The 121,896-nt window shown below is 42.4% G+C and overlaps 2 protein-coding genes and 1 pseudogene across 20 annotated transcripts; 2 read left to right on the top strand and 1 right to left on the bottom strand.

Moving 5' to 3' along the window:
* Positions 1-10,058: 10,058 nt before the first annotated feature.
* Positions 10,059-48,690, top strand: wdr25 (WD repeat domain 25). 19 transcript variants are annotated; one of them, XM_090220461.1, is made up of 11 exons: positions 10,242-10,377; positions 10,670-10,810; positions 17,799-17,880; positions 18,125-18,171; positions 20,174-20,824; positions 37,757-37,904; positions 43,093-43,223; positions 43,881-44,051; positions 47,147-47,287; positions 47,864-47,921; positions 48,098-48,690. In XM_090220461.1, exons 5-10 carry the CDS (start codon positions 20,192-20,194, stop codon positions 47,870-47,872), a joined length of 1,233 nt encoding a protein of 410 aa, XP_090076587.1. In that variant the 5' UTR covers positions 10,242-10,377; positions 10,670-10,810; positions 17,799-17,880; positions 18,125-18,171; positions 20,174-20,191; the 3' UTR covers positions 47,873-47,921; positions 48,098-48,690. The 19 variants fall into 19 exon arrangements, with proteins under 19 accessions (XP_090076585.1, XP_021440048.1, XP_090076584.1 ...); XM_090220452.1 differs by lacking the exon at positions 47,864-47,921; XM_090220462.1 differs by lacking the exon at positions 17,799-17,880 and having other exon boundaries at positions 10,245-10,377.
* A 6,752-nt stretch (positions 48,691-55,442) lies between these two features.
* LOC110505255 (brain-enriched guanylate kinase-associated protein-like) lies at positions 55,443-82,291 on the bottom strand. Its single transcript, XM_090220466.1, has 6 exons — positions 82,098-82,291; positions 77,191-77,352; positions 74,887-74,953; positions 63,105-63,212; positions 60,314-60,397; positions 55,443-57,762 (listed from the first exon to the last, which is right to left on the bottom strand). Exons 1-6 carry the CDS (start codon positions 82,166-82,168, stop codon positions 56,263-56,265), a joined length of 1,992 nt encoding a protein of 663 aa, XP_090076592.1. The 5' UTR covers positions 82,169-82,291; the 3' UTR covers positions 55,443-56,262.
* Positions 82,292-95,350: 13,059 nt separating this feature from the next.
* On the top strand, positions 95,351-96,618 carry LOC149972035 (uncharacterized; annotated as a pseudogene).
* The last annotated feature ends 25,278 nt before the right edge of the window (positions 96,619-121,896 follow it).

Raw genomic sequence — 121,896 nt, 5'->3', positions numbered from 1 at the left:
TTGGAGGTGATGTCGGGTCCGGGTGTCCGAACCGGAGCTACCTGGGAGGCCTCAACCAGTTTGTCAGGTCTGCCTCAGCTGGCCCAACGCGTTTCCATACCTCAGCAGGATCGACAGGCTCCCATGCCTCAGCGGGCTCGACAGGCTCCTGTCACACATGTGCTCCCTCTCCAGCCTCTAGGTCACCAGGCTGCTCGTTATGGCGCACACCTGTCACCAGCATTACGTGCATAATGACCCTCACCTGGACTCCATCACCTCCTTGATTACCTGCCCTTTATGTCACTCCCTTTGGTTCCTTCCCCAGGCGTCATTGCTTCTTGTCTGTGCGTTGTTCGTATTTCTTGTTTTGTATTATGTCCCGTTTTATTTATTAAAACACTCGCTCCCTGAACTTGCTTCCTGACTCTCGGCATACATTGTTATACCTTTCCCCTATCAAAGTGTACATCTGAAAATACAAGCATCTAACTTTACAAATTAATACATTTTGCAAAATGATGTTTAATGGTATTCTAGCTTGTATGTGACGACAAACATGCAATCAGATGCAAGCCATTTTTTTTCCACAAAAAGGTTTCAAATGTATCAATTATCGAAATAGATCAACGTCCTGAATAACGTGCATGTTTAACTGTTCCAGCATAGAAAGTGACCGCATTACAGATAAGAAAGGAGCTGGTATACTGTATGTATCTTAGCTTTGAAAATAACCTTTCAGACACAGGTAACTCTCAAATTGCATTGCCTCGCGTTGAGCTCCAAAAAACATTTTTCCTACTAAGATGGGTAAGCCTACTCTCAACATGTCTGCCTGGCCTTGTTTTAGGTTTGTCATTACCTTCACTCCCAGTTTAAATGCAGAGTATGTCGTTTTGGGAAGGGTAATTGGACTTTTTAATTATGTGAGATTATGGTTAGAAAAGATCTCAATGGATATTTTTCTCCTATTCCCAGATGTCTAATTATGCATTCAAGCTTTAAGGTTAGTCCTTTCAAGTTGAGTAAATACCAGACATTTCCAAACAGCCAAAGTGGCATTACTTCCTCAACAATGTACCAATTTCAGTGCATACTAGATCATTTTCAAACACTTAAGGTGTAAAAATCAAAGTCCATTATCTTCCTGACATATACAGATGTGCATGAATTGTGTTTCTGTTCTTCTCCACTACCTTTCTGCTTTTCTTGCTGACGGCCTCTGCTGTGGCGGTCTTCTTGCCAGTGGATGGATTGACTCCAGCAAAACATCTGTGAAAACAAAAGAGCACATCCAGACAACATTTTAGAAAGATGATTAGATCCCCTAATGTCTTCAATAGTGTCTGAAGTGTGCTGCATCACCTCCTGTTTTGTACAGAATGTTCACTTAGCTTCTCACTGCCAGGACTTATCTCAGGACGTTTGTCCTTACCATCACTCCCAAGGTGTTTAAATTGGCTGATGCATCGGTTAAATTCAAAATATGTCAAATGTTTCTCTTGACTGACCAAATGATTAATGAACAGTGTAAGGTCAATAGAGACGATGCCCTCGGAGAGGTCATGACCAAGGCAAGGAGGCAGTCCAGGCTGGCAAATGTGGAAGTACCTAAGCTCGTTAAATAGAGAATCAAATTTGACACCCCATGCACTGTCCTTGTCATTAGCTTCTATGTACTTTACATGTTCTTTATAGGACTGGGCAGTTCTTGTTTAACCAGTTGACGGTGGATTCGACTCAAATGTTGCTCTGTCAATGTCACAATATCGACAAAAATATGTACTCTGGCTGAAATTTTCCGCATAGCCCCCAATACTGTGAGATTCCAGATTATGTCCAGCTATGGCACATAAAAACGCGTCCATCTGCTAAAACAATACCACCATCCTCTAGCTCCTCAAGATCTCTTAGCGATGGGTTAAGAACTAATTCCTGTTCAAAATGCTTAAAAGATTGCTCTCTGCACAGAAGGACTAGTTGCATGTGATCAATATTTGACCTGTTATAAGGCAAAATGTCACCTAGAGTAAGATTGAAAGAAAGCACCTTGTGTTTATTTTTCCCTGGTCCTGAAGGATTTGCAACCTCAAATGCATCTTGATATAAACTCCTCAGCAAAAAAAAGAAATGTCCTCTCACTGTCAACTGCGTTTATTTTCAGCAAACTTAACATGTGTAAATATTTGTTTGAACATAACACGATTCAACAACTGAGACATAAACTGAACAAGTTCCACAGACATGTGACTAACAGAAATCGAATAATGTGTCCCTGAACAAAGGGAGGGTCAAACTCAAAAGTAACAGTTAGTATCTGGTGTGGCCACCAGCTGCATTAAGTACTGCAGTGTATCTCGACTTCATGGACTGCACCAGATTTGCCAGTTCTTGCTGTGAGATGTTACCCCACTCTTCCACCAAGGTACCTGCAAGTTCCCGGACATTTTTGGGGGGAATGGCCCTAGCACTCACCCTCTGATCCAACAGGTCCCAGACGTGCTCAATGGGATTGAGATCCGGGCTCTTCGCTGGCCATGGCAGAACACTGACATTCCTGTCTTGCAGGAAATCACGAGCAGTATGGCTGGTGGCATTTTCATGCTGGAGGGTCATGTCAGGATGAGCCTGCAGGAAGGGTACCACATGAGGGATTAGGATGTCTTCCCTGTAATGCACAGCTTTGAAATTGCCTGCAATGACAACAAGCTCAGTCCGATGATGCTGTGACACACCGCCCCAGACCATGACAGACCCTCCACCTCCAAATCGATCCTCGTTCCAGAGTACAGGCCTCGGTGTAACGCTCATTCCTTTGACGATAAACGCGAATCCGACCATCACCCCAGGTGAGACAAAACCGCAACTCTTCAGTGAAGAACACTTTGAGCCAGTCCTGTCTGGTCCAATGACGGTGGGCTTGTGCCCATAGGAGACGTTGTTGCCGGTGATGTCTGGTGAGGACCTGCCTTACAACAGGCCTTAAAGCCCCCAGTCCAGCCCCTCTCAGCCTATTGCGGACAGTCTGAGCACTAATGGAGGGATTGTGCGTTCCTGGTGTAACTCAGGCAGTTGTTGTTGCCATCCTGTACCTGTCCCGCAGGTGTGATGTTCGGATGTACCGATCCTGTGCAGGTGTTGTTACATGTGGTCTTCCACTGCGAGGACGATCAGCTGTCCGTCTCCCTGTAGCGCTGTCTTAAGTGTCTCATAGTACAGACATTGAAATGTATTGCCCTGACCACACCTGTAGTCCTCATGCCTCCTTGCAGCATGCCTAAGGCACGTTCACGCAGATGAGCAGGACACTGGGCATCTTTCTTTTGGTGTTTTTCAGAGTCAGTAAAAAGGCCTCTTTAGTGTCCTAAGTTTTCATAACTGTGACCGAATTGCCTACCGTCTGTAAGCTGTTAGTGTCTTAACGTTTCACAGGTGCATGTTCATTAATTGTTTGTGGTTCATTGAACAAGCATGGGAAACAGTGTTTAAACCCTTTACAATGAAGATCTGTGAAGTTATTTGGATTTTTACAAATTATCATAACCTCTAGCACTTTCCCGGATCCGGGATCGTGAATACAGCCTCAAGCTCATTACCATAACGCAACGTTAACTATTCATGAAAATCGCAAATGAAATGAAATAAATATGCTAGCTCTCAAGCTTAGCCTTTTGTTAACAACACTGTCATCTCAGATTTTCAAAATATGCTTCTCAACCATAGGAAAACAATCATTTGTGTAACAGTAGCTAGCTAGCGTAGCATTTAGCGTTAGCGTTAGCATTCAGCAGGCAACATTTTCACAAAAAACAGAAAAGCATTCAAATAAAAGAATTTACCTTTGAAGAACTTCCGATGTTTTCAATGAGAAGACTCTGTTAGATAGCAAATGTTCAGTTTTTCCTGAAAGATTATTTGTTTAGGAGAAATCGCTCCGTTTGGTGCGTCACGTTTGGCTACCAAAAAAACCCGAAAATCCAGTCGTCAAAACGCCAAATTTTTTTCAAAATTAACTCCATAATATCGACTGAAACATGGCAAACATTGTTTAGAACCAATCCTCAAGGTGTTTTTCACATATCTCTTCGTTGATATATCGTTCGTGGAAGTGTGCTTTCTGTTCTGAATCCCAGGAGAAAATGCCCGCAGCTGAAGATTACGACACCGGGCGGACCCCTGGAAAATGTAGTCTCTTATGGCCAATCTTCCAATGATATGCCTACAAATACGTCACAATGCTGCAGACATCTTGAAGAAACGACAGAAAGGGCAGGCTCGTTCCTGGTGCATTCACAGCCATATAAGGAGACAATGGAAAACAGAGCCTCAGAAATTCTGCTCATTTCCTGTTTGAAGTTTCATCTTGGTTTCGCCTGTAGCATGAGTTCTGTGGCACTCACAGATAATATCTTTGCAGTTTTGGAAACGTCAGACTGTTTTCTTTCCAAAGCTGTCAATTATATGCATAGTCGAGCATCTTTTCGTGACAAAATATTGCGCTTAAAACGGGCACGTTTTTTTATCCAATAATGAAATAGCGCCCCCATAGACTCAACTGGTTTTAAGACAGGGTCCTGAAAAAGGGACGTTTCTTTATTTGCTGAGTTTAGAATTAAGGCTAGAGATGATGCTTATGGCTAAAGAATAAACCATTGTCTGCAATATTCTATCCATCCCAAATATCTTTCTCATACTGTTTCTTGAATGTCTTTGACTCAAAAATGGCACCAAGTGTTTTATTTATAGGGACATACTGGGCAAAGCACTCTTTCCCAGATTCATTAGTGCCTAAATACAAGGGCACAGGTTCAACATAATTGAAAGTGTTTTTAAAGATAGTCTTCCGACGCTGATCTGTTCATGAAGAACCATTACAGGCCTTGAGAAGATCCTCCTTTTGGAGCTCTTCAATTACACATTTTATATCATTCTCAGGAATGCCAAGTACACCCAACTTCTCCCTGACCTATGAAAAAAGATGTGATTGACCAAGATCATAAATATCTTGAAATTCTTCAATAATAGACTGAATGACAGAGACATGTAACAATAACTCTACCCGAAGCTTTAAATAAAACAGTGTACGTTTAAAAAATAAATAAATAAGAGAGCTTCATCAACACTGTCCAAGGGGCCGCCTGCCTCTAGGTCCTCGGAAAAGTAATTCTCTGTTGACACACCAGGGTTCTCAGTAACATTTTCAGTTTGTGTTTCCATATGCATGTTTGACTGAGCTGTTTTTGTGTTTTCTGGATATATGAGACGCAAATGTAGATTTAAAGCATATGTTTTTTCACATCCCATAAAATGGCAACTAATCTCTCTGCCCTCTTGCAAATGATCCTTCAAATGAGAAATAAATTCAGTAAAATCTAAACATCTAAACTGACAAATGTCTATTGGGAAAATCAAGATGTTGTCTGCTCGTTGAAATTGAACAATTTTCACAGACCTTTGATATCCCTTGTGGTTCCTATATAAATGAGACTTAAAGGCAGTAAATTGCCTGAATGCACGGGAACATTTGGGCACGCCCAGTGCGACCCATCATTCATGGCAGATGGGGCAGGGGCCCACCTGTTTTGAGCCCCACATTTTTAGCAAAGAAATGGGTTTGTTTTGCCTGCTATTTTGGCATTAATACATGTCACATATGAATTTGCAAACTGTGTAAAAAAAAATATATAATTAATTGAGTTAATAAAGATGCATACAGACATGGTCTCTCTTTTGTTTTCTTGAGTAAGCCACCTCCAAAATGCAGGTGTTTCAGCCTAGCTCAGTGCTTTCTGTGGTGGTGGGGCAAGCCAGCAAAAAATACGGAGCGTTGTGCCGTGATTGGCTCAGTTTTCTGTCACTCAGGGGGACACTAAGTCACCGCCAAGTCTAAGGGTAGAGCTCAAAAATTCAAGCCTCTTCAGCGTGAAGGGGTTAAACCAAGGCCTCAACCCTTGTAAGGCAAGGTGGGCCTTGTTTTTCACTCGTTTTGTTTTCACCCTGTCCTACAGACCAGGCTCCCAGAACGTGAAGGCAGACGCACTGTCCCGACTGTATGACACAGAGGAGCGGCCCATGGATCATACTCCCATACTTTCGGCCTGCCTGGTAGCGCCGGTGGTGTGGGAGCTGGATGCGGACATCGAGCAGGCGTTGCGTGTAGAGCTCGCTCCCATCCAGTGTTCCGCTGGGCGTCTGTATGTCTGCCGGTCTGCTGTCCATGACCGGTTGATCTATTGTGCCCACACGTCACCATCCTCTGGTCATCCTGGGATCGGTCGGACAGTGCGCTGTTTGAGCGGAAGGTACTGGTGGCCTACCTTAGCTAAGGACGTGAGGGTTTATGTTTCCTACTGCTCGTGTGCGCCCAGTGTAAGGCTCCTAGGCACCTGCCCAGAGGGAAGCTACACCCCTTACCCGTTCCACAACGGCTGTGGTCGCACCTGTCGGTGGATTTCCTTACCGATCTCCCCCTCACAGGGTAACACCGCGATCCTGGTCGTTGTGGATCGGTCCTCTAAGTATTGCCGTCTCCTCCCTCTGCCCGGTCTCCCTACGGCCCTGCAGACTGCGGAGGCCTTCTTGATGCACGTCTTCCGGCAATACGGGGTGCCTGAGGATATAGTGTCTGATCGAGGGCCCCAGCTCACGTCGAGGGTCTGGAAGGCGTTCATGGAACATCTGGGGGTCTCTATCAGCCTCAATTTCACCCGAGAGTAATGGGCAGGTGGAGAGAGTAAATCAGGATGTGGGCAGGTTTCTGCGGTCTTATTGTCAGAACCGGCCGGGGGAGTGGGCGGCGTTCGTGCCCTGGGCCGAGATTGCACAGAACTCGCTCCGCCACTCCTCCACTAACCTCTCCCCCTTCCAGTGCGTACTGGGGTACCAGCCGGTTCTGGCGCCTTGGCATCAGAGTCATACCGAGGCTCCTGTTGTGGACGAATGGTTCAGGTGCGCGGAGACATGGGTAGCTGCCTGTGTTCATCTTCAGCGGGCCGTGCTGCGCCAGAAAAACAGTGTAGACCGTCACCGCAGTGAGGCCCCGGCTCTCGACTCGAAACCTGCCACTCCGCCTGCCCTGCCGGAAGCTGGGTCCGCAGTTTGTGGGGCCATTTAAAGTCTTGAGGAGAGTGAACGAGGTTTGTTACAGGTTACAGCTTCACCCCGATTACCGTATTAACCCCTCGTTCCATGTGTCTCTCCTCAGGACGGTGGTTGCTGGCCCACTCCAGGAGTCTCAGGTGCTGGAGGTTCCTCCGCCCCCTCTGTACATCGAGGGGGCCCCGGCGTACTCCGTTCGCTCCATACTGGATTCGAGGCGTCGGGCGAGGGGCCTTCAGTACCTCGTGGTGTGGGAGGGGTACGGCCCGGAGGAGAGGTGCTGGGTTTCGGTCGAGGACGTGTTGGACCCTTCAATGCTGCAGGAGTTCCACCGTCTCAGTCCGGATCGCTCTGCGCCTCACCCTCCGGGTCGTCCCTGAGGCCGGTGTTGGCGCGCTGCTGGAGCCGCGCGTCAAGGAGGGGGGGGGGGGGGGGGGGGTACTGTCAGTCGGTTCCTCTCCTTGTTCGGGCGGTGCTCGGCGGTCGGCGTCGCCGGTCATCTAGCCATCATCGATCCACTTTTAATTTTCCATTTGTTTTGTCTTGTCTTCTCACACACCTGGTCTCAATTTCCCTCATTACATGTTGTGTATTTAACCCTCTGTTCCCCCCATGTCTTTGTGCGGAATTGTTTATTTTAAGTGCATGTTGTACGTTTTCTCTGGTCCGCGACGAGTTTTGTACCCATTTGTTTGTTTGAGGACCTGCCAAATCTTTTGGATTTGAAACTCTCAACCTGCTCCACTACAGCCCCATTGATGTTAATGGGGGCCTGTACGGCCAGCCTTTTCCTGTAATCCACAGTTCCTTTGTCTTGCTCACATTGAGGGAGAGGTTGTTGTCCTGGCACCACACTGCCAGGTCTCTGACCTCCACCCTATAGGCTGTCCCATTGTTGTCGGTGATCAGGCCTACCACTGTTGTGTCGTCAGTAAACTTAATGATAGCGTTGGAGTCATGTTTGGCCACGCAGTCGTGGGTGAACAGAGAGTACAGGAGGGGACTACATACACACCCCTAAGGGGCCCCAGTGTTGAGGATCAGCGTGGCAGACGTGTTGTTGTCTACCCTTACCACCTGGGGGTGGCCCGTCAGGAAGTCCAGGATCCAGTTGCAGAGGGAGGTGTTTAGTCCCAGGGTCCTTAGCTTAGTGATGAGCTTTGTGGGCACTATGGTGTTGAACGCTGAGCTGTAGTCAATGAACAGCATTCTCACATAGGTGTTCCTTTTGTCTAGGTGGGAAAGGACAATGTGGAGTGCAATTGAGATTGCTTCATCTGTGGATATGTTGGGGTGGTATGCGAATTGGAGTGGGTCTAGGGTATCCGGGAGAATGCTGTTGATATGAGCCATGACCAGCCTTTCACAGCACTTCATGGCTACTGAAATGAATGCTATGGGGCAGTAATCATTTAGGCAGGTTGCCTTAGCTTCCTTGGGTACAGGGGCTATGGTGGTCTGCTTGAAACATGTAGGTATTACAGACTCAGTCAGGGAGAGGTTGAAAATGTCAGTGAAAACACTTGCCAGTTGGACCGCGCATGCTTTGAGTACACGTCCTGGTAATCCATCTGGCCCCGCGGCTTTGTGAATGTTGACCTGTTTAAAGGTCTTCACAGTCTTCCAGAATAGCTGGTGCTCTCATGTATAATTCAGTGTTGCTTGCCTCGAAGCGAGCATAAAAAGGCATTTAGCTCGTCTGGTAGGCTCACGTCACTGGGCAGCTCGCGTCTGGGTTTCACTTTGTAGTCCGTAATAGTTTTCAAGCACTCCCACATCTGATGAGTGTCAGAGTCAGTGTAGTATGATTCAATCTTAATCCTGTATTGACGCATTGCTTGTTTGATGGTTCGTTTGAGGGCATAGCGGGATTTCTTATATTATATTATATTTCTTATAGGCGTCCCCATTAGTGTCCTGCTCCTTGAAAGCGGCAGCTCTAGCCTTTAGCTCGATGTGGATGTTGCCTGTAATCCATGGCTTCTGGTTGGGATATGTATGTATGCTTACTGTGGGAATGACATCATCGATTTACTTATTGATGACTGTGGTTTTTCCCTCTGGTTGCACATGTGACATGCTGGTAAAAATGTGGTAAATCTGATTTAAGTTTGCCTGCATTAAAGTCCCCGGCCACTAGGAGCACCGCTTCTGGGTCAGTATTTTCTTGTTTGCTTATGGCCTTATAGAGTTGGTTGTGTGCGGTCTTAGTGCCAGCATAGGTCTGTGGTGGTAAATAGACGGCTATGAATAATATAGATGAGAACTCTCTTGGTCGGTAGTGTGGTCTACAGCTTATCATAAGGTACTCTACCTCAGGCGAGCAATATCTCGAGACTTCTTTAATATTAGACATTGCGCACCAGCTGTTATTGACAAAAATACATACACCCCCACCCCCCACGTAGCTTCTCTGTTCTGCCGGTGTATTGAAAATCCCTCCAGCTCTATATTATCCGTGTCGTCGTTCAGCCACAACTCGGTGAAACATAAGATATTACAGTGCCTTAATGTTCCGTTGGTAGGATAATCGTAATCGTAGGTCATCAATTTTATTTTCCAATGATTGAATGTTTGCAAGTAGAATTGATGACAGTGGGAGTTTACTCGCTCGTCTACGGATTCTCAAAAGGCAACCTGATCTGCATCTTTTTTTCTTCTGTCTTTTCTTCACGCAAATGATGGGGACCTGGGACTGTTCCCGGGAGAGCATTATATCTTTCTAGTCAGACTCGTTGAAGGAAAAGGCTTCTTCCAGTTCATGGGGAGTCTTCCCAGTTCTGATGTCCAGAAGTTATTTTCGGTCATAAGAGATGGTAGCAGCATAAAAAAAATAAGTTACAAACAAAGCAAAAAAACTAACAAAATAACACAATTGGTTACGTGCATGTAAAACGTCTGCCATCCTCTTCGGCGCCATCTTATGTGTGTTTTAATAAATTATTTGGTGATAATATATTTAGTATAGTTTTATCAAAAAAGGATAACTTCATCGAGGTTAGAAGGTGGTTAGAAGAGCGCGCTTGTTTGAAATGGAAAAGTGTTGCGGTAGCTTTTAATAAAGAATAACATCAAGACAAAACAACAACTTTATTGCGCTTTATAGCGCTCAATGTTGAGCGCTATACAACCCGAGGGGTTCGTGCTGAATGTACGGAAATTGTGACACCCGGATAAATGGCGTCCCTTGAGAAAGCAAGAACAAGATGTATGTCAGGAGAAGTGCAGTATTATCATAAGGAGACGTTTACTTGGAATACATAGGAGGAATGGAGGGACAAAGGGAGAGGGAGGAAGACGGTGAGCTTGAGTTGGTTAATAATGGCTGGGAAAAGGGAGATGGTTTGTTAAAGAAGAATGGCAGAAAATGTAAGCAGAGAGAGCTGAAGACAGGAGGAGAAATGGAAGTGAATGAGGTCGAAGTATCGGAGGTGGGGTGAAGTTTTCGGAGCTCTAGGCTTTGCACCAAGGGTCAGGATAAGGATAAAGATGAGTCTGTGAAAAAATAAATGTGTGAGTGTTGTGTCAGATGGTAGAGTATATGTGATTGTTTTATTTTTTTCAAGCGAAGTATAAGGAAGTTGTACTCCAGTCTAGTAGGTGGCGGTAATGCAACATATTGGATGTCAACCGCCGTTAATCCTCATCGAAGAAGAACGCATCCAACATTTTTAGCTGGACGCATTGGTTACATGCAATTACTCTACTTTCTCCTTAACCACTTCACTGAATCGTAAGTAACGTTAGCTACAGCTACCATTCCCGTAACTGTAGTGGCATATCTGTTATAGACACAGGAATATGGATATTGCTAGGCAGCTTCTTGCTTGAGTTGCTAGCTAGTTAATGACTGTGTGACTAATGTTATGCGATTGTCCCTGACTTCAGCACATAGCTATCCAATTTGCCCATGTCAGAAGATACTAAGAGCCCCGAAGCTTGCTCTAAACTTTAAGACGCGTCCCTTGCGGTATGGTTTTGGAAACATAAGACACGTATCATTCATATTAGATAAATACTTTAAAAAAAAAAGAGGTACAATTACTACACCTTTTAAATGATTACAGTTCGGTACACCACCATATGTCCATGTTTACAGCGAAGACGGAAGCCACTAAAAATGACTATAGGCTGCAACTGTGTTAACCGGGTCACTCAGTGTACAGTAAGTGGTGTGTTTTGCATTTGTGATGTGAAAGTAGAGGGATGTATGTTTCTAGGACCGTTACCGCAATTGAGAATCGTTTCACGTTTAGATGGAGTACGTTTTGGTTTCCAGAGAAAATGATAATTTAAACAGAACATGGGGCCTTGGACTAAAATTAGTACAGTAACGTTAGGCTCCTTTAGTCCGTTATTGGGCTAATAGCCGTCTAGTGAATGGTGCAAAACGTATTTCCTCATGGGTGGGTATAATTTGTGGAACGTTCCAACAGGAATAGGTTCCAAAAACTTCGTAAAACACTCATACAACGTTGTATAGCGGCAGCGTAAGATACCAGGTGAGCAATGTTGTTGATTTTTTTTCCACGAAAAAAGTCTGTCCTCACACTGGTAGCCTATGGACAAGCATTAAGAATAAGCTCTTGTTATTTATGTTGTTTTGGGAACAGATTCCTGTTGGAACGATCACAGGGCCCAATGTGTTGGCAGGATTTGTAACAAGGCAACATTTGAAACATTTTGGTATTCTAGTTTCTGAAAGCAGATAATTGCTACCAGTGACATTCTGATTAGACCTACTCTAACAGAAAGCTAATATAATATCTGTTGCTAATAATGTCTATAAGAGGACCAATTACTAGAACTGTTGTGCACTTTTAGGTATTTTAAATTTAGGAGCACCACTGCACTTAGAGCACAGAATCATGACCAAAAAAACTGCTTGTTACGTAAAATGTGTCATTGTCCTCCTACATTTCTTTGTGTGCTCCTACATTTTTCAATTTAAACGCACATGTGCTCTATGTAACAAAGTTCAGTGAAGAGCCCTGTTAGGCTAGCAGCTTTTCAGCTGCCAAGATAGCTACAGATTGTAACACCAAGTAATGTTATTTGACCAATATTTTTTATATTTTTTAAATATACATTATACTGGGAGTTACTCTCGAGTGGCGCAGCAGTCTAAGGCACTGCATCTCAGTGCTAGAGGTGTCACTACAGACACCCTGGTTTGAATCCAGGCTGTATCACAACCGGCTGTGATTGGGAGTCCCATAGGGCGGCGCACAATTGTCCCAGCGTCGTCCGGGTTTGACCGGTGTAGGCCGTCATTGTAAATACACATTTGTTCTTTAACTGACTTGCCTAGTTAAATAAATAAAGGTTAAAAAGTTACAGGTTTCCATTAGGTACAGTTTGCTGTACCACAGAATTTTTCGACCAACCTTAGCGATACTGTATTCGAACTTGATTTGTGGAAACCGGAGTCTCGTAAAATGGACTGGTCGAGTTGTAGGGGGTTCCGTTTGAATTTAGAAAATGCTCCGTTTATTATTATATTTTTTTTGCTCAATGAAGTAATCCAACAATTAGGCTGCCATCTTGTCTATTTCAAGTCTTCTTTCATAGATTGAGACATGTGGTCCACCCTGAACTAGAATTCGTCTTTCCAGGAGACGTTGAATATGCCAATTCTACTTTAAGCCCAGGAAGCAGCCATTCAACTTGCCATTCACCAACTTGTCAAGCTTAATAATGTCAAAATACATTAGGTACTTATCAAATAATGAAGTTTCCCTGAGCAACTGTCGTCATTTCTGTTGTCACAGCCGGTGTACTTCCAAAAAATGTCTAAATTAAAAAGCTACTTTGGATGGTAGCCTAGTGGTTAAGAGCGTTGGGCCAGCAACCGAAAGGTCACTGGTTTGAGTCTCTGAGCTGTCTAAGTGAGAAATCATCCGTCTGTGTCCTTGAGCAAGGCACTTAACTCAAATTGCTCTTGTAGTTCACGCTGGATAAGAGCGTCTGCTAAATCACTGAAATATAAAGTAAGAGTTGTTCTTCTGGCCTGGCTGGTCTTGCGGTATTGCTGCAGCCTCCGGCACGCGTCTACAGTGTTGTTATAGGTTCGAATCCGGCCTACTTTCCTTTGACACAACCGCTGTCATCTTCTCTCTGATCCCTTAAACACATTTTTTATTTTTATTTATATTTTTTGTAGCATGCGGGTGTCTGGGTGGCCCATGTTATGCCTACTCATGAACTAAAAAAAAACATGTTCAATCTCTATTGAAAGTGCTCTTTAGCCCAGGAGTAGATTGTGGAGGAAACTGTCTTGATGTAGACTGCAAATGATGTAGATTGTAGTGTGGTCTGCAACACTTCAATCCAGCCGATGTCACTAGTATCTCTTATGAAGTAAATTGTTATGCAGAGTGGATGGAAGTGGAGAGGGAATTGCATATGGACAGAGCTTAAGCCTCAATGTAATAGACAAAGGGTGTGTTCAGTTCACGTCAATGTTTTGTTATGTAGCATGATGGTTTTTACTGAAACTGGCACCGTTCTTCAACAGCCTTTGAGGTACGCATTAGAAAAAAGGAAGGGAAGCATTCCTAAGGTACACGATAGGTCTTTATAGATAGAAGCTCTTTGGTAAATTGGTCATCAAAAAGGAAGGAGGACCAAGGCACTCTTCATATAACTAACTAATGTCTTTATTTGTGTGGTGTGTTCAATTGAACACATATTTTCAAACGGTTACGTTTCGGCTGCATGGCCTTTGTCAGGGAGTACAAAGATACTTTGTTCAAAAGACATTGTATTTTTCCCCAATCAATGCGGATTGAAGAGGGGATGGTTACAGAGTAGTTGGTCAATATTCATGAGACAACACCTAGTAACAATATTGTACATTCAAAAGTGAAATAGATAAGTTATAAAAATGAATATTAAAGTTAGAAGTATTAGGAAAGACAAAGTAGTTCTAGCCTTGAATAGGAGTGGGTGTAGGAGAGCTATACATTTCATAGTGCACTAGATGACAACAAACATGGACCACGGCTTTCCAAACAGAGGGTAGTTGGGCAATATGTCCACTAGATGACAGCAAAGGGACCACTAAGACCCTACAGGAATGGGGAGAAATCGATATCTTCATTTTTAACCAGGGTACTCAGTGGCCTGCAGTTTGTAAAACCAAAAATGTTCCCTTTGGTTTAGTGGTTTAAGGCGGTCCCCTCTTCTGATTGAGGCCGGAACATGATCAATACCCATAGCTTGTAGGGAGGCAGGGTTACCATGGTGTAAGAACTTGTAGTGCCTTGCCATGGGGTAGTCTTAGTTGCCTACTCTTTTGGGGCACTTGTGTTCTGTTAAGCTGGTGGTTTTACAGTTAATTAAATGTTTGACTTGATATTCTGTGTCAACAAAATACTTTTCCTGTGTAATATTTCTACAATGGTTGCATTTGAAAGAGCCAGCTGGGTTTGTGATTTAGTCTTTTGAGAGTCACCAGGAAGGTAGCTGTGGACGAGTTTCTCTTAAAGCTCATGACTTGTGGCTCTGGGAAGACTTTGCGTATTAGCGTATCACTTTGGATGATTCCCCAAATCTCTTTTAAAGACTAATGTTCTGTGCTATATTTAATCAACAAGGCCCGAAGGGGTGTGGTTTATGGCCATTATACCACGGCTAAGGGCTGTTCTTATGCACGACGCAACAAGGAGTGCTTGGATACAGCCCTTAGCCGTGGTATGTTGGCAATATACCACAAACCCGAGGTGCCTTATTGCTATTATAAACTGGTTGCTAATGTAATTAGAAGAGTAAAAATAATTGTTTTGTCATACCCATGGTATATGGTCTGATATACCACAGCTTTCAGCCAATCAGCATTCAGGGCTCGAACCACCCAGTTTATAATTTGTAAAAAAGTACACGCTCTCTTGTGCATCACGAGGAACTCCCCTCCGCAACAAGTCCTCTCTGTCAAGTCATCCGGCCCTTTTAGAATTTGAACCCCGACGCAAGAAGCAATTCTCCAATACAGCAGATTTGACACTGTAGTCTGTTTCCTGATTGCAAATTCTGCAGACTCTATAGAATTGGCTATAAGGAATTTTCTATTTGAGCCTTTTGGGATGGAAACTTTGTGCCCTCAGAATGGTATTCCCATCTGTAGGCTTCTTAAAGTTGTATGTGTGCAAAAAGCCTCTGTCATTTTTACTGATATCAAGATCCCCAAAAATGTAGGTTCTCTTTGGTGTACTCAATAGTCAGTTTGATGTTAGGGTTAAGGTGTTGGTGGAAGGAAATAAGTGAATCTTCTGAGCCAGACCAGAACAGGCAGACATCAATATAGCACCCCCACCATATAATCTGGTAAAATAACTTTTTATTTTTTATTTTTAGAAGGATCCAGAAAGAAGTCATTTTCCCATTTACCGAAGTACAATCCAACGTAGTAAGGGCTGTAGCAAGCTCCAATGGCACATGCTTTGACTTGTTTAAAGACGAGGTTCTGGAAGACAACATTTCTATTATTTAGAGTCCACTCAGTCAGTGAGAATGAATTCTGAGGGAGGCGTGTCAGGCCGAGTACTCAAGAATGGCGCATAGCTGCCAATCCTTCATATTCAATGGTGGTGTACAAAGACTCCACATCCAAGGTGACTGAAAAGGAAGCTGTGCCTCTAAAACTGTGCCTCAATTCCTTGATTTTATTCAACACATCTGTGGTGTCTTGAAGAAAGGCTAGAAGTGATGGCAGAAAAGGCTTAATAAAGTAATCAATGTACTTGGAGATGAGTTCTATCAGGCTTTCTGCCTGAGGGGGCTCTCTTATCTGAACTCATTATCTGAAATATAACTCTGTGAGGACCCCTTTCAATTGGGGCAGCAGGTAGCCTAGTGGTTAGAGTGTTGGACTAGTATCCGAAAGGTTGCAAGATCGAATCCCCGAGCTGACAAAGGTACAAATCTGCACAAGGCAGTTCCTAGGCTGTCATTGAAAATAAGAATTTGTTCGTAACTGACTTGCCTAGTTAAATAAAGGTAATAACAATCCCATTTTAGGGCCTCTAAGGATGAAAGAATTGGTAGAATTCATCATTGTATAATTGACGGTAGGCTTCTGTCACATTTTGTTCTTACCCCACACTACTGTAGCACCACTGTCTGACCGCATTCTGTTCATTTTTGGACAAGGATTCAATTGCATCCCGCTCTGTCTTTGAAAGGTTACATTTTGTTTTTTATTATGGATCCCATTCAGCTACTCTTCCTGGGGTCCAGCAAAATTAAGACAATACATTCACAGATTTCACAACCTGCTGTGTGCCCTCAGGCCCCTACTCCACCACTTCCACGTATCTACATTACTAAATCCATGTGTATGTATTAGAGGTCGACCGATTATGATTGTTCAACGCCGATACGATTAATCGGATGATTTAATTTTTTTTTATTTGTAATAATGACAATTACAACAATACTGAATGAACACTTATTTTAACTTAATATAATACATCAATAAAATCAATTTAGCCTCAAATAAATAATGAAACATGTTCAATTTGGTTTAAATAATGCAAAAACAAAGTGTTGGAGAAGTAAAAATGCAGTCTGTGCCATGTAAGAAAGCTAACATTTGAGTTCCTTGCTCAGAACATGAGAACATATGAAAGCTGGTGGTTCCTTTTAACATGAGTCTTCAATATTCCCAGGTAAGAAGTTTTAGGTTGTAGTTATTATAGGACTATTTCTCTCTATACCGTTTGTTTTTCATATACCTTGACTATTGGATGTTCTTATAGGCACTTTAGTATTTCCAGTGTAACAGTATAGCTTCCGTCCCTCTCCTCGCTCCTACCTGGGCTCGAACCAGGAACACAACGACAACAGCCACCATCGAAGCAGTGTTACCCATGCAGAGCAAGGGGAACAACTACTCCAAGTCTCAGAGCGAGTGACGTTCGAAACGCTATTAGCGCGCACCCCGCTAACTAGCTAGCCATTTCACATCACATCGTTACACCAGCCTAATCTTGGGATTTGATAGGCTTGAATTCATAAACCGCAGAGCTGCTGGCAAAACGCACAGAAGTGCTGTTTGAATGAATGCTTATGAGCCTGCTGGTGCCCACCATCGCTCAGTCAGACTGCTCTATCAAATTATAGACCTAATTATAACATAATAACACACAGAAATACGAGTCTTAGTTCATTTAATATGGTAAAATCTGGAAACGATCATCTCGTAAACAAAAAAATATTATTTCAGTGAAATATGGAACAGTTCCGTATTTTATCTTATGGGTGGCATCCATCAGTCTAAATATTCCTGTTATATTGCACAACCTTCAATGTTATGTCATAATTACGTACAATTCTGGCAAATTAGTTCGCAATGAGCCAGGCGGCCCAAATTGTTGCATATACCCTGACTCTGCGTGCAACGAACGCAAGAGAAGTGACACAATTTCACCTGGTTAATATCGCCTGCTAACCTGGATTTCTTTTAGCTAAATATGCATGTTTAAAAATATATACTTCTGTGTATTGATTTTAAGAAAGGCATTGGTGTTTATGGTTAGGTACACGTTGGAGCAACAACAGTCCTTTTTCGCGAATTGGCACTGCATCGATTATATGCAAAGCAGGACACGCTAGATAAACTAGTAATATCATCAACCATGTGTAGTTATAACTAGTGAAAATGATTAAGTTTAATGCTAGATAGCAACTTACCTTGGCTTCTTACTGCATTCGCGTAACAGGTGGGCTCCTCGTGAGGCAGGTGGTTAGAGCGTTGGACTAGTTAACCGGAAGGTTGCAAGATTGAATCCCTGAGCTGACAAGGTAAAAATATGTTGTTCTGCCCCTGAACAAGGCAGTTAACACACTGTTCCTAGGCCGTCATTGAAAATAAGAATGTGTTCTTAACTGACTTGCCTAGTTAAATAAAGACTAGATAAACATTTTTTTTTTTAAATCTGCAAAATCGGCCATTCCAATTAATCGGTCGACCTCTAGTAAGTATAGTGCGTATGTTATTGTGTGTGTGTATGCAAAAGATTGACCTATTTTGTTTCTACATCTGAAGGCCTGGTACAGGAAAAATACCTTTCCAACTACAGACAACAGTGTCAGGTCAGTCAGTTTCTGTGCCCTCAAACACATTTTAAGCCTAAATCTACTTTGTCCAGAATGCAACAAAACAAATTTACACATTTTGATGTGGAGAACCCGTTTTAAAGGGTAAAAGTGACACAAACCAAACATAATGTCTTAACACTATCAACAAGGCAGGTCCTACAGGCCCTAGTTTTGTCGCACCTTGACTACTGCTCAATCGTGTGGTCAGGTGGCACAAAAAAGAACTTAAGAAAATTGTAATAGGCTCAGAACAGGGCAGGACAGCTGGTCCTTGGATGTACACAGAGAGCTAATATTAATACTATGCATGTCAATCTCTACTGGCTGAAAGTGGAGGAGAGATTGACTTCATCACTACTTTTATTTATGAGAGGTATTGACATGTTGAATGCACCGAGCTGTCGGTCTAAACTACTGGTAAACAGCTCAGACACCCATGCATACCCCACAAGACATGCCACAAGAGGTCTCTTCACAGTCCCCAAGTCCTGAACAGACTATGGGGAGGCACACAGTACTACATAGAGCCATGACTACATGGAACTCTATTCTACATCAAGTAACTTGACCAGGAAGTAAAATTAGATTTATAAATAAATAAATAAATAAAAAACATTGGCACAAAGCAACACAAACATTAGTACAGACACATGCATATGAGTTAAGTTAATTAGTTGAGTATTTGGGAGCAAAGGACATTCGTTTAGACAAGACCCTTACAGTGTCATCAGAAAGGGGTTCTCCAGAAATGTTGATCACAGCCTTGTTCTGGTCCTGCTCCATGTGGTTGGATAATCTTGCTTTCTTCCTCCTCCTCTGTGTTGGCCTCTTCCGCATCCTCTCCTCTTTGTGAACCTTGCGTGGCTCGGCTTTCTGGCCTAAAAAATCTTGGGAGGAGCCGGCCTCGCGGAGTGTCTTGGATGATCCTCATCGTCGACTTCCTCTTCTATAAACTTCCTTAGCTTGTCCAGCTTCAATTTAAGAGTGAATGTGTCTTGAGGTATGTACGCTTGTTCCAGTTTGGTGGGTGTGGTGAATTGTGGCCATTTTAAATCGCAAAACTTGTGCAGCACACTATACGGTAAGTACCATCTGGGCCACCATAATCAACTTTTTTTTCCAGCTGGTAATTCAGAACTGTTTCTGTTAAATTCAATGTTACACACTTTTGTCAAATGTTCTGTTGAACTGAACACAACCCAGGATTGTTACTAAAGCACCTTATACCACCCACCACTGCGACCTGTATGCTCTAGTCGGCTGGCCCTCGCTACATATTCGTCGCCAGACCCACTGGTTCCAGGTCATCTACAAGTCCATGCTAGGTAAAGCTCTGCCTTATCTCAGTTTACTGGTCACGATGGCAACACCCACCCATAGCACGCGCTCCAGCAGGTGTATCTCACTGATCATCCCTAAAGCCAACACCTCATTTGGCCGCCTTTCCTTCCATTTCTCTGCTGCCTGTGACTGGAACGAATTGCAAAAATCGCTGAAGTTGGAGACTTTTATCTCCCTCACCAACTTTAAACATCTGCTATCTGAGCAGCTAACCGATCGCTGCAGCTGCACATAGTCCATCGGTAAATAGCCCACCCAATTTACCTACCTCATCCCCATACTGTTTTTATTTATTTACTTTTCTGCTCTTTTGCACACCAGTATCTCTACCTGCACATGACCATCTGGTCATTTATCACTCCAGTGTTAATCTGCTAAATTGTAATTATTTGCCTACCTCCTCATGCCTTTTGCACACAATGTATATTTACTTTTTTTTATTTTTCTGTGCTATTGACTTGTTTATTCCATGTGTAACTCTGTGTTGTTGTCTGCTCACACCGCTATGCTTTATCTTGGCCAGGTCGCAGTTGTAAATGAGAACTTGTTCTCAACTAGCCTACCTGGTTAAATAAAGGTTAATAAAAATAAAATATGTTTTTTAACACTGCTTTAAACCTGTCTCAATAAATTGTATTTTATTGACATCCCACAGGGTTCTGGGGAAAGGACAATGACCTCGTTAGTGGCCTATGATGATTCTGACCAGGAGGATGATGACGGAGCACTCCCTCATCTTGCCAACTGTCCCATGGATGATATCAGGCAGTCCCAAGGAAACCAGAAATGGTTGGATTCTAACTTCTATGGACCATTATTACCCAGTCCCCATTACAAACAACTGGAAATAGGACAATGTGTTGAAGGTAGGACAGTGTCTGAACCTCACAGGGAGATTTATCCCCTTCCATTGGGTCTCTCAGGGGTTGTGGAGAACAGCTCAAACTCAAAACCATACTCCGCTCCACAATACTGTGTTAATTTGACCACAGCGAAGAGGCATCAGGCTGCACCACCTGGTGTCTCGCCATACATTCCTAAGAGACAGAGGTTGGCCACACAAGGAACGAGAGAAGAACCAACCTCTTTGGAAACAAATGATAAGTCCACTGTCTCCAGGCTGCTGACCGAGGTCTCTGAGCGGGTGCGTCCGTACCTGGGGCCCAGGCCTGGCAGGGCAGCGGTGCCGAGGTGCATGCAGCTCAGCCTCCAGGCCCACCAGGCTCCAATCAACATGATCCAGTGGTGCCCAGTGCCCCAGCTCAGCCATCTCCTACTGTCTGCCTCCATGGACAAGACTGTCAAGGTAACCATGATGATGTGTGTGAGCCATTGTGTGCTCCATGTTTTCGGGTCATACATGTCGTAGCGTAAATCATAGCCTACACACAGGCATACTTTTACACTTGTCAGTCCTAGGGACAGGTAAGTGGGTAATTAGTGTACAGATCTGACGTTCAATGTAAGTGGCTCACCAGGTTAGACGGTAAGATGGATGATAACAGAGCGAGACATGCTGCCTTTAGAAACACCTGTGTCACTGTCAGAGCAATGTGTGTCAGGACCCATGGGATTTCCTTCCCTCCACTACTACCTACTATTGTTGTCACGATACCAGAATTATGACTTGGATACCATGTTCAGTATCACAATACTCGATACCATCACGATACTACATACTAAAACAATGCCCAAATGATACCACAGCAACAACAACAACAAATAATGCGTATTAGCCAAAGTCACAGGATGGCACTTGATCCAGATATCTTTTGAGTTCAATATAATTCCATAGATTTTTGAATGTATGCTTTAATTAATAAAATACAATCATACAATCAATTTCAATTAGTTTTTTACCAGTCTAACTACATAACAGCATAATGGTAATAATTTATTTGAATGGTAAGTCTCTTATTGATAGACTGGGTAAATCAAGATGTAGCCTAGGCCTGTTCACAATACACGTGAATGCATTGAGCTTGTTTTTCATGAGGCTACAGATGGAAAACAATCAGTTTACCTTCCATTTGGGACATATTTTATTTTACTGATCAACAACATTTACATAGAAGCAGTCTCTTCTTTTATAAAAGTGCCATGATGTAATTCACACACAAAGAAACTCCCAGTGGTGAGCACATTTGCATGCACGCAAATAATTTGATATTACATTGATTTACGGGAGTAAGCAGAGTGGAAATTGTCATGTAAACATCTTACTCTGCTTATCTTAAGGTCAAAATCGAAGTAGGCATAGCATACATACACCCCTGGTTTTCAGAGCAATCTTTCAAATTATTAGGGCATGTAAGCGGCTTAATCTGCACATGTGCCAGCAGCAAGCCTCCCTGTTATGCCGAGTGAAGAGTTCAGGAAACACCTGTAAGTATGCATCTTAGAAATAGTTTTCACATACAAACTTTAAATGTCTGAATTCCGAATCAAATGGAATTTGATTGACATGGTCACTGTGGTAGAATGTTTCTTTTTATGGCCTGATTTCAGATGTGAACAGGATTATTAGGGAACATTTTTAAAACTACTTATATTAATTCTGTGCAACTTCAGACGCGCGTTTACTGTGAACACTGAAGCTGTACCCGCTTTAATTTACTGTTTTAACAGTGACCAACTAGGCTACTGTGGCTATTTGATTAAAATGTAGGCCTACCATGAGAAAATGCATCAACATTTTAACATGAAAATAGCAGTTATATCATTGTCTACAGTAGCGGCCAATGTGTGGTGTTCAATGTAGGCCTACATTCATACAGACTTTTGGAAGAAAAAATAACACACAGGGCCTGACATTAACCTGTTTATCCACTTGTCCTTCAGACAAGGAGGTGACTGACCATTTTGTTGTGGTGTTTAATGTAAGAAACCACTTTCATTATTCCCATTACAGAGAATCAGACAAATTATAATACCCTCTGCCTATTGGCTACTTTTTTTTTTCAACTTAAAGTTTTCTTGTTTTTCAATCAACCAACAAAACACATTCCACATTCACAGGCTTTAAAAAAAGAAAAAATCTCAAAATAATAATACATATGAAAAAATAAAAATACAATTAAAATGAATGATAGTCAAACAAAAGCATTTATTTTCCTTGGTGTATGTATGTATGTATGTATGTATGTATGTATGTATGTATGTATGTATGTATGTATGTATGTATGTATGTATGTATGTATGTATGTATGTATGTATGTATGTATGTATGTATGTATGTATGTATGTATGTATGTATGTATGTATGTATGTATGTATGTATGTATGTATGTATGTATGTATGTATGTATGTATGTATGTATGTATGTATGTATGTATGTATGTATGTATGTATGTATGTATGTATGTATGTATGTATGTATGTATGTATGTATGTATGTATGTATGTATGTATGTATGTATGTATGTATGTATGTATGTATGTATGTATGTATGTATGTATGTATGTATGTATGTATGTATGTATGTATGTATGTATGTATGTATGTATGTATGTATGTATGTATGTATGTATGTATGTATGTATGTATGTATGTATGTATGTATGTATGTATGTATGTATGTATGTATGTATGTATGTATGTATGTATGTATGTATGCGTACATATATATACACGTACTCAAAAACAAAATTCAAATAAAAACACAAAAAAAAAACATATAACACTTGCAGCAGCACTATCAAGGTTCTTATCAGCTATTTCAAGCATTCGCTGAGACGACGGGCCAATAATTCGTTTTTAGGTTTTACAGTACCTTACACAACATGCATTTCCCTAGTCACCCCATTCACTCTGTCCAGTTTGAAATATAGTTGAATAGTGGAGACCAGAGTCTATCAAACTTGGGCTGTCTCTTGTGGAGGTCATAAGTGAGCTTTTCAAGAGGGAGAAAGTCAACAATCTGGTCAATCTACATTTTAAATATAGGAGGGGTATTTGAGGCCCACAATAGAAGAATACTTTGCTAAGAAATGTATGTAATAGTCATAAGCAAATTTTCTCTGTCAGGATCAAGAACAAAGTCCTGCTGGGCATTAAGAAGATAGACACACGGGGTCATATCAAACTGTACCTCTAGTATTTTCTGTGCAGCAGTATGTATAGATTGTCAGAATCTGGCAATCTCCCTACAGCTCCAAAATACATGCATATAGGTTCCACTTTCAGAGGTACATCTTTTACAGTTAGGAGACATATCTGTTTTCATTCTATGGAGTCTCAAAGGAGTATAATAAAATTTGTACAAAAATTTGTCATTAGATTCTTTCATTTTTACACTGGTAGAGGAGCAGTATACCCTGTCGCAAACCACCGCCCATAACTCATCACTGATAGTCAGACCAAGGTCCTTTTCCCAGATCATTTTCAAAGGAGTAAAGGAGGAGCCTCCTTTCTCAGAAAGGAGTCTATAGTTGTAAGATATTTTGCCTTTAATGGATTGTGCTGTGACAAGAAGGGTTTCAACTTCAATCAACTGAGTTCTAAACCTCCTCTTGGAGGTAAATGAGGAAATTACATGTCTAATTTGAAGATATTTGAAAAAATGGGATCTTGGCACATCGAATTCACTGCAGAGCTCTTGAAAGGATTTCAGTGTAGTGGTTTTCTGATGGAATAGGTCTGAAAAGGTCCTGATTCCTAGAGTATGCCAAATATTAAAGTTGGCCTCCCTCAGGGCTTTTGGCAAGTCTGGGTTGCCCACTATAGGCGAGTGAGAACATATTTGGGAGGAAATGCCCAGGTATTTCTTACAGTCCCTCCACGCTAGTAGGGTGCTGTAAATCACAAAGGTTTTGGCTATGTTGCCCACTTCACTAAAGTTATTAATGAATATAATTGAGCTTAAGGGCAATGAACCACAGGATTGGGCTTCTATCTGAATCCACGTTGACTCTTGTCTGTTTGTGATCCATGTTAGCATGTTGCGGATTTGGGCAGACCAGTAGTACAATTGAAGGGAGGGAAGGGCAAGACCACCCTTAGATTCAGGTTTCGATAGAGTGGAAAACTTGATCCTAGGTTTTTTTATTGCCCCATATAAATTTGGTGATGCTTTGGTTAGTTGTTTTGAAGAAGGAAACTGGGAGATAGCATGGGAGCATCTGAAATAAGTAGTTCAGTCTAGGGAGGACGTTCATACGGATTACATTAATTCTTCCTACTAAGCTAATTGGGAGGGAGATCCAGGTTTGGAGATCGTTCTTGATTCGGTCCAGGAGTGGAAGATAATTTTCCTTAAAAAGGCTATTCAGATCTGGTGTTATGAAGATCCCGAGGTATTGAAACCCCTGTGTTTTCCATTGGAAAGGACAAAGTGTCTTCATAGAGCTGGTGAGTGTAATATTGAGAGGGCAGGCAGTGGATTTGTTAAAATTGATCTTATAACCTGAAAACTTGCCATACTGAGCAATTGTGTCTAAAATGAGAGGGAGGGATTTCTCAGGGTTGGATATGTAGAGCAAGACATCATCCGCGTAAAGCAAAATCTTGTGCTGCAGGCCACCTGCAGAAACACCCATAATACTTGGATTGCTCATTATCAGCTCTGCCAGAGGCTCCGCCCCCAACAAGTAGAGCAGCGGGGACAGTGAGCACCCTTGTCTTGTGCCCCGTTCCAGAGGGAATCTGTCAGAGTTCAGTCCATTAGTAGTCACCATGGCATTTGGATGAGAGTATAGTGATTTGATCCAATTAATAAAATTTGGGCCCATATTGAACTTTTCTAAGACTGAAAACAGAAAGCTCCACTCCATCCTGTCAAACGCCTTCTCAGCATCCAGTGAAGCCAGCACGACAGGGGTCTTCTGTGCGTTTACTTGATCAATAATATCAAAAAGACGGCGAATGTTATCAGAAGAGTATCTGTCTCTAATAAATCCAGTTTGGTCCGCTTTTATTATTTTGGGAAGAAGAGTGTTTAGTCTTTTGGCGAGCAATTTGGTAATTATTTTATAGTCGAAATCCAACAAGCTTATGGGCCGGAAGGACGAGCAGGATAGGGGGTCCTTGTCTTTTTTTAGCAACACTAATGCGAGCTGTGTGCATTGAGTCTGGAGAACTCCGTTTTTGCAAAAATCCTCCAGCATTGGCATGAAGATAGGGCTGAGCTGGGGCCAAAAAGCTTTGTAGAACTCTCTGGGGAATCCATCTGGGCCTGGGGACTTATTAGGTGGCATGGAGGTAGTTGCCTCCAGGATCTCCTCAGGAGTGAAGGGGGAGTTGAGATCTTCTTGGTCGGTCTCTGATAGTTTAGGTAGCGAGATTCCCTCTAGGAAAGAGTGGAGTTCTGCCTCTGTGTGTTTTCTCTCAGAGGTATATAGTTTGCAGTAAAAATCATAAAGTTAAATTGATCTTTTTGGGGTCATATGTGACCTCGTCCTCTGCTGTTCGGATAGCCATGATTGTACGCTCTGACTGCTCCTTTTTTAATTGGTAAGCAAGCAATCTACTGGGCCTATTGCTATACTCATGGTATTTCTGTTTAGTAAAGAGAACTTTTTTTTTTCCTATCTCCCGAGTGTAGTCCAAATTCAGTTTGGCTTTTGATGCTTTAAGATGACTCCAGGAGGTGCTGTCTAGGGATTGTTTATGTATTTTTTCACAGCATTCCAGCTCCCTCTCAAGATCTAGCCTGTGTGCTTCCATTGCTTTTTTCTTAGAGGAAGCATATGCAATTAGATTACCTCTTAGTGTGGCTTCAGCAGCGTCCCACATTGTGGCCGGAGAAACAGGAGAATCTTTATTGTCTTGTGTGTAGTTGTCTATCCATGTAGTTACCAATGTATGGAACGCTTCGTTTGATAGCATGGAGGTGTTGAATTTCCAGCTCTTTGACCTCGGGATGTTTTTGCAGAGGTCAAAGCGGAGGTGGACAAAGGCGTGGTCTGAAAGTGCTATGGGTCCGATTGTACAAGTGGCTGAATTTATGAAACTCTTTGGGATAAAAATGTAATCTATACGGGAGTAGGTGTTATGGACATTAGAGTAGTATGTATAGTCCATAGATGAGCTATTAGTCTCTCTCCAGATATCTATCAGTCCCATCTCTTTAGTAAGAGAGTTCAACATCTTTGCAGATCTAGGATTTGTGGTGGGGACTTGAGATGATTTGTGTAGGGTTGGGTTAAGGGTACAATTAAAATCTCCGGCCACCACGCCAAAGGAGACACAATGCTCATTGAACAGGGTTATAATTTTTGACATGAAGGCAGGAGTATCTGTGTTAGGGGCGTATATGTTTAATATAGTAATTGGTTGACCATATAGTGACCCAGTTATCAAAATAAATCTCCCCTCCGGATCAGATATGTTTTTGTCAATTATGAATGGAACATTTTTATGGATAAGTATGGCTGTGCCTCTACTGTTTGATTTGAAAGATGAGAAATACACCTGTCCCACCCAAGCTCTGCGGAGTTTGGCATGTTCAGCATCACAGAGGTGTGTCTCTTGTAATAGCGCGATGTCTGCTTTTTCCTTTTTTAGAGCACATAGTATCTTTTTTCATTTTATTGCATGCCCTAGACCATGGCAGTTCCATGTCAATAGATTCAAGGTACTAGTCATCGTCATCGAGCAGTAATCAAACTTTAGTGCAAGTCATCGCTGGGTAAAAATGGATAGTAATTACAGCTGCATTCACATAAAAGGAAAATAAATGGTGTACATAAAATAATAATCTCTGAACACCCCAGCCGAGTTCCCAAACAACTCGACACATCCCGTTGGATCTATTACCCCCCCCCCCCCCCCCCCCCCCCCCCCCGCTCATTCTCAATTCTGTGTTCCGAATAAAACAAAAACCGGGAACAGTTAGCAACGCACAACGTCTCCCTCTCTCCACCAAAGAAATGCCTCATCCTCTCCACCCCGCATTGAGTAAATAACATAGTTACCCTCGTCCAGACCACAGTAAAAGAGGGGAGAAAAATAAAATCAATAGCCAAGCCTACATATACCTCCCCCGAGGGACATAGGGAACCCCAAGTAATAATAGCAACAACAACAAAAAAACAGGGAAATAAAAGTAGGCTGAAACATTAGTAGGCCTAGGTTAGGCTATACAGCCCATCCCTCTCAGTTAAAGGAAAATAAATATAAATTGGACGGCTATAATGACCTTTAGGGGGTGGGTCTCTTGATATCGGCTATATGTCGTCTTACCTCCTTTAGTAACGGCATTAATCGAATTTAGTCATTGGTCTGTTTCTCATTGGCCAGGATTGTCTTTCAAAAAACGTTTTGCCTCTTCGGGAGTTTTGAAGTGTCACAAGGCTCCTTGGTGAAGAATCCTGAGCTCGTTTTGGTATTTGAATCCCCTGAAGATGCCTCGGTCAATGGAGTATTTCTTCACTTCGTCAAATTCTCGGCGTATTCCAGCTGACAGGTCCTGGTGTAAAGCGAGTTTGGCGTTTCCCACTGTGATGGTGTTGTTTTTCGCCGCCTGTAGGACTCGTTCCATGTCGGTGAATCTCAGGAAACGTATGGTGATTGGGCGCGGTGGTTGTCTGGCTGCTGGTGGGGGCCTCAGTGCTCAGTGAGCACTTCTATGGGCCTGTCGGTGGACATGTGGAGCCACTCGGGAAGTTTGTCTTGCAGGTAGCGGATCAGTGGCATGTTTCCCTCTTCTTTTTCGCCCAGATTGAATAGAACACAAATATTATGTTTTCCAGGTCCTCTTTTCTCTTCCAGATGCTAGATTTTCTTTTTAGCATATGCTATTGTTTCCATGGCATCTGTCAATAAGTTTTCCATGGATAGGATTCGCCCCTCTGCCTCGTCCAGGCGCCCCGCGTTTATGGTTCTTGTTGTTGATGTCAGGCAAAGGGTTTTCCAGGATTGTCACCTTGCCCCCTATCGCACTGAGCTGAGAGTTAATGGCATCTAATGTAGTGTTTAGTTCTGTAAGTTGGGATCTCAACTCAGAAAGAATGTCTTCGACAGAGTGCGAGGTTGGCATTTGTTGTGCCTCGTGGGGGAGCGGGTTCTCTTGCTCCTGGCTAATGGTGCTAGTTTTTTCTGAAGCTAGCTTCTTCTTGGAGGCTTTTTCCGTCGCTAATACTCGAGTCCGGGTAAAAATGTCACCTGAAGTGTCGCCTTTTGTAGCCGCCATGACTTTTTCTTACTAAAGCTATATGAGTTTGAACTTGGAGTGGAGGTAAGATTAGGAATTGGAAACTACTTGTGCGGAGCTCTTAGTTCATGCGGCCATCTCGTCCAAGGGTCACGTGATCCCCCGCCTATTGGCTACTTAGCTTATTCAAGCCTGTCTCAAAATACAACACTGACCTTCTTTTTTTTTTAAGACATAAAAAAAAAATCTCTGTACCAGACGTGCTTTTCAAAGATCGCTTCAAATGTACACACTTTGCTCTTGTTGGAAGCAATCACTCCCACATTGCTGACTACAAAGTAGCTATAACTCGGCCAATAACGCACTAACTAGCAAAGAATATGAACAAATGTGCACACGTGGCTACATGCAGCGCTCGCTTTGATCTCAAAACAATTGTGTAATAATCGTGACTGCTCATGCTGTAAAATAGTCCAGTTCAAAGTGAATGGCATATCCATATATGGCAAGAGTCTATTTGCATATAGGTCTACTGCAGCTCTGATTGGTTATGGGTCACCGGCCTGTACTCTGTGTAGAGTACTGGCCTGAGTCATGCCTGTCAATGCAATAAAATCTGATGCTCTATGCCTACAACTAAATCTCTTGCATAGTTTTGCATAGTTAGTTTTGTTTCGGTATGTTGCATTGAAAGTGGTTAATATTGCATTGATTCGATCCCACAGTAAAGGGAAACGTTGATGGCGTTAACTACCGGGGGGAAACTCCACTCAACTTTCTAATCTCCTGCTTCTCTGTGCTGACTGTTATTTATTCTGCAAGGCTGTCCTGGCAGAGCTGCACCCACAAACAGCTTAAATGGAGCATTTATATGTAACTGTGCTCAGTGTTTCCTCATGGCAGGCTAGAGCTAGCAATGAGTGCGCTATGGGAATATCAGCTGTGCTGAAAGACAGACTTGATCCTCTCTCAATCAGTAGATGACATGGGACACATTTGACAGAAGTACCTAAAAGTATGTTCTAGTATCGAGAAAGTACTGACGTTTCGGTGTACCTTGTAACACTACTACCTACCACATTTCACCAGGGTCGTATGGCACCAAATGGAAGAAAATGGAATTAAACTGTGAGGGACTACCTTAACTTGCCAGATAAGAAATTGTTTTAATTTTCTGTTGCAAAATGTTTTTCTACAGTGTGCCCCAATTAAAACGACCCAGGAAGACCTAAGTTTACCTAATGTAACCTAGGTTCTATGATATGAGTGATGTCTCTCACTTTGGGTAACACCTCTTAGGGATGGAGTCTAGGAAGGTCCAATCACACAACGTCTGTCGGACAGGCGCAATGACCAATAGTGGACCAACCCACTTTCCATATAAGGAGCCGTAGTCTGCTCCCATTTTCACTTCGAAGTACGTTCATCTTCCTTACGCAAAGCATGAATGCGGTGAGAGACCTCACTCATAATATCATAGAACCGGGGTTACATTAGGTAACCTAGTTCTACCTAAGTTCTATTTCAATTACTCGTTCGGTCACTTTGGGGATATAGCCACATCGAGTAGCGCTCATATACTCTGAAGCCATGTCTGGATCGGATCAACCCTCAGAAGTCCCGACAATAAGCACTATATGCTCTAACGAGGGTGTAGTGACGTCCAGTTCGTAGAACCTCACGAATGTATGGGGGGTACCCCAGCATGCCACATTATAGATATCTTGAAAAGAGATGCCTTGGAACAATGTCCATGATTTAGACAAGCTTCTAAAGCTTCCCATACAATGGGATAAAGCACTACTAACACAAGGGACAAACCTTGGATATCGCTGGGGCAAATCATAGGTAGTTGTGGCCTGACGGTGCATGCAGCTCTACAACCTGTTTTGCTAATGCAATGGCTAAAGCTAAAGCAGTTTCAAGCAAGCAATCTAATTTTCACGCTTTCCAGTGGCTCGAACTGCAGCTGTGAAATGGACTCAAGCACCACAACGATTGTAGGATGGGTCTAGCTGTTTGGGTACTGAGCGTAGACTACGCTCAAATGTGAGGTTGTCGTACTTGGGATCAGCTAGCCACTGTTCACCCAGGAGATTACTATTCTGACTCAGGCTTCCACCATGTTATCCGGGGTGAGCATTGTTGCGCCTCATTTGACCGTAGTGCTGTGCGGTGTAAGTGGTCAGTTTTAGCTGTAGCTAGCTAATAATTCCAGGTATCTGAGTGCTTGGTTTAGTTCGTCCAGTACGGGGAAAACAATAGCCATAATGCTGAGCGAGAAGGTTCTGACAGCTGGTTTATATGTGAGCTACTCAAAGCCTGGCCGTGGGGTCTGTACAACTCACCTAGCTAAACACATAGCTGTAGTTAGCCGCAGAACACTATTGCTCTTTACAGGCTGAAACATCTCCCACGACCATAGTACCAAGGCACAACTGGTCAACCTAGCCAGCGAGGGCGCTGGTAAGCTACATAAGGGGGAAAGTAACACTACCCAGTGTAGGTATAAGAGCTAGCTCAGTGTGTACTGGCGGACGGTAGCTGTGGTGCTAGCCCTGGTATTAGCTGGCTGGCAATTGCCTAGCTATTGCTTGCACACTGATAGCTGAAGAACGTGAATGGCATACTTCTTAAGTGAGCTTCGCCTAGTAGTGTTGCGTGGGCTAACTGCATCACAGAAGGGGACTCTCCCTGTGCAGTGGTAAAAGTAGCCATATCTCTGGTATGGAGACCTGGGCTATGCATCTGCTATTCGAAGCTTCGCTGTATAGCTAGCGAGTCCGTTCGCCCAGTGGGTCAGTAGTCTAGTTATATCAAGCATACTTCCCGGGGAGGGAGATCTTGTCGTGTGCTTCACCAATACTTAGCTGTGCAGCCAGTGTTCCCTGGCGTTTAGCTAGCTAACTTAGTGTTCACGTAAAGGGTTAGTAGCCTCGTCCCTAAAATAGGAAGCTTGGGGAAGTTCCATGGCAGAAATTAGCTGAAGAGGGGTCGAAAACCGCTGTAAATCAGTGATGTTGGCTGGAGCTCCAAAGGTGCTCACCAGATTAGTGCCATAGGAGCAACAGTGTGCGAGGGCTGAAAATGTCAACAAAATGAGCACTGGTGACCTTTTTAGAACTAAACATTTTTTGAAGGCCAAAAAAATAGCTAGCCACAATGAGGTTCATTTTGAGAATTCGGCTAACCTTGAAGGCAACCTAGTTAACTAGCTAGCTGCTTCTCAAAACAAACCTCATTGTGGCTAGCTATTTTTTGGGGGGTCTTGAAATGTAACATCCAATCAAAATCTCCAGGCCTCCAAGGGAGTAAGTGATTTGAGGTATGGGAACGCGAGACTAGTAGCCTAGCTATAGCAAGCACACCACTAACTGAAGAATGTGCGTTCTTTCTTAGCTAGCAAGGTTAGTTTAGAGTCTGGCTAACCGAATCGCGAGTATATTTCCTTTCTTCCACTTTGGTGGGAATAAGCAACACGAAGCAGGTATCTGGGCTGGTAAGGTGAGAGCTGTCATGTGAGGGCAATCCTCAGCACGAAGCTTCTGTCCTGCGCTTGGCGGCTGAGTTCTTGACCGTCCACCTGTGAACAGTTAAGCAGAGGTCCAAGTCGATGCTGAGTAGAGGACCTTAATTTGAACCCGTGAAGAAGATGAAAGAAGTTAAGATACTACGACCCCTTATATGGGAAGTCGATTGTTTCTCTATTGGCGGTTGCACCCGTCTATGACCGACTTTGTGTGACTGGATCTTCCTAGACTCCGCCCCTAACAAGGCGTTACCCAAAGTGAGACACTGAAAGAGTGATTGTAAATAGAACCACCAGCTTAGCTATTCATCTCATCCATAGGCCAATTGGTGCAGAAAGCGAAATATTTTGATCCAGAGCAAAAGTGCGTTTCCTGCACAGCGCCAGAGAGCATTAGCTACCTGCTACCAATGGGCTCGGTATAATTAACAATTTAAATATTAATGATGAAATTTGCCTATTCATACAGGAGTGCAAGTGTACTGCTGCTAGGCTCCCTCTGTCACTTGGCAGACTAATTCAGACGGCAGGGCTTGTGAGTTAGTTATCTGTTGCTGGGGATTAGATCAGTTAGTAACACTAGAATCATAATTGTTTTCCTCGTCCAATTACTTAAATAAAACCTATTTGAGGATGCAAATTAATTGAGCCCTTATCAATATTTATTGTTTGTATAATAATCTGTCTAAAGTCGATCAATCTCACAAATAATTTGAATGGGCCACCCAATTGGAATATGCAAAGTTAATCCAGGGAAACCCAAATAAAAATTAGTGCCAAGCTGAGGAAGGGGGGACAGGTCAGTAGGGTACACGGGTAGGTCAGAAGAGGACCCTATATGTCCTTGGCCAGCCCTGGTCTTTTGTAGGCTACTATTTGTAATTTAGCTGCAGGAGAGAGATGTTTGTAGCTGTACACAGTCACCATGGTTACAGCAGGTGTCTCGCAATAGTGTTTATGTTGATAACATGAATACAATTTTTATATTTTTTGTTACTTAGAAACCATTAGGAGGCTGATTTTTTTTAAAATTTTATTTGCCAGGACTTTAAGTGACCAGTGAAATGGAAAATGTTGCAAACATTCATTTTCTACATGTTACATTAGAGGGCAGTGTTTCTCTTACAATGATTATTTAGCTGAACTTGTTTAGATGTTGCTGTTGTTCATGATAGACGGAAATACTATTGTACAGTTCACCTACTCCAGTATATTTAATTTTCAGCTCTTTTTTTTTGTGTTGCTCTGGCATTCCCTCTAATGTCTTCACTGCTTTACATTTCCAAAATATTTGCCTCTAAGCTTCTAGGGGATTCTGTTTGGTACAGAGCAGCGAAGAAGGAGCTTGTTCCTGAATTGACATGTCACACATTCCTGTTGACTCTCTGTGGAGTATGGGGGCTGTCATACTTCTCCATGCTCTTTCATGCTCCGTGCAGTACAGTGTTCAATAATGAAATAGAGGGAGACGGATCTGGCTCACAGATCTTCAAAGACCCTCTGTGGGTCTGGATATGCGATGGCATAGAAATTTCTCATCATTAGTTTTGGCCTTCACACATGAGACCACCCACTCAATATCCAACGTTTCCTGAGGAGTCTTTTCCAAATGGACTGGCAGACGCTTTCTTTTGACACAGATGTCTCCCATGGCACCTACAGTTGGCACCATTGCCACCTACTTGAATCGGGGTTGGTCAGGTTCAGCAAGCCTCTAATCTCCAAAGGGTGAAATTGACTTATTTCTGTTGTCATTGGGCTGTTTTTGCAGCCTTCTTCTTGTCAAGTAGTAGAAACTACCTAATCACACTCGTGACAGGCTGGTGCACTATTCCTTTGTTTCTTCACGACTAGGATCAGAGAAGCCTTTATTCAAATCACAAAATCATTCAGCTATTTCTTGCTTTGAGATCGATTTATGGCACTCTAAGTTAATTAGCTAGATAAATGAATTAGTGAGTGCTGTCTTGCTTTTTTAAAACCCTACAACTGAATTAAGCCAATTTGTCAGTAAATAAAATAAAACACCTTTAAAGGTCCAATACAGGATCAAATAATTTCTGGTTGACAATTAAGTACTTTATTGTGATTTGTATTCAATGAAAATTGTACAAAGGATTGAGCAAAGAGTAATTTCTCAAGAACTTCGCTAGTGCTGTCAGGGAGTGGTCTGAGAGGGGGGCAACTGAAAACTAGCTGTTATTGCCAAAGAGGTTTGGAACTCTCTCTTATTGATCTATGAACTCGGGAGGCTAAAACTCCCTCCCAACAAAACAGGCTAACAATTCTGTCGGCCTTTTCAGACAGGTATTACACTAAAAAGGCATCATTTTCACAATTTCACAGTATTATTCCAACCTCCGTGTGGAAATATACACTGAACAAAAATATAAATGCAACACGTAAAGTGTTGGTCCCATGTTTCATGGGCTCAAATAAGAGCCAAGACATTTTTCCATATACACAAAAACGTATTTCTCTCAAAGTTTGCACAAAGGAGCTTATCCCTGTTAGTGAGCATTTCTCCTTTTTCCAAGATAATCCATCCACTTGACAGGTGTGGCATAATCAAGAAGCTGATTTAAACAGCATGATCATTACACAGGTGCACCTTGTGCTGGGGAAAATTAGAAGGCCATTCTAAAATGTGCAGTTTTGAGAATGCCGAGTGTGTGCAAAGCTGTCATCAAGGCAAAGGGCTACTTTGAAGAATCTCACTTATACAATTTATTTAGATTTTGTTTAACACTTATTTTTTGGGGTTACTACATGATTTCATGTGTTATTTTGTAGTTGTGATGTCTTCACTCTTCTATAATGTAGAAAATAGTAAAAAGGTGTGTGTTCAATCTATTGACTGGTACTGTGCATATATAAAAGACAGAAAAATCATGTTTTTTACTGCACTGGGACATTTTTGACCAAAATGTAAAAAATCTAGTAACAAGGAGAGACTGCAATCCAGACCTGCGTTCATGACGAGTACCATTTTAAATCTTTACTTCCCTAGTACTTTTGGTGTTTGCTTTAGTCTGGAGGGGCTCCTCTATGGGAGGAGTTTGCAGTTTTGCAACTAATCTATTAGTTCCATTTCGCTAGGGCAGCTCAATCACTCCCAACTAAACTTTTTGAAATGATTTAAAATTGTTTTTGACCCAAGGTCTGCTGCAATCCATTAATTTTCTGGGTTAACCTAGACACTGTCTTTAACCGCTAAAGTTGTTAGAACATACTAAGTTCTTGGCCCAAATTAATGCAAGCATATCAGTTTTTGGTGCATATGCATTTGTTTCCCAGCCAAAGTGAGAGGTGAACACAGAGCCTCAGATTACCGTTTCTCCCCCCTCAAAAGTAATTCAATGCCACCCTAAAGGACTGTGTGGCTGCCTGGGGCCCTAATGTAGGAGGCAGCAAATAGTATGTGAGATTGTTTACACGTACAGCAGCCCAGGGATTTTACTCTGGTTTCAATTTCGCCGCCAGATCATTATCTCAGCGTGGTCCTACTAGTAGATATGGATTGCAGGCTTTACCTCAATTGCCTTGTCACATTGACATTATTCACACAGTCTGAAAATAGCAATCCTGTTGGCTCTGGAGGTGACGGTAGAGCACCAGGATGTATTCGACCAGAGGCCCTGTCATCATGTCACAGGCTCTGTCTCACTCAGGGGACAGCGAAATATCCTTCACAAATAGCTCTAGTTCTCCACCAAAGCCATTGATCTAGGCAGACATGTTTTGTAGTTTGAGTGTTTGCTTGTGGACTTAATTTAGCACAAACCCTTGATCCAATGTGCTATTGGAAGCAAAATACTTTTTAAAATTAGATGTTTGATCTACAGTTAAAATAAAATGTAAATAAAAGATCCCTTCTGCATACACTTAGCAATATGATAGTGGGAGAGGCAACTTTTTTTCTATTTAGGCTAATTTATTTTAATTGAAGAACTGTGAAAGTAACCGATGAGTATCTTTTCCCCTGTAATCTATAGGGAAATTGTCCAGTTTGAAATGCCCCATATTACCGATTTTACTTAGGCGAAGTGTGAGTGTAGCACCCTCTTAAAGAACCATACTTTTTTCTGATACAGAATAATGCGTGTGATTTTAAAAAGCCTCTGTGCTCTCTCTGGGGTGTATGAGAATTCCCATTACAAACTTTTAAAGCTCCTCAAAACATGACTGTCTCTAATGAACCGCTGCACTGTATCCAGGGGTCTATTCACTAGGAACCAGACAGAAGCAAATGGGATGAAATGGGGAGCAAACTACCTGAATTTCAGTGCAGCTGGAAGCTCCAGTACAGCTGGACAATGATCCAAAACACATAATCAAGTCTACATGAAAATGTCTTAAAAGTAACAAATTTGAAGTTTTGGAATGGCCTAGTCAAAGTCCACACCTAATCGCACTTGCGATGTTGTGTTTAAAACTTGAAATGAGCAGCTCACGCTTGAAAACTCACATTCTGCTGAGTTAAAGCAGTTTTGCATGCAAGAGTGGGCAAAAATTCCTCCACGGGGATGTGATGCTAATCAAAATAACAGGAAGCATTTGGTTGGAGTCATTGCATCTACAGGTGGCACACTCAGGGGAATTGGGTGTTGCATATCTTTGTTAATAAAATTTAAAGTTTCATCTCTTCTTTCGCGTTCGCAAAGACGTTTAGGGACGGGAGAATGTGCAATAAGAAAATAAAAAACTGAGATATAATATTGTTTTGACCATTTGTAAGGAACTAGAAAGCTTTGAAAACAACCCAACATGTTTCTGTTAAGAGTTCAGTTCGGCTTGGATGTGGATGCATATTTTGTGGTTTAAATACTATCAGCTTTGATGCTAATAATGATGGCACCTCTACAGATGGTATCTAACTGAGCATTTGCATTCTCTCAAGATGCTGAAAGAAAGTAATCATATTTCTCAACACTTGAGAACTACATTTGGCATATGACTTTACTGCAAGAAATGCTTAATACTGCAGGAGTTAATATGAAGGCTATGTGAGAGGTTATGGACCTATAGTCAGTGTCCAGATTTCAGTTTCCATTTAACCCTTCTGAACAGGAGGCTACAGTGCCCTTGACATGCCAAAGGCCTATTTGAAGACCTCATCTTGTGACTGTCAAATTTGTATAGATCTTCACAAAACATCCTCATTTACCACTTCACAATTTTTTTCCCCGAAACATTACTTTTCTTGCCATCCGTCTCCTTACTTTCAACTCTCCTTTCGCGTCTTTCGTCTTACTGAATTCAACTCCGACATTGTCCTTTTTGCCTCCGTGGATTGACATGAACGTTTTCTTCCTGTTCCCAAAAGCATTTGTCAATTGACGCACGAACAGTTAGGCCATGAAGCTTAGGCTTATGCACTAATGCCAGATAGCTCAAAATAATTAAATAAAAACCTCAATGTAGCCTATAGGTACACATTTCACAAGAATAATATATTTAGATTTTAAGATATTGTTTTCTCTTTATTCAACCCGCATGCCACCTTTCATCCACATAATATTTAATGACCCTAAACCTGTCCACCCCACTGAGACTGTGGGTTCTGAGTCAACCCGCATCACTAGTTTGCACTAATGAATACACCCTGTTTTGCAGATTTGGGATGGTGCAGAGAGTGGGCAGTGCCTGCAGGTATACTCCTCCCACTCGGGGGCGGTGCGAGATGCCTGTTGGTCCCCCTGTGGGCGACGCCTCCTCACCGGCTCCTTTGACAACACGGCCATGGTGACGGACGTGGAGACAGGTGAGCAACACTCTCTGGAACAATCCAAGTCACTTGTATTTCATATTGGTGACCAAAAATGTTTTGTGTGTTTTCTTGATTAGTTTAGGTCTGCTAGTATCCCTTTTACATGTATTTCAAATCAAATCAACTTTAATTGGCCACATACACATGGTTAGCAGATGTTAATGCGAGTGTGTAGCGAAATGCTTGTGCTTCTAGTTCCGACAGTGCAGCAATATCTAACAAGTAATCTAACAATTCCACAACAACTACCTAATACACACATCTAAAGGGATGAAATAAGAATATGTACATGTAAATATATGGATGACCGGGCGGCATAGGAAAAATGCAATAGATGGTATAAAATACAGTATATACATATGAGATGAGTAATGTAAGATATGTGAACATTATTAAAGTGTCATTATTTATAGTGACTTCTCCAAGATTTAATATTGGACCATTGAAAAATGCCATATGTAGAAAACTATGGATAATCGTTGAGACAAATAGCATTTGATATAAGGCTGATTGTGCCCTTAAACTGGCATAGCCAACGTAAGTGGAAAATCTTGTAAAGTCCGTCCCCTTAAATCCTCCTGTAATGCATATCCTATTTTCTTAAGTGTTTTTTTTCAACCGCAAACACATGTAAGTACGTACGTTGATTTAAAGCTCTCAGTGGCTCTCCATCTTTTAGGTCACCACATGATTAGTCGTTGCAGTGTGCACTTCCTCTCCCCGCGTGGCTGTCAATTCTGCCAATAAAGCCCTTGGATAATTGCTTCACCCGCCCATTAAATAACCTGGCAGCTCGGGGTAAGTGATCGATAGCAGATCCACAGGCAGAATCCAGCATGCCCACACACCGCCAACCCTCAGGCACCAGACGGCTGTGACATTATCTCCCGTTTACCCCTTCCTGTCGTTGGTCAGTGTGTTGACTCATTTAGTGGACTGACCCAGCAAACAGGGGGATGTCCTTAGGACATAAGAAGATGCTCCCGTTGGGCTCCCTTTAGGGTTTTATCGGAACAATATCCCACAGAGCGTTCTTGAAAAGTTACATGTTTACCTCAGTTTGGTTTGAAAATAACATTACAGTAAGGACTCTTCATGACCATTTGGAATGACAGTTGGGCTCCATCAGTCAACTTTTACACTGGCAGTTCAGCACTCATGAATACCAGTATGCGATGCTTCTTTATCTGGCAGGCAGGGAGACTAGGCTCACTTGCTCCCTCTACCGCCATGACTAGATTTATATCCCTCCGGATGGCACATTTTGGTGAGGTATTGAGATAATTAGAATATCAATGCAGCAGCGTTTGCTATGTCCACGCTGACAGTCACAAATTCATATATATGTTAATAGCAGGTGGATTGAGGAGCTGGAGTGGTGTGCTTGTGTTTGGAGCATCAGCTCGTAATCAATAGATGTGATTCATTGGCTCTTGATGCTCTTCAATAAATCAGAGGCTCTCAGCTGCAATGAGAAAGGCTGGGTTCTTTAGATGATGGGCTGTCAATGTAAACAGCACAGCCCTTGGCTGTCTGGCTGGCTTTTGGAGAGCCCGCACTTAGTGCCTTCAGAAAGTATTCATACCCCTTGACTGATTCCACATTTTGTTGTTATAGCCTGAATTCAAAATGGATTAAATAAAATACATTCTCACCCATCTACACACACTACCCCATAATGAAAGTGAAAACATGTTTTTTTTTATTGATAATGAAATACTGAAATATCAAATTTACATGTATTCACACCCCTGAGTCAATACTTTGTAGAAGCACTTTTGGTAGTGATTACAGCTGTGAGTCTTTCTTGGTAAATCTAAGAGCTTTCCACACCTGGATAGTGACAACATTTGCCAATTTAAAAACAATGATTTTCAAAATTCTTAATTTATTTTTTATTTATTTTTTACCCCTTTTTCTCCCCAATTTCGTGGTATCCAATTATTTTAGTAGCTACTATCTTGTCTCAACGCTACAACTCCCGTACGGGCTCGGGAGAGATGAAGGTTGAAAGTCAAGCGTCCTCCGATACACAACCCAACCAAGCCGCACTGCTTCTTAACACAGCGCCATCCAACCCGGAAGCCAGCCGCACCAATGTGTCGGAGGAAACACTGTGCACCTGGCAACCTTGGTTAGCGCACACTGCGCCCGGCCAGCCACAGGCGTCGCTGGTGCGCGATGAGACAAGGATTTTCAAAATTCTTCAAGCTCTGTCAAATTGGTTGTTGATTGTTGCTAGACAACCATTTTCAGATCTTGTCATAGATTTTCAAGGAGATTTAAGTGAAAACTGTAACTAGCTTATAGTAGATAAATTAACATTAAATTCTCTGGCAACAGCTTTGGTGGACATTCAGTCAACATGCCAATTGCACGCTTCCTCAACTTGAGACATCTGTGGCGTTGTGTGACAAAACTGCACGTTTTAGAATGGCCTGTTATTGTCCCCAGCACAAGGTGCACCTGTGTAATGATCATTCTGTTTAATCAGCTTCTTGATATGCCACAGGTAGATGGATTATCTTGGAAATGGAGAAATGCTCCCTAACAGGGATGTAAACACGTTTGTGAATTTATTTTTATGGGTATAATAATAAATATTAATATTATTTTGCGAGGCATTGGAAAACCTCTATGGTCTTTGTGGTTGAATCTGTGTTCAATATTCACTGCTCGACTGAGGGACATTACAGATAATTGTATGTGTGGTTGTACAGAGATGAGGTAGTCATTCAAAAATCATGTTAAACACTTATTGCACACAGAGTGAGTCCATGCAACTTATTATTTGACTTTGTAAGCATATTTTTAATCTATTTAATTTATTTAGGCTTGCCATAACAAAGGTGTCCGGTATTTATTGACTCAAGACATTTCAGATTTTAATTTTTAATTAATTTGTAAACATTTTAAATTTTATAAATGTAAAAAAAATTCAGGCTGTAATACAACAAAATCTTGGAAAAGTCTGAATAGTTTTCGAAGGCACTGTACATTATCTGACCCCTTGACCTCAACGGTCCAGATTAAGGTACCACAACACATGCTTTGGCCATTTGTTTGCATTCAATGGTACCATGCTTCCACCTTTTCTTTCTTTATTTTATTTTTTTGTTAGTAGTTACTATCTTGTCTCATCGCTACAACTCCCGTACGTGCTCGGGAGAGACGACGGTCGAGAGCCATGTGTCCTCCGAAACCCAACCAAGCCGCACTGCAGCGCACATCCAACCCGGAAGCCAGCCGCACCAATGTGTCGGAGGAAACGGCGTGCACCTAGTGCACTGCACCGGCCCGCAACAGGAGTCGCTAGTGCGCGATGAGACAAGGATATCCCTACCGGCCAAACCCTCCCTAACCCGGATGACGCTAGGCCAATTGTGGACCTCCCGGTTGCGGCCGGCTGCGACAGAGCCTGGGCTCGAACCCAGAGTCTCTGGTGGTACAGCTAGCACTGTGATGCAGACCACCGCGCCAGCCGGATGCTACTGAACTGTGACGGTCATTTTCAAGGACATCTTAAGTGTTTGACTCAAGAAGCTCGGTCCAATTCATTACATTTGTTGAGTCCTAAAGCAGTCATATTTGGCCTACAGAATGACTGTCACAGTTCAGTAGCAATCGAGAGTTGGAGGGATGGATTAAATGCATTTTATTTGAAGGGCATTAGTGAGAAGTGGCAGCTGCTTTTTGGGCTTTTTCAAGCCTGTTCTTGGGCCAGTGTGATTGCAAGCCACTGGAAGAATATTCACAGGCAGTGGTTTACAACAGAAGCTCTAACTCCACTTTGAAAGCATCCACTTTCATACATTATGCTTTTGCCTTCAGCCATTCATCGTGTTTTTGGACGATTCTTTCTTCTGGGAGGAATGTATGTGAAGTGGTCATAATATCCTATGTAGCTCAACCACTAGTGTCCTGCTTTTTGTAGTTTCTCTAATGAAGAAAGATTTTTTTTGTGTTTTTTTTTGTTGCTCCATCTATCTTCAATGTCCTCTCTCTCTCGTATCATGTAGGCCAGCGCTGTGGATCATATGGCTAGGAGTTCAGAGACCAGCTCCAGCACAGAGATCGGTCCCCTCCCCTTATCTTCAAACTCCGCTAAGCTAATCAATGTTTCTTAATTAAAACACGAAAGGCCTTATTTGTTATGCAAATGAGGCTGGTTTCTCATAGTCTCCCCAAACATTAGCTTTGAATCTCGATGACAGATCTCAGATCCCTCCCAAATCACAACCATTAAAGGCAAAGATGTGAAATGCACCCCGCCTGGCCACACGCCTGAAGAAATATTCCACAAACTTTGCTGATCAATAGGACGGGGACTCGCTCCCCCCAATAAATAAGCGAGTCCCTTGTCTGTGGTTATTTGTGGTGACACTTTCTCATTTAAACAAATTTGTGTGGAAATACACATTTTAAATATGGGGTGGTGTTTTGTCCGGCACTTACTAGAATTTAACACTTTTGAGGGAGTCTTTAACACTGCTTATAGAAGTCTTGGTTGTGTGTGGGATTGATTTTAGAGGAGTCGCATGGCCCTGAGGTACATCTCACATAGCCTTTGACAGGTCTGCTGCCTGGGTATAGTCTGGAACGGTCCCCATGCAGGTTTGTGCTGTACGTTCTGACGGAAACATTGGGCTGTTGCACCCTTTTCAGGCTTGATTATATTTAAGCCCTGCAATGTTTGTTTTGAAGCTCAACATCACTATAATTTAATAAGGAAACGCTTGTTGACACTTGCTGGCCAAAACAGTGGATTTTTGTTTCGTTTTTTTAAATATCTTTGTATCATTTCTTTGTCAGTTTTAAATTAGCTTTTTATCTGGACTTATTTTTTTACGTGTGTGTGAGAAAAGCTGCTTTTGGTTTTCAAATACTAATTTGTTCTGCATGGTAAAGGGCATAGTTCCAAAAATATCACAGGACTTTCCCAAATGCCTCGTACTTTATTTGGATATCACTGATTCATTGTGCCAAAACATTTTGCTAACTGGGTTTGTCATATATGGGGTGGTGCAGGACCTTCCTTGATCTGAGGGCTCCTTTGACTTTGAAGTGGCTCTGTGTCCAATTTCTCTGTCATGTATGCTTTATCCAAACCGTTATTTTTTCCCGTACTCCTCTCCTGTTTGCTAGAGGTTTGTGGTGGTGGTTTCTGTGTTTGCTTCCTCAGGACAGCAGATCGTGAAGGTGGGGAACCAATTCAAGGTGATGTGCTTGGCAGTGCAGCCCAACGACCCTGAAGTGTTCCTGTGTGGGGGTTACAGCGCAGAGGTCAAGGCCTGGGACGCCCGTACCTGCAAGGTCAGCCGCATCTCTTCTCTCCAGCACCGTAGGCCTATCCCTGTTAGACCTTGATTCAAATAGTATTTGTTTTCTTTGAAATACTTTCGTAATGGAAACAATAGATGAGGTTTACACTTTTGGGACTATTCTATCTGGCACTCTAGGCAGGCTCTGTCAAACACTCAATTTGATATTTGTTCCCAGGTCTGATTTCTCGCTGTGGCTGTCCGTCACCGAGAGTCATCTAACAGCACTGTCGAGGCATGCTAATCTACAATGTGGTGCACTGCACCCCTTCTGGCATGAGTTCAGACTGGCATGTTCCCAATTGCCTAGCCACTAGTACATTTTAATGACAAAGTATTTTTTTCTGGCAGTAGGTGTCAATGTACACTACTGTTCAAAAATTTGGGGTCACTTAGAAATGTACTTGTTTTTGAATGAAAAGCACATTTTTTTTGTCCATTTTAAAATAACATCAAAATTGATCAGAAATACAGTGTAGACATTGTTAATATTTCAAAAACAAGGACATTTCTAAGTGACCCCAAATTTTTTAACGGTAGTGTATGTTGCAGAGGAATTGGAGTAGTCATATCTGCTAGAGGAGCCAAGCTTCACAACATGCAGTATTTATTCAACCTTCAATTTATGCCCTATCTTCTGTGTTCCCAGGTGGAGAGGGTGTACAGGGCACGGATCCAGCAGACTCTGGCCATCCTGTTCCTGACCGGGGGCAGGGAGTTTGTGACCAGCAGTGACTCGGTCAGCCGGGACTCTGCCGAGCGCACGCTCATTGCCTGGGACTTCCAAACCACCGCTAAGGTCTCCAATCAGATCTACCATGTAAGTAAGAACAGGGTCGTGTTCAGTAGGGCATACTGTATCAAAACAATTTGCAACAGAAAATGTATATGATAGTTTCTTATTGGATAATTTCAGTTAGTACCTCCCTAGTTATCTCTGTTTCAAATTGTCCCTACGGGACAAGGCCTAGATAGCTTGTCTCATCCCAGCCATGTTGTCCCTGCTATTGCAAACACACTGTGCCTGTAAGGAGCAAAGAAAATCTCTTAACTAGTCATAAAGTACTTTATCAATCTGATTGGTAAATCATTTTTTACAACTTTTAAATGAATTATATACACTGCTCAAAAAAATTAAGGGAACACTAAAATAACACATCCTAGATCTGAATGAATGAAATATTCTTATTAAATACTTTTTTCTTTACATAGTTGAATGTGCTGACAACAAAATCACACAAATGATCAATGGAAATCAAATTTATCAACCCATGGAGGTCTGGATTTGGAGTCACACTCAAAATTGAAGTGGAAAACTACACTACAGGCTGATCCAACTTTGATGTAATGTCCTTAAAACAAGTCAAAATGAGGCTCAGTAGTGTGTGTGGCCTCCACGTGCCTGTATGACCTCCCTACAACGCCTGGGCATGCTCCTGATGAGGTGGCGGATGGTCTCTTGAGGGATCTCCTCCCAGACCTGGGCTAAAGCATCCGCCAACTCCTGGACAGTCTGTGGTGCAACGTGGCGTTGGTGGATGGAGCGAGACATGATGTCCCAGATGTGCTCAATTGGATTCAGGTCTGGGGAACGGGGCGGGCCAGTCCATAGCATCAATGCCTTCCTCTTGCAGGAACTGCTGACACACTCCAGCCACATGAGATCTGGCATTGTCTTGCATTAGGAGGAACCCAGGGCCAACCGCACCAGCATATGGTCTCACAAGGGGTCTGAGGATCTCATCTCGGTACCTAATGGCAGTCAGGCAACCTCTGGCGAGCACATGGAGGGCTGTGCGGCCCCCCCAAAGAAATGCCACCCCACACCATGACTGACCCACCGCCAAACCGGTCATGCTGGAGGATGTTGCAGGCAGCAGAACGTTCTCCACGGCGTCTCCAGACTCTGTCACGTCTGTCACGTGCTCAGTGTGAACCTGCTTTCATCTGTGAGGAGCACAGGGCGCCAGTGGCGACTTTGCCAATCTTGGTGTTCTCTGGCAAATGCCAAACGTCCTGCACGGTGTTGGGCTGTAATCCAACCCCCACCTGTGGACGTTGGGCCCTCATACCACCCTCATGGAGTCTGTTTCTGACCGTTTGAGCAGACACATGCACATTTGTGGCCTGCTGGAGGTCATTTTGCAGGGCTCTGGCAGTGCTCCTCCTTGCACAAAGGCGGAGGTAGCGGTCCTGCTGCTGGGTTGTTGGCCTCCTACGGCCTCCTCCACGTCTCCTGATGTACTGGCCTGTCTCCTGGTAGCGCCTCCATGCTCTGGACACTACGCTGACAGACACAGCAAACCTTCTTGCCACAGCTCGCATTGATGTGCCATCCTGGATGAGCTGCACTACCTGAACCACTTGTGTGGGTTGTAGACTCCGTCTCATGCTACCACTAGAGTGAAAGCACCGCCAGCATTCAAAAGTGACCAAAACATCAGCCAGGAAGCATAGGAACTGAGAAGTGGTCTGTGGTCCCCACCTGCAGAACCACTCCTTTATTGGGGGTGTCTTGCTAATTGCCTATAATTTCCACCTGTTGACTATTCCATTTGCACAACAGCATGTGAAATTTATTGTCAATCAGTGTTGCTTCCTAAGTGGACAGTTTGATTTCACAGAAGTGTGATTGACTTGGAGTTACATTGTGTTGTCTAAGTGTTCCCTTTATTTTTTTGAGCAGTGTATAAATGCCCATTGGTTCTTGAAGAATATAACATAGAAATGCAGCTTAGTTTATTTGTCATACCCCATCAGAACTGAAAATATTAGATTGGAATAAAACAATGTTGGTCGTAAATGTAAATAAACACAATATAGCCTCAAAGCATAAATAAAACTATACTGTACAAAAATATAAACGCAACATTCAACGATTTTACTGCGTTACAATTCATATAAGGAAATCAGTCAATTGAAATAAATTCATTAAGCTCTAATCTATGGTTTTCACATGACTGGTCAGGAAGCCATGGGTGGGGCGTCGAAGGGCATAGGCCCCACTGACTGGGGAGCCAGGCCTAGCCAATCAGAATGAGTTTTTCCCCACAATGGTTTATTACAGAAATAAATTCTCAGTTTCATCAGCCTTCCTGGTGACTGGTCTCCGATGATCCCACAGGTGAAGAAGCCGGATAAGGGGGTCCTGTGCTGGCGTGGTTACACGGTTGGATTTACAGCCAAATTCTCTAAAATGACATTGGAGGCGGCTTAGAAGTTAACATTCAATTCTCTGACAACAGCTCTAGTGGACATTCTTGCAGTCAGCATGCCAAATGCACACTCCCTCAACTTGAGACATCTATGGCATTGGGTTGTGTGACACAACTGCACATTTAGGTGGTCTTTTGTCCCCAGCACAAGGTGCACCTTTGCAATGATAATGCTGTTTAATCGGCTTTCTTGATAGGAGATGGATTATCTTGACAAAGGTGAATTGCACAACATTTTTGAGAAATAAGCTTTTGTGCATATGGGAAGATTTCACGATGCCTCGTGAAACATGGGACACTTAATATGTTGTTTTATATTTTTGTTCAGTATATAATGTTGATATCATGGATGGTAAGTCCTTGCATCCATAACTATGTTTATGAATTTGAGTAGTTAAATTTTTCTAGCCTCTATCCTTCAGATTTTTACTCAAACAGTGACGGGGTGCGCTGCTTTGTTTCAACTGCAGATTGCCCCTTTAAAGCTCTTGTTTTTGTTTTCCATAATAGTTGGATACTACATTTTTCCTCTCCCTGTAATGTATGTAAATGTCGGTCCATACAGTCCTATGTCTTATTGACTATTTAAGTGCATGTGGGTGGTTTTTATGGCAGAAAATACAGATACTATCATTTGAGTATGAATGCCAAGCCAGTTGAATGCTTTCTGACCTTCTCCCATTCACTTGATTGAATCCAGGAGCGGTACACGTGCCCCAGCCTAGCCCTTCACCCCCAGCAGGACTCGTTTGTAGCGCAGAGCAATGGCAACTACATGGCCCTATTTTCTGCCCAGCGGCCATACAGAATGAATAAGAGGAGGCGGTATGAAGGACACAAGGTCAGTGGTGATGAGGCTGTGCGGTTGCATGGGAGATCTATACGCTCTACAAACCGCTCTATAGCTAAAAGCAGTAGTCCCTCTGGTCTGTCATTTACAGTCCTCTACAAACGCACATGGTTAAACAAAAAACAATTTCACAGATGAGTCACATAAAGAACGTGACATTCAGATATGTTATACAAATATTAAAGGGACCTGCTGAGGTTTTGCTGTAAATATTTGTCGAGTGAGTAGCCTTCGGCTAGCTATAGAAAGCAGCTGTAACTTTAGTGTAGTTTCAACGTTGGTCCTTTGTGTAAAAACATGGTCTGTCTGCTAAACGGTGCTAATATATATCTATTTTTTTACATTCCAATTAGAATAAACATGTCATTTATTTGTTTATGCATGTTATTTCCCCTGTGTGGGAATGATATGCTAAACAGTACTGAGATGTGTATTACTAACAATAGACATAGGTGGTCTTTATCTTAAATCCTCTCATGTGCATGACGGAGGTAATAAAGGAAACAGTGTGAATATGAAATGCATGCAAAGCAGTAATAACAATAATTGTTTGGGCTTTTCCACCAGGTGCTCTAACTACTATAGGGGGAGTCTCAAGCAGACAGCAGAGGATTGCAACCTCAATGTAATCTCGAGCTGCATTATTGTAAACTTGTATTTCATGACTAGCCCATTCCTATCTGCATTTTTATATTTTTTTGCACTGCAAGTATAGTGGAAAATGTGGGCCCAGGTCATTTGTGGTGTGTGTATAGTGTGTGTAAATTGATTTCATTGCTAATGTAAGGTGTGATGGTTTAGGTTGAGGGCTATGCGGTGAGGTGTGGCTTCTCTCCGGATGGGTCCATACTGGCCACGGGCAGCTCCACAGGCTCTGTCCACTTCTACGACCAGCAGAGTGCTCGGACGCTGCACACGCTGCTCGCACACCAGCAGGCATGCATGTGTGTGTCTCTGCACCCTGTGATGCCCGCTGTGGTGGCAACGTGCGACTGGGGTGGCGAGATCAGGATCTGGCAGTGATTGGCACAAAGAAGGGGAGGAATTATAACACCCAGACACTACAAACATCCAGGCATCCTTCCTATCTGAGCTGCCGGAGAGAAAGGAAACTGCTCAGGAATATTTCCATAAGGGCAATTTACTCTTCATACTGAAATTCGCTTCCATTCAAATACATACCTGTTGACCAAACTGCTGGCAGTTGTCTATTGCTTAGCTTATACCATAACTTCAATCAAATTTCAAGGCAAAAATTGTAAAATTGACTTTGTTTTTTTTTTGGTACCATAGCTTACTCAGGAATTAGTGTACAGGATTCTTACTCGCATTGTAAATGAACGACGTGATGACCCTGTTTGTCACAGCTTTAATAAAAGTACTGACCTAATCTACATTCATTGTCATGTATGTGGTGTGTGGTCTTTGTAGAAGATGATACTTTGCAGTCAGGGGCACATTACAGTGCAGAGGATCAAAGACAGGTTTTCTTAATTAACATTTCAAAGGGTACATTTTTAAAAGCTTTTGAGTTTATTATCATCAGACAGTAGTGGGTATGGATGCAGCTCTAGCCCGTCTGCCATATTAAGTCACTGACCGAATTGCGAAGCAAGTCAGAATTATTCTCTAAATTCAGCAGCTTGTATATTTCCTCTACCAATAGTAATTTGGTAACTAAAGAAACTTTTCAAAGGAATATCCAGGCCTGTCAATCATAAGTATTTCCTAAGGCCAGGTAACAATGATTAAATCAACTGAACGTGTAAATATTTTTCAATATTTGTGTGCCTAAATACATCTAGCTGTTGGTAGTGAGTGACATCTAAATACCTAAGATTGAATGTAACGGATAATGTCAAATGCATCAATTACATTTTACAAGATTATAGTGTATTTTACTTTAGATTACCTCCATTTTAACTGCTGATATTCCATTTGTCCTCCTCTTCTCACCTGTGTATGTCTGAGCGAGGCAAGGCTCGCACTCCAAACTGGTCGACCTGCCACCCAGTTTACTTCCCTTAATCTAGGGCCGATCCTGGACGTTCCCCCAATCTAGAACCAGAAATTGGCTTTGAGGGCAGGACGACCAGAACGGAACAGTTACTGCAAATATAATGGATCAGAGCCATCAATTTCAAAGAGTACAGACAATTTTTAAAATGTGGAATATTGTTCTCATTCTAAGCATTGTTTTAATATTCCCCCATGTAATATTAATGGGGGAGCTAACATGGCTGCCATATAATTTTGAACTGTTATATACAGTTGAAGTCAGAAGTTTACATACACCTAAGCCAAATACATTTAAACTCTGTTTTTCACAATTCCTGACATTTAATCCTAGTAAAAATTCCCTGTTTTAGGTCAGTTAGGATCACCACTTTATTTTAAGAATGTGAAATGTCAATAATAGTAGAGAGAATTATTTCTTTCAGCTTTTATTTCTTTCATCACATTCCCAGTGGGTCAGAAGTTTTACATATACTCAATTAGTATTTGGCAGCATTGGCTTAAACAATTTAAACTTGGGTTTAACATTTCAGGTAGCCTTCCACAAGCTTCCCACAATAAGTTGGGTGAATTTTGTTCCATTCCTCCTGACAGAGCTGTGGTAACTGAGTCAGGTTTGTAGTCCTTGCTCACAAACACTTTTTCAGTTCTGAACACAAATTTTCTATAGGATTGAGGTCAGGGCTTTGTGATGGCCACTCCAATACCTTGACTTGGTTGTCCTTAAGCCATTTTACCACCGCTTTGGAAGTATGCTTGAGGTCATTGTCCATTTGGAAGACCCATTTGTGACCAAGCCTGAACTTCCTGACTGATGTCTTGAGATGTTGCTTCAATATATCCACATAATTTTCCTACCTCATGATGCCATCTATTTTGTGAAGTGCACCAGTCCCTCCTGCAGCAAAGCACCCCCACCACATGATGCTGCCACCCCCCACCACATGATGCTGCCACCCCCGTGTTTCACGGGATGGTGTTCTTTGTCTTGCAAGTCTCCCCATTTTTCCTCCAAACATAAAGATGGTCATTATGGCCAAACAGCTATATTTTTGTTTCATCAGACCAGAGGACATTTCTCCATAAAGTACGATCTTTGTCCCCATGTGCAGTTGCAAACTGTAGTCTGGGTTTTTCTATGGCGGTTTTGGAGCAGTGGCTTCTTCCTTGCTGAGTGTTATGTGGATATAGATACTTTTGTACCCGTCTCCTCCAGCATCTTCACAAAGTCCTTTGCTGCTCTTCTGGGATTGATTTGCACTGAGTTTGACTCAAATGATGTAAATTAGCCTATCAGAAGCTTCTAAAGCCATGACACAATTTTCTGGATTTTTCCAAGCTGTTTAAAGACAGTCAACTTAGCGTATGTAAACTTCTGACCCACTGGATTTGTGATACAGTGAATAAGTGAAATAATCTGTCGGTAAACAATTGTTGGAAAAATGTGTCATTCACAAAGTAGATGTCCTTAACCGACTTGCCAAAACTATAGTTTGTTATCAAGACATCTGTGGAGTGGTTGAAAAACAAGTTTTAATGACTCCAACCTAAGTGTATGTAAACTTCCAACTGTAAATGCATCATAATGCTCATTCTCTTCTAGACATTTATATTGCCCATGTATTAAGGTGGAGCTAACAATGACTAGACAGCTTACAGCGAGGAGGTAAGGGCCCTGGCGGAGTGTTGGCAAGAAAATAACCTCCGTAAACGTCAACAAAGGAGCTGATCGTGGACTTCAGGAAATAGCCGAGTGAGCACGCCCCTATTCACATCGCCCCTATTCACAAGCTTCAAATTCCTCACAAACTGAAATGATCCACGCCCACAGACAGTGTGGTGAAGAAGTCACAACAGCGCCTCTTCTGAGGCTGAACAAATTGTGCTTGGCCCCTAAGACCCTCGCACACTTTTTACAGATGCACAATTGAGAGCATCCTGACGGGCTGTATCACCGCCTGGTACGGCAACTGCACCGCCCAGAACCGCAGGGTCTGCCCTCCAGAACGCCTACAACACCCGATGTCACAGGAAGGCCAGAAAGATCAACGACATCAACTTCCTGAGCCACGGCATGTTCACCCCGCTATCATTGAGGTCAGTACAGGTGCATCAAAGCTGGGAACGAGAGGCAAGGCCATCCGACTGTTAAATGGCCATCACTAGCCGGCTACTCAACCCTGCACCTTAGAGGCTGCTGCCCTATAGACATGGCATCACTGGCCAATGTAATAATGGAACACTAGTCACTTTAATAATGTTTACATCCTGCTTTACTCATCTCATATGTGTATATACTGTATTCTAGTCATTGCCACTTCGACATTGCTCGTCCTAATATTTATATATTTCTTAATTCCATTCTTTTTTATTTGTGTGTATTGTTGTGAATTGATAGATACTACTGCAATGTTGGAGCTAGGAACACAAGCATTTCGCTAAACCTGCAATAACATCTGGTAAATGTGTATGTGACCAATAACATTTGGATTGATTTGACATGGCTGCCAAATAATTGTCATGTTAATGCATCATAATGCAGAAACCTCCTTTTATTAATAAGTAAATAAACATACAGCAAAAATATAGAAACATGCATCAAACAACCAGCTGGCCTGTTGGTCCTTAAAGTTATTTGTCGTACATAGTCTGAGGTAGAACAGGACAGGAGGACAATTTATTCAGGGGTCAAAGTCAAGAACATCACCATAACCAGGATAAAAATATAAATGGTAACGATTGTATATATTCTTATTACATCCACAATAAAAAATACTCTGTCTATGGGGGATCAGAATCTGGGCCCCTTCTGTACAGTAGTTTCGATTTAGGGAAACCATCAGGTCTGCAAAAAAAATGGACAAAGTACCAAAATGGCCGCCTGGTGGAAGAGGTACAGTGATGCCAGTGCACAGAGGGGGGCAACTGCCTCTGTGCTCTCTCTGTCCCTGGCTTTAGCAGCATTTTGCAAGTGTCCACCTCCCCCAGATGGTATCCTGAGACCAGGGCATGAACAACGTGTCCTGGTCTTAAAGTTTTGGGGAAAGTTTATAAAAAATAAAATAAAAAGCCACAGTGAGAGGACTTGTCAAAGAATTAAATGCTTTGTTTTGGTTAGAGATCCAATGCGGCTGATGCCAACAAGATTCTAGAGTAGGAAACCTGGCTGGTATATTAATTAACATTAATACCATATACACACACACCACTGTCAGAAGTGTAGAAAAAAAGAAGACTTGCTACTGAACAGAATTAAGGCAAAATGTACTACTAGCTAGTGGTTGGGTATTCATGCAACAGCATTGAATTCATGCTCTTTTCCAATTTGGACAATCAAAACTGCGAAGTTGAGACAATAGGTGCTCGGGCCAAATTCCTACATGTAATATTTAGACAGAGTAAAATTAGCCCAGGGACATGGAATATTTTACACCCTGCTGTGCAACCTTTTTAAATCCTTTATCAGTATCTCACTTTTTATCAAAAGGGTTGCCAATGTCTGTTCTGTGGGGATATTTTCCTAGAAATAATATTGTACATATATATTCCTTATTTTCAGTATTATTGGAAGGAAAATACCCCATACTGCTCCACCAACTTGTTACATTTGTATTACAATGTACAATATGTATTTTAAATAGTTATTTAACAGTCTATTCTTTTGATTCATCGAATTCCAGTGCATGACACATTTATTTTTCAGACGTCTTCCTCCTAAGTATCAATATGCATGTAAATTGGATAAGAGACATTGAACAATTATTTATGTAGTCTTTCCCCAATGTTCAGGTGCTAACCATGAGTTGCTGCCTAGAAGAAATCACTCTAGGGTTAAAAAGGTTAAACACTTTTCATACAGTGCATTCGTAAAGTATTCAGACCCCTTCCCTTTTTTCACATTTTGTTACATTACAGCCTTATTCTAAAATTGATTAAATAGTTTTTCCTCATCAATCTACACAAAGCAATAACTTTTTTCTTGAGGTGCAAATTTTTTTTAAATAAAAAAAACAATACCTTATTTATACACCTTTTCAGACCCTTTACTATGAGACTCGAAATTGAGCTCGGGTGCATCCTGTTTCCATTGACCATCCTTGATGTTTCTTCAACTTGATTGGAGTTCACCTGTGGTAAATTCAATTGATTGGACATAATTTGGAAAGGCACACACCTGTCTATATAAGGTCCCACAGTTGACACTGCACGTCAGAGCAAAAACCAGGCCACGAAGGGAATTGTCCATAGAGCTCCGAGACAGGATTGTGTCGAGGCACAGATGTGGGGAAGGGTACCAAAAAATCTCTGCATCATCAAAAGTCCAAGAACACAGTGACCTCCATCATTCTTAAATGGAAAAAGTTTGGAACCACTCTTCCTAGAGCTGGACTCCCGGCAAAACTGAGCAATCGTGGGAGAAGGGCCTTGGTCAGGCTGTTATCGCTGTCCAAAGTGCTTCAGCAAAGTACTGAGTAAAGGGTCTGAATACTTATATAAATGTAATATTTCAGTTTTAAATGTTTTTATAATTTTGCGAACATTTCTAAAAACCAGTTTTTGCTTTGTCATTATGGGGTATTGTGTGTAGATGAGGGGGGGATTCAATCCATTTTAGAATAAGGCTGTAACGTAACAAAATGTGGAAAAAGTCAAGGGGTCTGAACACTTTCCAAATGCACAACATGCAGTTTGTACATGAGAAAATGAGGCCTTAGAAGTTAACAGCTTTCGAGACAGCAGGATACATAAACTCAGCAAAAAAAGAACCCTGTCTTTCAAAGATACTTCGTAAAAATCCAAATAACTTCACAGATCTTCATTGTAAAGGGTTTAAACACTGTTTCCCATGCTTGTTCAATGAACCATAAACAATTAATGAACATGCACCTGTGGAACGGTCGTTAAGATACTAACAGCTTACAGGCGGTAGGAAATTAAGGTCACAGTTATGAAAACTTAGGACACTAAAGAGGCCTTTACTGATTCTGAAAAACACCAAAAGAAAGATGCCCAGGGTCCCTGCTCATCTGCGTGAACGTGCCTTAGGCATGCTGCAAGGAGGCATGAGCACTGCAGATGTGGCCAGGGCAATAAATGGCAATGTCCGTACTGTGAGACGCCTAAGACAGGGAGACAGGACAGACAGCTGATCGTCCTCGCAGTTGCGGGACAGGTACAGGATGGCAGCAACAACTGCCAGAGTTACACCAGGAACGCACAATTCCTCCATCAGTGCTCAGACTATCCGTAATAGGCTGAGAGCGGGCAGGACTGAGTGCTTGTAGGCCTGTTGTAAGGCAGGTCCTCACCAGACATCACCGGTAACAACGTCACCTATGGGCAAAAACCCACCGTCGCCGGACTAGACAGAACTGGCAAAAAGTGCTCTTCACTGACAAGTCGTGGTTTTGTCTCACCAGGGGTGATGGTCGGATTCGCATTTATCGTCAAAGGAATGAGCGTTACACCGAGGCCTGTAATCTGGAGCGGGATCGATTTGGAGGTGGCGGGTCCGTCATGGTCTGGGGCGGTGTTTCACTGCATCATCGGACTGAGCTTGTCATTGCAGGCAATCTCAACGCTGTGCGTTACAGGGAAGACATCCTCCTCCCTCATGTGGTACCCTTTCTGCAGGCTCATCCATACATGACCCTCCAGCATGACATTGCCACCAGCCATACTGGTCATTTTGTACGTGATTTCCTGCAAGACAGGAATGTCAGTGTTCTGCCAATCGAAGAGCCCGGATCTCAATCCCATTGAGCACGTTTGGGACCTGTTGGATCAGAGGGTGAGGGCTAGGGCCATTCCCATTAAAAATTCTGGGAACTTGCAGGTGCCTTGGTGGAAGAGTGGGGTAACATATCTCACAGCAAGAACGGGCACATCTGGTGCAGTCCATGAGGTGGAGATGCACTGCAGTACTTAATGCAGCTGGTGGCCACACCAGATACTGACTGTTACTTTTGATTTTCACTCCCCCTTTGTTCAAGGATGCATTATTCCATTTCTGTTAATCACATGTCTGTGGAACTTGTCTCTGTTGTTGAATCGTGTTATGTTCATACAAATATTTATACATGTTAAGTTTGCTGAAAATAAATGCAGTGACAGTGAAAGGATGTTTCTTTTTTTTCTTTTTTGCTGAGGAGTTTATGTAGCCTTTAGTTGGTATTATGCCATTGTAATGAAATTCTCAATAGCGGGGGTTTGATGGGAACTTGGAGCGCTCAGCTCTCACATCATAGGTCTGTCTGTCTGCCGAAATGAATGGCAGACATTATGCTTGCACTAAATTATGTTGTGTTACTGACATACTTCAAATGCTAATAGCTTATATATTTAGTACAATAGTTACTGCCTCAATACTGTCATAATTGTAAAGCGATAATTTGTCTTGTGAGCCTTCTCCGAAATAGCTTTGAGCTTGCTGAATGGCTGTCTCAGAGAATAAGGGATGATATACTGTAGGAAATCTGGTGTCTGGTCTCTCTGATAACTACACCGTATCATGACATAAACAGCCCCCCAAAAAAACACAGCTGTGTAGCATCTGACAGCTTGAAGCTTGCCTTCACCGGATTACAAAAACATCTCAAATCCACACCAACTGTGTGTTTGCCACAGAAAACACGATGTACATAATCGTCACGCATAAAAGGAAGAGCTGTTGGTAACACTACTTCAAGCTAACCAGTATAATTGTATTTTTTTTTATTACTTGTTATAAGCACGCATGAGCTTTTTATTTCTTATTACAAGGGTTACAATATGTTATGGCTTTTTATGAAGTATATTTTCAACTTGCTCACAATTGCTGTTATTTGGCCATTGAGATAATATTAAGACTTTTTATAAGGGGTCATACGTGCTTATGACAAGTCTTACAATTAATTATAACCGCATCATAATGCATTATACCTGTCAAGTCTAAAGTGTTACCGAGCTGTTCAGTTCAGGAGGGTGCCGTACAGCTGGGCCTTGGTAAGACTGTCCTTCCTGTTAAGTCCTGTTCCTGTGCTTCCAAATTTTTGGTGGTGTTGAGAACTCTTCCTGGGAACAGCCAGGCTCAGGCTGGGCCTCACTCTCTCCCTCTGGTAGTGTTGCTGCTGCAGACCGGGGGCTTCCAGGGAGCTTTGGTGGTCTAAGGACTCGGCCAAGCTGTTGGGGATCGCATCCACATGTTCCTTGTTCATGGTCCCCCGTGCCGCTCCAGCCGCTCCGCTCTCCTTGTCCTTCAAGCTTCCTGAGAGGAACTGGCTGCACTCTGAGTCCTGGCTGTCCTCCTTGGCTCTGTAAAGGGGCTGGGGCCTGCCCCGCAGGCCCATGCTGGGGTGTTTGGGACTGGGTGAGAGTCCGCCACCACCGACGGCAGCGGCCAAGCACTGGTCCAGCACGTGGCTGTGGAGAGAGACGTTTGCGTCCCCCTCCTGGAAGGTGAAGTGCTGCTCGGAAAAGCTGTAGGGAGACATGCGGCCCGGATTGCAGTTGTAGGAGTACGAGTTGATGTCCTCTACACTCAGCTGCCTCCAGCTTCCAGACAGTTCTTCTTCGGTGGGGACACCTATGCTGGCCTGGCTGTCAGAGCGCTCCACCGCCCGGGGTCCTCCTCCACCCTGGGCCGAGCCCTGGCTGTGCGACGATGCTAGGTGGGGCGAGTGGTATGGCTCACTGTAGCCGCAGGACGGCGTGTGCACGTATGCTGGTGAAGAGCCGCCACCACCTTTCGCCGGGTTGGGGGAAGGCAGCATCGCCATGTGCTGGAAGCTGTGGGACTTGGGGAAGAGGCTGAGGCTGGGAGGGCTGTCTTTCTCATAAGAAGAGGTGCTCTTGTGTTCACCGTACCCCCCATCCCGCCAGTCCATGTAGAGCACCTGGTGGGAGGAGGACATGGCGCTGCTGGTGGCACCGCCGCAGCCTTCCCCTCCCTTCTCCTCCTCGGAAGCCTGACTGAAGCTGGAGTAGGAGCTAGAGAGCGGCAAGGAGCCCACAGTAAACTCTCCGTGGAAGGAGGGGGCCCTGTGTTGGGAGAAGTTACCTGAATGGAAGGCCACCTCCTGAGGGTTGGAGTTCTGGGCCTGGAGGAAGAGATCCTTGGGGAGGCCGTGGACCTCTACGCTCTGCCTGCGCTCCTGCCAGCGCTCGGGGCAGTAGAGGGCCGTGTCGCTACAGTACAGGTCGGCAGTCCGGAAGGCGGTACGGCGCTGAAAGATTTCACCGCCCACGCTATTGGTCACGAAGTCATGGTCATGGCCCTCGTCCACCAATGGCTGGGGGCTGGTTTTGTGGTCGACTGGGCAGCTGCTGCCCGGCTCTGGCTTCTCTAGCACCTTGGCGATGACGGCGGTGGGCACAGCATCGGAGTAGGATGAGTGGCACAGCGCCATTGTGACGTCGCATCCGTGCTTCTCTATGTGGGAGCTCACCCGCTCCTGGAAGTCAATGGGCAGCTGGAAAGAGAGAGAGTGGGATGGTGAGGAGAAATTCTAAGAGAGGAAGGAAAGAAACCTGGATAGCCAAACAAAGGAAGAAATGGGAGTGAATTTAAGAGATGGATTCAGACATTACAGCAATCAATAACAAAGGAGGACTACTACTGCTCTAACAAAGTAATGTTTTAGCGATTCTTACCAGCATAACTTTCTCTAAAACAAAGCATTCCTAAAAATAGACTGCATATAGATTCATACAATGCTGACAACCACTATCAAATCTGCCCATGCATATTCACAACCACGCCATTATCGAATGCTTGCCACATCCATACAGATGTTTTTGTCAATGCTGTTCCCTAGACTCCAATCTAGAGTTTGAATTTAGAGAAGTAAATTATTATTGTGTGTTTACTCAGACTAGCTCGGACACCCGTTGGGACCCTCTCTAATGAACTTGTCAGAACTTTGCTGACCACAACCCCTCCATTACTGTGCTTTGGCCCTTCTTTTTCTAATTTCTCAGTTTACAATCGCTAAGTTGTAGGATACACACATCCTCATGGACAGAGGTACATCAAGACACACACTTTCATCAATCCTCACTTGTACAATGCCTTCGAACTATTCATGCCCCTTGACTTATTCCACATTTTGCTGTCACAGCCTGAATTCAAAATAGTTAAAAAAAAAAATGTTCCCACCCATCAACACATAATACACCACACCAAAGGTTTGCACATTTATTGAAAATTAAATCCCCAAAATATCTAATTTACATAAGTATTCGCACCCCTGAGTCAGTACTTTGTAGAAGCACCTTTGGCAGAGATTACTGCGGTCTCTCTTTCTGGGCTTTCCCCATCTGGATTGTGCAACATTTGCCCACTATTCTTTAAAATGTTCAAGCTCTGTCAAATTGGTTGTTCATCATTGCTAGACAACCAATCAATTCTTGCTGTAGATTAAAGTTGAAAATGTAACTTGGCCACTCAGGAACATTTAACTGTCTTCTTGATAAGCAACTCCAGTGTAGATTTGGCCTTGTGTTTAGGTTATTGCCCTGCTGAAAGGTGAATTAATCTCCCAGTGTTTGGTGGAAAGCAGACTGAACCAGATTTTCCTCTAGGATTTTGCCTGTGCTTAGATCCATTCTGCTAATTTTTTTTTAAACAATTACCATCATACCCATAACATGATGCAACCACCACTATCCTAAAAATATGGAGAGTGGTTTAATAACTTCAAAATGCTCTAAAAGGGATATTCAATGTCTGCTTATTTTTTGGACCATCTACAAATATGTGCCCTTTTTGGATAACCTCCCTGGTCTTTGTGGTTGAGCTGTTTGAAATGAAATGCTCGACTGAGGGATCTTACAGATGTGTGGGGTACAGAGATAAGGTAGTCAATTTTTAAAAAATGATGTTCAACACTATTATTGTGTCCATGCAATGTATTATGTGTCTTGAACACATTTTTTACTCCTGAACGTATTTAGGCTCTAAAAAATGAGAAGCTGAAATGTGTTGAGTCAATAAGTATTCAACACCTTTGGTATGGCAAGCCTAAATACGTTCAGGAGCCTAAATACGTTCAGTATTTAGGCTCCTGAACGTATTTAGGCTTGCCATACCAAAGGTGTTGAATACTTATTGACTCAACACATTTCAGCTTCTCATTTTTTATTCATTTGTAAACATTTCGAAAAACAATTCCACTCTGATATTATGGGGTATTGTGTGTAGGCCCTTAATAAATAAATAAAAATCACCAGGAGCAGCTTCAATTTAAATTAGACCAGTGCTCAATGTCTCCAGCTGAGAATAAAAAATCTAAAATAGCCACTGTTGTTTTTTGTGTTGAAAATAGACACCTAGCAGAAATAATACCAGTGTTTTGAAGTATGGAGCTATTTTATTTATTTTTTTGCAGCCTTGCTTTCCCCATTTGAGAATTGAGTGGAAAAGTAGGTGAGACTGCAGGGTTAATGCGTCTCACTCCAACACGCCGTTTTCCGCAGCTTTCCCGAGGGGCTCCTCTGTACACTATACATTTTCTCTGGCTGGGTAGCAGAGTTAAGTCCCAGTGCAAATCATACCGCATCCCTTTGATCGCACTCGGCTATATTCATCGCTGCATTTGTGATGGATTCGTCAATGCTCTGGAATTGGTCACTTTGTCGACTCGAAAGGAGGAATGTGCTTTCAAAAGCCAATCACTGTTATTTCATCGGAGTATGATTATGGGGAGCCGAATGAGTCAGCAGCTGTGGATGCTGATATCCTACAGTACCTCAATAACTCTGTCAATTTCATACCATAGCTGCATTACTACTTCATCCATATATGCGTGACCTTACGTTTTAAAAGGTAGTCCCACGTCTTTTGAGGATTTTTTTTATTTTTATGAGGAACTGTGAGGATTTTTCTCTCTCTCATACCTCACTTCTTACTCCCCTTCGAGTGGACTAGATGTTGTCTTAGGCGGTTTTGCACGGTGAAATCAACAGGGGAAATGATACGTGGGGCTACTTGTTAGTGTGAGTGTAGAGCAGCGCAGAACTCACCTCGGATAGCTTGTGGGCTCTGTGGTGTGACTTGGAGCACTGGAGGAGCTGCGCTGCCAGGTTACAGTCCTTCCTGTAAAGGTCCTGGGAAATGGGAAAGATGAAACACTGTTGAGTCATAGGTTGGGATGCCATGCAGACTAAGAACTGTATAAATTGCAATGGGAGTAACTGACCCAACATTTGTTTCAAATAGGTTGCTACATGTAATGACATGGTATTACTACAACCAAGTAGAATGGGACCAAATAGTCATTTCAGCATGTGGCGTTGCTAACCTACCATTGCTTGACAAACAAAAAAGAATGCCCCCGAAAAAAAATATTCCAGATTGATTGCTACATCCTGAAGTTGTTTTCCCCCTCAACCCTCTTGTGACAACCCCAAATGTTTACTTCAATTTAAAGCTCTGAGGGTCTAACACTTTGGGAGAACCCAATCGAAGTAACAAACGCATCATCGGCCACAGAACAAATCCATCCACCCAGAAAATAGTGCTTGTTTTTCTCATCAGGCCCCTGTGGCGCTGACAATGGCATTAATGATCCGCAACATCGTATTAACTCTGAGGGACTTTTTTCAATTGCAATAAAGCTCTTCACTGTAATTTCATTACGGGGCTTCTGAAATGGGCTCTTCTCCTCTGATCTAGAGGCTAGGCTAGTAAGCTTCCTCTCTGTCAGTCTGTATCCATGCTCTCGCTTTCCCACTGCAACTCCTCTGTGACACAGCAAACTCTGACAGCCCTCTCATAAACATCAAAGGCATTTCTTTGACAGCTTCAATTCTCCTTCTAGTTAACTGTGTGCAATTTTTTTTCTCACATACAGAACAATTGGGACTGTGGTAGTTTGAAGGCAGCACAAAGACCTGTCTCATCCAGTCATTGATGTCTCAATGTCAGCCATGTTGTTTTCTCTCAGGACTCTGATGTGAAGAAGTTCCATGCTAACTGAGAGAATAGCTTTTGGCTGCAACCAGAGGAAAATGGCTAGCTGTGAAAGCTGTTGCTAACAGAAGTAGGTGCAACAACAAAAAATAGGTGACAAAAGACACATTTACCGTTACACCCAACTCTTCCTTCCACATCTGTAAATGCAGCCAGAGTCAACCTAATGACTTATTTGGTCTTCCTCATATTAGAATCAGTTTGCCATCTCCAATTAATTCAAAGCATTCCCTTAAGACAAAATGTCTGCCTACTCCTGCTAACAGATAAAGTTATCCTGTAAGACCTAATTCTGACCCCAATCAGCCTCCCTGGATTCAAGAGGATTCTCATCATGCCCAATGGCTCAGATGTGTCTAGCTAGCACAGCAGCCCTGCAGAGAGCTAGATAGAGTGCGAAGCTAGGTAGATGCTTGGGGATTCACATCAACGAGACTAAGACCGTAGATTGACACAGTAGGTCCCCAGGGCCAAATCCAGACTCTAGCTTTAAACCTGCTTACAGTCTCAAATCCCCTATTGATTTAGGAGTAACTACTGTACACAGAGTACAAAACATTATGAACACCTTCCTAATATTGAGTTGCACCCCCTTTTGCCCCGCAGAACAGCTTCAATTTGTTGGTGCATAAACTCTACATGGTGTCGTTCCACAGAGATGCTGGCCCATGTTGACTCCAATACTTTCCACAGTTGTCAAGTTGGCTGGATGTCCTTTGGGTGGTAGACCATTCTTGATACACACAGGAAAATGTTGAGTGTGAAAAACCCAGCAGCATTGCAGTTCTTGACACACTCAAACCAGTGCACCTGGCACCTACTACCATACCCTGTTCAAAGGCACTTATCTTGCCCATTCACCCTCTGAATGGCACACACATACAATTCATGCCTCAAGACTTAAAAATCAGTATTTTAACCTGGTCTCCCATTCAGCTACACTGATTTGAAGTGGATTTAACAAGTCACATCAATAAGAGATCATAGACTGACTTGGTGAATTCAGGTGAAAGCTATGTCTAGGGACGAGCATGTACTGTATGCTGTGAAAAAGTAATTTGCCACCTTTTTTGCTACAACGACTCCAACCAAATGCTTCCTGTAGTTGTTGATCAGTCTCTCACGTCGCTGTGGAGGAATTTTGGCCCCCTCTTCCACGCAGAACAGCTTTAACTCCGCAACACATTTGTGGGTTTTCAAGCATGAACTGCTCGTTTCATGTCCTGCCACAACATCTCAATTGGGATTAGGTCTGGGATTACCACCACCATTGGTAGAAGGTTCTTACTGTGGAATGCAGTGTTTTGCTTTTCGCCAGGCACAATGGGACCCATGTTATCCATGAATGAGTTGAAGCAGTGCTGCATGTAAGAGTGGGCCAAAAGTCCTCCACAGCTGTGTGAGAGACTGATCAACAACTACAGGAAGCATTTGGTTGGAGTCATTGCATCTACAGGTGGCCAAACCAGTTATTGAGTGTAAGGGGGCAATTACTTTTTCACACAGGGGAATTGGGTGTTGCATAACTTTGTTAAAATTCAATAAGTAAAATAAGTGCAAAACATTTTTTCTTTGTGAACTCCGGTTCACTTGATCTAATATTAGGTTTTGGTTGAAGATCTGATAACATTCAGTATCAAAAATAGAGATACTTTTTCACGTGTCTCTCTCCAGACAGTAGCACTTCAAAGAATGTACTATCAGCGCAGGTTTTTATGTTGGGTTCATGTTATAGGTGGCACACGTGGCAAGGCCGCCACCGGGCATTGGTCGTCTAACTGTCTGTTTAGTTGTTTCAGTGATTCCCCGATGCGCAACGACTGGCTTATACAGGATACTCACGTTGTCTCCCCTGAGCTTTTCAATGGTGATCTTGGCCTCCAGGAGGTGATTGTTGAGGGCGATGATCTCCCGGCTCAGCGCTCTTTTCTCGTCCTCATGGTGCTGGGACTAAAGGAGGGAAGGGAGCGCGAGCGGAGGAATTGAAAGACCAGGAAGAGAAAGGAGAGTGAGAAGAGGTGTCGAGCAGTCAGCCAGTCAGTCAGTGTTCCTGCTCTCTATGCCAGTAGCAGGTCTTAATTAAAATAAGACTTCACTGGCCAGTGCCCAAATAAAATCATTTACTCTACCGGGGGGGGGGGGGGGGGGGCGCATCGATCATAGTCCTGAGAAATTAAAGCGGTTAAAGCAATGGTCAATGTTTGACACCTTAGTATTTCCTGAGATTTAGCCTCAAACAATTACATGCCAACAAGATCCTTTCCCCCCTTCACCCAATAATTGTTAATCCCCTGTTGTGTGATAGGATTTGACAAAGGATGCATCATTGAGTCTCCACCGCACAAGGGTCACGATTGTTTTTGAAACACGGGGTGGGGGAGCAGTTTTAATAGAAGTCAATTATTGTCAGTTCAAGCAACAGGTTGGCATTGATATTCAAATCCATTCTGTAAGTCTCTCATTAATCTGCTCTGGCATGTTGCTTTGGCGGTCTCATTCAGGCACATTATGTGCCACATTGTAATCACTTTTCACTCTGGGGGAAGGTGAGTTTTGCTATAGACCTCCGACATAGGAGACTGACATGAGTCTCCTCCTGACACGAGTCTCCAAAGCTGCTAACGCCTTGTCCCTGGCTTTTTTCAGAGATTTTCACATCCCAAAACCACCTCTCACAAAACTAGCCCTTCCTAACGTGGAATGGGTTTGTAAAGTTGCCAGAAAGGTATTGACAGTGTCCACTCCAGGGAAGGTGGAAATTGTAAAAATGTGAGTTGTAGCCATTACATTTAGCTTGAATTTGAATGACTCACTTCAACTGTTTCTTGAGTTAGTTGCATACCCTAATCTGCAACCTGTTTGGATTGACATTCTGCCATGGGCTGATTTAACATCCGAATATTAGAAATCGTCTAGAGGTTGCCCATAGATTAAAAGAGTGAAGGATATTATAGATTTGCATATGATGACTGACATGGTCATATACCATCTTGGCAGTACAGTTTGAGGCTTTATTTAATTACAATTGTTGGGGTTGAGAGTGAGTAATGGCCTCCACACATACAAGCACCTTTGGAACATCTACATTTAAATAAAAAGTCCAAATCAATTAAATATACACCATCACAATAAATCCATTGTTTATTTTAGGCAAGTTTAAAGAAACATTGATGTGAAGAACATTTATTTCAGAAGAACAATATGAGTCGTCTTACTGTACGTAATCTGGCTATGTGCCATGCCACAGGCTGTAGGCTTGTTCATTTATCAGACAAGATATGTTTCTAAGTCCCGTGCCATTAATTTAATACTACAGTGCCTTGCGAAAGTATTCGGCCCCCTTGAACTTTGCGACCTTTTGCCACATTTCAGGCTTCAAACGTAAAGATATAAAACTGTATTTTTTTGTGAAGAATCAACAACAAGTGGGACACAATCATGAAGTGGAACGACATTTATTGGATATTTCAAACTTTTTTAACAAATCAAAAACTGAAAAATTGGGCGTGCAAAATGATTCAGCCCCTTTACTTTCAGTGCAGCAAACTCTCTCCAGAAGTTCAGTGAGGATCTCTGAATGATCCAATGTTGACCTAAATGACTAATGATGATAAATACAATCCACCTGTGTGTAATCAAGTCTCCGTATAAATGCACCTGCACTGTGATAGTCTCAGAGGTCCGTTAAAAGCGCAGAGAGCATCATGAAGAACAAGGAACACACCAGGCAGGTCCGAGATACTGTTGTGAAGAAGTTTAAAGCCGGATTTGGATACAAAAAGATTTCCCAAGCTTTAAACATCCCAAGGAGCACTGTGCAAGCGATAATATTGAAATGGAAGGAGTATCAGACAACTGCAAATCTACCAAGACCTGGCCGTCCCTCTAAACTTTCAGCTCATACAAGGAGAAGACTGATCAGAGATGCAGCCAAGAGGCCCATGATCACTCTGGATGAACTGCAGAGATCTACAGCTGAGGTGGGAGACTCTGTCCATAGGACAACAATCAGTCGTATATTGCACAAATCTGGCCTTTATGGAAGAGTGGCAAGAAGACAGCCATTTCTTAAAGATATCCATAAAAAGTGTTGTTTAAAGTTTGCCACAAGCCACCTGGGAGACACACCAAGCATGTGGAAGAAGGTGCTCTGGTCAGATGAAACCAAAATTGAACTTTTTGGCAACAATGCAAAACGTTATGTTTGGCGTAAAAGCAACACAGCTGAACACACCATCCCCACTGTCAAACATGGTGGTGGCAGCATCATGGTTTGGGCCTGCTTTTCTTCAGCAGGGACAGGGAAGATGGTTAAAATTGATGGGATGATGGATGGAGCCAAATACAGGACCATTCTGGAAGAAAACCTGATGGAGTCTGCAAAAGACCTGAGACTGGGACGGAGATTTGTCTTCCAACAAGACAATGATCCAAAACATAAAGCAAAATCTGCAATGGAATGGTTCAAAAATAAATTAGAATGGCCAAGTCAAAGTCCAGACCTGAATCCAATCGAGAATCTGTGGAAAGAACTGAAAACTGCTGTTCACAAATGCTCTCCATCCAACCTCACTGAGCTCGAGCTGTTTTGCAAGGAGGAATGGGAAAAAATTTCAGTCTCTCGATGTGCAAAACTGATAGAGACATACCCCAAGCGACTTACAGCTGTAATCGCAGCAAAAGGTGGCGCTACAAAGTATTAACTTAAGGGGGCTGAATAATTTTGCACGCCCAATTTTTCAGTTTTTGATTTGTTAAAAAAGTTTGAAATATCCAATAAATGTCGTTCCACTTCATGATTGTGTCCCACTTGTTGTTGATTCTTCACAAAAAAATACAGTTTTATATCTTTGTTTGAAGCCTGAAATGTGGCAAAAGGTCGCAAAGTTCAAGGGGTCCGAATACTTTCGCAAGGCACTGTATATGCTTTTATAGTAAGAAGAATATAATTGAACTTAGCTGAATAAAATAGAAAGGCTATTTTTTTCCCCCCAGTCTGGAGAGAGTGAGAGTGAGCATATGAAGTGGCCAGTAGTGGAAAAAGTACCCAATTGTCATACATGAGTAAAGAAAATGACTCGAGTAAAAGTGAGTCACTTGAGTAAAAGTATTTGGTTTTAAATATACTTAAGTATATTGACTCATGACTGGCGTTGTGGTGGTAATATGGTCACCGCAACAGACCTAGTCATGGCCATCCAATGACTGACTTGAAAACTTTTTTTGTTCCCCATAGAGTCGACAGTGTAGCCTACTGTACTTTCATCCACATCCAGCCAAAGTTAGATAATTTGATGTACCAATGCCTCACACCATGGGGCAGCAAGGCAATTTACAGAGGTTAGAGTACTTTTTAAAAATCATAGACTGCAGAATACTACTGGGCTTATGTGAATATTGAACCCCCCCCCCCCCCCCCCCCCCCCCACGAGACGCGATTACTGTATACTAGAGTTGGGGAAGGGGAGAGAGAAATACAAGATTTACAGGCTTCTGAGAAAAAATACAATTTGTAACCTGAAAAAAAAGGATATCAGCCTCCTCAAGAAATAAATAACTACCTGCTCAAAAGTTTTCAATGATCAATCGGTGTAAAATTCTCTGAAATGCCTACAAGTCTCTAAAGGATAGGGGGCTGGCCATATGTGACTTGAAAGCCAATTAATCTAAAGTTTGATGTGCTTCAACTAAATATTTTAGGTTTTCTTTATCTCCTTTTCCCTTCTGGCCCCAGTTCAATTCTTAGGGTGAGAGACAGTATCTTTTGAAGAAGCTTTAGTTCATGTCTTTATCTAGGTCAAGTTTGATTGCTGTTTGAGATTTTTACATCAATCCGTGACAAGCCTGGCTAATGGATAACGGGTAATGCATGTTGGGTACGTCAAATGCTGAGAACTAGCAAGACCATAATAAACGGCTCTCTATACACTGGATGTGTACCGAACTCACTAAAAGTGGCAGTAATAAAGCCTCTCTTGAAAAAGCCAAACCTTGACCCAGAAAATGTAAAAAATAAATGAATAAATAAAATTCGGCCTATTTCGAATCTCCTATTCCTCTGCACTTGTGAAGGTGGTAAATGACCTTTTAATGGCATCATACCGAGGCTCTGCATCTGTCCTCGTGCTCCTAGACCTTAGTGCTGCTTTTGAAACCATCGATCACCACATTCTTTTGGAGAGATTGGAAACCCAAATTAGCCTACACGGACAAGTTCTGGCCTGGTTTAGATCTTATCTGTCGGAAAGATATCAGTTTGTCTCTGGATGGTTTGTCCTCTGACAAATCAACTGTAAACCTTGTTCCTCAAGGTTCCATTTTAGGACTGCTATTGTTTTCACTATATATTTTACCTCTTGGTGATGTCATTCGGAAACATAATGTTAACTTTCACTGCTATGCTGATGACAAACAGCTGTACATTTCGACGAAACATGGTGAAGCCCCAAAATTGCGCTCGCTGGAAGCCTGTGTTTCAGACAAGGAAGTGGATGGCTGCAAATGTTCTACTTTTAAACTCGGACAAAACAGAGATGCTTGTTCTAGGTCCCAAGAAACAAAGAGATCTTCTGTTGAATCTGACAATTAATCTTGATGGTTGTACAGTCGTCTCAAATAAAACTGAAGGACCTCCGGCGTTACTCTGGACCCTGATCTCTCTTTTGACGAACAGACTGTTTCAAGGACAGCTTTTTTTCCATCCACATAACATTACAGAAATCTAACTTTGTCCAAAAATTATGCAGAAAAATTAATCCATGCTTTTGTTACTTCTAGGTTAGACTACTGCAATGCTCTACTTTCCAGCCACCTGGGTAAAACACAAAATAACATTCAGTTAGTGCTAAATACGGCTGCTAGAATCTTGACTAGAACCAAAACATTTGATCATATTACTCCAGTGCTAGCGCCTCTACACTGGCTTCCTGTCAAGGCAAGAGCTGATTTCAGGGTTTTACTGCTAACCTACAAAGCATTACATGGGCTTGCTCCTACCTGTTTTTCCGATTTGGTCCTGTGGTACATACCTACAAGACGCAGGCCTCCTTACTGTTGCTAGAATTTCTAAGCAAACAGCAGGGCTTTCTCCTATAGAGCTAAAATTTTATGGAATGGTCTGCCTACCCATGTGAGAGACGCAGACTCGGTCTCAACCTTTAAGTCTTTATTGAAGACTCATCTCTTCAGTAGGTCCTATGATTGAGTGTAGTCTGGCCCAGGAGTGTGAAGGTGAACGGAAAGGCACTGGCGCAACAAACCACCCTTGCTGTCTCTGCCTGGCTGGTTCCCCTCTCTACACTGGGATTCTCTGCCTCTAACCCTATTACAGGGGCTGAGTCAGTGGCTTACTGGTGCTCTTCCATGCTGTCCCTAGGAGGGGTGCATCACTTGAGTGGGTTGAGTCACTGACGTGATCTTCCTGTCTGTGTTGGCGCCCCCCTTTGGGTTCTGCCGTGGCGGAGATCTTTGTGGGCTATACTCTGCCTTGTCTCAGGATGGTAAGTTGGTGGTTGAAGATATCCCTCTAGTGGTGTGGGGTCTGTGCTTTGGCAAAGTGGGTGGGGTTATATCCTGCCTGTTTGGCCCTGTCCGGGGAATCGTCGGATGGGGCCACAGTGTCTCCCGACCCCTCCTGTCACAGCCTCCAATATTTATGCTGCAGTAGATTATGTGTCGAGGGTATAGGGTCAGTCTGTTATATCTGGACTATTTCTCCTGTCTTATCCGGTGTCCTGTGTGAATTGAAGCTCACTCACTCACTCACTCTCTCTCTGTCTCTCTCACACACACACACACACACACACACACACACACACACACACACACACACACACACACACAGGACCTGAGCCCTAGGACCATGCCTCAGGACTACCTGGCCTGATGACTCCTTGTTGTCCACCTCGCTGTGCTACTGCTCCAGTTTCAACTGTTCTGGCTATGGAACTCTGACCTGTTCCCCGGACGTGCTACCTGTCCCAGACCTGCGGTTTTCAACTCTCTAGAGACAGCAGGAGCAGTAGAGATACTCTGAATGATCATCTATGAAAAGCCAACTGACATTTACTCCTGAGGTGCTGACCTGTTGCACCCTCAACAACCACTGTGATTATTATTATTTGACCCTGCTGGTCGTCTATGAACATTTGAACATCTTGGCCATGTTCTGTTATAATCTTCACCCGGCACAGCCAGAAGAGGACTGGCCACCCCTCCTTCCGTGGCCTCCAACTGCTCTTAAACGCTAGTAAAACCAAATGCATGCTTTTCAACCGTTCGCTGCCTGCACCCGCACGCCCAACTAGCATCACCACCCTGGATGGTTCCGACTAGAATTCTAGAATATGTGGACATCTATAAGTACCTAGGTGTCTGGCTAGACTGTAAAGTCTCCTTCCAGACTCATATCAAACATCTCCAATCTAAAATCAAATCTAGAGTCGGCTTTCTATTCCGCAACAAAGTCTCCTTCACTCACACCGCCAAACTCACCACAGTAAAATGGACTATCCTACCAATCCTCGACTTCGGCGATGTCATCTACAAAATAGCTTCCAATACTCTACTCAGCAAACTGGATGCAGTTAATCACAGTGCCATCCGTTTTGTTACTAAAGCAACTTATACCACCCACCACTGCAACCTGTATGCTCTAGTCGGCTGGCCCTCGCTACATATTCGTCGCCAGACCCACTTGCTCCAGGTCATCTACAAGTCCATGCTAGGTAAAGCTCCGCCTTATCTCAGTTCACTGGTCACAATGGCAACACCCACCTGTAGCACGCGCTCCAGCAGGTGTATCTCACTGATCATCCCTAAAGCCAACACCTCATTTGGCCGCCTTTCCTTCCAGTTCTCTGCTGCCTGTGACTGGAACTAATTGCAAAAATCGCTGAAGTTGGAGACTTTTATCTCCCTCACCAACTTTAAACATCTGCTATCTGAGCAGCTAATCGATCTGTACATAGTCCATCGGTAAATAGCCCACCCATTTTACCTACCTCATCCCCATACTGTTTTCATTTATTTACTTTTATGCTCTTTTGAACACCAGTATCTCTACCTGCACATGACCATCTGATCATTTATCACTTCAGTGTTAATCTGCAAAATTGTAATTATTCGCATACCTCCTCTTGCACACAATGTATATAGACTCTTTTTTTTTTCTTTTTTTCTACTGTGTTATTGACTTGTTTATTGTTTACTCCATGTGTAACTCTGTTCTCAACTAGCCTACCTGGTTAAATAAAGGTGAAATAAAATGTAAAAAATAAAATAGCTAGGTTCCTCTCTAGGTTTCTTCCTAGGTTTATGGCCTTTCTAGAGTTTTTCCTTGCCACCTTGCTTCTACACCTGCATTGCTTACTGTTTGGGATTTTAGGCTGTGTTTCTGTACAGCACTTTGAGATATCAGCTAATGTAAGAAGGGCTTTAGAAATAAATGTGACTTGAAGAAGCTTGGTAAACAAACAAAAAAGCAGAACGCTGGCAACAATAACCCAATTTGGTGAGGTGTATGTTCTGTGATGCCTATCCCCTGGGTGTGATTTACACTTTTCATTGAAAAGCATTGACTAATGAGTGCACTGCGAATAGCACATTGAGAAATGTGCGGCTCAGAAAACAGGCTCTTCTGGCACACTGGTGAGCATGGCAGAAAGGCAGCACACCCTGATGAGAACTCTAATTAGACTAAGAGTGTCAGCACCGCTCACTGCAGTGCCAGTAGGGCCGGGAGCTGCCTGCTTAGCCGGGATCTTGAAAGGCACACACACCCCTGCTTGTGTGCAAGCACACACACAAACATCTCCTTGATCACAAGAGCAATATTACCCTCAAGGTGCCATACTGTATGTGAATCATTCATTAGTTGTTAGCTATTTCGCCCCCAGATCGTGTGTGGTGGCTTTGGACAACTACAACACTAACAAAAACAACAACCACTCCAGGGGCCTCGGCCCCACTAATTACCTTGTTCACTGGTGTCATGAGGAGGCAAGCTAACCCTTCCTCATAGAACCATGGCTTCATTAAGCTTTCCACTCTATTCTGATGGGCTAATTAAAGTAGTCATTAGAGTACACATTTGTTCTGGGGGCCTTGTATTCTACTAATCCATATACAGTTCAAAATGGTATTTTACAAAATACTATTTTGATCTATGTAGAGCTAGAAAAGTGTTAGACATAGTTAAGGTACAGTTAATGTGATATTTAATATGGTTCAGTGTGCTGCTGGCTGGGCAGCACTAGTTCAGCACCCTGGAGAGGGCCCTTTCCTCTGGCCTTCGCCCAAATGGCTTTTCAGCACTGACCAGGCAGACAGCTCCACAGCTCTGTCAACACTGGAGTCGCCACAGCCAGGGTCCAGGGAGGACTTAATTTCTTTTTTAAATAGGGGTTTTTCACTGACCGTGTGACCTGACCAGGTTACACTCTAGGCCCTAGTTGAGTAACATGGTCTGAAACAACTCTTGTCCCTATGCAAAATAATAGAAACCCTTGTGGAAATCCCCCCACTCTATTCTCTTACTTGGTTGTTTTAATCGTTTTTTTTCTATTTTTTTTCTAATGACCTTCCCTGTAGTTTCTCCTCCAGAACTTTTTAATTGCATGATTTGATTGAACCTCTTTGTCACCGAGTGTCTATCTAAGACCATTTCCTGCTCGAGAAATATTTTGCCCTTAAAATGCCATTTCGAGACATCAAAAGGAATGGCAATCACAATGAGGCATGCTTCTGAAGCAATCCTGTACTACTTCCTGTCATAAATGGTGATTAGTTACACCAAGGTCCAAGGAAGCTAATTCCTTTGAAAAGCCAACCACTTTTTTTTATTTTTTTATCACATGACTGGAATACAGTAGAAGTGTGTGACAGAATATGATTCAGGATACATTTTGTGGCTGTTGTCTTTTGTGACAATGCAATTCTGATTACTCAGATGTGCTAAAGAGCGATGGGTGAAGAAACAGCGAATAATACACAAATACTGTAGAACTGGTGTAAATAATCTACAGTACTTTGCCTGGATCAATGTTAGAAATTTGTCATATAACGACATGTAATAGATAGGCTATTGGTTTTCTACCTTTATACCTCAGCACCAATGGATATAATAGGCCTACAAAACATGTAGCCCACAAATAGGCATATCTAGGGTCAATGTTGAGACAATGTTGTATGAAGTGTTATCACCACAATCTCTTGCCTGAGGCAATCATCTTAATCATCTAAGAAGAGGTGGTTGGGAAAATACATTAATTTCACACAGTCGTATTCTATTAAAATGGCCACGGAGAATCAGCCATTGACACAAAACTTCTGTTTTGATGAGATTAACAATCTCTTTTTAATCATGATAGTCATACAGTACGTCTTAAATATGGACCCGAGGCCAGACCATGGACTCATCTTGAACAGTAATGACAGTGTCTTTGGGGTCTGAAGGAGGAACGAATGGAAAGGGGAGCTTTTGTCGGGGGAGATTGGGAGATATGCCCAGAAAAAGAAGTTGTAGTAGTTTTCTAACAAGGTTCTATGGCAGGTTCTATCAATTTGGACATGGATTGCGCTCCGTCTCTGATCATGTAATTGCTTTTAGAGTGGTGAGAGGGGCCTTTCACCAAGGGAGACCGCATGTTCGGATCAATTATACTGGAGTTCTCATCTAAGATCTCAAACCACAGACCACATAGCCGATCACCAAGAAAGACAGCTCCACCTCAATTCAGGAGGCGTATGGAATAATCAATATACCCATTCTTAGGTGTTCTTACTTTTAATATTTTCATGATAGCTGTTCTTGTTATAATTTTTTACTGTTTGGCCTATGTTATATTGGCTCTATTTTACAAAACAAAGCTGGTAAGCCTCTTAGCAGTCTGTCACACACGTCTTCAAACAAACACACACACTCACTCACTCACTCCTAGAGCCCATCTGTCCAAGCTCCAATTACAGGGGCCAAGGTGCCTCAGAGCCGTGTGTGCATGTGCGTAAGTGTGTGCGTGAGATTGTGTCAGATGCTCGATCAGGTTCTGATGGGAGATGTATAAGGGAAATATACTAACGAGACTAACAAAGTTTCAAACCCCCCTAAACGGAAGATCTCAGACAAAGCTCCACCCCTTCCAATAACGTTCTGCTTGAAATCATTGCTAGAAATCCCCGCCCCCACGTTTAAGTACCATCTTCACCCAATCCTGATAAGTCAAAATAACCAGTGACGGGAAACCAAAGCACCAGAACTACGGTTGCTCATTAGTCGTTGCATTCAGCAGTCTTTTGACAGACGTGACGCTACCATTTCTGTTATGTAGTCTCTCCATGAGGGACGAGGGTGTGTGTGATGCAAGCGTGCATGCATACGTACGTGTGTGATGCTGTGCTCTGTGTGTTGCTTAGTGAAACAGAGCTGGGGCTTTCCCCTTTCATGCACTGATGCCAGACCCTGACCAACAGGTCAGTCTTATCAGCAACATTCATATTCTAAAGCCTTTTTATCTTCAAGGATATGAGACATTAAAATAACTCCATTGTAAATGCAACATAAGGTGCACGGCCGAGGTGTAACTATCAAGACATCGACTTGACAACCATCATTGGAATGGTTGCAGGGGAAGTAAACGTGATTTCTCAATTCACTGGAGTGTGGTGCAATGGAGCTGCATCTCAGGCTGCCCTAAATAGAGCTTATTCCTTAGATGCTGCATTCACCAGGGGCCCCAAGGGTGCCACCGGAGTGGCCGGTGGGGAGCGTAGAGCAAACCTCCATCCACCTCCTACATTATTTATGAGAGCAATGTGAGAGCTGAGGTACTTACAGGGAGCATTAGGACGCAACAAATCTCTCCCTGCAATGTCAATACCAACATCTTGGTAATGCCCCTCCGCCACAACTGTGAAGAGGTGGAGACTCTTAGGAGTGAAGAAGTGCTTAAGGGACAGGACTTTATGGGCACACTAGGTGATGTACTGTAACACAGAGTAATGAAGGTAGGAATGCCATTTTAAGGTTGAAATTGTTGCCAATTCAAATGGTCTTCTCGCAGGTCTCGGGAAGATTCCAGGAGACCTGAGGGTGAGATGCTGTTTCTGAGTTTCTTCGTTGACATCAGTATAGACTGTCAGAGGCAGACACAATGCTGTTTGGGAGTCTCGCAACAAACTGCCAGGAACAATAGAGTTGTTTTTAGGTCATTTCACTGTACACCGGCTCAGTGGAGTCAAATGTGAAGGATGGCGTTACTTCAGTTCTGCTTGATTGAGCTTTACCGGCAGAACAAATCAAAGTGTCAAAAGTGAAAACATTGTGTGGCATTGGAAGTGGGTGTCAGCGGAGTGTATGGCTGAAGCAGCGGAGTGTATGGCTGAAGCAGCAGAGTGTATGGCTGAAGCAGCAGAGTGTATGGCTGAAGCAGCAGAGTGTATGGCTGAAGCAGCAGAGTGTATGGCTGAAGCAGCAGAGTGTATGGCTGAAGCAGCAGAGTGTATGGCTGAAGCAGCAGAGTGTATGGCTGAAGCAGCAGAGTGTATGGCTGAAGCAGCAGAGTGTATGGCTGAAGCAGCAGAGTGTATGGCTGAAGCAGCAGAGTGTATGGCTGATCAGGTGTCTTACTGTCCTGTGCACCTTGTCCTCCAGGTCTTGATTGATCCTCTGCTGAGCTGCATAACTGCTCTGGATCCTGCAGGACAGGAAAGAGTACACATTGATGAAACATAGTCTTGAGTATGAAATGCTTTCAAATCCAAATAATTCACTGTCCTTTAATTCAAGATGATGAATGTGAAACTCCAAAAAACAGTTATTTGAATTTCAAGATCATTCAATGGATATATCTGATTTACTGTACTATACTGTACAGTAATACTTTTTAGATGTGAATCCTCACAATTGAAGCATGGAGAAACGCATTTCATGTGATGAAAGCAGAATTTAAAAAAAAAAAATTAGGAGAGAAAAGGTGATGGAAAATGCAGAATCAAATCCATAGGACTTATGCATGACTCATGAATGAGCTGAGGATTTTGGCAACATTTCAGCGCGGGTCGAGGTGTGTTTCCCAGCACAAAACACTGTCTGGTCGGCTTCCAAAACATTAGTGGGATTAATGGAATAAGCTGTTCTTTCACCTTCCATTAGTTAAATCATTACCCGCATTAGGCTACTATCTCTGTCAGCACATAGTGCTTTCTGCATGTTATTATCACTGGCCCCAGTCTCTTGGGGGTTTGGATACAAGCATTTGGAGATTCATTGTAAAAAATGTCTGTTATAGAAGAAGACGGTGCTTTAGAAGTGGATTTGGAGGTTATATTTCAGGCTGCTCAACAATGATCAATCTCATAACACGTTCTATATTTAAAACAAATAATATTTTTCTTTGTTTCCTGTCAAGTTAAATTGTAGGCCAAAAAACATTTGGTATTGCAGGGAGAGACCGGGGACAATTGTAACACGGGTTACAGAATAAACAACTCCAATTAGAAGCCACTTAGAGAGGTGTTATTCAATGAGCCGATGGTTAGTGTCTTTACAAACATGACTATGAAGAGTTTGAAATTCATGAATCAAGTGATTATTGATCTGTGGAACATTCTCCATATATCTAACATACAGTATATATTTGTTATCAGTAAGATAAGGTATTTAGATGAATATAGTTCATGACAATAATGTATATTTCTTCTTACAAGCCTTTAATTAGTATACTTGGGGTTAGTTGTAACACAGTGTTACAACTTACCCCTTACCTAAAATGATATAGTATGTAGACAAATTAAGATTTTACATAAATGTTGGCAGTGCAACTAAGATTACACCTTAAAAAAAATAATGTTGAATGCTAATATAATAATGTCTAATAATGTTAATTGTAACATCGGGATCTTTTCAGATTTAAGGCAGAACTGTGAAAAAGCCACATTTAGCACAGTTCTCTGAATGTTACTATTAGTTAGCAGACAAATGTACATTTTGAAATCTCTACATCACAGTGTTAAAGTACATGTGATTTTTTTTTTAACTCCAAAATGTGTTTCAACTCTCCCGTCTCACCTTATTAATTGGGAATATCAATTACTTTAAGTCAGAAAATGTGACCTTTTATATAAAATAAAAAAACATTTTTCTTTGTCTCCTTGGCGAAAGGAAAAGCCACAGGCTACATATGTACTTCTGTTGTAAATGACTTACATTTGAATTATTACTGGCTTTCGATCAACTTGCCCTGCAGTAACACAGATGATTCGGCTAATTATAGTCCGGACTAAAGACATTGATTAGTTGAATCAAGGTGTGTTCCTGCCTGCCAGACGACTTACCCTGAATTTAATTCCACTGCTCTATCGATCGCTACATACATTAAGTCTGAGACTGCCATCCTAGAAGTCGTTTGTGTGACTTCGAAGTGAGGGGCATTGTACAAAACAAATTCATCAGCGATTGGATCGTCTCTAACAAATCTAACCAATCAGAGTATCAAAGTTCATAACTTCCTTATGTAGTAACCAATTGGTTTCTGGGACCAACCAGAATGTCAGAATGTGTTCGCATTATAGAAATTGTTGGGGAGGGAGAGAAATCCAGACTAATCTTGGAAGAAGAAAAATCAGTTGGCCAGAGCAATGTGGAAGGGTAGCCAGGCAATGTTACTGCAGGGATAGGATCATAGACAATAGTTGTAGAACCTTGCATTAGATTATTCCCAATGCAGACTCAGTTGAATTAGTCGATTTGTAAATCCATTGACTCATTAGGTGGAAGTGAAAGATGGCATAGTCACGCTTTGTTAGACACAGGAGCTCTGGTAAGAGAATAAAGATGGCATAACGGGACTGACATGGAGTAACGGGAAGGACATGAGGTAAAGGAACTGACATGGTGTACCGGGACTGACGTCATGTAACAGGGCTCACATACCTGCGTAGTTTGTCAGTGAATTTCTCCAACTCTTCTTGGGCTCGACGGAGTTCCGTCTCCAGGTACTGACGGGTGGAGTCAAACTCAGACTCCACCATCTCTAGTTTGTGGGTGGTGTAGGACAGGCGCTTGTGAAAATCATCCTTGTGATCATGTAGAGAACTAGACAGAAAGTAGAGTGACGGGCAGACAGACAGGGTCAAAACAGCTCATGGTATCATGAGGTCTTCATTTAGGCTGTGCCCAAACTGCTGAATATTCTTTTAGGTAACTGAAGTGCATGACTAGACATAATGTACATTAGATATGAATGAACAAAACAACATTTCACAGTCATTTAGAAAAATAATATATTATTTATAATCTACGCATGTATCAATATACAATATGTAATCTACATATCAACTATCTTCTGAATTGTGACTACATTCTCAAAAGGTACTAATTGTTCACAGTACTGTTGCATAACCTGAACACAGTCAGACTTCGATAAGAGAAAAAGAGAGAGGTATGAAATGGAGATTAAATCTAATTCAGCGTGGTGTGAAAAGTCCCAGCCAAGGAAGGCCCGTGGGTATGTATTGATAGATGGAGGCTCGAGCGGTAATGATCTTCCATTGATAGCTACAGTGGGGAGAACAAGTATTTGATACACTGCCGATTTTGCAGGTTTTCCTACTTACAAAGCATGTAGAGGTCTGTAATTTTTATCATAGGTACACTTCAACTGTGAGAGACGGAATCTAAAACAGAAATCCAGAAAATCACATTGTATGATTGTTAAGTAATTAATTGGCATTTTATTGCATGACATAAGTATTTGATCACCTACCAACCACTAAGAATTCCGGCTCTCACAGACCTGTTAGTTTTTCTTTAAGAAGCCCTCCTGTTCTCCACTCATTACCTGTATTAACTGCACCTGTTTGAACTTGTTACCTGTATAAAAGACACCTGTCACACACTCAATCAAACAGACTCCAACCTCTCCACAATGGCCAAGACCAGAAAGCTGTGTAAGGACATCAGGGATACAATTGTAGACCTGCACAAGGCTGGGATGGGCTACAGGACAATATGCAAGAAACTTGGTGAGAATGCAACAACTGTTGGCGCAATTATTAGAAAATGGTTCAAGATGACGGTCAATCAACCTCGGTCTGGGGCTCCATGCAAGATCTCACCTCATGGGGCATCAATGATCATGAGGAAAGTGAGGGATCAGCCCAGAACTACACGGCATGACCTGGTCAATGACCTGAAGAGAACTGGGACCAAAGAAAACCATTAGTAACACACTACGTCGTCATGGATTAAAATCCTGCAGCGCACGCAAGGTCCCCACTGCTCAAGCCAGCGCATGTCCAGGCCCGTCTGAAGTTTGCCAATAACCATCTGGATGATCCAGAGGAGGAATGGGAGAAGGTCATGTGGTCTGAAATAAAAAATAAAAAAAAGCTTTTTGGTCTAAACTCCACTCGCCGTGTTTGGAGGAAGAAGAAGGATGAGTACAACCCCAAGAACACCATCCCAATCGTGAAGCATTTAGGTGGAAACATCATTCTTTGGGGATTTTTTTCTGCAAAGGGGACAGGACGACTGCACCGTATTGAGGGGAGGATGGATGGGGCCATGTATCGCGAGATCTTGGACAACAACCACCTTCCCTCAGTAAGAGCATTGAAGATGGGTCGTGGCTGGGTCTTCCAGCATGACAACGACCCAAAACACACAGCCAGGGCAACTAAGGAGTGGCTCCGTAAGAAGCATCTCAAGGTCCTGGAGTGGACTAGCCAGTCTCTAGACCTGAACCCAATAGAAAATCTTTGGAGGGAGCTGAAAGTCTGTATTGCCCAGCCCGAAACCTGAAGGATCTGGAGAAGGTCTGTATGGAAGAGTGGGCCAAAATTCCTGTTGCAGTGTGTGCAAACCTGGTCAAGAACTACAGGAAACGTATGATCTCTGTAATTGCAAACAATGGTTTCTGTACCAAATATTAAGTTCTGCTTTTCTGATGTATCAAATACTTATGTCATGCAATAAAATGCTAATTAATTACTTAAAAATCATACAATGTGATTTTCTGGATTTTAGATTCCGTCTCTCACAGTTGAAGTGTACCTATGATAAAAATGACAGACCTCTACATGTTTTGTAAGTAGGAAAACCTGCAAAATCGGCAGTGTATCAAATGCTTGTTCTCCCCACTGTATAGGGAACCAGGGCAGCTCACAATGTAATGGTGAGTCCCATTACACACATCTCCATGTCATCACTGGCAAACCAGAAAGAGATTCTGATTCTATCAAGATACAATGCCATAAGGGGTTTGTGGGAAGAGGGATGTGACTGGGGTTGCTCAGTTGGTGCATAAGTTTGGTCTTATAAAGTACTGTATTATACAGGAGAATACTGACAACCTCTGGAGAGTTTCTCTAACGTGCAAACGTTTTTCTTTTATAAATGACAGAGAGAATGTGTGAGTGCTTGCGTGTGTGTGAGAGCGAAAGATACACAGACAAAAGAAAAAGAGAGAGGCTGGAAATAAAGTAGGTCGGAAAGGGAGTGTAGAACAGGGAGCAGTTTGCTCTGGGGATTTAGAGGAGACTGATACAGCGCCTTGCAAAAGTATTCAGACCCCTTTGGATTTTATTGTGTTACAAAGTAAATATAGTTGTTTGCTTAATTATTCAGTCCTTTTGTTTAGGCAAGCCTAAATTAGTTCATTTGTAAAATGTGGCTTAACAAATCACATAATAAGTTACATGAACTCACTTTGTGTGATTTTGTTTTGTTTTTACGACTAAACCTCTGTCTCCCATACATACAATATCTGTAAGGTCCCTCGGTCAAGTAAAGAAGGGCAGTGATTGGTAGATGGGTAACAATGACAAATCAGACAATTGGATATTTCTTTAAGCATCGTCAAGTTAATAATTATGCTGTGGATGATGTATTAAACCACCCAGACACATCAAAGATACAGTCATCCTTCTGAACTGAGCTGCAGGACAGGAATGAAACTGTGGCTGTGATGGGAGAAAACTGATGGATTGATCAACAACATTGTAGTGACTCCACAATAATGACCTAAATGACAGTGAAAAGAAGAATACGAATATACAGAATAAAACTATTCCAAAACATGAAGAAGAAAGGAATACAGTTTTTGGTCTACTTGCAAAGCCTTATGTTTGGGAAAAAAACACAACACATCACTGAGTAACTGCCTCCTTATTTTCAAGCATGGAGATGGCTGCATCATGGTATGGGCATGCTTAACATCGGCAAACACTGCAAAGTTTTTCAGGATAAAAAGTAACGGGATGGAGCTAAGCACAGGCAAAATTCTAGAGAAAAATCTGCTTTGATCTGCTTTACACCAGACTGGGAGAGGAATTCACCTTTCAGAAGGACACATCTACACCGGATACTTACCAAGAAGACAGTGAATGTTCCAGAGTGGCCAAGTTACAGTTTTGATTTAAATCTGCTTGAAAATCTATGGCAAGACATGAAAATTGCTGTCTAGTCATATTCCCCAACATCTTGACAGAGCATGAATAATTTTGAAAATAATAAATGGCCAGAAATGGCACAATACAGGTGTGCAAAGCTCCTATAGACTTAACCAAGAAGACACAGCAGTAATCAATGCCAAAGGTATTTCTAACGTGTATTGACACAGGGAGCTGAATACTTATGCAACAACTATATTTTGGTTATTACATTTGTATTCATCTTATATAAAAAAAGTGCTGTTTGACATACTTTGTGTAGATTGACCCCCCCAAAAAATACAATTAAATCAATTTTGATCCCACTTTGTAACACAATAAAATGTGAAGAAATCCAAGGGGTCTGAATACTTTTGCAAGGCACTATAGATTCTGACTCCGAGACAGTACCCCTGTAGAGGTTCAATATCAAGCTGCCAGTGGCACACTGATCTCATGTCATAACAGTCCGAGGACGGCCCATTTTAAGGGACCATGTGACTTTCTCACAGCCTGGTTGGCTAGTGCAGAAACAGCTTGACAAGATTTTTTTATTTTTTTTATTTAACTAGGCAAGTCAGTTAAGAACAGATTCTTATTTTCAATGACGGCCTAGGAGCAGTGGGCGAACTGCCTTGTTCAGGGGCAGAACGACAGATTTGTTTTACCTTGTCAGCTCGGGGATTCAATCCTGCAACCTTTCGGTTACTAGTCCAACGCTCTAACCACTAGGCCACTTACTCACGGTACCAATTTCTCAGTCATTCTCAGTCATCAGTATTCTATTTAAACTTTTAGACATATAACCTTCAAAACCTGATGTATTATACAGTACCAGTACAGGGTTTTCTGATTTATTTTTCTATATTGTAGAATAATAGTGAAGACATCAAAACTATGAAATAACACATATGGAATCATGTAGTAACCAAAAAAAGTGTTAAACAAATCAAAATATATTTCATATTTGAAATTCTTCCAAGTAGCCACCCTTTGCCTTGATAACAGGTTTGCACACTCTTGGCATTCTCTCAATCAGATTCACCTGGAATGCTTTTCCAACAGTCTTCAAGGAGTTCCCACATATGTTGAGCACTTGTTGGCTGCTTTTCCTTCATTCCAAACATCAAAAATTGGGTTGAGGTCGGGTGATTGTGGAGTCTAGAAACCCTGGACTGGTACTGTATAATACATCCAGGTTTTGAAGGTTATATGTCTAAAAGTTTAAATAGAATACTGATGACTGAGAAATTGGTACCGTGAGATGGTCGTACAGGTGGTGTATAGTTGAAAAGACATTTGGATTATTTTGGTAGTATTGAGACAAAATCTTTTGGAATGGGTTCTCCAATGAATATGATTGATTCACATGAAATCAATGGCATTTATGAGTCAAACCACCACTCTTACCTTCTTTTCTGATGCTTGCAACCATTTCTCTGGGCTTTGAGAGCTGTTTTCCCAATATATATCTTTTTCATATTTTTCGCTGTGCATTCACCTTCATTTGTTTTCTAGTTGCTGATGACGCTGATGCAGAGTGTGACCTCTATCACCAACCACTCAAGCTGTAAGTCTTGCCTGTGGAGTCAGGCAGCAAGCAGTTGTCTATCTAGGTTGACTGTTGACCCTGCTAACAGAGCACAGAAAAAACAGCTTTGCAGATTCAAGTGTACATGTAATACATTACTACTATGGTATGTGCTGTGAGTTCATGCAATAATTTGCTCTTATTGAAAAAAACCTAATTCTTCATGGATATCAATGAACACATCATTAACTAAGATTTTCTCCAGTGACCCCAATATGTCACTTAATGAGCTCCCCTTTCATATCTCTCCATTTGTCCCATTTAAACTGTCCAGTGTTTACACAATTCTATGAAATATGACTTATAATTAATTACAATATGAGTGAAATACTTTTGGTCATGTAGTGTAATTAAACATTTTTGGAAGAGAAAGTATGTGGACACCTGCTTGTCGAACATCTCATTCCAAAATCATGGCCATTTGTTTTTATTATGGATCCCCATAAGCTACTTTTCCTGGGGTCCAGCAAAATTAGGGCAGTTTATACCATTTTAAAACATTACATTCACAGATTTGACAACACACTGTGTGCCCTCAGGCCCCTACTCCACCACCACATCTATCTTTTGGGGTGGCAGGTAGCCTAGTGGTTAGAGCGTTGGATTAGTAACCGAAAGGTTGCAAGATTGAATCCCCGAGCTGACAAGGTAAAATTCTGTTGTTCTGCCCCTGAACAAGGCAGTTAACCCACTGTTCCTAGGCCGTCATTGAAAATAAGAATTTGTTCTTAATAACTGACTTGCCTATTTAAATAAAGGTAAAATAAAAAATAAATACAAATCTACAGTACTAAATCCATGTGTATGTGCTTGTTATCATGTTATCATGTGTCTGTGCCAATGTTTGTGTTGCTTCACGCTGTTCCATAAGGTGATTTTTTTTATCTGTTTTTTAAATCTAATTTTACTGTTTGCTCAAGTTACTTGATGTGGAGTAGAGTTCCATGTACTCATGGCTCTATGCAGTACTGTGTGCCTCCCATAGTCTGTTCAGGACTTGGGGACTGTGAAGAGACCTCTTGTGGCATGTCTTGTGGGGTATGCATGGGTGTCTGAGCAGTGTGCCAGTAGTTTAGACCGACAGCTCGGTGCATTCAACATGTCAATACCTCTCATAAATAAAAGTAGTGATGAAGTCAATCTCTCCTCAACTTTCAGCCAGGAGAGATTGACATGCATATTATTTATATTAGCTCTCTGTGTACATCCAAGGGCCAGCCATGCTGCCCTGTTCTGAGCCAATTGCAATTTTCCTTATTCCTTTTTTTGTGTCACCTTACCACATGACTGAACAGTAGTCAAGGACAAAACTAGGGCCTGTAGGACCTGACTTGTTGATAGTGTTGTTCAGAAGGCAGAGCATCGCTTTATTATAGACAGACTTCTCCCCATTAAAACAACTTTGGGAGACTGGTTATTGTTCGGAATTTCGGATGACTGACGTGCCCAAAGTAAACTGCCTGCTACTCAGGCCCAGAAGCTAGGATATGCATATAATGGTAGCATTGGATAGAAAACACTCTGAAGTTTCTACAACTGTTAAAATGTCTGTGAGTATAACAGAACTCATATGGCAGGTGAAAATCTGAGGAAAATCCATCCTGAATATTCTTTATTTGAGGTCACAGGACATTTCAGTGCTAGCCTATGGGAAATACAAATAGTTAGGACCCAGCTTGCAGTTACTATGGCTTCCACTAGATGTCAAAAGTCTTTAGAAAGGGTTTCAGGCTTGTTTTTTGAGAAATGAGCAAGTAGTTGGAAAAACTACAAGGTGTCTCTCATTAGAAAAGTAGTCTTGTTGGAGCGTGAAGGAGGTGCGCACTCTTTGTTATTTATCTTCCCTATTGAACATACTATTCTCCGTCTTAAATATGATAATTTATTTAAATATTAGAGTACCTGAGGATTAATTAGAAACATTGTTTGACTTGCTTGGACGAACATTACCGGTAACTTTTTGGATTCGTTTGTATGCAATTTGAACGAGTGGATTACTGAGATCATTGGGGCCAACTAAACTGACTTTTTTGGATATAAAGGAATTTATCGAACAAAACGACCATTCATTGTGTAGCTGGGACCCTTGGGATTGCAAACAGAGGAAGATCTTCAAAGGTAAGTGATTTATTGAATCACTATTTGTTATTTTGTAAGGCCTGTGCTGGTTGAAAAAGTATTTTGATGTGGGGAGCTGTCCTCAGATAATTGCATGGTATGCTTTCGCCGTAAAGCCCTTTTGAAATCTGACGACGTGGTTGGATTAACAAGAAGTTAAGATTTTAAATGATGTAAATGATGTATGATTTCATGAATGTTTAATGTTACGATTTTTGTATTTTGAATTTCGTGTTCTGCAATTTCACCGGATGTTGTCGTAGGTGTCCCGCTAGCGGTTCATGCGCCCAAACAGGGAGAAGGTCCCTCTTTGCTGCTATAACAGCCTCCACTCTTCGGGGAAGGCTTTCCACTATATGTTGGAACATTGCTGCGGGGAGTTGCTTCCATTCAGCCACAAGAGTATTAGTGAGGTTGGGCACTGATGTTGGGCGATTAAGCCTGGCTCTCAGTTGGCATTCCAATTCATTCCAAAGATGTTCGATGGGGTTGAGGTCAGAGATCTGTGCAGCCCAGTCAACTTCTTCCACACCGATCTTAAATCAAATTTTATTTGTCACATGCAATGAATACAACAGTGAAATAAATGTTTACTTACAAGCCCTTAACCAACAATGCAGTTTTAAGAAAAATAAGTGATAGTAAAAAATAACAGCTAGTTAAAGAGCAGCAGTAAAATAACAGTAGCGAGGCTATATATAGGGGGTACCGGTACAGAGTCAATGGTTAGTCGAGGTAATGTGGGACAATGCAAATAGTCTGGGTAGCCATTTGATTAGCTGTTCAGGAGTCTTATGGCTTGGGGGTAGAATCTGTTAAGAAGCCTTTTGGACCTAGACTTGGCGCTCCGGTACCGCTTGCCGTGCAGTAGCAGAGAGAACAGTCTATGACTAGGCTGGCTGGAGTCTTTGACAATGTATAGGGCCTTCCTCTGACACCGCCTGGTGTAGAGGTCCTGGATGTCAGGAAGCTTTTCCCCAGTGATGTACTGGGCCGTACGCACTACCCTCTGTAGTGCCTTGCGGTCGGAGACCAAGCAGTTGCAATACCAGGCGGTGATGCAACCTGTCAGGATGCTCTCGATGGTGGGGCTGTATAACTTTTTGAGAATCTGAGGACCCATGTGGACACCAAGGAAATTGAAGCGCTCAACCTGCTCCACTACAGCCCCGTCGAATGCTCAGTCCTCCTATTCCTGTAGTCCACAATTATCGCCTTTGTCTTGATCACGTTGAGGGAGAGGTTGTTATCCTGGCACCACACAGCCAGATCTCTGACCTCCTCCCTATAGTTGTGCCTGGTCATGCAGTCATGCGTGAACAAGGAGTACAGGAGGGGACTGAGCATGCACCCCTGAGGTGCCCCTGTGTTGAAGATCAGCATGGCAAATGTGTTGATACCTACTCGTACCACCTGGGGAGGCCCATCAGGAAGTCCAGAATCCAGCTGCACAGGGAGGTGTTTAGTCCCAGGGTCCTTAGCTTTGTAATGAGCTTTGGTGTTGAACGCTGAGCTGTAGTCAATGAATAGCTTTCTCACATCAGTGTTCCTTTTGTCCAGGTTGCATCATCTGTGGATCTGTCGGGGCATTATGCAAATTGGAGTGGGTCTAGAGTTTCTGGGATAATGGTGTTGATGTGAGCCATGACCAGCCTTTCAAAGCACTTCATGGCTACTGATGTGAGTGCTACGGGTCGATAGTTATTTAGACAGGTTACCTTAGAGTTCTTGGGCACAAGGAGTATGGTGGTCTGCTTGAAACATGTTGTTAGTACAGACTCAGACAGGGTGAGGTTGAAAATGTCAGTGAAGACACTTGCCTGTTGGTCAGCGCATGCTTGGAGTACACGTCCTGGTAATCCGTCTGGCCCAGGGGCCTTGTCAATGTTGACCTGTTTTTAAAGGTCTTACTCACATCAGCTACAGAGAGCTTGACCACACAGTCGTTTGGAATCTCGAAGCGAGCATAGAAGTAATTTAGCTCATCTGGTAGGCTTGTGTCCCTGGGCAGCTTGCAGCTGGGCTTCCCTTTGTAGTCTGTAATAGTTTGCAAGCCCTGCCACATCCGACGAGCATCGGAGCTGATGCAGTACGGTTCAATCTTAGTCCTGTATTGACGCTTGCCTGTTTGATGGTTTCGTCTGAGAGCAAAGCAAGATTTCTTATAAGCGTCCGGGTTAGAGTCCCGCCTCTTGAAACCGGCAGCTCTACCCTTTAGCTCAGTGCGGATGTTCCCTGTAATTCATGGCTTCTGGTTGGGGTATGTACGTACGTTCACTGTGGGGACGACGTCAATAATGCACTTATTGATGAAGCCAGTCACTGATGTGATTTACTCCTCAATGCCACCGGAAGAATCATGAAACATATTCCAGTATGTGCTAACAAAACAGTCCTGTAGCTTAGCATCTGCGTCATCTGACTTCTTCTTTATTGACCGAGTCACTGGTGCTTCTTGCTTTAGTTTTTGCTTGTAAGCAGGATAGAATAGAATTATGTTCAGATTTGCCAAATGGAGGGTGAGGGAGAGCTTTGTGTGCACGTCTGTGTATGGATTAAAGGTGGTCTAGAGTTTATTTTCCTCTGGTTGCACATTTAACATGCTGGTAGAAATGAAGTAAAACTGATTTCCCTGCATTAAAGTCCCTGGCCACTAGGAGCGCCGCCTCTGGATGAGCGTTTTCCTGTTTGCTTATAGCCTTATATAGCTCATTGAGTGCAGACTTAGTTCCAGCATCGGTTTGTGGTGGTAAATAGACAGCTAGAAAAATATAGATGAAAACTATCTTGGTAAATAGTTTGGTCTACAGCTTATCATGAGATACTCTACCTCAGGCGAACAAAACCTTTAGACTTCCTTCATTTTAGATTTTGTGCACCAGCTGTCGTTTACAAAAAAAAAACAGACCGTTAATAGCGTTAATAGCGTTAATTTTTCCCTTCACTGGAACTAAGGGGCCTAGCCCGAACCGTGAACAACAGCCCCAGACCATTATTTCTCCTCCACCAAACTTTACAGGTAGTGTTCCCCTGGCGTCCGCCAAACCCAGATTAGTCCGTCGGACTACCAGATGGTGAAGCATGATTCATCACTCCAGAGAACGCGTTTCCACTGCTCCAGAGTCCAATGGCTTTACACCATTCCAGCCGACACTTGGCATTGCACATGGTGATCTTAGGCTTGTGTGCGGCTGCTCGGCCGTGGAAACCATTTCATGAAGCTCACAGTGACGTTGCTTCCAGAGGCAGTTTGGAACTCAGTAGTGAGTGTTGCAACCGAAGACAGACAATTTTTACTTTGCATTTAGGCTCAAAAGTGTATTCCTTTAGCTTTTTTAAAGTATTACTTCAGTGCATTCAAGAAGCATGTTTTGGAATAGTTTTATTCTGTATATTTGTCTTCTTTTCACTCAGTCATTTAGGTCATTATTGTAGTCACTACAATGTTGTTGATCTCTCCACAGTTTTCTCCCATCAGAGCCATTGACCTCTATGTAGATGTTTTAAAATCACTTATGACCTCATGGTGACATCTCTAAGTGGTTTCCTTCCTGTCCTGCAGCTCAGAAGGAAACCTTAGTTTTTTATGTGTCTGGAAGGTTTAATAATTATGCTGTGGATGATGCATTAACTTGACAATGCTTAAAGATGATATTGTTACCCATCTACTATATACTGCCCTTCTTTATGAGGCTTTCGAAAAGCTTCCTGGTCTTTGTAGTTGAATCTGTGCTTGAAATTCAACACTTGACTGTGGGACGTTACAGATGTACGGTGCCTTCGGAATGTATTCAGACCCCTTGACTTTTTAATGACGAAGCAAAAACAAGTTTTTGGAATTAAAATAAACAACTAACAAGGAAATAACATTTGCATAAGTATTCAGACCCTTTACTCAGTACTTTCTTGAAGCACCTTTGGCAGCATTTACAGCATTTAGTCTCCTTGGGTATGACACACCTGTATTTGGGGAGTTTCTCCCATTTCTTCTCTGCAGATCCTCACAAGCTCTGTCAGGTTGGATGGGGAGCTGTGTGCTTAAAGGCGTTGTCCTGGAAGGCGAACCTTCTCCACAGTGTGAGGTCCTGAGCGCTCTGGAGCAGGTTTTCATCAAGGATCTCTCTGTACTTTGCTCCATTTATCTTTGCATCAACCCTGACTAGTCTTCCTGCTGCTGAAAAACATCCCCACAGCATGATGCTGCCACCACCATGCTTCAATGTAGGGATGGTGTCATGTTTCCTCCAGATATGACGCTTGGTATTCAGTCCAAAGAATTCAATCTTGGTTTCATCAGACCAGAGAATCTTGTTTCTCATGGTTTGAGAGACTTTTTAGGTGTCTTTTGGCAAACTCCAAGCGGCCTGTGATATGCCTTTTTACTAAGGAGTGGCTTCTGTCTGGCCAGTCTATAATAAAGGTCTGATTGGTGGAGTGCTGCAGAGGAACTTGAGAGATTTATCAGCCAAACATCTTCCATTTAAGAATGATGGAGGCCACTGTGTTCTTGGGGACCTTCAATGCTGCAGACATTTTTTGGTTAACTTCCCCAGATCTGTTTCTCAACACAATCCTGTCTCCGAGCTCTACGGGCAATTCCTTCAACCTCATGGCTTGATTTTTGCTCTGACATGCACTGTCTACCGTGGGACCTTATATAGAAAGGTGTGTGCCTTTCCATATCATGTCCAATCAATTGAATTTAACACAGGTGGACTCCAATCAAATTGAAGACACATCTCAAGGATGATCAATGGAAACAGGATGCACCTGAGCTCAATGTCGAGTCTCATAGTAAAGGGTTAGAATACTTGTGTAAATAAGGTATTTCTGTTTTATATTTTTTATATATTTGCAAATTTCTAGAAACCTGTTTTCGCTTTGTCATTATGGGGTATTGTGTATAGATTGCTGAGGGGAATTAAAAAATATATATTTTAGAATAAAGCTGTAACGTAGCAGAATGTGGAAAAAGTCAAAGGGTCTGAATACCTTCCGAAGGCACTGTATGTATGGGGGACAGAGGAAGGGGGTAGTCATTCAAAAATCATGTCAATCCCTATGATTTTCCACAGAGTGAATCCATACAACTTATTATGTAATTTGTTAGGCCACGTTTTACTTCTAAACTAATTTAGGCTTGCCTAAACAAAGGGAGTGAATACTTGTGCAATGACTATATTTTCATTATTTAATTTGTATTGAGTGGTAAACATTTGTAGAATTCTATTTACTTTGACATCATGTAGTATTTTGTATAGATCAATGACAAGAAATTACAATTCCATCTATTTCAATCCCACTTTGTAACTCAATTAAATGTGAAAAAATGTTCAAAAGGGTGTACACTTCCTATAGGCACTGTACGTACCTTTTTGAGGTGTTTTAAAAAAAAAAAAAAAATTTTTTAAATATTATTATTAAGTATAGGATGAGTCAACAACATCATTTGGGTTTGAGTTAACGGAATATGAAGTTTCAAAAGTGGAATTTTCGCTGGACAGTTACTTTAATAATCATCAACAGCTGCATCCACAAATAACAAAATCCTATTGAGCATCGATGACCTGGCAGGTTATATAGATCAGCGTTACAATATCCCGCGTACGGAACCTATGGTGTGTCTATTCATCACTCTCCATCTGAACTGACTGGGGTTGGGATCAGTGGAGGAGCTTGAAGAAGATGCCTAGCTAGAGCGTTGCTAATCTTGTCACAGTGCCCCCTGGGAGTCGTAGGTAAAAGGTCTCGTTGGCTAACTGTGAGATGGAGCTGAATCACAATAGCGACAGGCTGCTGCTTTCCTACTATTTTTACTTTATTTATGGCTAATGTTGGCAGTATTGACTGCAGGATTTACGATATGTTACTAAGATAGGAAAAAGAGGAGCTTGAAGGGTGGGAGGTGATCAGACATCTCATATCCACTGATTTCTCCAACACTGACTTTCTTAACACTGATTTCTCCAACACTAATTTATCCAACACTAATCTAACACATTTTTTTAACACTGATTTCTCCATAACTGATTCCCGTATCACTGATTTTCTCTCCTTCAAACTCAAAGGAGACCGTGATGAATCTGTACCAACTCTAATTCCCCACAGAGTTCAGACACATCTTTAGCAATTGGCTCCTAAACATCCTCTAAAATGAAAGAGAAACTTCAGGCTGTCAATAATTCACTATGACAACAGTTGCAAGGGATTAGAGGCCTTTATGTGCAGGCTTGTCCTCACTCCAGGGATCTCGCCTATGCCGAGTGATTAGTCAAAAGGAACGTTTCGCCTTTGCATGCTTTGACAGTTATTACAGAAAAACTCTCCACTAATGATCGCTTTTAAAGTGGTTGAGAGCATAAACGAATTTGAAATACTAAACAAACTTTCAATCCCATTAATCCCACAACAAACTCTTTTAGATGAACACTTCAAGTGTCAATTTGTGACTCCACAGAGTATTCAACATCATTCAGATAGCATCTTATTGAGAGAACGGCACAAACAAAATAGGCAGAGATACTGTCAATGTCTAGCAATTTACCCTATAAACGATCCAGCTGCAGGCACCCATTAACCTGATAAAAACATGACAATGAAGTTATACATATCTGTGGAGAAGCGTTATCACTGTGCTTTAAGAGCCAAAGCCTCAATGTAAATACCGAAAGAGCTGCAGTAACACTTCATCTGGGCCTTGCAGAACAGATTTGCTGTACTACAGCGAGGCAGCAAAATGAATGTTCGTCGCCTGTCTCTTTCGCTCCAAAGACACCACTACTTATTTTGTATTTTTTTTAAATCTCCCTTTCACACTGCCTGCTAGAAAACGAAAATGAGCCGGGATACACACTGAACACGGTCGCTAGCTGTGGTCTTCTCTCTAACCCGCAGAGAAAAGTTGCTGGAGTGAGGAATTGTGCCTGTGGCTAGCCGCCCCCCTCTTTACTCTCCGGTACTATTGTTACTCCCTCCCTGTGTGTATGACATTGGACCTGTAATCGAATACCTCAGGGGAGTTAAGAGAGGACTGGGCCAACGACATAAGACACTTCTGATGCTGGAGGATGTAAACGAACACAAGGTATGTCTCCACAGTCTTCAAAGGGCCCATGTTTGCAGCCTAGTCGTACTCCTGAATACATGTGCTACTCAACAAACAAACCCTGAACAAAATATTTGTTCAATTGTCATACATTCTAATTTCCCACCCTCCACAGCACAGTAAACACATTTTCACACCACACCTTTGAGCATTCCTTCCCCTCAGAGAAAGGGGAAGAGAAATGATCCTTAATTCTGCTGAACATGCGCTAAAGGTCACTGCAATGCGACATCCATCTTTAGTGTGGTGCCTAGTGCCAGCGTCAGGAGGCTATTTAGTGCCTTTGAGTCATGGATGGTAAGATAGAGATACCTCCGATATACATTACTTTATGTAATTACTACAATGTAATGTGATCACTCCTTATAGGCTAGACTGTGTGGTCTGTTAAAGTTTTAATCAAGGAACCAGATCCACCACGTAATAACTACAAAATGCACTTGGAGGAGTAGCCGTTCCACTTTACATTATATAGTATAACAGTTGTCGGTACTAGGTTATCATTTGTATTTACATTGTAAATGTACCTATGAGAACAAACCAAAAAAGTACATGCAACTGGTGTAAATCCATGCAAAAAGTATGCATTGTATAGAAAAGTGAAAACTGGCTGTACGAATGGCAAGAATTTAAAAACAGTTTGTTCCAACTTTTTTCCTATTTTCTGTGGGCAAAACACAGCAATTGATTCTGAACACTCCAGGAAGCTTCTCCTATGTAATCCCCAGTGTGTGCCACCAAAGGCGATAAGGGCAAGCCAATGGTAACGGAATTGACTGAGACAGATTTGTCACCTTTTTAAAATGTATGCCAAACAAAAACGAATTATTTCCCCTAGGATTTTGCTTGTGCTCAGCTCCATTCTGTTTCTTTTTTATCCTGAAAATCTCCCCAGTCCTTAATGATTACAAGCATACCTATAACATGATGCAGCCACCACTATGTTTGAAAATATAAAGAGTGGTACTCAGTAATGTGTCGTATTGGATTTGCCACAAACATAACACTGTGTATTCAGGACAAAAAGTAAATTGCTTTGCCACATTTTTCCAATATTACTTTAAACATGTTTTGGAATGTTTGTATTCTGTACAGGCTCCCTTCTTTTCACTCAGTCAATTTAGTAATGTGGAGTAACTACAATGTTGTTAATCGATCCTGAGGATGTAGTGATCACAATATAGTAGTCATATCTAGGAAAAGTTCCAAAAGCTGGGCCTAATATAGTGTATAAGAGGTCATACAATTCGTTTTGTAGTGATTCATATGTTAATGATGTCAATAATATTTGCTGGTCTGTGGTGTGTAATGAGGAGCAACCAGATGCTGCACTTGACACATTTATGAAATTGCTTATTCCAGTTACTAATAAGCATGCACACGTTAAGAAAATGACAGTAGAAACTGTTCAATCCACTTGGATTGATGAGGAATTAAAAAAATGTATGCTTGAGGGATGAGGCAAAATGTATGGCAAATAAGTCTGGCAGCCCAATCGATTGGCAAACATACTGCAAATTAAGAAATCATGTGACTAAACTAAATCAAAATAAACTATACTATGAACCAAAAAAACATTATATAAAGAACAATAATAATAATAGTAAAAAGCTTTGGAGCATCTTAAATGATATTTTCAGAAAAAAGGCAAACTCGGCTCCATCATTCATTGAAGCAGATGGCTCATTTATCAAAAAACCCACTGATATTGCCAACTACTTGAATTACTTTTTAATTGGCAATATAAGCAAACTTAGGCATGACATGCCAGCAACAAATGCTGACACGACATATCCAAGTATATCTGACCAAATTATGAAAGACAGGCATTGTACTTTAGAATTACAGTTGAAGTCAGAGGTTTACATACACCTTAGCCAAATACATTTAAACTCTGTTTTTCACAATTCCTGACATTTAATCCCAGTAAAAAATCCCTGTCTTAGGTCTGTTAGGATCACCACTTTATTTTAAGAATGTGAAATGTCAGAATAATAGTAGAGAGATTTATTCATTTCAGATTTTATTTATTTCATCACATTCCCAGTGGGTCAGAAGTTTACATACACTCAATTAGTATTTGGTAGTATTGCCTTTAAATTGTTTAACTTGGGTCAAACGTTTCGGGTAGCATTCCACAAGCTTCCCACAATAAATTGGGTGAATTTTGGCCCATTCCTCCTAACAGAGCTGGTGTAACTGAGTCAGGTTTGTAGGCCTCCTTGCTCGCACACGCTTTTTCAGCTCTGCCCACATATTTTCTATAGGATTGAGGTCAGGGCTTTGTGATGGTCACTCCAATACCGTGACTTTGTTGTCCTATTTTGTGAAGTGCATCAGTCCCTCCTGCAGCAAAGCACCCCCACAACATGATGCTGCCACCCCCGTGCTTCACGGTTGGAATGGTGTTCTTCGGCTTGCAAGCCTCCCCCTTTATCCTCCAACCATAACGATGGTCATTATGGCCAAACAGTTCTATTTTTGTTTCATCAGGTCAGAGGACATTTCTCCAGAAAGTCCGCTCTTTGTCTCCATGTGCAATTGCAAACCATAGTCTGGCTTTTTTTTATGGCGGTTTAGGAGCAGTGGCTTCTTCTTTGCTGAGCGGCCTTTCAGGTAATGTCGATATAGGGACTCTTTTTACTGTGGATATAGATACTTTTGTACCGGTTTCTTCCAGCATCTTCACAAGGTCCTTTACTGTTCTGGGATTGATTTGCACTTTTCGGACCAAAGTTTGTTAATCTCTAGGAGACAGAACGCGTCTCCTTCCTGAGCGGTACGATAGCTGCGTGGTCCCATGGTGTTTATACTTGCGTATTATTGTTTGTACAGATGAACGTGGTACGTTCAGGCATTTGGAAATTGTAGAGGTCTACAATTCTTTTCTGAGGTCTTGGCTGATTTTATTTTGATTTTCCCATAATGTCAAGCAAAGAGGCACCGATTTTAAAGGTAGGCCTTGAAATACATTCACAGGTACACCACCAATTGACTTAAATGATGTAAATTAGCCTATCAGAAGCTTCTAAAGCAATGACAACATTTTCTGGAATTTTCCAAGCTGTTTAATTAAAGGCACAGTCAACTTAGTGTATGTAAACTTCTGACCCACTGGAATTCTGATATTGAAATATTCTGTCTGTAAACAATTGTTGGAAAAATGACTTGTGTCATGCACAATGTAGATGTCCTAACCGACTTGCCAAAACTATAGTTTCTTAACAAGAAATTTGTGGAGGGGTTGAAAAACGAGTTTTAATGACTCCAACATAAGTGTATGTAAACTTCTGACTTCAACTGTAAAATGAGTGTGGAAGAGGTGAAAATAATATTGTTGTCTATCAACAATGACAAGCCACCAGGGTCTGACAATCTGGATGGAAAATTACTGAGGATAATAGTGGATGATATTGCCTCTCCTATTTGTCATATCTTCAATTTAAGCCCACTAGAAAGTGTGTGTCACACCCTGACCTTATTTTGGTTTGGTCCGGGTGTGATTTGGGTGGGCATTCTATGTTCATTTTTCTATGTTTTGTATTTCTTTGTTTTGGTCGGGGTATGGTTCTCAATCAGGGACAGCTGTCTATCGTTGTCTCTGATTGGGAACCATACATAGGCAGCTCTTTTTCTCACCTGCTTTGTGGGTAGTTAACTTTGTTTGTGGCACTAATGCCCTGTAAGCGTCACGGTTGTTTTCTTGTTTGTTGTTTTGTTGGTGTCATTTTTATAATAAAGGAAAATGTACGCTCACCATGCTGCACCTTGGTCCAATTCTTTCAACAGCCGTGACAGAACTACCCACTACCAAAGGACCAAGCAGCGTGGTAAAGAGGACTCCTGGACATGGGAAGAGATCCTGGAGGTAGGCTGGGGAGTATCGCTGTCTAAGGGAGGAGATAAAGGCAGCAAAGGAGGAGCGGCGGCGATATGAGGAGGCTAACCATCGAAGCAGGCACGAGAGGCGGGGGGGGGGGGACACACAGGGTGTGCTTACCGTAGGGAGCATGTGACTGGTCAGGCACCGTGTTATGGGGTGATGCGCATGGTGTCTCGGTTGAGCATTCACAGGTCGGTGTGCTCTGTGCCAGCGTCCGCATTTGCCGGGTGAAAGTGGGCAGGATTATACCCTGATGAAGACCGCTTGCCTGTCGAAATGTTAGATAATATATTTTTGCATCTGAGCTCCTAGAGTGTGCGGCTCTCCTTTATTTTCAAGTTTTCTACTCCGCTAGCCAGCACCTCGCCTAAATAGGTGTGCATTTATTTTTCTTCTATGAAGTGGGCATCCAACCAGAATGGGTTGTGCCAGCTCTGCGCTCGAGACCGCCAGTGCGACTTCATGACCCAGTGTATCCAGCCCGGTGAGTCCTGTGCCTGTGCCCAGAACGAAGCCTCCAGGGATGATCCATGGCAAGAAGCCTCCAGTGATGATCCATGGCAAGCAGCCTCCAGTGATTATCCATGGCAAGCAGCCTCCAGTGATGATCCATGGCAAGCAGCCTCCAGTGATGATCCATGGCAAGCAGCCTCCAGTGATGATCCATGGCAAGAAGCCTCCAGTGATGATCCATGGCACGAAGCCTCCAGTGATGATCCATGGCACGAAGCCTCCAGTGATGATCCATGGCAAGAAGCCTCCAGTGATGATCCATGGCAAGAAGCCTCCAGTGATGATCCATGGCACGAAGCCTCCAGTGATGATCCATGGCAAGAAGCCTCCAGTGATGATCCATGGCACGAAGCCTCCAGGGAGGAGTCATGGCACTAAGCCTCCAGCGACGGCCTCCAGTCCCGAGCCTCCAGAGACGGCCTCCAGTCCCGAGCCTCCAGAGACGGCCTCCAGTCCCGAGCCTCCAGAGACGGCCTCCAGTCCCGAGCCTCCAGAGACGGCCTCCAGTCCCGAGCCTCCAGAGACGGCCTCCAGTCCCGAGCCTCCAGAGACGGCCTCCAGTCCCGAGCCTCCAGAGACGGCCTCCAGTCCCGAGCCTCCAGAGACGGCCTCCAGTCCCGAGCCTCCAGAGACGGCCTCCAGTCCCGAGCCTCCAGAGACGGCCTCCAGTCCCGAGCCTCCAGAGACGGCCTCCAGTCCCGAGCCTCCAGAGACAGGGTAGCTGTTTAGGCCCCTTACTCTTTTCAATTTTTAGTAACGACACGCCACTGGCTTTGAGTAAAGCCTATGTGTCTATGTATGTGGATGACTCAACACTATACACGTCAGATACTACAGCAACTGAAATAACTGCAACACTTAACAAAGAGCTGCAGTTAGTTTCAGAATGGGTTGCAAGGAATAAGTTAGTCCTAAATAGTTACAAAACTAAAAGCATTGTATTTGGGACAAATCATTCACTAAACCCTAAACCTCAACTACATCTCGTAATGAATAATGTAGAAATTGAGCAAGTTGAGGTGACTAAACTGCTTGGAGTAACCCTGGATTGTAAACTGTCGCCGTCAAAACATATTGATACAACAGTAGCTAAGATGGGGAGAAGTCTGTCCATAATAAAGCGCTACTCTGCCTTCTTAACAACACTATCAAGAATGCAGGTCCTACAGGCTTTAGTTTTGTCGCTTCTAGACTACTCTTGTGCGGTCAGGTGCCACAAAGAAGGAAAATTGCAGTTGGCTCAGAACAGGGCAGCATGGCTGGCCCTTAAAAGTACACAGAAAGCTACAATTAATTATATACATGTCAATCTCTCATGGCGCAAAGTGGAAGAGAGATTGACATCATTACTACTTGTTTTTGTACCAAGTGTTGACAAGCTGAAAGGACTGATCTGCCTGTTTAAACTGCACAGCTCTGACATCCATGCATACCCCACAAAACATGCCACCAGAGGTCTCTTCACAATCCCCAAGTCCAGAACAGACTATTGGAGGCGCGCAGTACTAGATAGAGCCATGCAAGCAGTAGAATCAGTTGAATAAAACAGGTAAAAATACACCTTATGGAACAGCGGGGACTGTGAAGAGACACACACAAAGGTACCTGACAGGTGTGGCATATCAAGAAACTGCTTAAACAGCATGATCAGTACACAGGTGCACCTTGTGCTGGGGACAAGAAAAGGCCAATCTAAAATGTTGTCACATAACACAATGCCACAGATGTCATTTTTGAGGGAGCGTGCAATTGGCATGCTGACTGCAGGAATGTCCACCAGAGCTGTTGTCCCATGGTTGCGGTGGTGTTAAGGTATAGGCAGGCATAAACTAAGGACAACGAAGGTATTTGCAATTTGAATGCACAAAGATACCGTGACAAGATCCTGGCGCCTACTGTTGTGCCTTTCATCTGCTTGCTGAAAGGTGAATTTATCTCCCAGTCTTTTGGAAAGCAGACTGGACCAGGTTTCCTCTAGGATTATGCCTGTGCTTAGCTATATTCTGTTTCTTTTAATCCTAAAAAAAACTCCCTAGTCCTTGCCGATGACAAGCATAACCATAACATGATGCAGGTACCCCATGCTTGAAAATATGAAGAGTTCTACTCAGTGATGGATTTGTTGAATTTTCCTCAAACATAATTCTTTGTATTCAGGACAAAATGTTGGTGCTAATGGATCTTTTACAAAGAAATGCCCATAATAAAATCATTTTATTTTGTAAGCAGAGTAAATGACTAATCAACTAAATGAGACTAGGGAACCGTGCAGTTACAGCGGAAAAATCGAACTCAAAAATCAAATCCTAAAGGTCTCTTTTTTTCTTAAATTATCTGTTTTTCTGAGGAAACGAAATCCTCACAGAAAGCTCTACTCGGGAGGTAGAGAAGAATAACATAATGTTATTTTGAGTAGCAAAGACAAGCAGCCAGCATCATCTTTCTTATCTGATCATGGTCCTTGATTTGCCAATTGCAAACCTGGGTTCAAATGGTATTTTAAATATTTCTAATTCTTTAGCTGTGCTTGATTGAGCTTGTCAAATGCAATGGAACCAATGGCATAGTTCCAAAAGTGCAAACCCCACCCACCAGACACATGTTTAAACTTTAGTTACTTGTGCATCAGCTGGATGATGATTATGCTTGATGAGCATCTGCATACCATAACTACTAATGAGGAGGTACTGCCCTCCACCTGCACTTTCCCATCTGGACAAAAGGAACTCCTATGTGAGAATGCTGTTCATTGACTACAGCTCAGCGGTCAACACCATAGTGCCCACAAAGCTCAACACTAAGCTAAGGACCCTGGGACTCAACATCTCCCTTTGCAACTGGATCCTGGACTTCCTGACGGGCCACCCCCAAGTAGTAAGGGTAGGAAACAACACATGCCACGCTGATCCTCAACACGGGGGCCCCACAGGGGTGCATGCTTAGCACCCTCCTGTACTCCCTGTTCACTCACGACTGCGTGGCCAAGCACGACTCCAACACCATCATTATGTTTGCTGACGACACAACGGTGGTAGGCCTGATCACCGACAACGATGAGACGGCCTATAGGGAGGAAGTCAGAGACCAGGCAGTGTGGTGCCAGGACAACAACCTCTCCTTCAACGTGAGCAAGACAAAGGAGATGATCGTGAACTACAGGAAGAGGAGGGCCAAATACGCCCCCATTCACATCAAAGGAGCGGGTCGAGAGTTTCAAGTTTCTTGGTGTTCACATTACCAACAAACTATCATGGTCCAAACACCCCAAGGAATTTGTGCAGAGGGCACGACAATGCTTTTTCCCCCTCGGGAGACTGAAAAGATTTGGCATGGGTCGCCAGATCCTCAAAAGTTCTACATCTGCACCATAGAGAGCATCCTGACCCGTTGCCTCACCGCCTGGTATGGCAACTGCTCTGCATCTGACTATAAGGCGCTACAGATGGTAAAGCGTACAGCCCAGTACATCACTGGGTTCAAGCTTCCTGCCATCCAGGACCTATATACTACGCAGTGTCAGAGGAAGGGCCCAAAAATTGTCAAAGACTCCTGTCATCCAAGTCATTGACTGTTCTCTCTTACCGCATGGCAAGCATTTATTGGAGCACAAAATCTAGGTTCAAAAGGCTCCTTAACAGCTTCTACCTCCAAGCTATAAGACTGTTGAACAATTCATCAAATGGCCACCAGGACTATTTACATTATTTTGCTCATAATGAATAGTTCTCCCCTGTTGTGAGATGACTCATCTCTAAACTCACTTCTACTCCCTCATGCCTCATCCTTGGCCTTGGAACATCATGTCTGTCAGATTGAGGCGAGGGGAAAGTGTGTGTGTGTGTTGGCCTCCACAGGAGGGAAAAACAGAAATTCAATCAACATTGGCCTTATTCCAGGTGAGTCACAAATCTCGCTCTAATCGGATCATGCCAGGGAGACATATGAGAAGAAGCCTTGGGGACCCTGTATACCCATCATAGTGTGTATGTGTGTGTTCGTTCATGTGTGTGCCATACTCTGCTCCTACACTACTTCAATACAGTGTTTAGGTGACAAGCAGGTCGTAGAAAGGATCAGTCTCTGAGACCTCTCCTGAGGGAGCTTGTGACTCTAAGATTGGTTAGCTTTTAAAGTACTGATCCCGAACGACGTGTCAACGTTCCAACAGCATCAAGATTAGTTTGTCTACTCAGACTTTAACATCTTGTCTGGAGCCACCATCTCCATATGACTGGGCACAGTTTGAGTGTTGAGCCTTGGAGCTACTTGCAGCACTATAGTATCACATAGTGATATTTCAAAGTACTTTGTTATGCAGTGTTTTCAGCGATATTCTGAGCATCTGTCCTTTAGAATATTCATATCGAAGCACAATTTGTAAAGAAGAACACATACAGTGCCTTTGGATTAAATAAAAAGAAATCCTCAGCAATCTACACACAATACCCCATAATGACAAAGCAAAAACTGTTTTTTTTTTAATTTTTGCAAATGTATTAATAATAAAAAAGTATTCAGACCCTTTTCTATGAGACTACAAATTGAGTTCAGGTTTGTTTTTTTCATGTTTTTTCCATTGATCATCCTTGAGATGTTTCTACAACTTGATTGGAGTCCACCCATGGAAAAATAAATTGATTGGACATGATTTGGAAAGGTACACACCTGTCTATGTAAGGTCCTAAAATTGACAGTGCATATCAAAGCAAAAACCAGGCCACGAGGTCAAAGGAATTGTCCGTAGAGCGCAGAGACAGGATTGGGTCTGGGGAAGGGTACCAAAACATTTCTGCACCATTGAAGGTACCCAAGAACACAGTGTCCTTGGAACCACCAAGTCTCTTCCTAGAGCTGGCCGCCCGGCCAAATTGAGCGATTGGAGGAGACGGGCCTTGGTCAGGGAGGTTACCAAGAACCCGATGGTCACTATGACAGATCTCTCGAGTTCCTCTGTGGAGATGGGAGAACCTTTCAGAAGGACAACCATCTCTGCAGAACTCCACCAATCAGGCCTTTTTGGTAGAGTGGCAGACGGAAGCCACTCCTCAGTAAAATGCACATGACAGCCTACTTGGAGGCACCTAAAGGACTCTCAGACCAAACAAGATTCTCTGGTCTGATGAAACCAAGATTGAGCTCTTTGGACTGAATGCCAAGCGTTACGTCTGGAGGAAACCTGCACCATCCCTATGTTGAAGCATGGTGGTGGCAGCATCATGCTGTGGGGATGTTTTTCAGTGGCAGGTATTGGGAGACTAGTCAGCATTGAGGGAAGATAAACGGAGCAAAGTACAGAGAGATCCTTGATGACAACCTGCTCCAGAGCTCTCAGGACTTCAGACTGGGGTGAAGGTTCACCTTCCAACAGGACAACAACCCTAAGCTCACAGCCAAGACAAAGCAGGAGTGGAGCCCAGACTTGAACCCAATCGAACATCTCTGGAGAGACCTGAAAATAGTGGTGCATCTTGAGAGCATCTGCATAGCAGAATGGGAGAAACTCCCCAAATACAGCTGTGCCAGGCTTGTAGCACCATACCTAATAAGACTTGAGGCTGTAATCGCTGCCAAAGGTGCTTCAAGAAAGTACTGAGTAAAGTGTCTGAATACTTAAGTAAATTTGATATTTTTTATACATTTGCAAACATTTCTAAAAACCCGTGCTTTGTGTTTATACAGTGTGTGTATATATATATATATATATATATATATATATATATATATATATATATATATATATATATGTATGTATGTATGTATGTATGTATGTATGTATGTATGTGTGTGTGTGTGTGTGTGTGTGTGTGTGTGTGTGTGTGTGTGTGTGTGTGTGTGTGTGTGTGTGTGTGTGTGTGTGTGTATGTATGTATATGTGTATGTATATATATGTGTATGTATATATATATACACACACACACACACACATACACACACACACACACACACACACACACACACACACACACACACACACACACACACACACACACACACACACACACACACACATTCCGCCTCTCACAGTTGAAGTGTACCTATGATAAAAATGACAGACCTCTTCATGCTTTGTAAATAGGAAAACCTGCAAAATCGGCAGTGTATCAAATACTTGTTCTCCCCACTGTATATATATATATATATAATGCACTGGATCCCTGTTGAATGTCCCATTCTACAGTCTGATGTTTTGTGCTGGTAGGTGCAAATCAGGTGAATGGTATTGGGGTATGCTCTGATTTTGCTGTTTTTAACGAGAGTCTACCTGATAGCATAGTGGATCATCTTGCTAGCGCTCTTTCCCTCTCGCCCTCTTTGTCTTGGATGCACTTTTTCCACATGAGTGCTGGTTTATGTAAGTGGGGGAGCAGATTACAGTATGCCCAAAGAGCACAATGATGCCTTAGTTCATCCTTCCCTGCCCTCTTTACCTTTACAACACAATATCTCAAATAAGATTAAAAAGACAACACCTTAGTCAAGCAAGCTTAAACCCCTGTAAACATCACAACATCTTCTGTATAAATACGGTAATTCATTTCATACCCTGGTTTGGAGAAAGGTGAACATTTTACTTTTCTCTGTATGCTGACTAACCACCTGAGAGAAATCGGATTTGATGCTGTGTAAAATTCTTCCTGATCTCGAGGTTGCCAAGTTTCTGTTAGTCACATGATAAAAATAAATGTCCTATAACTTTTGTAGCCTATAGCGTTCCTGGGATTTCACGAAAAGAGGAACAGCCTATTGCGGAGAGGCTTCGTGAGTCTAGCACGGGAACAGCTGGAAAAGAGAGGCTAGTATTTGTATTTATTAACATTTCTACTGTATAATTGTAGTCTAACTAATACCCAAACGGAGATTCAGTGAAAATATTTGTTTTATTCGTTAATCAAGACTAGTCCACATGCTTGTCTCAGAGCAGCTTGAAATACTGACAGCTTCATTAAATAGTACCCGCAAACACCAGTCTCAACGTCAACAGTGAAGAGGCGACTCCGGGATGCTGGCCTTCCAGGGAAAGTTCCTCTGTCCAGTGTCTGTGGTCTTTAGCCCATCTTAATCTTTTATTTTTATTGGCCAGTGAGATATGGCTTTTTCTTTGCAACTCTGCCTAAAAGGCCAGCATCCCGGAGTCACCTGTTCACTGTTTGTATTTGCATTTGCCAAAGCAGCAGCTACTCTTCCTGGGGTCCAGAAAAAATTAATGCAGTTTATACAATTAAAAAAAAATTACAATACATTCACAGATTTCACAACACACTGTGTGCCCTCAGGGACCCATACTCCACCATTTCCACATATCTACAGTACTAAATCAATGTGTATGTGTGTATTTTATCGTGTGTGTGTGTGTGTGTGTATGTATGCGTCTGTGCCAATGTTTGTGTTGCTGTTCCATAAGGTGTTTTTTCATCTGTTTTTTAATGTAATTTTACTGCTTGCTCAAGATATTTGATGTGGCATAGAGTTCCATGTAGTCATGGCTCTATGTAGTACTGTGTGCCTCCATAGTCTGTTCAAGACTTGGGGACTGTGAAGAGACCTCTTGTGGCATGTCTTGTGGGTTATGCATGGCTGTCCGAGCTGTTTACCAGTAGTTTAGACCGACACCTCGGTGCATTCAACATGTCAATACCTCTCATAAATAAAAGTATTGATGAAGTCAATCTCTCCTCCACTTTCAGCCAGGAGTGATTGACATGCATATTATTAATATTAGCTCTCTGTGTACATCCAAGGGCCAGCTGTCCTGCCCTGTTCTGAGCCAATTGCAAGTCCTTTTTTGTGGCACCTGACCACACGACTGAACAGTAGTCAAGGACAAAACTAGAACCTGCCTTGTTGAAAGTGTTGTTAAAACTTCTTGGCGCACCCAACCCGTTAGCGGGATCATTTTCATCAACATCCACTGAATTGCAGAGTACCAAATTCAAATTAAATTACTACAAATATTTAATTTTCATAAAATCACAAGTGCAATATAGCAAAACACAGCTTAGCTTGCTGTTAATCCACCTGGCGTGTCAGATTTCAATAAAGCTTTTTGGCGAAAGCATAACAAGCGTTTATGTAAGGACATCTCTCTCAGTAGACAAAATATTACAAACAGCTAGCAGCCAAGTAGATTGGTCACGAAAGTCAGAAAAGCAATAAATTAAATTGCTTACCTTTGATGATCTTCGGATGTTTGCACTGTTTGCACTCACGAGACTGTTCCTTTTGTTCCATAAAGATGATTTTTATATCCAAAATACCTCCATTTGTTTGGCGCATTATGTTCAGAAATCCACAGGCTCGAGCGGTCACGACATTGACGAAAATTCCAAATAGTATCCGTAAAGTGCATAGAAAGATCAATCCTCAGGTTGTTTTTAAAATATATAATCGATAATATGTCAACCGGAACGTAGCTTCTTCCATAGGCGAGAGAGAGAAAATGGCTGTTGCGCATGAAAAACTCTGCTGGCACCCAGCCATCCACTGACGCGATGGGTTCTTTCTCGCTCATTTTTCAAAATAAAAGCCTGAAACTATGTCTAAAGATTGTTCACAGCTTGAGGAAGCCATAGGAAAAGGAATCTGGTTGATATCCCTTTAAATGGAGGCAAGGCATCCAATGGAACAGAGAGCTTTCTGGAAAAACAGCACGTCCTTGTTGGACTTTCAATATTTTGACAGTTTTGGAAACTTTAGAGACTTCTATTCTAATCTAAACTTCTATCCTAATCTGACAATTATATGCATATTCTAGTTTATGGGCCTGAGAAATAGGCAGTTTCAAATGGGTACGTTTTGTAGCCAAAAAACGGAAATACTGCCCCCAACACTCAAGAAGTTTTAAGAAGGCAGAGCAGAGCTTTATTATGGACATACTTCTCCCCATCTTAGCTACTGTTGTATCAATATGTTTTGACCATGACAGTTTACAATACAGGGTTACTCCAAGCAGTTTAGTCATCTCAACTTGCTCAATTCCCACATTATTTATTACAAGATTTAGTTGATGTTTAGGGTTTAGTGAGTGTTTTGTTCTAAATACAATGCTTTTAGTTTTAGAAATATTTATGGCTATCTTATTCCTTGCCACCCATTCTGAAACTGACTGCAGCTCTTTGTTGAGTGTTGCAGTCATTTCAGTTGCTGTAGTAGCTGATGTGTATAGTGTCGAGTCATCCGCATACATAGACACTCTGGCTTTACTCAAAGTCAGTTGCATATTGTTAGTAAAAATTGAAAAAAGCACCCTCTGTGTTCTGTTAGACAAGTAACTCTTTATTCACATTATAGCAGGGGGTGCAAAGACATAACACATTCATTTTTCCAGCAGCAGACTATGATCAATAATGTCAAAAGCCACACTGAAGTCTAACAAGACAGCCCCCACAATTATTTTATCATCAATTTCTCTCAGACAAACATCAGTCATTTGTGTAAGTGCTGTGCTTGTTGAGTGACTTTCCCTATAAGCATGCTGAAATTCTGTTGGCAATTTGTTTACTGTGAAATAGCATTGTATCTGGTCAAACACATTTTTTTTCCCAGAGTTTACTAATGTTTGGTAACAGGCTGATTGGTCGGCTATTTGAGCCAGTAAATGGGACTTTACTATTCTTGGGTAGCGAAATGATTTTAGCTTCCCTCCAGGCCTGAGGGCACACGCTCTCTAGTAGGCTTAAATTGAAGATGTGGCAAATAGGAGTGGCAATATCGTCTGCTATTGTCCTCAATAATTTTCCATCCAGATTGTCAGACCCCGTTGGTTTGTCGTTGTACATTTTTTCACCTCTTCCACACTGACTTTACAGAATTCAAAAGTACAATTCTTGTCTTTCATAATTTAGTCCGATATACTTGGATGTATAGTGTCAGCGTTTGTTGCTGGCATGTCATGCCTAAGTTTACTTCTCTTGCCAATGAAAAAGTAATTAAAGTAGTTTGCAATATCAGTGGGCTTCGTGATGAATGAGCCATCTGATTCAATGAACGAAGGAGCCGAGTTGGCTTTTTTCCCCAAAATTTCCCAAGGGGATTTAACAGGTTTTACAATAATTTTCTTAACGGGTGCATGCTTATTAGTAACTGAAATAAGTAGTTTCGTAAATGTGTCAAGTGCAGCATCTGGTTGCTCCTCATTACACACCACAGAGCAACAAATATTATTTACCTAATCAACATATGAATCACTACAAAACTTATTGTATGACCTCTTATACACTATATTAGACGCAGCCATTGGAACTTTGGTTTTCATAGATATGGCTATTATATTGTGATGACGACATCCTATGCATTTGGATACTGCTTTTCAAACTTCTTATGGCTGCGATCCTGTTAACGGGATCGATATAACAACAGCCAGTGAAAGTGCAGGGCGCCAAATTCAAACAACAGAAATCTCATAATTAAAATTCCTCAAACATTCAAGTATCTTTTAAAATTTTAAAGGTAATCTTGTTGTTAATCACACCAGTGTCTGATTTCAAAAAGGCTTTAAAGCGAAAGCACACCAAACGATTATGTTAGGTCACCCCCAAGTCACAGAAAAACACAGCCATTTTTCCAGCCAAAGAGAGAACTACAATATTATTTTATTTTCTGAAATATGGCCATCAGACAAGATACCCCCCACGGCTATCCAACTTGATAGATTCTCCATTAACCGGGCGAACAGGACAGTGGAGTCGGGGAAATCGAGGGGGAGAGAGGTTTGCCACTTCATCAATTCCAACTGGTGCGCTAATTCCAGGGTGGTGGAAGTGTCGACCCACTGTTCACCCGTCTTGGACTACCTGATGGTCAAATACCGACCCTTCTACCTCCGGAGGGAGTCTGGTTGCTGGCGATTTTAAGTTGCCGTTACTAAGACAAGTGATGCCCAACTTCCATCAACACGTCTCCAAAACCACTAGGGGCGATAAAGTCCTAGACCACTGATATTCTACCCACAAGCAAGGAAACAAGGTCCTCCCTCATCCGCCATTCGGCAAATCAGAATCAGAGGGTATGCTACAGGACTGCTTTGCTAGCGCTGATTGGAATATGTTTTGAGACTCCGCCGATCACATCGACGAACTAACCACCTCCATCACCGGCTTCATTAGAAAATGCATCGGCAACGTTGTATGGTGAGGGTTCGATGCTTCCCAAATCAAATAACCTGGATTAACACAGAGGTTGGCGCTAAATTAAGAGCAGGGCTACCGCTCACAGAGCTATCGTAGACAACCCCGATGCTACGGCCGAAGACAGGAATAAGTACAAGAAGGCCCGCTATGACCTTTGCAGAGCCATCAAACGAGCAAAAGGACAATATAGGAATAGGTGGGATCATTTTACACAGGCTCTGATGCCCACTGCATGTGGCAGGGGCTACAGTCCATTACGGATGACAAAGGAAGACCCAACCGTAATCTGCCCAACGATGCCTCACTGAACTAGATGACTATCACCCCGTAGCACTCACTTTTGTCATCATGAAGTGCTTTGAGAGACTCGTCAAGGATCATACCACCTCCATCCTACCTGATAGCCTAGACCAGCTCCAATTTGCTTACTGCACCAATAGGTCCACAGACGATGCAATTGCCATCGCACTGCACACTGCCCTATCCCATCTGGACAAGAGGAATACCAATGTAAGAATGAGGTTCATTGACTACAGCTCAGCATTCAACACCATACTACCCTCCAAACTCATCATTAAGCTTGAGACCCTGGGTCTCGACCCCGCCCTGTGCCACTGGGTCCTGGACTTTCTGATGTGCCGCCCCCAGGTGGTGAAGGTACACCCTCACACACACTGTCACTCCAGCACACACACACAAACACTCACTCCATAATTTGCTCACTCACACATAATATGCGCATACATGTCTACTGATTCTACACACCCGCACACCCACTCACATGCAAACTGCTGCTACTCTGTTTATCTTATGTCCTGTTGCCTAGTCCCCTTACCCCTATACATGTTTACCTCCATCACTCCAGTATCCCTCCATATGGAATTGGAACGGACTTTAAATATATCCTGTATTTAGTATGCTTGCTTACTTACTTTATTTAATTTTTCTTATTTTACTAGTAATACATCGAGGGGGCCCCGGCGTATAAAGGCCGATCCATACTGGACTCTAGGCGTCGGCGGGGAAGGGGTACGTTCCCGGAGGAAAGATGCTGGGTGCCGTTGGAGGACGTGTTGGACCCTTCGATGCTGCGGAAGTTCCACCGTCTCCATCCGGATCGCCCTGCGCCTTGCCCTCCGGGTCGTCCCCGAGGCCGGTGACGGAGCACTGCTGGAGCTGCGCGTCAAGGGGGTACTGTCACGACTTCCGCCGGAGTCGGTCCCTCTCCTTGTTCGAGCTGCGTTTGGCGTCACCAGCATTCTAGGCATTGCCAATCCACTTTTCATTTTCCATTTGTTTTGTCTTTGTTTTCTACACACCTGGTACAATTCCCCCCATTACATGGTCATTATTTAACTCTCTGGTTTCCCCCATGTTTGTGTGCGTGTTTTTTCTATTGTTCAGGCAGTTACTGACGGCTGGTTATTTGTTGCCGGGTTTTGTTATTACGCCCGTTTATTTCGTGGTACTGGTATTTTTCCCGCACCGTAGTATTGTGTTTATACGGGTGTGATCTTGTATTAAATACCTTGTCCATGCATCTCAGCTCTCCTGCGCCTGACTCCTTTCACCAGTTACCCACAGCCGTGACAGAAAAGCATTTTGCAATTGTGTTAGCACAGCTGAAAACTGTTGTTCTGATTAAAGAAGCAATAAAACTTGCCTTCCTTAGACTCATTGAGTATCTGGAGCATCAGCAATTGTGGGTACGATTACAGGCTCAAAATAGCCAGAAACAAAGAACTTTCTTCTGAAACTAGTCAGTCTATTCTTGTTCTGAGAAATGAAGGCTATTTAATGCGAGAAATTGCCAAGAAACTGAAGATCTGGTACAACGATGTGTACTACTCCCTTCACAGAACAGTGCAAACTGGCCCTAACCAGAATAGAGTGGGAGGTCCCGATGCACAACTGAGCAAGAGGACAAGTACATTAGAGTGTCTAGTTTGAGAAAAAGATGCCTCACAAGTCCTCAACTGGCAGCTTCATTAAATAGTACCCGCAAAACACCAGTCTCAATGTCAACATTGACCGATGACTGGCACACATACACATTGTCTCAACTTCTTCAGAGCGCAACGTAAGTTTGCAGTTTTCGAACGCTGTCGATCGCGAAACTGAAACCTGAACAAAAGACCTCAGTTTAAAAGCTGACAGTGTTTTATATACTTTTATTTTATTTTGAATCCTGCGGCTCTGTTAGGCATAATTGCTGTTAGCGCTGCTATCTGTATCTTATGTACAATGGAATTCCATAAAGTCAGTGTGGAAGGTGAAACAAATGTTGTCTATCAACAATGACAAGCCTCCGGGGTCTGATAATCTGGATGGAAAATTACAGAGGATAATAACAGAAAATATTGCCACTCCTATTTGCCACATCTTCAATTTAAGCCTACTAGAGAGTGTGTGCCCTCAGGCCTGGAGGGAAGCTAAAGTCATTCTGCGACCCAAGAATAGTAAAGCCCCCTTTACTGGCTCAAAGAGCTGACCAATCAGCCTGTTACCACCAACCCTTAGTAAACTTCTGGAAAAAATTGTGTTTGACCAGATACAATGCTATTTCACAGTAAACAAATTGACAACATAATTTCAGCATGCAAGGACACTTAACAAGTACAGCACTTATACAAATGACTGATGATTGGCAGATAGAAATTGATGATAAATGATTGTAGGGGCTGTAGGGGCTGTCTTGTTAGACTTCAGTGCAGCTTTTGACATTATCAATCATAGTCTGCTGCTGGTAAAACGTATGTGTTATGGCTTCACACCCCCTGCTATAATGATTAAGAGTTACTTGTCTAACAGAACACAGAGGGTGTTCTTTAACTTCTCTAGGGTAAGGGGTGGCAGGGTAGCCGAGTGGTTAGAGCGTTGGACTAGTAACCAGAAGGTCGCAAGTTCAAACCCCCGAGCTGACAAGGTACAAATCTGTCATTCTGCCCCTGAACAGGCAGTTAACCCACTAGGCCGTCATTGAAAATAAGAATTTGTTCTTAAACTGACTTGCCTGGTTAAATAAAGGTAAAAAAAATCTGAATTTTGGATGAAAAGCATGCCCAAATTAAACTGCCTGCTACTCGGGCCCAGAAGATATGATATGCATATAACTGGTAGATTTGGATAGAAAACACTCTAAAGTTTCATAAACTGTTAAAATAGTGTCTGTGAATATAACAGAACTGATTTGGCAGGAAAAAACCTGAGAAAAATCCATTCAGGAAATAGGTTCTTCTTGGTTTTCTATTCAATGCCATTACAGTATCCATTGACTCAGGACTCAAATTGCAGTTCCTATGCATTCCACTAGATGTCAACAGTCTTTAGAAATTGTTTCAGGCTTGTATTCTGAAAAATTAGGGAGTAAGAGCAGTCTGAATGAGTGGACCCTGCCGTGTCACAGAGCTTTTTCATGCGCGCGACCGAGAGAGTGCCTTTCTTGTTTACCTTTTATATTGACGACGTTATTGTCCGGTTGAAATATTATCAATTATTTAGGCTAAAAACAACCTGAGGCTGGAATATAAACATTGTTTGACATGTTTCTATGAACGTTACAGATACAATTTTGATTTTTTTGTCTGCCTGTTTTGACTGCGTTTGAGCCTGTGGATTACTGAAGAAAACGCGCAAATAAAATTGAGGTTTTTGGATATAAAGACATTTTATCGAACAAAAGGAACATTTATTGAGTAAATTAATGTCTTCTGAGCGCAACCATATGAAGATCATCAAAGGTAAGGGATTAATTTTGTCTCTATTTCTGACTTGTGTAATTCTTCTACTTGACTGGTTACTGTTTGTAAAGATTTGTCTGCTGGGCTATGTTCTCAAATAATTGTAAGTTATGCTTTCGCCGTAAAGCATTTTTTTAAAATCTGACACCGTGGTTGGACTCACAAGAGGTCAATCTTTAAACCTATGTTAAATATGTTTTGTTTTCTGAATTTTTATAATGAGTATTTCTGTAATTGAATTTGGTGCTCTGCAATCTCACTGGATGTTGGCCAGGTGGGACGCTAGCATCCCACATACCCTAGAGAGGTTAATGGAAGCCTCTCAAATATAATCCAGTTAGAATCACAAATTCCCCAGGGTAGCTGTTTAGGTCCCTTGCTTTTTTCAATTTTTACTAATGACATGCCACAGACTTTGAATAAAGCCAGAGTGTCTATGTATGCTGATGACTCAACACTGTACACATCAGCTACTACATTGACTGAAATGACTACAACACTCAACAAAGAGCTGCAGTGAGTTTCAGAGTGGGTGACAAGGAATAAGTTAGCCCTAAATATTTCTAAAACTAAAAGCATTGTATTTGGAACAAAACACTCACTAAACCCTGAACCTTAACCTTTACTGTCTCCATAAAGCTTGTAATAAATAATGTGGAAATTGAGCAAGTTGAGATGACTAAACTGCTTGGAGTAACCCTAGATTGTAAACTGTCATGGCCAAACATATTGATGCAGTAGTAGCTAAGTGGGAAGAAGTCTGTCTATAATAAAGCTCTGCTCTGCCTTCTTAACAACACTATCAACAAGACAGGTCTTACATACCCTAGTTTTGTCGCACCTTGACTACTGTTCAGTCATGTGGTAAGGTGACACAAAAAAAGGACTAAGGAAAATTGCAATTGGCTCAGAACAGGGCACCACGGCTGGCCCTTGGATGTACACACAGAGCTAATATTAATAATATGCACATCAATGTCTCCTCGCTGAAAGTGGAGGAGAGATTGACTTCATCAATACTTTTATTTATGAGAGGTATTGACATGTTGAATGCACCGAGCTGTCGGTCTAAACTACTGTCACACAGCTCGGACACCCATGCATACCCCACAAGACATGCCACAAGAAGTCTCTTCACAGTCCCCAAGTCCAGAACAGACTATGGGAGGCACACAGTACTAAATAGATGGAACTCTATTCCACATCAAGTAACTGATGCAAGCAGTAAAATTAGATTTAAAAAACAGATAAAATACACCTTATGGAACAGCGGGGACTGTGAAGCAACACAAACATTGGCACAGACACATGCATACACACACACGATAACATACTTACTATACATACACATGGATTTAGTACTGTAGATATGTGGAAGTGGTGGAGTAGGGGCCCGAGGGCACACAGTGTGTTTTGAAATCTGTGAATGTATTGTAATGTTTTTAAAATTGTAGAAACTGCCTTAATTTTTCTGGGCCCCAGGAAGAGTAGCTGCTGCTTTGGCAGCAGCTGATGGGAATCCATAATAAATACATATACAAACAGTGAAGAGGTGACTCCGGGATGCTGGCCTTCTAGGCAGAGTTGCAAAGAAAAAGCCATATCTCAGGCTGGCCAAAAAAAATAAAAGATTAAGATGGGCTAAAGACCACAGACACTGGACAGAGGAACTTTCCCTGGAAGGCCAGTATCCCGGAGTCGCCTCTTCATTTTTGACGTTGAGACTGGTGTTTGCGGGTACTATTTAATGAAGCTGTCAGTATTTCATGCTGCTCTGAGACAAGCATGGGGACTAGTCTTGATAACTCAATGAGATTTTTATTTTCACTTAATCTCTGTTTGGGTATTCGTTAGAATACAATTATACAGTAGAAATGTTATGCTCTTCGTTTAACATTTATTTAACTAGGCAAGTCAGTTAAGAACAAATTCTTATTTACAAGGACAGCCTACTCCTTCCTCCCCATCGGGGAATTGAACCCCGGTCTCCCGAGTGCCCTTACGACAGGGACTCTTTAGCTAAATAGCCAGGTACTGTAGCCAACTCCCGACCATCACGTTGTACTGCGCCAAATTTTCCATTCCATCCTAACGTTATGGTTTTATTTGGAATAGAAACACCATAATATTAATCAAATGAATTATGTAACATTTCTTAAAATGAGTCCCATATACTATGTTCTTACAAACATTGTTATCTAGTACAGCCACTATTGATGGCTATCAAATGCTTCTCAAATTTGCCCTCTGGTGGTCAAACTAGCAATAATGGTAGCAGTGGTTGGCACTTAAATAATGTGTCATAGAATTCTGCGGCACCATGCAAGCTGTGCTGCAATACGCTGCAACTTTTAAAGGACAATCCACTGTAGATTACATGTACAGAGTGTACAAAACATTAGGAACACCTGAGTTGCACACTCTTTTGCCTTTAGAACAGCCTCAATTCATCTGGGCACGGACTCTACAATGTATAAAAGTTATCCTCAGGGATGCTGGCCCATGTTGACTCCAATGCTTCCCACAGTTGTGTCAAGTTGGCTGGATGGCCTTTGGTGGACCATTCTTGATACACATGGGAAACTGATGAATGTGAAAAACCCAGCAGCATTGCAGTTCTTGACACATTCAAACTAGTGCGCCTGGCACTTACTACCATATCCCGTTCAAAAGCACTACAATCTTTTGTCTTGCCCTTTGACCCTCTGAATGGCACACATACACAATCCATGTCTCAATTGTCTTAGGGCTTAAAAATCTTTCTTTAACATGTATTCTCCCTTTCATCTACACTGATTGAAGTGGATTTAACAGGTTACATCAATAAGGGATCACAGCTTTCACTTGGATTCACCTGGTCTGTCATGGAAAGAACAGGTGTTCTTAATGTTTTGTAAACTCGGTGTATTCCTTCTCTAAATTCACAATAAAAATTAATACACATTTTTAAAAAACAATCAAACAAAGTCAAACTTTGTATAATTTTATGGAAAAGTGTTGTGATAGTTGGCAGCATAAAATGACACAGCTTGCCCCAAGTCAAGGGAGGAAACACAAAATGTACACAAAATGTACTACAGCTCATGTTATATTCATGCAGTTAAAGGGGAGAGAGAGACCACTACTGTCCACTATTACTGTCTCCTCTTCCCCACAGAAACAACACCCCCCTCCCTACTGATGGATCAAGGTGCTGTTAGTGAGCGATAGCCCTGTGAATAATATCCCACTGTAGATCAGCAGTACGCTTCAGGGAGTGCCAACATCCCCTCAGAGAAGAGCCTGGTCCCAAACCCTCCGTTGCCCTCAGCCCATAGTATAATGGCACTTGAGGGTATGGCTGCCGTCTTACGGGATCCTAACCAATTGTGTTATTTTGTTTGTCTTTTCTCATTATTTGTAACTCATTTTGTACATAATGTTACTGCTACTGTCTCTTATTACCGAAAAGTGCTTCTGGACATCAGAACAGCGATTACTCACCTCAAAGTGGACGCAAAGGATATGCTGCTTTGTCAAGGCCTAAATCCCCATCATCAGCGAGAAGAAAAGATGTAGGAAAAGGGGTGCGTGGTGCCTTGTAAGAAATGGCTGACGAGTAGGTAAACCACCACTTCCCTCTATATTATTGGCCAACATGCAATCCTAGGAATACAAACTGGACGATCTACGATTTAAGACTATCCTACCAACGGGACATCCAAAACTGTAATATCTTATGTTTCACCGAGACGTGGCTGAACGACGACATGTATAATATAGAGCTGGCTGGCTTCTCTGTGTATAGGTTGGACAGAGCAGCTACGTCTGGTGCGCGATGTCTAATATGCGCGATGCCTCAGACCAACCCTCAAACAGGCAAAACGTCAATGCAGGACTAAGATTGAGCCATCCGATGGCTCTGACGCTCATCGGATGTGGCAGGGCTTGAAAACTTCAAAGGGAAACTCAGCAGCGAGCTGCCCAGTGACGCAGGCCTACCAGACGAAATGCCTTTTATGCTTGCTTCGAGGCAAGCAACACTGAAGCATGCATGATAGCACCAGCTGTTCTGGACGACTGTGTGATCACACTCTTCATAGCCATTGTGAGCAATACCTTTCAACAGGTCAACATTCACAAAGCCGTGGGGCCAGATGGATTACCAGGACGTGTACCCAAAGCATGCGCGGACCAACTGGCAAGTGTCTTCACTGACATTTTCAACCTCTCCCTGACCGAGTAATACCTGTATGTTTCAAGCAGACCACCACAGTCCCTGTGTCCAAGAAAGCGAAGCTAACCTACCTAAATGATTACCGCCCCATGGCACTCACATCAGTAGCCATGAAGTGCTTTGAAAGGCAGGTCATGGCTCACATCAACACCATCATGCCAGAAACCCTAGACCCACTCCAATTCGCATACCGCCCCAACAGATCCACAGATGATGTAATTGCAATCACACTCCACACTGCCCTTTCCCACCTGGACAAAAGGAACACTTGTGTGAGAATGCTGTTCATTGACTACAGCTCAGCGTTCAACACCATAGTGCCCACAAAGCTCATCACTAAGCTAAAGACCCTGGGACTAAAGGGTAGGCAACAACACATCTGCTACGCTGATCCTCAATACTGATCCTCAATACTGTTCTCCCTGTTCACCCACGACTGTGTGGCCAAACATGGCTCCAATACCATCTTTAAGTTTGCTGACGACACAACAGTGGTAGGCCTGATCACCGACAACGATGAGACAGCCTATAAGGATGAGGTCAGATACCTGGCATTGTGGTGCCAGGACAACAACCTCTCCCTCAATGTGAGCAAGACAAAGGAGCTGATCGTGTTCTATAGGAAAAGGAGGGCCCCCAAGCTCCATAATTCGAAATGGTGCAGGCCAGGCAGCAGGCTGTTACCCGGCCTGCCAGCTTAGTGGAGTCTGCCACTAGCACAGTCCGTTTAGTCAGCTCAGCTATCCCCATTGAGACCATGTCTGTGCCTCGATCTGGGTTGGGCAAAACTAAAAATGTCTGTGTTCGCCTTAGCAATCTCACTGGAATAAAGACCTCCTACATTCCTGTCATTATTGAAATAGATTGATATCTCACATCTCAAAATAGGGCTACTTGATGTTAGATCCCTCACTTCCAAGGCAGTAATGGTCAATTAACTAATTACTGATCATAATCTTGATGTGATTGGCCTGACTGAAACATGGCTTAAGCTTGATGAATTTACTGTGTTAAATGAGGCCTGGTTACTTTAGTGACCATATCTCCTGCACATCCTGCAAAGGCGGAGGTGTTGCTAACATTTACGATAGCAAATTTCAATTGACAATTTTTTTTTTGTGTGTTTTAATTTTTTGAGCTTCTTGTCATGAAATCTATGCAGCCTACTCAATCACTTTTTATAGCTACTATTTACAGGCATCCTGGGCCGGATACAGCGTTCTTCCCTGAGCCCCCTGAATTCCTATCAGACCTTGTAGTCATGGCAGATTATATTCTAATTTTTGGTGACTTTAATATTCACGTGGAAAAGTCCACAGATCCACTCCAAAAGACATTCGGAGCCATCGTCGACTCAATGGGTTTTGTCCAACATGTCTCCGGACCTACTCACTGCCACAGTCATATTCTGGACCTAGTTTTGGCCCGTGGAATAAATATTGTGGATCTTAATTTTTTCCCTCATAATCCTGGACTATCGGACCACCATTTTATTACATTTACAGTCGCAACAAATAATCTGCTCAGACCCCAACCAAGGATCATCAAAAGCCGTGCTAAAAATTCTCGGACAACCCAAAGATTCCTAGATGCCCTTCCAGACTCCCTTCACCTACCCAAGGATGTACAAAAATCGGTTAACCACCTAACTGAGGAACTAAATTTAACCTTACGTAATAACTTAGATGCAGCCGCTCCCCTAAAAACAATAAACATTTGTCATAAGAAACTAGCTCCCTGGTATACAGAAAATACCCGAGCCCTGAAGCAAGCTTCCAGAAAATTGGAACGGAAATGGCGCTACACCAAACTGGAAGTCTTCTGGAAGTCTTCTGACAAGCTTGGAAAGACAGTACTGTGCGGTAGCGAAGAGCCCTCACTGCTACTCGATCATCCTATTTTTCCAACTTAATTGAGGAGAATAAAAACTATCCAAAATGTATTTTTTACACAAGGCCATGACTATTTTCATCAATGTGTCAAGAGATATAGTATTAAAAAAAACTTGAGTGTCTACCTTGATCTTAGGTCCTGGCAGTGTTGTGCAGACTCAGGACAACTGAGCTTTGGAGAAATACGAAGATTTAACAAAAAATGACATGAAAAGTGCACATTTGTAAATCCCAACCTCTACAAGTAATTGGAAAGGTACAGTAGATACAAATTATTTGTGACATTGTGGTTACAATAAAGAAGAAGATGTAAACAAGATGCCTTAACCCATCTGCCCTAACCCATCTGGACAAGAGGAATATCTATGTTGCTGTTCATCGACTACAGCTCAGCATTTAACACCATGTTACCCTCCAAACTCGTCATCAAGCTCGAGACCCTGGGTCTCGACCACGCCCCATCGATGGGACAGTAGTGGAGAGGGTAGTAAGTTTTAAGTTCCTTGGCGTACACATCACAGACAGACTGAATTGGTCCACCCACACAGACAGCACTGTGAAGAAGGCACAGCAGCGCCTCTTCAACCTCAGGAGGCTGAAGAAATTTGGCATTTTCACCAAAAGCACTCACAAACTTCTACAGATGCACAATCGAGAGCATCCTGTCGGGCTGTATCACCGCCTGGTACGGCAACTGCTCCGCCCACAACCGTAAGGCTCTCCAGAGGGTAGTGAGGTCTGCACAACGCATCACGGGGGCAAACTACCTGCCCTACACCACCCGATGTCACAGGAAGGCCATAAAGATCATCAAGGACAACAACCACCCGAGCCACTGCCTGTTCACCCCGCTATCATCCAGAAGGCAAGGTCAGTACAGGTGCATAAAAGCAGGGACCGAGAGACTGAAAAACAGCTTCTATCTCAAGGCCATCAGACTGTTAAACAGCCACCACTAACATTGAGTGGCTGCTGCCAACACACTGACTCAACTCCAGGCATTTTAATAATGGGAATTGATGGAAATTGATGTAAAATATATCACTAGCTACTTTAAACAATGCTATTTAATATAATGTTTACATACCCTACATTACTCATCTCATATGTATATGTATATACTGTACCCTATATCATCTACTGCATCTTTATGTAATACATGCATCACTAGCCACTTTAAACTATGCCACTTTGTTTACATACCCTACATTACTCATCTCATATGTATATACTGTACTCGATACCATCTACTGCATCTTGCCTATGCCGTTCTGTACCATCACTCATTCATATATCTTTATGTACATATTCTTTATCCCTTTACACTTGTGTGTATAAGGTAGTAGTTTTGGAATTGTTAGCTTAGATTACTCGTTGGTTATTACTGCATTGTCTGAACTAGAAGCACAAGCATTTCGCTACACTCGCATTAACATCTGCTAACCATGTGTATGTGACAAATACATTTGATTTGATTTGATTAGATTTTTTTGATTTGAGATGCTGTGTTTTTATTTACAGTAGTGATGGACAGCTGGATGCTATTTCAACGAATTACTATGGGAATACATATCACTGAATGACATGTGATCAACTATTTCATCACCGTTTCGCTCTGCTCTGAGGCCAGCATGGGTGCTGGTCTTGACAAATAAATCAATTAGATACAAAACAAGAGAACAAGCATGATTAACCTCTCTAGTGGGTGTGCTACCGTCCCACCTGGCCAACATCCGGTGAAATTGCACAGCACCAAAAACAGAAATACTCATAATACAAAATTCATAAAACGTGAAAGTGTTATACATCAGCTTAAAGATTAACTTCTTGTTAATCCAACCGCGGTGTCAGATTTCAAAAAGGCTTTACGGTGAAAGCATACCATGCTATTATCTGAGGACAGCGCCCAGCACACAAAACATTACATGCAGTTACCAGCCAAGTAGATTAGTCACAAAAGTCAGAAATAGCAATAAAATGAATCACTTACATTTGATGATCTTCGTATGGTTGCACTCACAAGACTCCCAGTCCAGTGCGCTATCGACTGTTCCCCAAAAGCATAATCCAGTGGCAGATTCAATATCCTCGCTTATAAACCCAGGGTCGTTACCCAACCCAAGGTTGTTACAATAGGGATTATGTTCTGGTCCGCCGAGACACTCCCCCAATGGGAAGGAAAGAGTAGGCTGTCGTTGTAAATAAGAATGAGTTCTTAACTGATTCCATATGTGTTATTTCATAGTTGTGATGTCTTCACTATTATTCTATAATGTATAAAATAGTAACAATATACAAAAATCCTGGAATGAGTAGGTGTGTCTAAACTTTTGACTGGTACTTGCTTAATTCATTTGATGTGGTGTTTCCATTCCATGAAAAACGAAAAACCCTCTGGGTTTCTGTTAAGATGGAACAGAAAATATGACGCTGTACAACATGACACTCATAAATTCAGAGCGTTGTCAGACTGTCAGTTTGTAAATTCAGACTGTTTCGCTCTCGGAGCGCACACAGGACATTCGGGCCGAGGAGTAGGATTGATTTTGAGGGATCTGGCCGTAAAACAGCAGTCAAGCACCCAAGCTAACGTTGGCTAGCTTCCTAGCTACTTCCAGACACAAATGAGACCACTCTGACCATTTTACTCGCCCTAGCATAGCTGGTTAGCTAGTTTTCGTGTTAACCAGAGCGTTTCTGAATGTAACTGTGCCGCTGGAAACAATTTAATTACGCTTTTTTGCCGATGATTACTGACACCGGCCATATTCAATGGGTTTTGAGCGCTCGCAAATTCATCATTCTGCGCTCTGGTACACGAATTTACGAAAGCATCTGAATGTCCATTGAGAACGCACAATGACTATACCATTTAGCTGAGCTAAGAAAGACGGGAATAATCAAGTCAATAAACTTTAGGTAGTTAGATAGCCTATAGTTTGTATACTGGCAAGTTTGATATATAACTACTAACGTTACGTAGCTGGCTAACATACCAGTACATACTTCTGTAATGATGTGGGTCTTAAGGACAGCGTAGCTAACAAATTGTCAGCCAACATAACGTGTAAGGTAACTTATTTTTCTAAAGTCATTACTTTATTACATTGAGTAGCAAGTTACCCCTTGGTCGTTAGGGACAATCTGGTCTGTGATAGAAGGGGGGATTTTTACACCTAGCTTGGCAATTAGACTATTCTTTAGTAAAGGTTGAATAGTCTATTATTCAGCTATTAGCCCCCCTCCCCAACTTGCAAAATGGCAGCACCTTCAGTTGTGCGTCAAGAATTCTGCATACAGTAGCAAGTATGTATGAAGGTGTGGTTATTCACAGGAAAATTGTTCTATGCATTGGTGGTACATTTGTGTCTTTTTGTCGAGTGCAAAACCTTTTTATTTTCAATCAAAAAGAATTGTTCTGAAAGCGACTTTTTTTCCAACACAAAGGAAGTCATAACAGACAATGTGTGATGATGGCATCTCAGGCAAACAGCACTGGGTGTTCTTCCGTCCAACTTTTACATAGCTGATAGTTAGCTCCTATGATTCAGTGTCGGTTCATAACATTCTACTTACTATATTACATACCGTAGAATGTCAGTGTTTACTGGCGGCAGAGAAGTCAGACGCAGGAGAGCAAAACTGTTTTTCCAACGGCTCAATTTAATCATCAAAACCCACCGGATACAGAACAATGAAATAAATGGGGACATAACCCGACGCACACCAGAACATACACCAGAACATAACGTGCACAAGCACTGACAACAATTACGGACAAGGACATGGGGGGGAACAGAGGGTTAAATACACAACATATAATTGATGTATTTGGAACCAGGTGTGATGGAAGACCAGACAAAACCAATGGAAAATTCAAAGTGGATCGGCAATGGCTAGAAGGTCGGTGACGTCGACCGCCAAACGCTGCCCGAACAAGGAGAGGGACCGAATTCGGCGGAAGTCGTGACATAGAATGATAAATCACGGAATGATTATTCTCAAGATTCTCAAAACCAAAAGCATTTCGCTACGAATGCCTGTTCTTGCCATTTTCAGTTGAATTAATCTAACTTTCTGTTATGGCAACTCATAAACAGGCCATGTCATATTTGTTTCATAGACTATATATAATCATATTTCAATGCAGTGTAACGGTTAGTATTTTATAAAAGCTTCAGGTGGTATTTATGTCTAATAATGACATTATCGTCTTGTTTTTCCTCATGTGTCTGTTTTTCAGCATAAAGTACTCTGTAACCACTTAGTGTGGACACCATGTGAGACCACACACACACACAATAACAGTCTCTATCCTTCACTTCATCCCTTCCCGCATCTGAACTGTCTGACACAGATGGCACAGCATGATCATAGGTGAGAGGTCACTTGGTCAGGTCAACAGGAAGTATTATTAAAGAGATGTTTTACATTGAAATACAGATAGAGATGCAGTAGTCCCAGAGTTAATGGTCCAAGGTCAGTTTTGCTTTTCACCCCCTGATGATTATGATGATTGACCATGTTAGAAATAAACAAAACAAGGCTTAATCATGTTCTCTCTCTATCCATCTGTCTCTCATCTGCAGGTATGTTTTGATGTGAGAGAGGAAGCCAGTCCCGTCATCGCCACCTCATCCGCTCTTAAGATAACCTTAGAGCCAACTGGGGGCCCAAGGCTGGTTACGAGAAACCAGTAAAGACACTGTAATTGTGATGAACTCAGAGAATATTAGTGAAGCACTGAAATTCATTAATCATATGCTGTCTGCCTCTGTTCTTACCTCTTTCCCTTTCTGTCTTCTACATCTCTCTCCCCACCTCGTCTTTCTTCCTCATTTTATAATGCACACCATATGTGCATTGAAGTACAGATTGAATTTGTATTTATAATATAATATTACAATTATCATAATGCATGTGTTATGTATTTATAACACCTGGATAATGAACTTCTTTCAATAAAGCGTTTCACATTCTCCACTGGTTGAAATGAAGTATCTCATTGAAATACTATCCCGTGTC

Source organism: Oncorhynchus mykiss, chromosome 25 (assembly GCF_057628025.1).
Source record: "Oncorhynchus mykiss isolate SJ-2025 chromosome 25, ASM5762802v1, whole genome shotgun sequence".
Taxonomy (NCBI): domain Eukaryota; kingdom Metazoa; phylum Chordata; class Actinopteri; order Salmoniformes; family Salmonidae; genus Oncorhynchus; species Oncorhynchus mykiss.
Note: the sequence above shows the minus strand (reverse complement) of the source record. Positions and strands in the feature narration are given on the sequence as shown.

Bases quoted from the DNA above. Each gene is read 5' to 3' on its own strand.
- wdr25 (XM_021584371.3), top strand. The intron at 20,825-37,756 runs GTAACCATGATG...CCTGTTTTGCAG, and splicing joins CCATGGACAAGACTGTCAAG to ATTTGGGATGGTGCAGAGAG. The intron at 43,224-43,880 runs GTCAGCCGCATC...CTGTGTTCCCAG, and splicing joins GGGACGCCCGTACCTGCAAG to GTGGAGAGGGTGTACAGGGC.
- LOC110505255 (XM_090220466.1), bottom strand. From the start codon at position 82,168: ATGAAAAAGATATATATTGGGAAAACAGCTCTCAAAGCCCAGAGAAAT. The intron at 74,954-77,190 runs GTATGTGAGCCC...CCTGTCCTGCAG, and splicing joins TTCACTGACAAACTACGCAG to GATCCAGAGCAGTTATGCAG. The intron at 57,763-60,313 runs GTGAGTTCTGCG...CTCTCTTTCCAG, and splicing joins GAGCCCACAAGCTATCCGAG to CTGCCCATTGACTTCCAGGA.